General features: G+C 43.5%; 6 protein-coding genes across 9 annotated transcripts; 4 read left to right on the top strand and 2 right to left on the bottom strand.

The window, feature by feature from the left end:
* The first annotated feature begins 50,750 nt into the window (after window positions 1-50,750).
* Window positions 50,751-73,147, top strand: LOC139369817 (complement component 1, q subcomponent-like 4b). The gene is made up of 2 exons (XM_071109091.1): window positions 50,751-51,296; window positions 72,968-73,147. Exons 1-2 carry the CDS (start codon window positions 50,751-50,753, stop codon window positions 73,145-73,147), a joined length of 726 nt encoding a protein of 241 aa, XP_070965192.1.
* A 9,140-nt stretch (window positions 73,148-82,287) lies between these two features.
* On the top strand, window positions 82,288-96,558 carry LOC139371092 (SWI/SNF related BAF chromatin remodeling complex subunit C2). 3 transcript variants are annotated; one of them, XM_071111159.1, is made up of 25 exons: window positions 82,288-82,419; window positions 83,272-83,391; window positions 83,531-83,616; window positions 83,840-83,921; window positions 84,020-84,112; window positions 84,892-84,961; window positions 85,122-85,191; window positions 86,574-86,649; window positions 87,044-87,291; window positions 87,428-87,552; window positions 88,000-88,059; window positions 88,208-88,376; window positions 88,466-88,537; window positions 88,710-88,823; window positions 88,941-89,094; window positions 89,191-89,310; window positions 89,419-89,481; window positions 89,669-89,927; window positions 90,187-90,348; window positions 90,501-90,562; window positions 90,715-90,841; window positions 90,969-91,132; window positions 92,270-92,404; window positions 92,531-92,909; window positions 93,817-96,558. In XM_071111159.1, the coding sequence occupies exons 1-25, from the start codon at window positions 82,309-82,311 to the stop codon at window positions 93,879-93,881; spliced, it is 3,186 nt and encodes a 1,061-aa protein (XP_070967260.1). In that variant the 5' UTR covers window positions 82,288-82,308; the 3' UTR covers window positions 93,882-96,558. The 3 variants fall into 3 exon arrangements, with proteins under 3 accessions (XP_070967260.1, XP_070967259.1, XP_070967261.1); XM_071111158.1 differs by having other exon boundaries at window positions 87,044-87,297; XM_071111160.1 differs by having other exon boundaries at window positions 82,291-82,419; window positions 83,846-83,921; window positions 87,044-87,297.
* A 3,116-nt stretch (window positions 96,559-99,674) lies between these two features.
* LOC139371091 (myosin, light chain 6, alkali, smooth muscle and non-muscle) lies at window positions 99,675-107,882 on the bottom strand. 2 transcript variants are annotated; one of them, XM_071111157.1, is made up of 7 exons: window positions 107,664-107,882; window positions 107,365-107,392; window positions 105,771-105,914; window positions 104,726-104,899; window positions 103,111-103,188; window positions 102,745-102,780; window positions 99,675-100,197 (listed from the first exon to the last, which is right to left on the bottom strand). In XM_071111157.1, exons 1-6 carry the CDS (start codon window positions 107,751-107,753, stop codon window positions 102,752-102,754), a joined length of 543 nt encoding a protein of 180 aa, XP_070967258.1. In that variant the 5' UTR covers window positions 107,754-107,882; the 3' UTR covers window positions 99,675-100,197; window positions 102,745-102,751. The 2 variants fall into 2 exon arrangements, with proteins under 2 accessions (XP_070967258.1, XP_070967256.1); XM_071111155.1 differs by lacking the exon at window positions 102,745-102,780.
* A 225-nt stretch (window positions 107,883-108,107) lies between these two features.
* Window positions 108,108-110,390, bottom strand: LOC139369816 (Ts translation elongation factor, mitochondrial). Its single transcript, XM_071109090.1, has 6 exons — window positions 110,252-110,390; window positions 109,788-109,940; window positions 109,393-109,521; window positions 109,086-109,208; window positions 108,906-108,987; window positions 108,108-108,741 (listed from the first exon to the last, which is right to left on the bottom strand). The coding sequence occupies exons 1-6, from the start codon at window positions 110,297-110,299 to the stop codon at window positions 108,347-108,349; spliced, it is 930 nt and encodes a 309-aa protein (XP_070965191.1). The 5' UTR covers window positions 110,300-110,390; the 3' UTR covers window positions 108,108-108,346.
* Window positions 110,391-111,349: 959 nt separating this feature from the next.
* LOC139369455 (endonuclease, polyU-specific) lies at window positions 111,350-121,020 on the top strand. Its single transcript, XM_071108718.1, is given in 12 exon segments — window positions 111,350-111,412; window positions 113,848-113,950; window positions 114,520-114,625; window positions 114,917-114,958; window positions 114,960-115,079; window positions 115,235-115,285; window positions 115,813-115,941; window positions 115,943-115,967; window positions 116,567-116,702; window positions 116,794-116,900; window positions 120,554-120,696; window positions 120,906-121,020. Coding segments are annotated over 12 exon segments (1,140 nt in total).
* Window positions 121,021-127,384: 6,364 nt separating this feature from the next.
* On the top strand, window positions 127,385-129,402 carry LOC139369815 (neurogenic differentiation factor 4-like). The gene has a single exon (XM_071109088.1). It carries the CDS (start codon window positions 127,388-127,390, stop codon window positions 128,378-128,380), a length of 993 nt encoding a protein of 330 aa, XP_070965189.1. The 5' UTR covers window positions 127,385-127,387; the 3' UTR covers window positions 128,381-129,402.
* The last annotated feature ends 14,777 nt before the right edge of the window (window positions 129,403-144,179 follow it).

The following is a 144,179-nucleotide window of genomic DNA, read 5'->3' as shown; positions in this document are numbered from 1 at the left end:
CAACGTTTTCGGACAGAGGACAGAGATATTAGCGTCCAATCATTGCCAAATTTGTTTTCTATAAGGATAAAGTAATGGTTAAAAGCCTGGGTAAAAGACTCGCTGGCACAAAAAATAGGCATGAATGATCAGTTCCCGAGGGAGATTTCAGAACGGAGCAAAGTTCTGTATCCAATCTTCAAGGAGAATAGATTAAAAGGGAAGTGTGTAGCTCTCGTAGTTGATAAACTGTATATTGACAACCAAATGTTCTGAGACAGAAAGACTACCACATGGCTATTCTAAAAATTACAAAGTTCTCATAGAGTCAAATAATGTAACACCCAATACCAGCCATAGTAGGGATTGTAATAATAAAAAAAAATAGAGAGAAAAACAATTAAATAAAATTGTTAAATAAATAAAGTACAACTACACTTTACCTATCAAGATAGGGAATGTTGTAAATTAATTAGTATTCCATTTTCCATTTCTAGTATTTTATAAATGGATAAGACGACATTAGAAGAAAGGATAACTAGCAAAATGATACATTTTCAAATATAACTAATTGGAACACAAAAGTACTCAATCAACATGGTGGAGATAAAAACAAAGCAAACAGAAGACATAGAAGGGTATGTGTGAATGTATTGTCATGGAAGGTGAGGTGTGTGTTTTTGAAGTTTGGAAAAGTGTGGCATTACGTGGTGTTAATAAGGGAGTGAGAAAGTAAATGGTTGCATACCAAATCAAACCAAATTGTACTTGTCGAATACAGTGAAATGCTTACTTACCAACTTAACCAACAATGCAGTACAAAAAAACAAGTAATTAGTTTCAAGAGCAGCAGTAAAATAACAATAGCGAGGCTATATACAGCGGGTACCGGTGCAGAGTCAGTGTGCAGGGGCACCGGTTAGTTTAGGTAATTGAGGTAATATGTACATGTAAATAGAGTTATTAAAGTGACTATGCATAGATAATAACAGAGAGTAGCAGCAGCGTAAAAGAGGGGGGGCTAAGCAAATAGTCTGGGTAGCCATTTGATTAGATGTTCAGGAGTCTTATGGTTTGGGGGTAGAAGCTGTTTAGAAGCCTCTTGGACCTAGACTTGGCGCCCCGGTACCGCTTGCCGTGCGGTAGCAGAGATAACGTTCTATGACTAGGGTGGCTGGAGTCTTTGACAATTTGTAGTGCCTTTCTCTGACACTTCCTGGTATAGAGGTCCTGGATAGCAAGAAGCTTGGCCCCAGTGATGTACTGGGCCATACGCACAACTCTCTGTGGTGCCTTGCGGTCGAAGGCCGAACAGTTGCCATACCAGGCAGTGATGCAACCATGCTCTCGATGGTGCAGCTGTAGAACCTTTTGAGGATCCAAGGACCCATGCCAAATCTTTTCAGTCTCCTGAGGGGGAATAGGTTTGGTCGTGCCCTCTTCATGACTGTCTTGGTGTGCATGGACCATGTACTTTGTTGGTGATGTGGACACCAAGGAACTTGAAGTTATCAACCTACTCCCCTACAGCCCCTTCGATGAGAATGTGAGCGTGCTCGGTCCCCCATTTCCTGTAGTCCACAATCATCTCCTTTGTCTTGATCATGTTGAGGGAGAGGTTGTTGTCCTGGCACCACACGGGCAGGTCTCTGACCTCCTCCCTATAAGCTGTCTCGTCATTGTCGGTGATCACACACTGTTGTGTCATCTGCAAACTTATTGATGGAGTTGGAGTCGTGCCTGGCCGTGCAGTCATGAATGAACAGGGACTACAGGAGGGGACTGAGCACACACCCCTGAGGGGCCCCCGTGTTGAGGATCAGCGTGGTGGATGTGTTGTTACCTACCTTTACCAGCTGGGGGCGGTCCGTCAGCAAGTCCAGGATCCAGTTGCAGAGGGAGGTGTTTAGTCCCAGGGTCCTTAGCTTAGTGAAGAGGGCACTTTGAGGGCACTATGGTATTGACCACTGAGCTGTAGTCAATGAATAGCATTCTCACATAGGTGTTCCTTTTGTGCAGGTGTGAAAGGGTAGTGTGGAGTGCAATACAGATTGCATCATCTGTGGATCTGTTGGGGCGGTATGCAAATTGGGGTGGGTCTAGGGCTTCTGGGATAATGGTGTTGATGTGAGTGTCACGATCGTCGTAAGGAACGGACCGAAATGCAGGGTGGTATGTGTTCATGATGAAGTTTTTAAATAAAGAAAGCACTGAACACTGAATACAAACTATACAAAACAATAAACTAATAACGACCGTGAAGCTATAATGAGAACTGTGCTGACACAAGCAACTAACATAGACAATCACCCACAACCAAACAGTGAAACCCAGGCTACCTAAGTATGATTCTCAATCAGAGACAACTAATGACATCTGCCTCTGATTGAGAACCATACTAGGCCGAAACATAAAAATCCCAAAATCATAGAAAAACAAACATAGACTGCCCACCCCAACTCATGCCCTGACCATACTAAATAATGACAAAACAAAGGAAATAAAGGTCAGAACGTGACAGTACCCCCCCCCCCCCCCCCCCCCCCCAAAGGTGCGGACTCCGGCCGCAAAACCTGAACCTATAGGGGAGGGTCTGGGTGGGCGTCTGTCCGCGGTGGCGGCTCTGGCGCGGGACGTGGACCCCACTTCACCACAGTCTTTCTCCACCTCATTGTCCGCCTCCGTGGCATCCTAAACTCGGCAACCCTCGCCGCCGACCTCGGACTGGGGACCCTAGAAATGGGTCCTGAATGGACAGGAGATTCCGGCAGCGCCAGGACGGACGGGAGATTCCGGCAGCGCCGGACAGGCGGGAGATTCCGGCAGCGCCGGGGTGAAGGATGACTCCGGCAGCACCGGACAGGCGGGAGACTCCGGCAGCGCCGGACAGGCGGGCGACTCCGGCAGCGCCAGACAGGCGGGAGGCTCCGGCAGCTCTGGACTGAGGGGCTCTGGCACCTCTGGACTGAGGAGCTCTGGCGCCTTCTGGACTGAGGGGCAGAAGCTCTGGCAGCGCCGGACAGGCGGGAGACTCCGCCAGCGCTGGACAGGCGGGAGCACCTGTAGGGATGAGACAGAGAGACAGCCTGGTGCGGGGGGCTGCCACCGGAGGGCTGGTGCGTGGAGGTGGTACTGGATAGACCGGACCGTGCAGGCGCACTGGAGCTCTTGAGCACCGAGCCTGCCCAACCTTACCTGGTTGAATGCTCCCGGCCGCCCTGCCAGTACGGCGAGGTGGAATAGCCCGCACTGGGCTATGCAAGCGAACCGGGGACACCATGCGTAAGGCTGGTGCCATGTATGCCGGCCCAAGGAGATGCACTGGAGACCAGATACGTAGAGCCGGCTTCATGGCACCTGGCTCAATGCCGCCGCACTGGGGACACCGTGCGCTCCACAGCATAACACAGTGCCTGCCCGGTCTCTCTCGCCCTCCGGTAAGCACAGGAAGTTGGCGCAGGTCTCCTACCTGGCTTCGCCACACTTCCTGTGTGCCTCCTCCAAGACATTTTTGGGGCTGACTCTCGGGCTTCCATCCGCGCCGCCGTGCTGCCTCCTCATACCAGCGCCTCTCCGCCATCGCCGCCTCCAGCTCTTCTTTGGGACGGCGATATTCTCCTGGCTGTGCCCAGGGTCCTTTACCGTCCAACTCGTCCTCCCATGTCCAGTCCATGTCCGCTGCCTGTCACCACGCCGCTTGGTCCTGTTGTGGTGGGTGATTCTGTCACGATCGTCGTAAGGAACGGAGCAAAATGCAGCGTGGTATGTGTTCATGATGAAGTTTTTAATTAAAGAAGCACTGAACACTGAATACAAACTATACAAAACAATAAACGAATAACGACCGTGAAGCTATAATGAGAACTGTGCTGACACAAGCAACTAACATAGACAATCACCCACAAACAAACAGTGAAACCCAGGCTACCTAAGTATGATTCTCAATCAGAGACAACTAATGACACCTGCTTCTGACTGAGAACCATACTAGGCCGAAACAGACAGGAAGAGTTTGAAAATGTCAGTGAAGACACGTGCCAGTCGGTCAGGGCATGCTCGGAGTACACGTCTTGGTAATCTGTCTGTTGACCTGTGAATGTTGATCTGTTTAAAGGCCTTACTCACATCGGCTGTTGAGAAAGTGATCAGACAGTCGTCCGGAACAGCTGACGCTCTCGTGCATGTTTCAGTGTTACTTGCCTCGAAATGAGCATAGAAGTAATTTGGCTCGTCTGGTAGGCTTGTGTCACTTGGCAGCTCACAGATGTGCTTCCCTTTGTAGTCTGTAATAGTTTGCAAGTTCTGCCACATCCGATGAGTGTCGGAGCCGGTGTAGTACGATTCGATCTTAGTCCTGTATTAATGCTTTGACTGTTTGATGGTTCGTCGGAGGGCATATCGGGATTTCTTATAAGCTTCCGGGTTAGAGTCCTGCTCCTTGAAAGCTTTCGGGTCTATGTTGCCTGTAATCCATGGCTTCTGGTTGGAGTATGTACATACAGTTACTGTGGGGACGACGTCATCAATGCGAAGCCAGTGACAGATGTGGTGTACTCCTCAATGCCACTGAAATAATCACGGAACATATTCCAGTTTGTGCTAGCAAAACAGTCCTGTAGCTTAGCATCTGCTTCATCTGACCACTTTTTTAATGAACCGAGTCACTGGTGCTTCCTGCTTTAATTTTTGCTTGTAAGCAGGAAAAAGGAGGATAGAATTATGGTCAGATTTGCCAAATGGAGGGCGAGGGAGAGCTTTATACGCATCTCTTGTCACGAGTCCGACCAAGGGTGTTTCCCTTTCCCGGGCAGGTGGCGCTCGGCGGTCGTCGTCACCGGCCTATTAGCTGCCACTGATTGTTTTTCCTCCCCCTCCTTGTATGTTGAGTGGTAGCACCTGTGGATGTTTAATTAGTTTGTCTTTATTAGACAGCCGGCCCGCCTGGTTGTTGTGCGGGATTATTTCTATGTAACCTTCGGCTCTGTGGTATAGGCACGTGTTAGTGCCCGGTCGGGATTGTTTCCCATTGTACATTTTGATTCCTTGTGTTTTGGGAACGTAACTTTTTGTGAGCACCCTGTGGTGCAGCATTGAACTCTCTGTCTCCTGCATTTGACTCCACACCCACGACACCCGGAGCATTACATCTCTGTGTGTGGAGTAAAGGTGGTCTAGAGTTTTTTCCCCTCTGGTTGCACATTTAACATGCTGGTAGAAAATAGGTCAAATGGATTTAAGTTTCCCTGCATTAAAGTCCCTGGCCACTAGGAGCGCCACCTCTGGATGAGCTTTTTCCTGTTTGCTTATGGCCATATACAGCTCATTGAGTGCGGTCTTAGTGCCAGCATCGGTTTGTGGTGGTAAATACACAGCTACGAAGAATATAGATGAAAACTCTCTAGGTGGATAGTGTGCTCTAAGGCTTATCATGAGATACTATACCTCAGGCAAGCAAAACCTCGAGACTTCCTTAGATATCGTGCATCAGCTGTTGTTTACAAATATACATAGACTGCCACCCCTTGTCTTACCAGAGGCTGCTGTTCTATCCTGCCGATACAGAGTATAACCCGCCGGCTGTATGTTATTCATGTTTTCGGTCAGCCCCGTCTCTGTGAAACATAAGATATTACAGTTTTTGATGTCCCGTTTGTAGGATATACGTGATTGTAGTTCGTCCACTTTATTATCCAGCGATTGTATGTTGGCCAATAGTACCAATGGATAAGACAGATTAGCCACTCATAGCCGGATCCTGACAAGAAACCGGCTATCTCCTTCCACGATACCCCCATCTCCTTCTCCTGTGAATGACAGGGATGAGGGCCTGTTCGGGTGTCTGGAGTAAATCCCTCTCATCCGATTCATCAAAGAAAGATTATTAGTCCAGTTCAAGATGAGTAATGTCCAGAAGCTCTTTTCGGTCATAGGAGATGGTAGCAGCAACATTATGTACTAAATAAGTTACAAACAATGTGAAAAAACAAATAAAATAGTACGGTTGGTTAAACCCCTCTGGGATAGGGGGGACGCTTGCGTCCCACTTGGCCAATTGCCAGGGAAAATGTAGAGCGCCAAATTCAAATAAAATACTATAAAAATCAAACTTTCATTAAATCACACATGTAAGAAACCAAATGAAAGCTACACTCGTGAATTCAGCCGGCATGTCAGATTTCAAAAAGGATTTTCGGCGAAAGCATAATATGCTATTATCTGATGATAGCACAACCGTAAACAAAGAGAGAAAGCATATTTCAACAGGCGCTACACAAAACGCAGAAATAAAATATAAATCATGCCTTATCTTTGACGAGCTTATTTTGTTGGCACTCCAATATGTCCCATAAACATCACAAATGGTCATTTTGTTCAATTAATTCCGACGTTATATATCCAAAATGTCAATTTATTTGGCGCGTTTGATCCAGAAAAACACAGCTTCCAACTTGCGCAACGTCACTACAAAATATCTCAAAAGTTACCTGTAAACTTTGCCAAAACTACTTTTGTAATACAACTTTAGATATTTTTAAACGTTAATAATCGATCAAATTGTATACGGGACTATCTGTGTTCAATACAGGAAGACAACAAACTAACGCTACCTTTCTGGTCTCTAACAGTACACATAACGTGACAGTCATTCAAGATGGCCGTACTTCTTCATTACACAAAGGAATAACCTCAACCAATTTCTAAAGACTGGTGACATCCAGTGGAAGCGTTAGGAACTGCTAACAAGTCCCTTAGAAATCTCGTTTCCCAATGAAATATCATTGAATAGACAGTGACCTAAAAATAAAAAAAAATCGGAATGATTTGTCCTCAGGGTTTTGCCTGCTACATAAGTTCTGTTATACTCACAGACATGATTCAAACAGTTTTAGAAACTTCAGAGTGTTTTCTATCCAAATCTACTAATAATATGCATTTCTTATATTCCGGGGATGAGTAGCAGGAAGTTGAAATTGGGCACGCTATTTATCCAAAAGTGAAAATGCTGCCCCCTATCCTGAAGAAGTTTTAAGAGCCCATAAAACAGCAGCCTTTCCCTCCGGGTCAATCTTCCTAATCTGAAAACCTAATCTATGAGCAAGAGTTGTGAAAGAGAGCTTTCAATTTTGTGCAGATGAGGGATATACATTATAAAATAATTTATTTTAATTAATTTATAAATTATAAATTAAAAATTATAAATTTAGAAATGATTTTAATTAATAATTTTTAAAAAATCCTATCATGATGGAACGGTCCCCATACACTAAATAGAAGTCCCTATCTGTTTTGTGGGTCTGCTGTAAGCTGCTTATATGCATCCAAAATAGAAAGATAAATGTGATCAGCAACATACTAGAGCTGTCACACTCTGATCTGTTTCACCTATCTTGGTGATTGTCAACACTCACCTCCAGGTGTCTCCTGTTTTCCCCATTAGTCCCCGATGTAGTTATCCCTGTGTTTCCTGTCTCTCTGTGCCAGTTTGTCTTGTTTTGCCAAGTCAACCAGAATTTCTCCTAGCTGCTATTTTTCCAGTCTCTGTTCCCAGTCTTTTATCCTAGCCCTCCTCGTTTTGACCCTTGTCTGTCCTGATGCAGAATCCGCCTGCCTGACCACTCTGCCTGTCCTGACCTCGAGCCTGCCTATCGCCTGGTACTGTTCGCCTGGTTTATGAACTCTCGCCTGTCCCCGACCTGTGTTTTGCCGACCCCTTTTGGTGTAATAAATATCGGAGCTCAATCATCTGCCTCCTGTGTCTGCATTTGGGTTTCGCCTTGTGCCCTTATAAGAGCGGCATCACCCCCTCAAGATTCTGAGCCTGCCTGGCAGGGTTGGTCCTACAAAGCCAGAGCCCCCTGATGGGAGAGCATAGTACACAAGGATATTCTCAAAGCTGCTAATGAGAACCTTGATAACCTTGTACCTAGCCGTTGTGGATTCCAGTGGGGTACCCCCACCCAGGTAGTGGCAGTGCTGGCAACACTGTCTGTGTGGGAGCAAGATCTACATATAGGGAGAAACATAGTACTGTACCACAAGAGAAAGATACAATTAGAGTGCATTTGCCATTCTGGTAAAATGCATTGTCTATTGTATAGGACAGGAAACAAAGTAAGGCCATGAGAGCATAGGACAGCTGGACATACCAAGGTCAGAGGGACATACAACGGAGGGGGTCAGCCAAATGACCAACTGATGGACTATAGACATAGGGCATATATTTTTAGGACATGAAGAGAAGAGACACATAGTCTACTAGTCCTAATAAGGACAAGCTAAACATAAGGGGCCCATAGGATAAGATGGGCATGTATTATTTTTGGGACATGAAGAGGTCCTGTCACCATTATAACTTGACTGAAAGCAGATATGGGCGTTATTGGGCGTGAACAAGCAGGAAGCACAGATTGGGATATAATGGTGGCAGATGGACTGAGGGAAATAACTTCATTTGCATGTGGGATGGACTCATATGTTGTATGTGTATAAATCAGAGCCAGTGCTCTGGAAAAGGGTGTGTTCCGCGGACCATCTAGGCTTCTGATATGTTTGTATTAAAAGCCTGTATTGAATTCACAAGTTCTTGTAAGTGTTATATTTTGTAACAATCCTCCACGACATCTGTAGTAAACCATGGGGAGGGGGTCACACTCGGACAATCAGAGAGGGGTCATATTATTGTGGCCCTGGTGGATCTGATCTCCATCACCAAGGACATGACATTTTTTAATCAAATCTCAACATTTTGCCAATTCTTGCATGCTTTCTCAAACAGCCGTAACTGTATTTGCATTCATAAATCAGGTCCTTTCTTGAGTTGGGCTCTGGGATGTAACAACCGTTGAGGATCTGAGCTGATGGTTGATTGTGGGGGAAAGGGGTTGAGTGTGTGTGTGTGTGTGTGTGTGTGTGTGTGCGTGTGCGTGTGCGCGTGCGCGCGCGTGTGATAATGTGCGTCTAGGTGGTAGGTGTAGGAGTCAGGCGCAGGAGAGCAGGGATGTCTGAGAAGCGTGTTTTAATAAGAAATTCCACCAACACAGGAATGACACAATCGAAAAGGTACAACGTTCTCGACAACAGAGAACCTGTACAAACGCATGGAGGAACAAACAAAGTTCTGACACTCATACACTTAAGAATCCAAAACAAATAACGGTATAATCTAACCAAGCACATCACCATAAAATACTAATCCCGCATAAATTTAGGCGGGCAACAGGTGACAATTATACATACAGAAATTAAGCAAATGAAACCAGGTGTGAAAAAGAAAAATAACCAAAGACAAAACAAACAGAAAAGGAAAGGAAAAAGGGATCGGTGATAGCTAATAGACCGGTGTGATAGCTAATAGACCGGTGTGATAGCTAATAGACCGGTGTGATAGCTAATAGACCGGTGTGATAGCTAATAGACCGGTGTGATAGCTAATAGACCGGTGTGATAGCTAATAGACCGGTGTGATAGCTAATAGACCGGTGTGATAGCTAATAGACCGGTGTGATAGCTAATAGACCGGTGTGATAGCTAATAGACCGGTGACGCCTACCACCAAGTACAATATAGGAGGAATCACAATAATTGTTTGCTATAATAATAATTGCTTGACAAAAATGTAATGTAATGCAATGGCAATCCTGGTTATAGGTAACAATCCTTTGCACAAACTGCAGACATTATGCATATGAATTGTTAATGATGGGAATGAAGATACGCAAGATATTTGAATGTATATATATTTTTAATAGCTACTGTATATATAAATCAAATTGAGGTGCGCGCTTTGGAAATACTTTTAGCTGTTGACCTGCTTCTGTTCTGTGGGTGGCACTGTGAGCTCTTTTCGAGGGATGGGTCCAGGCCTCTCGGAGGGCCAAGGGTTTCGGGTGGATGGGGGTGGTCTGATGAACACACAATTTGGACTTTAGCGTGGAATAGCGGAGAACAATTGGAGGGTTACTTAGTAGCAATGCAAATATCATGGCACAGCTATATGGACAGACACTCAATCGCAATGGTACCTTTTAATGGTACATTTACAAACATATATTATGATAAATAGATTTGAAACGTGTATCTCATTATGGTAAATGGGAAAATAAGTATACCCAGTTATAATTGTAATGGCTTAGCAGATAATAAGAACAGAATAACAATGTTTACCTGGCTCAAAGAGAAGGATCTATTGTTTACAGGAAACTCATTCAACTATTTAAGATGAAGCTGTGTGTAAAATGGACTGGGGAGGTGAAATATACTTCTCCCATGGGCAAAGAAACTCAAAAGGGGTGATGGTATGAATTAACAGTAATTTTGATCCAAATGTGCAAATTGTCCAAGCAGATCAACAAGGTAGATGGATGATTTTAAATATGTTATTGGACCATAAACAGATATGGCTCATTAATCTTTATGGACCAAATAATGATGATCCCCGCTTCTTTGAAAATATATATAATAAATGATCAACCCTGCAAGCAATACAATACTCTATTATTATGGTGGGAGATCATAATACTGTTTTAAATACCGTAAAGGAAATCACACTACAAACTATCACTCTCATGCTCTTAAGGAAATCATGAATGTCATGGATATGGTCCAAACACACCAAGACAGTCGTGAAGAGGGCACGACAAAACCTATTCCCCCTTAGGAGACTGAAAAGATTTGGTATGGGTCCTCAGATCCTCAAAAAATTATAAAGCAGCACCATTGAGAGCATCCTGGCGGGTTGCATCACTGCCTGGTATGGCAACTGCTCGGCCTCCGACCGCAAGGCACTACGAGGGTAGTGCGTATGGCCCAGTACATCACTGGGGCCAAGCTTCCTTCTATCCAGGACCTCTATACCATGCGGTGTCAGAGGAAGGCCCTAAAAATTGTCAAAGACTCCAGCCACCCTAGTCATAGACTCTTCTCTCTGCTACCACACAGCAAGCGGTACCGGGGCGCCAAGTCTAGGTCCAAGAGGCTTCTTAACAGCTTCTACCACCAAGCCATAAGACTCCTGAACAGCTAATCAAATGGCTACCCAGACTATTTGCATTCTCACCCCCCCCCCTCTTTTACACTGCTCCTAATTAATGAATTATCTATGCATAGTCACTTTAACTCTACCTACACGTACATATTACTTCAATTACCTCGACTAACCTGTGTCCATGCACATTGACTCTGTACCCCCTGCATACTGTATATATCCTCGTTACTGTTATTTTACCGCTGCTCTTTAATTATTATTATTTCAATTTGTTTTATTTTTACTTATCTATTTTTTACTTAACAGTTATTTTTCTTAAAACTGCATTGTTGGTTAAGGGCTTGTAAGTAAGCATTAACCTTACTGAGGATATTGGAAATGTTGTCAAAGCCTATTGGATGATTTAACTATTTAACTACGCCAGAGGAATTTTTAACTGAATTTTCCCAACATAACATGGGTACAGCAAATCAGCTTATTGTATGGGACACTTTTAGATGTGCCTTTGGGGGCCATGCAATTCAGTGCCCATCTCTAAAACAAAAAAAACAATTTAGGTCAAAGGAGTCCATACTAACAAAGGAAATAGGAGGTCTAACAGAACAGATATATATCAATAAAAACTATACCATAGAGGCTCAGAATAGGTTAGAGGAAAAACTAAAAGAAATGGAGGAACTTATTCAACAAAGATCAGGTCTAATATACTATAATAATAATGCAAACTGGATGGAATATGGGGAAAACTACACCAAATTATGTTTTAGTCTTCAACATAGAAATGCTACCAAAAATAATTTACTGAAACTTGTTACAAATCACGGAGTCACACATGATTCACCAAATTATATTTTGAAAGAGGAAGCAAAGTACTTTAAGCATACTGTATGTTTTTGTTTCAGTCTCCTTCATCTCCTCTAACCGAAGCTAATTGTATGGATTGTTTTCTATTCATAATGTAAAATGATCAGCCGTACAGAAAGACTCATGTGAAGATGAAATTACATAGGAACTCCTTGATGCAATTAAAGCCTTTAAGTCCGGGAGAACTCCCCCAGGGATACGCGCAATGCCGTGGGGGGTACGCCAAATAAAAATATGATTCACATTTAAAATATATGTATTTTTTATATATATATACTTTTTTTAAATATATGTTCTTCACATTTTCAAACAGTCCATTTAGAATTTCCAATGGTGCTATACATTTGGGTGAGGTTTTTTTCTCGCCTGAGTAGCCTCGTTTCACTGCCAAAAACAAAATTAAACCATCTAGTGTTCAGCGAATAACAACACAATGTCAAGTAAAGGTAGCCATGTCAAAAAATGAACATCCAATCACAATAACTGTTACTCTTGTTACATCTGCTCCTTCCACGCCCTCTACCTCTGATCCTGTGTCTCTGTTTTCCCAAGCCTGACACTGCTTTTCTCTCTGCTACAGTTCCGTCCTCTCTGACTCTGGTCCCTGTCTCCAGTCCCTTGTGTCATCAGTCCTGCTTCCCAGCCCCGGACCCGAACTCTACTGCTTCCTTGGATTCCCGACCTGCTTACCCTGCCCCTACTCCCCTTGCCCCAGCATCTGCCTCAGTTCCTGGCTCCCGCTCCCTGCTACCCCCCCGATCTTCCCCTGGCCTGCACCCCATCTGACCCTGCTTTTCAATAAATACCTTAGTTACCTTATCTCTGTCTCCTCGTTTGAGTCTGCAATTGGGTTCACCTGCTCCGCCCCACGTAACAAGTCTCTTGCGGGAATTCTGTATGTAGCCAAACGTAGCTGCTGCTCATGTTGGTATCTGTACTGATGGCACAAAAGTCATGATAGGGAGACATAGTGGAGTGGTAACGCGCATGCAAGCAGTTGCTCCCGACGCCACTTGGGTAGACTGCAGCATCCACCAAGAGGCTCTTGCTGCCAAGGGAATGACTGACAGCTTGAAAGACGCTTTGGACACTACAGTGAAAATGGTTAACTTTGTTAAAGAAAGGCCCCTGAACTCTCGTGTATTTTCTGCATTATGCAATGATATGGGTTGGGACCATGTAATGCTTTTACAACATACAGAAGTGCACTGGTTATCAAGGGGCAAAGTATTGACCCATTTTTTGAATTGAGAGACGAGCTTAAAGTTTTCTTTTACTGATCATCATTTTCACTTGTCTGAGAGCTTGCATGATGATGAGTTTCTCACACGACTGGCCCATCTTGGTGATGTTTCTCCGCAACTGTATTGAATGTGAGGAACAAAATTGAGACTATGATTAAGAAGTTGGACCTCTTCTCTGTCTGCATTAATAAGGACAACACACAGGTCTTTCCATCATTGTATGATTTTTTTTGTGTGCAAATGAACTCAAGCTTACGGACAATGTCAAATGTGATGTAGCGACGCACCTAAGTGAGTTGGGTGCACAATTATGCAGGTACTTCCCAAAACGGATGACACAAACAACTGGCTTTGTTATCCCTTGCATGCCTTGCCCCCAGTCCACTTACTGATATCTGAACAAGAGAGCCTCATCAAAATTGCAACAAGCAATAAAGACTTAAAGATCGAGACAGAGTATGCATCTCTCACTTGGATAGGCAGACCATTCCATAAAAATTGAGCTCCATGGGAGAATGCCCTGCCTCCAGCTGTTTGATTAGAAATTCTAGGGACAATAAGGAGGCCTGCGTCTTCTGATCATAGCGTATGTGTAGGTATGTACGACAGGACCAAATCGGAAAGATAGATAGGAGCATGCCCATGTAATGCTTTGTAGTTTAACAGTAAAACCTTAAAATCAGCCCTAGCCTTAACAGGAAGCCAGTGTAGAGAGGCTAGCACTGTGTCACGTGTGCTCCCTCTCCAGCCTCTAGGTCACCAGGCTGCTCGTTATGGCGCACACCTGTCACCATTGTTATGCGCACCTGACCGTCATCAGATTCACTTGGACTCCATCACTTCCTTGATTACCTGCCCTATATATATCACTCCCTTTGGTTCCTTCCCCAGGCATCATTGTTTCTGTTCTTGTTTCATGTCGGTGCACTGCTTGTGTTTCTTGTTTTGTTCATTTCTTGTTTTGTTCATTTATTTAATGCCCGGCTCCCCTGCCTCCGCCAGCTCGTCAGGCTCTCATGCCTCAGCCAGATCGCCTGGCTCCCCTGCTTCCACTGGCTCGTTAGGCTCCATTGCCTCAGCCGGTCTGGCAGGTTCCCATGTCCCAGCCGGCGACAGGTTCCTGCATATCAGTGGGGGTGACTGGTCTGCTCCGGATTGTCCCTTGGGTTGGCGTCCTGTGGCTGGAGTTGACCATGCCGGGGAGGGGGTACCGTCAGTTATGCTCTCTCTCGCTCCGGTGCTCTAGGTCGCCATGTTCCTGTGACTCAGCCAGATTGACGGGTTTCCTGCGCCTTTGCAGAGGTGAGCGGTCCGCTCCTGTTCCCCGGGATCATCATTTTAGTCTGCGTCCTGTGGCTGAAGCCGCATGTCAGGAGGGGGTACTGTCACGTGTGCTCCCTCTCCGGCCTCTAGGTCACCAGGCTGCTCGTTATGGCACTCCCTTTGGTTCCGTGTTGCCCAGCAACAGCCCCAAAACATCACTGCTCTAGAGGAGATCTGCATGGAGGAATGGGCCAAAATACCAGCAACAGTGTGTGAAAACCTTGTGAAGACTTACAGAAAACATTTGACCTCTGTCATTGCCAACATAGGGTATATAACAAAGTATTGAGATAAACTTTTGTTATTGACCAAATACTTATTTTCCACCATAATTTGCAAATAAATTCATTAAAAATCCTACAATGTGATTTTCTGGATTTTTTTTCTCATTTTGTCTGTCATAGTTGAAGTGTACCTCTGATGGATATTACAGGCCTCTCTCATCTTTTTAAGTGGGAGAACTTGCACAATTGGTGGCTGACTAAATACTTTTTTGCCCCACTGTACATATCCCGAAATAAATAAATTATCTCACTCCATAAATTTTAATAGAAAGTTTGCAAACATAGATAAGATCTTGCTACCATGGAAAGGCAAATACCTTTCTATTGGTGGAAAAATCACCCTGATTAACTCTTTAGTCATATCCCAGTTTATCTATTTGCTTACGGTCTTGCCTACACCTAGCAAACTTTTTAAAAATTATATGAGAAAAAAACATTACATTTTAATTGGAATGGCAAGCCAGACTAAACTAAACGGGCCTATTTCTGTAATGAATATGTTTTTTTATATATTTAAAAAAGGTATAATCTCAGTAAATTATATCATAAATAGGACTGGTGGAATTATGTCATACATGCAGCTAACAAAAACATATGGAAATGCCTTCTCTACCCAAAATTACAACCAAATTACAACAATTACAAAAATTAGAATTGCAGCACTTCCGCAAAAATGGAAGAGGAAAGTGGAAGGGGGGAAAAGTAAGGAACTTGTCTGTTGGCCCTGCATTAAAGACCATAATTGGTTAAAGAAATTTGTGATAAATACAAATGTAAACTAGTTTCATTTAAAGACCAAAAAATGTACAGCCATATAGATTGCAAAATAGTTGGGAAGAGATTTTTGACGTACCGATTCCATGGCACATGTTTTATGAACTGATACTCAAAACGACGCCGGATTCAAAACATAGAATTTTTCAATTGAAATTCTTATACAAAATTCTAGCAGCCAAATAGAATATTATTTATGTGGGGGATACAACCTTCCCAGCTCTGCAGATTTTTCTGCGAAGAAGCAGAATCGTTAGATTGTTTTTTGGCCACAGGTCCAAGAATGGCTGAAAAATTACAATATTTACCTGTAGCTAACCCTGCTGATAGCACTACTGGGCGATCTGAAAAGTCATAGTCAATCAATCAATAATATAATAATACTTTTTTCAAAAAAATCAATTTACAATCTGTCAAAACAATGAGAAAAGAAAGGTTCAGAACTTTAGTGAAACATCACAGCACAGTTTTAAAAATATATGGCAAATAGAAATCCAACATAGATGGTGTTAGGAGATAGATGGGAGGGGTTGAATGGAGCTGAAGGTTGGGACTAATAACAAGATAACTAATGTAAAACATACTGTGCCGTAAAACGTATATAGGTTCAGAACTTTAGTGAAAGAGCACAGTTTGAAAAGACATGGCAAAAAGAACCGGATGGACATCAGAAATAGATGGGAGAGGTTGAGGGTAGAGGATGGACATCAGAAATAGATGGGAGAGGTTGAGGGTAGAGGATGGACATCAGAAATAGATGGGAGAGGTTGAGGGTAGAGGATGGACATCAGAAATAGATGGGAGAGGTTGAGGGTAGAGGATGGACATCAGAAATAGATGGGAGAGGTTGAGGGTAGAGGATGGACATCAGAAATAGATGGGAGAGGTTGAGGGTAGAGGATGGACATCAGAAATAGATGGGAGAGGTTGAGGGTAGAGGATGGACATCAGAAATAGATGGGAGAGGTTGAGGGTAGAGGATGGACATCAGAAATAGATGGGAGAGGTTGAGGGTAGAGGATGGACATCAGAAATAGATGGGAGAGGTTGAGGGTAGAGGATGGACATCAGAAATAGATGGGAGAGGTTGAGGGTAGAGGATGGACATCAGAAATAGATGGGAGAGGTTGAGGGTAGAGGATGGACATCAGAAATAGATGGGAGAGGTTGAGGGTAGAGGATGGACATCAGAAATAGATGGGAGAGGTTGAGGGTAGAGGATGGACATCAGAAATAGATGGGAGAGGTTGAGGGTAGAGGATGGACATCAGAAATAGATGGGAGAGGTTGAGGGTAGAGGATGGACATCAGAAATAGATGGGAGAGGTTGAGGGTAGAGGATGGACATCAGAAATAGATGGGAGAGGTTGAGGGTAGAGGATGGACATCAGAAATAGATGGGAGAGGTTGAGGGTAGAGGATGGACATCAGAAATAGATGGGAGAGGTTGAGGGTAGAGGATGGACATCAGAAATAGATGGGAGAGGTTGAGGGTAGAGGATGGACATCAGAAATAGATGGGAGAGGTTGAGGGTAGAGGATGGACATCAGAAATAGATGGGAAAGGTTGAGGGTAGAGGATGGACATCAGAAATAGATGGGAGAGGTTGAGGGTAGAGGATGGACATCAGAAATAGATGGGAGAGGTTGAGGGTAGAGGATGGACATCAGAAATAGATGGGAGAGGTTGAGGGTAGAGGATGGACATCAGAAATAGATGGGAGAGGTTGAGGGTAGAGGATGGACATCAGAAATAGATGGGAGAGGTTGAGGGTAGAGGATGGACATCAGAAATAGATGGGAGAGGTTGAGGGTAGAGGATGGACATCAGAAATAGATGGGAGAGGTTGAGGGTAGAGGATGGACATCAGAAATAGATGGGAGAGGTTGAGGGTAGAGGATGGACATCAGAAATAGATGGGAGAGGTTGAGGGTAGAGGATGGACATCAGAAATAGATGGGAGAGGTTGAGGGTAGAGGATGGACATCAGAAATAGATGGGAGAGGTTGAGGGTAGAGGATGGACATCAGAAATAGATGGGAAAGGTTGAGGGTAGAGGATGGACATCAGAAATAGATGGGAGAGGTTGAGGGTAGAGGATGGACATCAGAAATAGATGGGAGAGGTTGAGGGTAGAGGATGGACATCAGAAATAGATGGGAGAGGTTGAGGGTAGAGGATGGACATCAGAAATAGATGGGAGAGGTTGAGGGTAGAGGATGGACATCAGAAATAGATGGGAGAGGTTGAGGGTAGAGGATGGACATCAGAAATAGATGGGAGAGGTTGAGGGTAGAGGATGGACATCAGAAATAGATGGGAGAGGTTGAGGGTAGAGGATGGACATCAGAAATAGATGGGAGAGGTTGAGGGTAGAGGATGGACATCATAAATAGATGGGAGAGGTTGAGAGTAGAGGAAGAACAGGAGTAAAAACAAACTAAATAGAACTATTGTAAAACAGACTGTGTCTATAAAATGTATATAATATGTATAAGCTGGAAATACAGGCCTAAGCGTTGTTGTTCACTAGTTTACTCCAATTAGGGGAGGGGTGGTAGGGTTAGAAAGTAATAAAGGAAATATATATAAAAAATATATGTATGTATTTATATGTATGTACTGTATGTATGTGTATACAGTATGTATGTATTTATGTATGCATGTGTATGTATGTGTGTATATGTACAGTGCCTTGCGAAAGTATTCGGCCCCCTTGAACTTTGCGAACTTTTGCCACATTTCAGGCTTCAAACATAAAGATATAAAACTGTATTTTTTTGTGAAGAATCAACAACAAGTGGGACACAATCATGAAGTGGAACGACATTATTGGATATTTCAAACATTTTTAACAAATCAAAAACTGAAAAATTGGGCGTGCAAAATTATTCAGCCCCTTTATTTTCAGTGCAGCAAACTCTCTCCAGAAGTTCAGTGAGGATCTCTGAATGATCCAATGTTGACCTAAATGACTAATGATGATAAATACAATCCACCTGTGTGTAATCAAGTCTCCATATAAATGCACCTGCACTGTGATAGTCTCAGAGGTCCGTTAAAAGCGCAGAGAGCATCATGAAGACCAAGGAACACACCAGGCAGGTCCGAGATACTGTTGTGAAGAAGTTTAAAGCCGGATTTGGATACAAAAAGATTCCCAAGCTTTAAACATCCCAAGGAGCACTGTGCAAGCGATAATATTGAAATGGAAGGAGTATCAGACCACTGCAAATCTACCAAGACCTGGCCGTCCCTCTAAACTTTCAGCTCATACAAGGAGAAGACTGATCAGAGATGCTGCCAAGAGGCCCATGATCACTCTGGATGAACTGCAGAGATCTACAGCTGAGGTGGGAGACTCTGTCCATAGGACAACAATCAGTCGTATATTGCACAAATCTGGCCTTTATGGAAGAGTGGCAAGAAGAAAGCCATTTCTTAAAGATATCCATAAAAAGTGTTGTTTAAAGTTTGCCACAAGCCACCTGGGAGACACACCAAACATGTGGAAGAAGGTGCTCTGGTCAGATGAAACCAAAATTGAACTTTTTGGCAACAATGCAAAACGTTATGTTTGGCGTAAAAGCAACACAGCTGAACACACCATCCCCACTGTCAAACATGGTGGTGGCAGCATCATGGTTTGGGCCTGCTTTTCTTCAGCAGGGACAGGGAAGATGGTTAAAATTGATGGGAAGATGGATGGAGCCAAATACAGGACGATTCTGGAAGAAAACCTGATGGAGTCTGCAAAAGACATGAGACTGGGACGGAGATTTGTCTTCCAACAAGACAAAGATCCAAAACATAAAGCAAAATCTACAATGGAATGGTTCAATAATAAACATATCCAGGTGTTACAATGGCCAAGTCCAATCGAGAATCTGTGGAAAGAACTGAAAACTGCTGTTCACAAATGCTCTCCATCCAACCTCACTGAGCTCGAGCTGTTTTGCAAGGAGGAATGGGAAAAAATGTCAGTCTCTCGATGTGCAAAACTGATAGAGGCATACCCCAAGCGACTTACAGCTGTAATCGCAGCAAAAGGTGGCGCTACAAAGTATTAACTTAAGGGGGCTGAATAATTTTGCACGCCCAATTTTTCAGTTTTTGATTTGTTAAAAAAGTTTGAAATATCCAATAAATGTCGTTCCACTTCATGATTGTGTCCCACTTGTTGTTGATTCTTCACAAAAAAATACAGTTTTATATCTTTATGTTTGAAGCCTGAAATGTGGCAAAAGGTCGCAAAGTTCAAGGGGGCCGAATACTTTCGCAAGGCACTGTATATATATATATATATATATATATTTGCAAACAAATATATGGGGGATTGTGGTGATGCAGACAATAACATTGATGGAAGCTACAATATTAAATATTATAGCTGATCTACCCTCTAAATTATATATATTTTTTAATACAAAACGAAAAAGACTATCTAATTAATTAAGCCATGAGGACATTCGAGACACACACACATATACTGATACTGCAGCAATATACTACACTGATGTACTGATCACACACACAAGAAACATACACAAATATGTCAACTCTGTAGATAAATACTCCTATTTAGAGGCCGACACGAAACAGTCTATTACTCTCCTCTACACATTGTACTTGCTGGCTAGTTAACACACTAGGGACACAGACAGACAGCTGACACAAGCACGTGGAGGCTCACCCACACAGAACCCCCATCTCCTTTTCTCTCCATCTCTCTCTCCCAACCTCTTTCCTTCTCTCTCTCTCTGTTACCTTGGAGTCTGGCCGTCATGCTCCTGTGGCTCCAGTCTAAAGGTTACGCTGTGTACCCACCGTCACTGCCTGTCACCCCCCCCCCCCCCCCCCCCCCCAGCCCCAGCCCTGGCCCCTGTCAGCCCGTCTCATACCCCTGGCCTTAGAATCAAATAACCACTGTGTGTGCCCCTATAGTGCCCTGCCTACCTCCTTATCCTCCTCTCGACTCCTTTGCTTCCTCTTCTTCCTTTTTCTCCACTGAGCTTTGAAGGTTAGAAGAGAAGAGTGACTGGAAAGGATGTTAAGAGAGAAATAGAGTGAGAGAGAAGAATGGGTTTGAGGTGATAGCTGTGTGTTCTAGGTGGAAATGGATCGTGGTTAAAGGTCTGTGTTACAGAAGGTGGAGTGTCAGAGGAATTACAGGTCAAGTCAGGGCCTAGGTCTGTGGATCAGGTTGTCATGTTAGAACGTGGGTGTGGGTGCGTACGTACGTATGTGTGTGAGTGTGTCCATCACTGCAGAGGATTGGTGTCTTGCTCTTACTGGCATGGACACATGTAATAAAAAGCACTCCCCCTCTCTCTCCTCCTCCTTTCCACTTCTCTCACCTCTTCCATCTTTCTTTCCATCTTCCCCTCCCCACAGTTTTTGCATCAATAGTTCCTAAAAAAAAAAATCTTCATATTCACTGTATCTTCAGCCAAACAAAATGTTTATTGTAAGCCAATTTCTCCAATTCCTATTGCCTGTTCTCTCTACCCCCCCCCCCCCCCCCCCGCCCCCCCTCTCTCTGGCTCAGTCCAATTAGGCCATATAAAGTGTGTATAAATTGAGTGGGGGCAGAGCACTTAAAGGGCAAATATCAATGAGAGCATGGGCTCACTGTGATAATATTAACTGGGTAATGAATGAGACAAACACACTAGAGGCCCATGCCCATTTTACAGACTCTCACAACAATGTACACACACACGCACACGCGTGCACATACAATAGCGAAAATACAAACATACACACGCACAGGCATGCACATAATATATATTCACTCGTACACACACACAAACACTGTCTGCACATATTATCATTCTACCAATCACAGTCAAAACACATGCTGTAAACACACATACTGACTCCCAGTCCAACCCACCCTGGGATCTCTGTACCGATCTGACCCGATGCACTCCCAAACCCAGACAGACACCAGATCAATATTGACAGATCAACATCACACATCACTCCTAACACGTCTTCGCTAGGGATATCTTTCCTATTGTTTTTCATTAATTTATTTTTCAGTTTTTCAGTTATCCTTCTCTCTCATCTTCTCTCCCTCCTTCTGTCTCTCCCTAGTTCCTCCTCTCTCCGGGCCATCTGTGGAGCGTTCAAGCGCTCCGATTCCACGCATAGTGAGCTCTCAACATCTTGTCTCGTCACGGCAATTACACACACACACACACTTTTCAAATAGATGCGATTGTACTGTATAGTCACATACATGTGGTGAGAATTCTGAAGAGATTAGAGAACTAGAATGAAAATGTAAAAACTGAGTTTTTAGGTGATGTAGTATTCAGAGCAGTGTTGTGTGTGTGTATACAGTATATATATACACTGAGTGCGCAAAATATTAGGAACACCTTCCTAATATTGAGTTGCACCCCCTTTTGCCCTCAGAAGAGCCTCAATTCGTCAGGGCATGGACTCTACAAGGTGTCGAAAGCATTTCACAGGGATGCTGGCCAATGTTGACTCCCATGCTTCCCACAGTTGTCATGTTGGCTGGATGTCCATTGAATGGTGGACCATTCTTGATTCACACAGGAAACTGTTGAGAGTGAAAAACCCAGCAGCGTTGCAGTTTTTGACACACTCAAACCGATGCATCTGGCACATACTATCGTGCCCCGTTCAAAGGGACATAAATATTTTGTCTTGCCCATTCACCCTTTGAATGTCTCAATTGTTTCAAGGCTTAAAATAATGTTTTGACCTGTGTCCTCCCCTTCATCTACACTGATTGAACTGGATTTAACAGATGACATCAATACGGGATGACCTGGATTCACCTGGTCAGTCTATGTCATGGAAAGAGCAGGTGTTCCTAATGTTTTGTACACACAGTGTACATGTTACACAGAACCTACTGTTTTCCATAGATGTTTGTAACCCAGTTTGACTGAACACGCATCGATGCACACTCACACACACACACACACACACACACACACACACACACACACACACACACACACACAGTGTATCGATGAGTTATCAAAGTATAATTACAGGGACAAGAATAGAGACATGAGGGTGTGATGAGATGGGGGGCAGTCAGTGACCCTCATTACTGTGAGAGGGTGAGGGTTAATTAACGGCAAACTTTAATCAGCGTCAATTAATGATTCATAGCCTCTGAGTCTAAAGCCAGTCAGGTATTTAAAACAGCCTCATATAGACATGAATATGGACAGCTACGCTAGGCATGCATTATTCATTCACTCTTTTTACACTATACAGTAAATTAGATATTCACAGTTGGATTTGTTCCGCCGATTTCACCTAATTTTAACATTCTGTAACGGTATTCTGTATGAGAAGGAGAGTCGGACCAAAATGGTCAAGGCTCTAACAGCGCTAAACAGGCGGGAGACTCCGACAGCGCTGGAGAGGAGGAGGGCTCCGACAGCGTTGGACAGGCGAGGCGCACTGTAGGCCTGATGCGTGGTGCTGGCACTGGTGGTACTGGGCCAAGGACACGCACAGGAAGCCTGGTGCGGGGAGCTGCTACCGGAGGGCTGGGGTGTGGAGGTGGTACTGGAAAAACCGGACCGTGCAGGCGCACTGGAGCTCTTGAGCACCGAGCCTGCCCAACCTTACCTGGTTGAATGCTCACGGTCGCCCTGCCAGTGCGGAGAGGTGGAATAGCCCGCACTGGGCTATGCAGGCGAACCGGAGACACCGAGCGCAAGGCTGGTGCCATGTAAGCCGGCCCAAGGAGACGCACTGGGGACCAGCTGCGTAGAGCCGGCTTCATGGCATTAGGCTCGACGCTCAATCTAGCCCGGCAGACACGCGGAGCTGGAATATACCGCACCGGGCTATGCACCCGCACTGGAGACACCGTGCGCACCACTGCATAACACGGTGCCTGTCCGGTCTCTCTAGCCCCCCGGTAAGCACAGGGAGTTTGCGCAGGTCTCCTACCTGGCGTAGCCATACTCCCTGTTAGCCCCCCCCCAAGAAATTTTTGGGGCTGCCTCTCGGGCTTCCTTGCCAGCCGTGTTCCCTCATATTGCCGGCTCCTCTCTCCGGCTGCCTCAGCTCTCCTAAGTGCCTCCACCTGTTCCCATGGGAGGCGATCTCTTCCAGCCAGTATCTCCTCCCAAGTGTAACAGCCCTTGCCATCCAAAACGTCCTCCCATGTCCATTCCTCTTTACGCTGCTGTTGCTGCCTGTTGACACGCTGCTTGGTCCGTTGGTGGTGGGTGATTCTGTAACGGTATTCTGTATGAGAAGGAGAGTCGGACCAAAATGCGGCGTGTAGATTGCGATCCATGTTTATTAAACAAACGTAAAACACGAATCAATGCAAACACTACAAAATAAAGAACGTGATGAACGTAACGAAAACCTAAAACAGCCTATCTGGTGAAAAACACATAGACAGGAACAATCACCCACAAACACACAGTGAAACCCAGGCTACCTAAATATGGTTCCCAATCAGAGACAATGACGAACACCTGCCTCTGACTGAGAACCATATCAGGCTGAACATAGAAATAGACAAACAAGACATGAAACATAGAATGCCCACTCAGATCACACCCTGACCAATCAAAACATAGAAAATACAAAGTAAACTATGGTCAGGGCGTGACAGTACCCCCCCCCCAAGGTGCGGACTCCGACCGCAAAACCTGAACCTATAGGGGAGGGTCTGGGTGGGCATCTGTCCGCGGTGGCGGCTCTGGCGCTGGACGTGGACCCCACTCCATGACAGTTTTAATCCCCCTCCTAAACGTCCCTAAATAGGTTACCCACCACAATGATAACATGGGACAGAGGGACAGCTCGGGACAGAGGTAACTCGGGACAGATGGGTAGCTCAGCACTGAGAGGAAGCTCAGCACTGAGAAGAAGCTCAGCACTGAGAGGAAGCCCAGGCAGGTAGTAGAAACTACCAGAACCTGGCTGGCTGGCGGTTTCAGCAGATCCTGGTCGACTAGCAGATCTGGGAGAATCTGGTCGACTGGCGGATCTGGGAGAATCTGGTCGACTGGCGGATCTGGGAGAATCTGGTCGACTGGCGGATCTGGGAGAATCTGGTCGACTGGCGGATCTGGGAGAATCTGGTCGACTGGCGGATCTGGGAGAATCTGGTCGACTGGCGGATCTGGGAGAATCTGGTCGACTGGCGGATCTGGGAGAATCTGGTCGACTGGCGGATCTGGGAGAATCTGGTCGACTGGCAGATCTGGAAGAGTCTGGTCGACTGGCAGATCTGGAAGAGTCTGGTCGACTGGCAGATCTGGAAGAGTCTGGACGACTGGCAGATCTGGAAGAGTCTGGACGACTGGCAGATCTGGAAGAGTCTGGTCGACTGGCAGATCTGGAAGAGTCTGGTCGACTGGCAGATCTGGAAGAGTCTGGTCGACTGGCAGATCTGGAAGAGTCTGGACGACTGGCAGATCTGGAAGAGTCTGGACGACTGGCAGATCTGGAAGAGTCTGGACGACTGGCAGATCTGGAAGAGTCTGGACGACTGGCAGATCTGGAAGAGTCTGGACGACTGGCAGCTCTGGCTGCTCCATGCTGACTGGCTGCTCCATGATGACTGGTAGCTCTGGCTGCTCCATGCTGACTGGCTGCTCCATGCTGACTGGCAGCTCTGGCTGCTCCATGCTGACTGGCTGCTCCACGCTGACTGGCAGCTCTGGCTGCTCCATGCTGACTGGCTGCTCTGGCTGCTCCATGCTGACTGGCTGCTCCATGCTGACTGGCTGCTCCATGCTGACTGGCGGCCCTGGCTGCTCCATGCTGACTGGCGGCCCTGGCTGCTCCATGCTGACTGGCGGCCCTGGCTGCTCCATGCTGACTGGCGGCCCTGGCTGCTCCATGCTAACTGGCAGCTCTGGCGGCTCCTTGCAGACTGGCAGCTCTGGCGGCTCCTTGCAGACTGGCAGCTTTGGCGGCATCCTGCAGACAGGCAGCTCTGGCGGCTCCTTGCAGACTGGCAGCTCCATGCAGACTGGCAGCTCTATGCAGACTGGCAGCTCCATGCAGACTGGCAGCTCCTTGCAGACTGGCAGCTCCTTGCTAACTGGCAGCTCCTTGCTAACTGGCAGCTCTAAGCTAACTGGCAGCTCTATGCTAACTGGCAGCTCTATGCTAACTGGCAGCTCTATGCTAACTGGCAGCTCTATGCTAACTGGCAGTTCTGAACAGGCGGGAGACTCCGGCAGCGCTGTAGAGAAGGAAGGCTCTAACAGCGCTAAACAGGCGGGAGACTCCGACAGCGCTGGAGAGGAGGAGGGCTCCGACAGCGTTGGACAGGCGAGGCGCACTGTAGGCCTGATGCGTGGTGCTGGCACTGGTGGTACTGGGCCAAGGACACGCACAGGAAGCCTGGTGCGGGGAGCTGCTACCGGAGGGCTGGGGTGTGGAGGTGGTACTGGAAAAACCGGACCGTGCAGGCGCACTGGAGCTCTTGAGCACCGAGCCTGCCCAACCTTACCTGGTTGAATGCTCACGGTCGCCCTGCCAGTGCGGAGAGGTGGAATAGCCCGCACTGGGCTATGCAGGCGAACCGGAGACACCGAGCGCAAGGCTGGTGCCATGTAAGCCGGCCCAAGGAGACGCACTGGGGACCAGCTGCGTAGAGCCGGCTTCATGGCATTAGGCTCGACGCTCAATCTAGCCCGGCAGACACGCGGAGCTGGAATATACCGCACCGGGCTATGCACCCGCACTGGAGACACCGTGCGCACCACTGCATAACACGGTGCCTGTCCGGTCTCTCTAGCCCCCCGGTAAGCACAGGGAGTTTGCGCAGGTCTCCTACCTGGCGTAGCCATACTCCCTGTTAGCCCCCCCCCAAGAAATTTTTGGGGCTGCCTCTCGGGCTTCCTTGCCAGCCGTGTTCCCTCATATCGCCGGCTCCTCTCTCCGGCTGCCTCAGCTCTCCTAAGTGCCTCCACCTGTTCCCATGGGAGGCGATCTCTTCCAGCCAGTATCTCCTCCCAAGTGTAACAGCCCTTGCCATCCAAAACGTCCTCCCATGTCCATTCCTCTTTACGCTGCTGTTGCTGCCTGTTGACACGCTGCTTGGTCCGTTGGTGGTGGGTGATTCTGTAACGGTATTCTGTATGAGAAGGAGAGTCGGACCAAAATGCGGCGTGTAGATTGCGATCCATGTTTATTAAACAAACGTAAAACACGAATCAATGCAAACACTACAAAATAAAGAACGTGATGAACGTAACGAAAACCTAAAACAGCCTATCTGGTGAAAAACACATAGACAGGAACAATCACCCACAAACACACAGTGAAACCCAGGCTACCTAAATATGGTTCCCAATCAGAGACAATGACGAACACCTGCCTCTGACTGAGAACCATATCAGGCTGAACATAGAAATAGACAAACAAGACATGAAACATAGAATGCCCACTCAGATCACACCCTGACCAATCAAAACATAGAAAATACAAAGTAAACTATGGTCAGGGCGTGACACATTCTGTCATTAAAGGCACATGTTCCACTTAACAAAAAACTAGTTTTCCTGGGGTAAATATAGTACGTGCCTATTAAGTGCAAAATATAGTAACAAGTTTGTTCGTAACAGGGTTAACCGTAACAGGGTTGATGATTTCATCTTAAATCTCCTTGTGACAGGGTGAATGGAAGCTTGTTGTCTTTAACAGGGAACAGGGAGGGGGCCATTTACTTCTTAGGGCTGCAATCTCATTAACGGGATTGATCTGACAACAGCCAGTGAAAGTGCAGAACGCCAAATTCAAACAACAGAAATCTCATAATTAAAATTTGTCAAACATACATGTATCTTATACCATTTTAAAGGTAATCTTGTTAATCCCACCAAAGTGTCCGATTTCAAATAGACTTTACATCGAAAGCACCACAAACAATTATGTTAGGTCACCGCCAAGTCACAGAAAAATTCAGCCATTTTTCCAGCGAAAGAGAGGAGTCACAAACAGCACAAATAGAGATAAAATTAATCACTAACCTTTGATGATCTTCATCAGATGACACTCATAGGACTTCATGTTACACAAAACATATATGTTTTGTTCGACAAAGTGCATATTTATATAACAAAATCTCAGTATACATTGGCGCGTTATGTTCACTAGTTCCAAAAACAGAGAGCCACATAATTTTACAGAAATACTCGTTATAAATGTTGATGCAAATACAATTGTTAGACAGGGAAATATAGATACACTTTTCCTTAATGCAACCGCTGTGTCAGATTTCAAAAACACTTTACGGAAAAAGCAAACCATGCAATAATCTCAGTACCACTTTCAGACAACAAAGCAGCCAAAAATATATCCGCCATATTGGGTAGTCAACATAAGTCAGAAATAGCATTATAAATATTCACTTAACTTTGATGATCTTCATCAGAATGCACTCCCAGGAATCCCAGTTCCACATTAAATGTTTGATTTAGTTCGATAATGTCCATCATTTATGTCCAAAGAGCTACTTTTGTTAGCACGTTTGGTAAACAAATCCAAAGGTATGAAGCGCGTTCCCTAGTTGCAGATGAAATGTCAAAAAGTTACGTTACTGTCCGTAGAAACACGTCAAACGATGTATGGAATCAATCTTCAGGATGTTTTTAACATAAAACGTCAATAATATTCCAACCGGAGAATTCCTATGTCTGTAGAAAAGCAATGGAACGAGAGCTAACTCTCTTGTGACCGCGCCTCAGAGCCTGTGGCAATCTGCCAGACACCTGGCTCAAACAACCCTTATGAGCCCCCACTCACAGTAGAATCCTCAAACAAGTTTCTAAAGATGGTTGACATCTAGTGGAAGCCTTAGGAAGTGCAACATAACCAATATCCCACTGTGTATTCAATGGGGGCTGGGTTGAAAATCAACCAACCTCAGATTTGCCACTTCCAATTTGGATTTCTTCTCAGGTTTTTGCCTGCCATATGAGTTCTGTTATACTCACAGCCATCATTCAAACAGTTTTAGAAACTTCAGAGTGTTTTCTATCCAATACTAATAATAATATGCATATATTAGCAACTGGGACTGAGGAGCAGGCCGTTTACTCCGGGCACCTCTGGGAACCTTTCATCCAAGCTACACAATACTGCCCCTGCAGCCATAAGAAGTGAATGCATTAAAAATGTTGACGGGTTATACTTTACCGCTCAGTTTTCCACCACAAAACACCAGAAAATGGCCAAAAATAGTAGAACCAGCTCACCTGCTTTTACACTATGATTTCACTATTAGATGCCCAATGTTTCTTTAGAAAATAATATTTGAAAAGGAATAGGTTCACAATATTAAAAAGAGAGTTCAGTTCACATCACAGGGTTGACCTTAAAATGAGTGGGAAACATAAATGAGTCACTAATCACATTAAATAAATAATCATCTTCAGAAATTACTGTCAAAGCAACAAAAAAGCTAGGGCTTTACATTGATGGAGATCCTTGCGGGATGTGTCAAAATGCTGAATCTTTATTCATATTGAGAATCAGATTTATTGAATTCTCCATATGGCCTATGTTAAAGGGCACTTAATTTAATATATAACAGGCTTTTAAAAATTCAATATTTGTGCACAATTTCTACTTAAAATATCAAAGGGACTCAGAAGGAACACATTTCGTGGAATTACCCAGTTATTGGCTATGAAGTGTCAGTGTGCAGCGGTGAGGATGGAGTCAGGCGCAGGTCACAGAACTGAGTAAAATAACGTACTTTACTCGAAAAGAAACAACCATAAATTCCACGCAGGGAAAAACACACCATAACACAGCATTCTAACACTCAACAAGGAACAAACACACACAAAACATATTGGGAACCAGAGGGTTAAATAGGGAAAATAATATTAACGTAATGGGAACCAGGTGTGTACAATCAAGACAAAACAACATAGAAAAAGAAACGTAGATCGGTGGCAGCTAGAAAGCCGGCGATGACAACCGCCGAACGTCGCCCGAACAAGGAGAGGCACCAACTTCGGCGGAAGTCATGATATTGACACATGTAGAAACAGTACAGTGCATTCAGAAAGTATTCAGACCCCTTGAATTTTTCCACATTTGTTACATTACAGCCGTATTCGAAAATGTATTCAATTATTACTTTTCCCTCATCAATCTACACACAATACCTCATAATGACAAAGCGAAAACAGGTTTTTAGAAATTTTAGCAAATGTCTTAAAAATACAACACAGAAATACCATATTTACATAAGTATTCAGGCCCTTTGATATCAGACTCGAAATTGAGCTCTGGTGCATCCTGTTTCCATTGATCATCCTTGAGATGTTTCTACAACTTGATTGGAGTCCACCTGTGGTAAATTTAATTGACTGGACATAATTTGGAAAGGCACACACCTGCCTATATAAGGTCCCACAGTTGACAGTACATGTAAGAGCATAAACCAAGCCATGAGTTCGAACTAATTGTCCGTAGAGCTCCGAGACAGGATTATGTCGAGACACAGATCTGGGGAAGGGTACCAAAACATTCTGCAACATTGAATGTCCCCAAGAACACAGTGGCCTCCATCAGTGGCCTCCATCTTAAATGGAACAACCAAGAATCTTCCTAAAGCTGGCCGCCCATCCAAACTGAGCAATTGGTGGAAAAGGGCATTGGTCAGGGAGGTGACCAAGAACCCTATGGTCACTCTGACAGAGCTCCAGAGTTCCTCTATGGAGATGGGATAACCTTCCAGAAGGACAGCCAGCTCTGCATCACTCCACCAATTAGGCCTTTATGGTAGAGTGGCCAGACGGAAGCCAGTAAAAGGCACATGGCTGCCTGCTTGGAATTTTCCGAAAGGCACCTATAGATAGGACTCTCAGACCAGGAGAAACAAGATATTATGGTCTAATGAAACAAAGATTGAACTCTTTGCCAAGCATCACATCTGGAGGAAACCTGGCACCATGCCTACAGTGAAGCATGGTGGTGGTGTAACAGTATAACTTTAGTCCGTCCCCTCGCCCCTACCCGGGCTCGAACCAGGGACCCTCTGCACACAGACAACAGTCACCCACCAAGCATCGTTACCCATCGCTCCACAAAAGCCACGTTCCTTGCAGAGCAACTTCAAGGTCTCAAAGCGAGTGACATCACCAATTGAAAAGCTATTAGCGCACACCACCGCTAACTAGCTAGCCATTTCACATCGGTTATACTGGCAGCATCATGCTGTGGGGATGTTTTTTAGTGGCAGGGACTAGGAGACTAGTCAGAGAAAGATGAACGGAGCAAAGTACAAAGAGATCCATGATGAAAACTTGCTCCAGAGCGCTCAAGACCTCAGGCTGGGGCGAAGGTTCACCTTCCAACAGGATAATGACCCTAAGCACACAGCCAAGACAACGCAGCAGTGGCTTCGGGACAAGTCTCTGAATGTCCTTGATTGGCCCAGTCAGAGCCTGGACTTGAACCCGATTGAACATCTCTGGAGAGACCTGAAAATAGCTGTGCAGCGACACTGCCCATCCAACCTGACAGAGCTGAAATGGATCTGCAGAGAAGAATGGGAGAAACTCCCCAAATACAACTGTGTCAAGCTTGTAGCTTCATACTCAGGAACACTCTGTAATCGCTGCCAAAGGTGCTTCAACAAAGTACTGAGTAAAGGTTCTGAATACTTATGTAAATTTGATATTTCAGTTTTTTATTTGTATTTCATTTGCATAAAAATCTAAACACCTGTTTTTTCTTTGTCATTATGGGGTATTGTGTGTAGATTTAATCAATTTTAGAATAAGGCTGTAATGTAACAAAATGTGGAAAAAGTCAAGGAGTCTGAATACTTTCCCGAATGCACTGTATCTTCAGGAAGTCCTTTAATTCAAATGTATGTCCTCTCCCTGAGACCCCCCTCACCACCACCCTGTGATTCCCATTTGGAAAGCCCTCTACAACCAGTTGTTGTTTTATTAATCCATTTTAGAGTGAGGTTGTAACGTAACAAAATGTGGAAAGGGTCAAGGGGTCTGAATACTGTCCGAATGCACTTTATGCTTGTGACAATTCACGGCTCAAAACTGCGACCAAAACGTTTGCGACTCTTTGACTTGGCAATGTGACACCAATTTCTTATTGGCCACTAGGGTGCCAGTAAAAAAATGTTTTTCTGGTTACGTTACTTTTTTGTTCACAATTTGCTTTTATTTTTTATTATCAAGATTTATTCAAACAGCAATGGGTATGCAGGTCCGAAGTCTTGGTTGAGTCTTTACGATGTGCAATCCAGTCATCATGTTTGAATGAACATTTCTAATGGCTTTTCAAACAAAGGTTCACAATTCAATGTTGACATCATGATTATTTGTAAGCTGTGATTTGAAAACTCTGCTATGACTACACTTTACATACAAACACTGCTAGTAAAACACAAAGGTAACTTGCTAGGCACACAATTGAATTAAAGGGCAACTACACTAACCAACGTTTTGTTGTTGTTGATTGTTCCCAGACCTCAAAAGGGGTTTCCGGATGTGGTTTAAGGATTGTTGTAGACTTAGAACATTACATTTGTGTAGTTTTTCTATTAAAATAAAGTATGATTTTGAGAGTGAAACCTTGAAAAAACTAGGAAAACTCAGAAACCAGGGGGAAATGCTGCTATATGTTGTATGTGTGTTGTTTGACATGTTGAAAGGGGAATGCAACATCAGAAAGATCTGATATGAAGACTAGATCACATGCGTATGCAAATAGATAAATACGTCAACAGTTGATGACATCTGTTGTATCCTAAAATGAAGTTACAGACACCAAACTCATTATTCTGCTAAGAGTTACACTAGCAGACTAGGAGCAATGGAGAAATGGTGTCACTGGAAAGATAGATGAAGAGAAAGAAAGAGAGAGGGAGCAACTTGGGTCGTTTGCGATTTACTGTTATGCCTGTGAATGCAGGGAAGATAAGTCACCCGCTAAGCTCTTTCGATATATTTATTAAATCATGTGTCTCTTCTTTGCAGTTTCTAGCCATCATTCAAACCCTCCTTAGATACACTAAGCTTCAACTCAATGAAGGAAATAGTGCATTTAAATATTAAAACATGGCCAAACAGGAATGACATACCAGGGAGAGGAGAAACAGTGAGAATCTGATGAAAAGGGGGGAAATCAGAAGATTACCATTTCAAATACACACACCATGCTGAAAAGTGCACCATGTGCACGCATGAACACACACAAACTAATAAGTGACAAATAGGCCTAAATGTGTCACGGTTCAGTCAACGACACTTGTAAAATGGCACAAAATGGTAATTTGCTCTCGTTAAGTAATAATTACAAATCAGTAGCAGTTGGGGATATTTAAACCATTAATGTAATCTTTGATCCTTGCTTAATGCAACAACTAAAAACTGTCTCAAAGTGATCAGGGGTCTTCAACCTTTTCTTTTCCATGGATCCCCCTGGAAAACGGGCGACCCAGGGACCCCCATCCTACATTTGTAAAAACAAATGTACATTTCATGTATTGTCTTACCATCAGGTGAATGAAAAAGTAATCAGGAATAGATTTGGTAGATAATTTCTCAATATTTTGACCTCCCCACATTATAATTGGAAGAGGAAGTGTAAACTCTGACATAGCCAATTAGCTCGAAAGGTAACTCCAAACACATTTTCACTAAGAGCAGCTGTTTAGCAGCTGGTTAAATAAAGGTTAGCCATGTGTTGGCAAAAATGTATGTCTAAGTTAAGAAAACTAACCAGCAGCCAGCGACACTTGCGTGTAATTGGCTCCAAGGAGTGTAATTTGTTTAACTTTTTCCAAGAAATAAAGTTGACATAATTAGAAATAGGATATTCTCATATTTTCTACTGTGGGTATGTAATGCAACATTTGCTTATTCTGTTGTTGCTAGCGATATTAATAAAAACATTCTTTTGAACAGACTGAGGAGTTGAATACCCCTGCACTAGATCAATAACTAGTTATGAAAGCCAACATGTAAAAACACAAAATAAAAATGTTGGACTAGTGCTAGACTGTGAAAGGAGTATCAGTGGTATGCCACGCCATAAGTTAAAGGGGTGTATCTGAAAGTAAAATGCAATTACGTGACTGAAAGGAATATTAACTTGGGACATACTGTACAGTGCCTTCAGAAAGTATTCAGACCCTTTGACTTTTTCCACATTTTGTTACGTTACAGCCTTATTCTAAAATGGATTACATTGTTTTTCCCCCCTCATCAATCTACACACAACACCCCAAAATGACAAAGCAAAAACAGGTTTTTAGAAATGTTTGCAAATTTATTAAAAACAAAACACTGAAATATCATATTTACATTAAGACCGTTACTCAGTACTTTGTTGAAGCACCTCTGGCATTGATTTCAACCTCAAGTCTAATTGGGTATGACACTACAAGCTTGGCACACCTGTATTTGGGGAGTTTCTCCCATTCATTTCTGCAGATCCTCTCAAGCTCTGTCAGGTTGGATGGGGAGTGTTGCTGCACAGCTATTTTCAGGTCTCTCCAGAGATGTTCAATCCTGTTCAAATCCGGGCTCTGGCTGGGCCACTCAAGGACATTCAGATACTTGTACCAAAGCCACTTCTGTATTGTCTTGGATGTGTGCTTAGGGTTGTTGTCCTGTTGGAAGGTGAATCTTCGCCCCCAGTCTGAGGTCTTAAGCGCTCTGGAGCAGGTTTTCATCAAGGATCGCTCTGTACTTTGCTCATTTCATCTTTCCCTCGATCCTAACTAGTCTCCCAGTCCCTGCCACTGAAAACATCCCCACAGCATGATGCTGCCACCACCATGCTTCACCATAGGGAGGGTGTCAGGTTTCCTCCAGACGTGACGCTTGGCATTCAGGCCAAAGAGTTCAATCAAAGAATATTGTTTCTCATGGTCTGAGAGTCATTTAGGTAGCGGCGGGCAGCCTAGTGGGTAGAGCGATGGGCCAGTAACCGAAAGGTTGCTGGATTGAATCCCAGAGCTGACAAGGTAAAAATCTGTTGTTCTTCCCCTGAACAAGGCAATTAACCCATTGTTCCCCAGTAGGCCGTCAAGAATGTGTTCTTTTTTTTCTTTTTTTTTTTTCTTTTTTTTTGAATTTACCCCTTTTTCTCCCCAATTTCGTGGTATCCAATTGTTGTAGTAGCTACTATCTTGTCTCATTGCTACAACTCCCGTACTGCTTCTTAACACAGCGCGCATCCAACCCGGAAGCCAGCCGCACCAATGTGTCGGAGGCTTCACCGTGCACCTGGCAACCTTGGCTAGCGCACACTGCGCCCGGCCCGCCACAGGAGTCACTGGTGCGCGATGAGACAAGGAGCGACCAATCCCTCCCTAACCCGGAAGACGCTAGGCCAATTGTGCATCGCCCCACGGACCTCCCGGTCGCGGCCGGTTACGACAGAGCCTGGGCGCGAACCCAGGGACTCTGATGGCACAGCTGGCGCTGCAGTACAGCGCCCTTAACCACTGCGCCACCCGGGAGGCAAGGATGTGTTCTTAACTGACTTTCCAAGTTAAATAAAAAAATAGGTGCCTTTTGGCAAACGCCAAGAGGGCTGTTATGTGCCTTTCCTTCTCTCTCTCTCTCTCTTTCTTTCTTTCTCACTCACTTTCTCTCTCGCGCTCTCTCTCACTTGCTCTCGCACTCTTGCTCTCCCTCACTCTCTCTCTCTCTCTCTCTCTCTCTCTCTCTCTCTCTCTCTCTCTCTTCACATAGCGAGTAGTGAGTAGTGAGTAGTGAGTGAGGAGTGGCTTCCATCTGGCCACTCTACCATAAAGGCCTGATTTGTGGAGTGCTGCACACATGGTTGTCCTTCTGGAAGGTTCTCCCATCTCCACAAAGGAACTCAGGAGCTCTGTCAGAGTGACCATCGGGTTCCAAGGCCCTTCTCCCCGATGCTAATTTTTGCCAGGCGGCCGGCTCTAGGAAGAGTCTTGGTGGTTCTAAACTTCTTCCATTTAAGAATGATGGAGGCCACTGTGTTCTTGGGGACCTACAATGCTGCAGACATTTTTAGTACCCTTCTCCAGGTCTGTGCCTCAACACAATCCAACACAATCGTTTCTATATAGACAGGTGTGTGCCTTTCCAAATAATTTCTAATCAATTGAATTTACCACAGGTGGACTCCAATCAAGTTGTAGAAATATCTCAAGGATGATCAATGGAGACAGGATGCGCCTGAGCTCAATTTCGAGTCTCATAGCAAATGGTCTGAATACTTATGTAAATGTGATATTTCCCCCCCAAAAATTATACATTGCTATGTCATTATGAGGTATTGTGTGTAGATTGATGAGGGAAAAAAACAATGTAATCAGTTTCAGAATAAGGCTGTAACGTAAGAACAAAATGTGGAAAAAGTAAAGATGTCTGCTTTCCAAAATAACTGTACATTCTACTATGAACCATTAACGGGGACTGTGCTTCTCTCCCATTACCAGAAGCTTTAGGATGTGGGTGGAAGATTTTAAACAAGGTCATGAAGTAGGTGAGTGAAGGACTAGTGCTCTTTTGCATTACAATTAAACTTCAATCACTATTTATTTTCTCTCTGCCTCTCCATCTGTCAGTCTGCCAATCTCTCTCTCTCATTGGTTCCTATAGGGCAAAGGCAATCTCGTTAGGCTTCCACAATGTATGGTGTTGTAATGATGCTATTTATTTTATAGACCCTGATCTTTCTCTGCTGGTGTAAAATTGGTGATGTCTCAGTACAGCATAATACACACACACAAACACTGCTCTGGAAATTGATAGGTCTGCCAAGCCATTCCTGCCCAGCAGAGGCTAAATGAGAGCTTGTTAGCCGCAAGATAAAAACAAACGAGGCCACCTCACTACTCGCTATGTGAAGAGAGAGAGAGAGAGAGAGAGAGAGAGAGAGAGAGAGAGAGAGAGAGAGAGAGAGAGAGAGAGAGAGAAAGAAAGAGAGAGAGAGAGAAGGAGCAAGTCAGAGGAAAATGAAAGACAGGGGGATGCGGGGGATAGTGTGGGAGAGGAATACAAATAGTAGGAGAGAGAAAGATTTGTTACTGTAATTGTGCTGAGCGCTTCTTGTTTACAAAAGCTAGTTGTCTGGGAACCGACCGACCGACAGACAGCAGGGTAGACGGACGGACGGACGGACGGACGGACGGACGGACGGACGGACGGACGGACAGACAGACAGACAGACAGACAGACAGACAGACAGACAGCAGGGCAGAGCCAGAATGGAAGAATCACTGTGAGAAACTGACAGATACTGAGATGGATGGCTTTTCACACACTGATATTGCACATTTAAGCCTAATAAAGGAAGATGGATGGCCAGTTAGCCTCAGTACATGGAGAAGATAATATGGATATTTATCTAGAGTGGCCCACAGAGTGTGTTTGGGCACAGTGTGTGTGTGTTACAGCCTTGTTTATGTTGACAAGACAATATAGGGCTTTCCGAAATGGGAATCACGGGGTGGTGGTGAGGGGGGTCTTAGGGAGAGGACATCCATTTGAATTAAAGGACTTCCTAAAGATACAGTGCATTTGGGAAAGTATTCAGACCCCTTGACTTATTCCACATTTTGTTACATTACAGCCTTATTCTAAAATCGATTAAATCTACACACAATACCATATAATGACAAAGCAAAAACAGTTTTATAGATTTTTTGCAAATGTATTACAAATAAAAAACTGAAATATCACATTTACATAAGTATTCAGACCCTTTACGCAGTACTTTGTTGAAGCACCTTTGGCAGCGATTACAGCCTCAAGTCTTATTGGGTATAATGCAACAAGCTTGGCACACCTGTATTTGGGGAGTTTCTCAAATTTTTCTCTGCAGATCCTCTCAAGCTCTGTCAGGTTGGATGGGGAGCGTCGCTGCACAGCTATTTTCAGGTCTCTCCAGAGTTGTTCAATCAGGTTCAAGTCCGGGCTCTGACTGGGCCACTGAAGGACAGGAGGACATTCAGAGACTTGTTCCAAAGCCACTCCTGCGTTGTCTTGGCTGTGTGTTTAGGGCCGTTGCCCTGTTGGAAGGTGAACCTTCACCCCAGCCTGAGATCCTGAGCACTCTGGAGCAGGTTTTCATCATGGATCTCTCTGTACATTGCTCCGTTCATCTTTCCCTCGATCCTGACTCCCAGTCCCTGCCACTGAAAAACATCCCACCGCATGATTCTGCCACCACCATGCTTCACCGTAGGGATGGTGCCAGGTTTCCTCCAGATGTGACGCTTGGCTTTCAGGCCAAAGAGTTCAATCTTAGTTTCATCAGACCAGAGAATCTTGTTTCTCCTGGTCTGAGAGTCCTTTAATCCCTTTCGGCAAACTCCAAGGAGGCTGTCGTGCTTTTTACTGAGCAGTGGCTTCCGTCTGGCCACTCTACCGTAAAGGCCTGATTGGTGGAGTGCTGCAGAGAAGTTAGGCTAACAAGCATTTAGGCTAGGTAGCCTATGAAAACAACAACTAAAAGCATACAGAGCCATAGACTGTTTTGCCAACATGAAAGAGTCACAATTGTTTTTTAACTTGCGCACGCACGCACACACACACAGAAATCAGTACCATGGACAGACACATGATATTTAGCAACATTGATTGGACTAAATTGTTTTTGGTGTCTTTAAGTTTGTTTTCAGTGTATTAAAATAAGCATATATAGCCTTGTTGATTTTACGATGTTTAAATGTTTAAGTTGAAATGGTGCTGGAATAGCGGAGGCAGTTCTCCTGTTTCCTTTGTGCTGACTTGCGGTAACTCTGTGGTTCTAAATCAGTAGTCATTTAGTAAACTGTCCAAAACATGAACTTGTGTGACCATGATGCATGTCATATAAATGTTTGTTACGGGCAATATTTGCTTTGTTGCTCTCCGGTTTTGTGATGAAACAAACGTATGTGTAGTTGAATTTATTCCTACACTGTGTGACTGTTGTCTTTTTGTTGTCACAGACTTATTGTAGGCCTACAGTATATCACGGTGGTGTATGAATTAATGGGTTTTAGAGCAAACGCCACAATTATCACAACATAGGCTGTAATAGGGCTTTTTTACTGGCTTCCCCAGTGGCTTCCCCTGTGATTTCACTCACGCACCACTACTGTGTCACATGCCCCTTTAGTTTATGGGAACGATCCCTCTGTGTCTGTATGTGTGGCCTGCATGTGTATGTGTGTGTGTCTGCGTCTGCGTGTGTATGCGTGTCTGCGTGTGTGTATGCGTGTCTGCATCTGCGTGTGTATGCGTGTCTGCGTGTGTGTGTGCGTGCGTGTGTGTGCGTGTGTGTGTGTGTGTGCGTGTCTGCGTGTGTGTCTGCGTGTGTGTCTGCGTGTGTGTGTGTGTCTGCGTGTGTGTGTTGGTGAGTACTGTCCAGTATATGAGACAGGCTGTCATGTTCTTGTCGTCTGTAGTGGGATAGGAGGAGGTGTTGTCTGGCAGTGATGCATTGGCATGGACAGCATGGTTTAAGAGCTAAAAAAAAAGGGTCACGGATGTCTCGCTCCACTCTCCCTCTCTCCTCTCTTCTCTCTGCTGCCCTTGTCATCCCTGGTGGATGATCCAACACTCTCTCCCCTGCTGTCTTTCTGTCCTTCGTCACGGGTTGGTGTTCCTTCTCTGCTTTCTTCTCTCTGTTTGTGATGTCCAACCTTAAGATTCTTATCTTTGAACTCTTTCAAAATGGTATTCCTCTCTCTTGGCAACAACACCAATATCAACCTGTAAAGTGTATGTAAAGCTCATGCATGTGCATAAGGCTGGTATTTAGGGTGCAAACATAAGGGTTCCAGTTCAGGCTACTCCCAGAGTGGGTGGTATTAGTTCCAGTGAATAAGACGTACTGAGAGAGACTTGGAGGGGGTCAGAGGATACATCTCCTGTCATCGTTTTAGAAAGGTTGTGACCTGTGAACAGCGAGAGGAGTGGCTCTTTTCAATTATTCAGCACACACTTCTCCCTTCGGGCTGTACATTTGTGTGTGTGTGTGTGTGTGTGTGTGTGTGTGTGTGTGTGTGTGTGTGTGTGTGTGTGTGTGTGTGTGTCCGCCTCCTCCAGGAGGGTAGATCTCTGATTGCTCATGACTGACATTTGCACATGAAAATCAGTACAGTTTTTTTTTGTTTAAACCCCTAACAGCAGTGCTGTTTCACACAGATCCCTAAACCTCTGTGTGGGCTGAAGTGGTGTGTTGTTTTAGGAGTGTGAGTGGGGTGAGACCCAAGTTAAGTAGTAGAGCTTGGCAATATGGACTAAAATCCATAACGCGATAATTGGTCTGAGTTGAGGCGATAACAATGAATAGAATGATACGTTTATAACAATAATGTACGCCACAGTTTTTTGTGTTATCCTTTAAACTACTACTACAGCCATCAATTGTCCCATTAACACCCATATTATAAAACGTATTTCATTTCAAACTTCACATTTCTCTAGTATAGGCTACTTTTTGTAATGAACGATATCAGCAAAATGCCTGCGATAAGTGATCGGTATGGTCGGTGTCAATAATTTTCGGTTTATCGTCCCAGTGACTCAATATACATGTCACTGACGTCAGCCTTTAAAGACGACATTGTCTCTCTCTCTCTCCCATGTTCACACAGACTAAAAAAGTCAATTTAATCAGCCATTAGTGCAGCCTCGTGGCTGTCACTAAAGGTCAAGAAAGGGTTACAGTCGGAGGCCAGCTCAGTACTGTATATGAGGAAATCATACACACCTATAACAGCACTGTAAAACTGTGTCATAGACCGCATTCACAGGGAGGATCTGAATGGTGTTATACATCTTGTGCAGCTATATTTATGCTAAATCAATGTATTGATCAATAAATCAGCTGTTGGCTAGGGTTTGCATATAGGTGACATGTTACTTCCCTTGGTTGGTTTATTAGTTATCTGTTACTGTAGTTTAAAGGTTGAACTTGAGGAAAGGTTGAGCTGTTCTATAGACTACGACGGAGCACTTCCGCTTCCTGACTCCTGGCCTGGAGTTAGAATAATCATGGCCGCAGCATGAATAGTCTATTGGCAATAGAAAGGGACCCTTTTCCCTCTCTTCTCAATCACCCTACCGCTTTCACATTCAAATAGGCTTTATTGGCATGAAAGGGATGATCCAGTGTTGCCAAAGCAGTACAATACACAAAATAATGACAGAATTTAATAAGGGGAAAAATAGGGTCAAATCAATACATGACCATTTCAGGTAAGAAATAAATATTGTGATTAGAATAAAGGAATTGCATTAAGAGTTTCAGCTTTCTCTTCATTTCTTTATTCATTCCATTGTCTTTTCCTCTTCATATCCCTCTCTATGTGTCCCCTCTGCCACGCCTCTCGCGTCTATCCATATAGCAGACACATATTTTGGGGGTATGAGTAGGGAGGGAGGGGAGGGTTGGGGGGGGGGGGGGGGGGGGGGGTGGAAGTTGAAAATGGCTGATACAAATTGTTTTGGAGGATTCAGTAGATACCTTTGATCAATTGGTAATGAACTGTACAGGGCACTCTCTCCCACTGTCTTCCACTCTCTTTCATACACACACAGTCACACACACACTGACAAATCTTATATTGTATTTTACAAGCCCTCATGCATGTACTGAAAGCCGCATACTGTATCTTGCAAACATCGTATTTTTAAAATTGATGAGCAATGTTTGGGGCATGCACAGCTTGGGTACTGATGTAAATACTGAGGGTTATACCAGCAAATTACAAGCTCTCCACCTGTCCACACTACTACCCACATACACACACGTTCGTTTTACTATCCTTGTGGGGACCAAACAATTGATTCTCATTCAAAATTATATTTTCCCTAACTCTAACTCTAAACCTAACCCTTAACCTAACCTTAACCCTAACCTTAACTCCTAACCCTAATTCTTACTCTAACCATAATTCTAACCCTAACCCTGAGCCTAAAAAAGTATTTTATTTGTGGGGACCGGCAAAATGTTCCCACTTTTTCCTTGTTGTACTATCCAACTTTGGTTTACCCAGAGCTCTGCCCCACTGTAAATTCAAATACTCTACCTTACCCTTGCATTACACACTTTTTATTGTGATATGTCCATTCAACAATAATGACTGTATGACACAGGACACTCATCAGCAACAACATAAAAGACGGCCGCAATACACCCAATACCAGTCGCCCCTTCCATACTGTTCAATATTTTCATTTTGCCAAACAACAACTACATATGACAAAATATGTAATTACAGAGTATCGATACAGGCCTGAATTGGGCCGATAAATCACTTTTTGCTGGTGTGAAACAGTTTGCTTAACCTTGAGAGTGTCAGCAGAATTAAAATGTGAAATTTCAGTGAGAAACCCTCTCAGTATGCTTGACCATATTCCCCAGCTGAGGAAGAAGTAAGAGCAAGGGATTTGCAGACAGAGAGGGAAAAAGAGATGTGTGAAAGAGGAGAGAAAAATGGAGGGAGAGAAGGAAAGAATGGACAAACTGGAAGAAGAGGAGAGATGAGATGATATAGGATAGAATGGGATGAATGAACACAGAGGCTAAGATTGAGACTGAGATGAATGAACACAGAGACAAAGACTAAGACCCTAACCCTGAGCCTAAAAAAGTATTTTCCTTGTGGGGACCGGCGAAATGTCCCCACTTTTTCCTTGTTGTACTATCCGAACTGAGACGAATGAACACAGAGACTAAGACTGAGATTGAGATGAATGAACACAGAGACAAAGACTGAGACTGAGGGACAGAGAATAGATGTTGAGAAGAAAAGCAGACATATTTGGTTGGAGAGAGGAGGCAAGGTGGGGACAAGATGTGGAGAGCAAGAGAGAGTGAGAGAGAAGGCGGGAGGGAGTGGGAGGGAGGGAGAGAGTGAGAGAGAAGGTGGGAGGGAGTGGGAGGGAGGGAGAGAGTGAGAGAGAAGGCGGGAGGGAGTGGGAGGGAGGGAGAGGGAGGGAGAGAGAAGGCGGGAGGGAGTGGGAGGGAGGGAGAAAGAAGGCGGGAGGGAGTGGGAGGGAGGGAGAGAGCATGAGGCAGATGACAAATTGTGATTAATAGATGGGGTCCGGGGCAGCAGTGTGGAGCGTTGCTCATTAATAGAGAGAATTAGAGAGGCTGTGCAACTCAATCTGCACACTGTCACTCGCAATCAGGGACCATAATCAGATATACACAAAGGCAGAGGTACATATGCCTTCACGTGTGTGTGTGTGTGTGTGTGTGTGTGTGTGTGTGTGTGTGTGTGTGTGTGTGTGTGTGTGTGTGTGTGTGTGTGTGTGTGTGTGTGTGTGTGTGTGTGTGTGTGTGTGTGTGTGAGAGAGCTTGCATGCTCTTAGGCACACACAGATGCACACACTCTAAGAGTAAGATTTATACAGAAATGCTTGGTAACTCTAAAAATATGTCTAAGCCTTGTCATAGACAACATGGCACCATGCCTGCACTGTATTTCAGTATTGCCCTCCCTCTCTATCTCTTTCTGTCTCTCGGTCCTATGAGCTTTTGGGTCAGGTCAGGCCCTTTCCAAAGCAGATAATTTGGCCTGGGTGCTGTCACACACACACACACACACACACACACACACACACACACACACACACACACACACACACACACACACACACACACACACACACACACACACACACACACACACACACACACACACACACACACACACACACACACACACACACACACACAGAGAGAAATGCACACACACACACACAGAAATGCACATACACAAAAACACACACACTCTCTTCCTTTCCATCGCCTGGTTAATAAGGTGGTAACCTCCCGGATCACATGTTAGCTTCCTGCTCAAGACCTGATTGGTTTGTTGATTGTTTTTAAGAAGAGCTCCAAAGAACACACCTTAGTGGTCTATCACCCGCTCCCCGTCTCTATCTAAGTAGCTGAACTTCCTATTCCCCTTAATGACAATTATTGAGAGTTACTCAACATACATTTTGTAGCAATAACTTGCTTAAAACTTGTTAAACTCAAGAAGCACCCGTGGTAAGGACTGTTTAACGTTGGAATCTATGCTTTAAAATTGTTTTGATCACACGGACTGGGATATGTTCCGGGTTACCTCTGGGAATAATATTGAAGTATTGACTGGATTGATCAGGAAGAGGATAAGTGACGATTAGAACTTATCCAAACCAGAAACTGTTGATAAAGGGCAACATTCGTGCAAAACTGAAAGCCCTGAACCAACGCATTCAACCACAGCAGCTCAGCCTACAGCTCAGCCTTCAACATCATAGTGCCCTCCAAGCTCATTACTAAGCTTAGGGCCCTGGGTCTGAATCCCTCCCTGTGCAACTGGATCCTGGACTTCCTGACGGGCCGACCCAAAGTTGGTAACAACACCTCCGCCACTTTGATCCTCAACAAGGGGGCCCCACAGGGGTGCATGCTCAGCCTCCTCCTATACCCCTCATTCACCCATGACTGCGTGGCCACTTGTGTTGCACCGTATACCGAAACGGTATACTAGAATCTTTGTTACGTTCGGTACCTCTGTCAAATGTGTCTCACGTGATAGAGAGGATCAAGTCTGTCTATCAGCAAAGTGCCTGTTCTACTTACTGATTCATTGCTAGAGCTGTCTGGGCTGCATTGTTAGCTCCCCACTCATGCAGCACAGAAATTAACACACTTGAATAATGCAACACTGCATGTAGAAAGGTTGAAACTGTTCATTACTGTTCGCAAAACAATGTCCATACAGGTTAGAACACTTATACAATGCAAGACGATAACAGTAGCTTCCAACTTTAATTGTAGGCTTCCTAGCTAGTTTACAGCTGAAGCACCATCACTCCACTACCCTAGTGCTTTGTTTGTGATAATATGCAAACCATAACACAAAATATGCTGATTTCAAAGCTGATTGTCACCAAAACCTTCATTAATTCACTCTGTCTCCCTCACCACCAAAAACTCATTCAATTCTTCATCTCCCTTGCCGCAGGTCTGGTTTCCACTTGATTCCATAGCCACAAAATCAGATTCCACAGACACATTCACAGCCTCAGCAAATGATGTCATTACTTTCTTAAAGAGACCGCGCACACTTTTATAAAAGAAGAGATTATATTCTAATGTTGTTGATCAGTGCAATAAAATTATATGTTCTCCTAGCAGTAGCCAATGAAATATGTCCTAAATGGAAAGGATTGTTTGTCATCTGTAGCCCCATGAAATAATCTAAAACAAGCTCAATAACTCAATGCATGCACACACTCCTATTGAATAATATGCATTCACCTGTATTATGAATAGACCTATGTATTATCCTAGACCTATGAATAGACCTAGACCTAGAATATTGACTTACACAGTTTATTAATAGAGATTTACCTTTCAAATAAATTATTACCATTGATATTTTGTAGTTAGATTGGTAAAAACAAATTCAAATTGATTGTATTATTATATAATTGATTGATTAATGCATACTGTCCATGGCTGTCTCAAAATAATTGTCATAAAATGTTTAAAATGCCATGACACTGAATTCAAAAGATGCCCAACGATTGAACAGATCAGTAGCTGAGTTTATCTGTCTGGATCAATTGCCGTTCTGTGATCGCCCCATACCCTGCCCTGAACCTCAGATACTGTCACAAGCCGGCTACCACCTGGTACTCTACCCTGTACCTTAGAGACCACTGCCTTATGAACATAAGAGTCACTTTATATGTATATACTCTATTCTAGTCATGGCTCATCCTATATAACTACTGCTATACACACCATTCACATATATATACAGTACATTATTTATATTCCGGACTCCGGTCCGGAAGCTAATTTCCTGCAATTCTATCCATTTTGCTATGGGGTTTTGTACTCTGCATTTACATACTGTATTCTCAAAATAGCTCATTCTAATATTTCTACTCCTGTACGTTGCATTCCTGTACAATGTTTACACACACCACATATTTATTTATATACTGGATTCTTGACATAGCTCTACTGCTGTACATATAATTCCTAGTAGCCTATATCTTGTGTAAATTAATCTGTTGTAGGTACATATATATTTGGATTACTGTTACAGTGCTACTTGGTTTGTTAATTGGATTCGTAACGATATTTCCTCATTTATATATTTTTACTTTTGGGATTTTATGTGTATTGTTTTATAGTGCTAGGTACACTGAATGACCAGAAGTATGTGGACACCTGCTCATTGCATGTCTCATTCCAAAATCCTGAGCATTAACATGGATTTAGTACCCCCTTTGCTGCTATAACAGCCTCCTCCCTTCTGGGAAGGCTTTCCACTAGATGTTGGAACATTGCTTGCGGGCACTTACTTCCATTCAGCCACAAGAGCATTCGTGAGGTCGGGCACTGATGTTGGAGAATAGGCCTAGCTCGCATTTGGCGTTCCATATCATCCCAAAGATGTTGGATGGGGTTGAGGTCAGGGCTCTGTGCAGGCCAGTCAAGTTCTTCCACACCGATATCAACAAACCCTTTCTGTATGGACCTCAATTTGTGCACGGGGGCATTGTCATGCTGAAACAGGAAAGGGCCTTCCTCAAACTGTTGCCACAAAGTTGGAAGCACAGAATCGTCTAGAATGTCATTGTATGCTGTAGCGTTAAGATTTCCTTTCACTTGAAATAAGGGGCCTAGCCCGAACCATAAAAAACACTCCCAAGACCATTATTCCTCATCCACCAAACTTTACAGTTGTCACTATGCATTTGGGCAGGTAGCGTTAATTTCACCAATAACCGATATTTAATAAATAGAATGAAAAAAAGGGAATCTCATGCTTATCTGAACACATTTTCATAATGTAAGAAATCAACATTTAAAGCATATATCACTTGGACAATTACTCTTTTGAATAGCAATTTATAAGAATTCAACTTTTTCCTTTCCCTGCTGTAAAACAGTACATTGGCAGATATGTCGGTGACAGTAAGGTTTGTCACCCAAAAAGCAGAATCGGTATCGGACCCAAAAAAACAAAACATTCTGGCTCTAGTTTTTTTTTCCTGCATATGCTAATGTAACCAGAGGCTTTTCTGGTGCCCAGCGGCTTAGGCAGCTGACAGTATGCATCCCGGGGAGTGATCTATTGATCCATATTCAATATTTGCTACACTTTCCCCCTCACTAAAGTTGGCCAATGAATAAATAAAGTGTAGAACTGACAGTACATCCCACACTTAGGCCACAAAAGGCTGACTTAGGCGAATCAGGGGCAGACTTAGTGATTTGGAGGCCCCAGGCAGAAGCCAGTTAGATTTTTCTGTTAAAATTAAAACTTCCTTTCTTTTTATTTTCTCTGCCCCGCTCTGAAAGTGCCTCATTATTGCAGCTTAATTTCAATGAAAGTCACGTTTGCAATCATATTGCGTGAAGCAATGCATGGTAACTCTGTCAAGGTGAAATAGTTCATTATTATGAACTGGTCCAGGGGTGATTAATGACATTTGTTTCTACTATTTTGAGAAAAACTTGGATTACATTAATATTGATATGAAATATATGTATATGTATGGAAATAAATTATTGATCTATTATGAATTATTAATCAGCTGTATGGATTAATTGACTTTTTGAAGGCCTTTTTTTGTCAACAATGTGGCCTCATTAAGATAAAAAATTGTTTTTAAAGGATAACTAGTATTTTGTAAAAACAAATATTATGCCCGGCTCACGAGGCCCCTTGATGATATGAGGCCTAAGGCAATTGCCTCTTCTGCCTAATGGTAAGAGGCCAATCTTGTTAGATCTCCTGCACAAACAAATTTACTCAGACTAAATTATTTTCGATCAATTTCATTGGCAAACATGTTTTAATAGACTTCAGTTTAGAGAACATATACCGTTTTAAATGAATAGGCTTTTTGGTAGAGAATATAGAAATCTCAACAAAAGGTCAGATATAGTGTGGAGCAGGGTGATATGGCATAAATGACACAGAACAAAGAGGATGAGCCTGTTGACATTAACAGTGAAGGGGCTAAAGGTATACAATGTTTAGAAACCCAGGAAGAGTGGAGGAATGAATGAAAGAAAGAAAAAAAGTTGTCAGTATCAATGTCTTTCACCACTAATGAGGTCTGAAAGCTGGAGAAACAGAGGCACTGACACCAGCCATGAGAATACCACTCTCCTCTCTCTCTGTCTCTCTCTCTCTCACACACACACACATTTAGTCATTCTTCACACCGTGTCAGTCTCACATAATCAGTACATCTCCTATCCACGCTAGTCTCAATTTTTTTAACTGCCCCCCCCCCCCCCCCAAAAAAAACATACTTGCCTATATTATACAAATATCCTGCGAATTGTCTGCTCATATCGGTTACAAGCTTTGAAAATGTACAAGGCAGAAAAAACACTTTAACACAGACATAGATGAAAATAGACCTTGCTAAATGTAGGCCTCAGTCATTACATCCTGTTGCTATCATAATCAGAATATAATACTTTTGTATACACAGTAGGCTACACACACTATTAGGCCTACACACACATTATTTATTTTTTCTGCATGTAAACTATGTCTAGCCCAGGTTAAGACACAATCGAAATGTCTCTATTGTGTTGATGACAATAGGCTGTACATTAGTGTGACATATGGTAGCCTAAACAGTCATGTCACTAGAATGTGAGAGTTCTGTTCAAGCCCCCCACCACACACACACACACACACACACACACACACACACACACACACACACACGCACACACACACACACACATAGAGGTAAGAAAATACGTTATCAAGGCGCTAATAAGAGCATAGTGGCACCTACATAGCGCAAAGGTCAACAAATAATGGGACCGTGTGCGAATGGGACCGTGCAGAATGGGACCGTGCAGAATCATTGTTCGAGGGGGCGGGGGAGAGGAGCGCAAGACTGTCAGAGAGAAGAGGAAATCTAACAAGTGAGAGAACTGTTGCATTTCGGTAAAGACGTTTACCAGTAGATTTCAAGATTAAATCTACAAAATGTATCGTTAGAATATTTTAGAATATAAAAAGGACGTGAAAAGTTAATTAGTTAAGTCACTGTCTATTTGCCTCGGGTGTTGATGGCCGGGTGATCTGTTACGCACTGACTGAAGAAAAAAAAACGATTGGCGCACGACGGCTCATTGTAGCAGGGTAGCCTTTAATCAGAGTGAATAGTTTGTGGTTTACGACAACATTTTTGGTCAAATTAGAAAAAAACGGAAAGTGGACTTGCTGTTAGTTTTCGAGTTCGTCGGACTACTCTATAGCTTGACATCTCACCAAGGCGAAGGTGAGGATGAGTTGTCCTCACAGATTTCTCGACCACGTTGAAAGTCTGACTGCACTTGGCTGAGAAAATCACCATACCACGTCGTATCGCAGATTATCGACACTTCTATTGAGCAGCGAGGAGGAAAAGGTGAGCAACGATTTATGTATATATTTTTACAAACGTTGTACAGATTTGTTTTAAATTAGCCTCTCTATCGCTCATAGATATTTTTATTTTTAGGAACATAATACATGTAAATGGTCACATGAAATATCGAAATGTGTTTGAATGCTTAAATAAAGTTATGTTACTGATAATTCATTGACTCTCCTATGTCCAAATAATTTACGAATCCAGTTTATTATGCAAAGCACCTTTTTGGTTTAAAATTATTATTAGGCCTGGCTATTATTATTTATTTGATTATTACTATTATTATTCCAAAGAACAAATAGTCTCACTTTTATCCACAAAGTAAATGTTCAATCTTGCACAAATGTAACCATTTAGGAATATGGTTTTAAATCATGTTACTTTACACTTCTTGCATTTTATTTTATTTTTTACATCAAATGTAGCTCAGTCCCAATAGGATAATTGAAACACTTTACTGCTTTGCAGTAATTGTGTTAGTGAGTTGATTTGTGATAGTGGTTAGGTATTATCTACCCTTCATTGTATCTGATCATAGATAACTATGGCATTACCATTGCCCATAGTGAAAAAATTCTGTATTAATTTAGTCAGGTCAATCTCAAAATATATTTCCTTCCCCCAATAGAATGCTCCTGGCACAAGATGTCTGATTCGGAAGCAAACAGTGGAACCTGAGATATTCTCTGCTACGACTCAGCGCGCCACAAAAAAACAGAGGAACAAGTTTTCATGAGGAACAGAACATTTTCTCAACACTGTGTTTTGATAAATACTGACTTAAAAATATATATATATCTGAGAGGGGAATGTTAGTCTACCCATGAGGAAAACACACCCAGGATTAATCAAATGTAAAATACATAGAGAAAGAGAAGCACAAGGAAAGAGGAAGGAAAAAATACCAGAGATTTAAACATTTTTTTTCATTCCCTTCCACTGATCCTTGGACCAGACAAGTGAGTGCCCTTCACTGAATGCCTTGGGTGAGATGGACTCCAGTGGGAATACTGGAGCAGCAGACCCCACCTGACAGCTCTCCAACTGAGAAATATAAGGACATTTCAACAGGAGATTCTGCTGACATTTTGTCTGAAAAATATTTATATTTTTAAAGAACCCTCTAGAACCATCTACAATCTACTATATTCCATCCCAGGGAAAACCCTTGTATTTATCCTTCCAAAGAACTGGATGTGTGACTTAGTCCGTTTCAACCCATGTATGCAACACGGAGAAGGTGTCCACACTCAACTGGCTGGTTTCACCTCTAGTCCTCCAAAGATAATAACATACTACTTTTGATATCAGTGAGATCTTTACTGAAAATAGGGATGAAAAACGTGAATAAATATTGCTTTGCGGATGAAAAGTCCAATCTTCAAAAATAGATGTGAAGAAAAAGGTGTTGAGAAATCCAAAGATAAACCTAGTCATTTTTGTTATTATTTAATGGAAGGGAAAAACATGTTTCTCCTCCTGACATTTGACTTCAACAACTCCTGAGCTTTGTTGTTCCTTCAGTGTCCTATAGCATCTCCTTCCTTTCTTTACATTGAAATCTCCTGTATTTCCAGTCTCTCCTCATAACCCTCTTACCCTTTCACTCTCCCTCATTTACCCCTTCTTTCCCTTTATTTGACCTAACTACCTCACCACCTACTCGCGGTGTAGAACCTCTCTGCCTCCTCCCCTTTCCCCCTCAGCGCCTCTCTCTCACCATCTTTCCCCTTAGTCCCGGTTATCCCAGAGTTCATTCTGGCCGGCACCACCGTTCCGGCCAAGGGGGAGGAGGACTTCCTTACGCTGGCCGCCACCCGGCTCAGCCGCAGGAAACGTGTCATCGGGGCAGGAGTGGGCGTGGCCATGGTGCTGGTGCTGCTGGTTGCCATCCCCTTATTGGTTCACACCACCAAAGGGGGCGCGTCTGGGGGCGGGAGCACCCATTATGAGATGCTCGGCAGCTGCAAGATGGTGTGCGACTCTTTCACCCCCCCACAGGGAAGCCACGAGCTGACTGCTGTCTCCCCCCAACCCCCAGACTTCACAGGGAGAAGGGGCAAATCTGGGTTTCGTGGGAGCCCTGGACCCCCTGGCCCCCCAGGCCCCAGAGGTCCCCCTGGAGAACCAGGCAAGCCAGGCCCCCCTGGGCCCGCCGGCCCTGGCCCAGGGGGCTACGTCCCCTCCTTCTACAGCCCCAAGATTGCCTTCTATGCAGGCCTCCGTAAACAGCATGAAGGGAGTGAAGTGTTGAGGTTTGACGATGTGGTGACCAATGTGGGGAACTACTATGAACCCAGTACTGGCAAGTTCACCTGCCCCCTGCCTGGCATCTACTTCTTCACCTACCATGTCCTGATGAGGGGCGGAGACGGCACCAGCATGTGGGCCGACCTGAAGAAGAATGGACAGGTGAGTCAGAGAGGAGTCTATTGTTGTGTGTGCGTGTGTATTTGGGGGAATTGGCTGCTCGTACCCGTGTCAGTTTCTCAATAAATGTCACTACAGTTTCCATTCAAAATGGAAGAAAAAAAAGAATTCTAGACAGATGAGCACTCAATTGTTCTTACACTAAAACAGTTCAAAAGTTCTATAATAGTATGAGAACCCCATCTGCCTATGCCTTCTTGAATCACTTCTTCTTCCATTATTCTCTAATGTGTTTCTCCTTGTCATAGGCCTCTCTGAAAAATAGAAAGGGTTATAATGGGTAAATTGTTAGAGTTGTATGCATATGTGTCATCAGTCTCTGTCGGTAAAGCATGGTGCTTGTAATGAATGCCAAGAGTCGTGGGTTCGATTCCCGCTGGGGCTACCCATATGTCAAATGTATTCGCTCATGACTGTCAGTCACTTTGGATAAAAGTGTCATTATTATTAAATTATTAAAGGAAAGGTCTGATTATAGGCAAGATTTAGAGATTTATCAACTTGTTTTCCTAACTAAATATCCAAATACCTTGAAAAAAAACTATTCTGGTAGGAAATTTAACCAGAGGACCTGCATTTTACACAGGTACACGCAGAGAGTATTGTTGTTCAAACATGAAGGCACAGGTAAGAACAGTGGAACTCTTACATATCCCAATCAACTTCAAAGTATGCTAGGCCTAAACGTCCTAAACCCTCAACAGTAACTATTTAGCTATTGCTATTCCAAATGAGGTGGGCCGAGTATTCTATTATTGGTAAGATGTTTGAAGGATGACTTAAGCAAAGCAATCAAGATTAAACATAAAAATGGGAAAGAAGGAATGTTGAAGTAGAGATTATTATGAGAATAAAACAACTCATTCAGCATTTGAATAAGAACAAGTAAGCCCTCACTTAATAGAAGATAAACAAGTTTTACGCTTTGTCAGGTTCCACCTCCTGATTTGGGCAGCAGGAGAGAAAGAGAGAGAATGCCGTGACAGCTAAGCGATCAAGAGGATAACGATCCTCCACATCTCTGTGGAGTGCCGCCAAAACGCAACAGCTGGCTACTGTCCTCTGAGGATCTCCGGCTTTAACATCAATAAATAAACAAGCAAAAAAAAAAAGCCCCAAAAAAGGCTTGAAAGTTGCCCATCTGGAGATGCATGACAAGCTTGAGGGATTAAACCCTGACTCGATGAGGTTCGATTTTGACATGTGTGGTGTGGAACAGAAGAACGACACAGAGGGCTTTACCAGAGAGGAATAGAATTAGACTCATTGTTACCAGCCAAGCCAAATCAGCCTGAGTGTTTGGATGAAACACTGGTGTTTGGTTTCTTTACACATCATTTACAGGCTGTATAGTCAGGCAGCGGTGTGTTACTGAGTCGACCGCGACCCTGATAGCTACTTCTTTTTCATGAAAGATTGGTAGGCATGGACAACTTGAACTATCCGTCATAAAATCTCTGTAAAACTGTCTTCCATGGAAATGCTAGAGTTGAAGATTTCTTACCTTTAGTCTCAAGATTTCTTACACCTTGTCAACTAGTACAAACAACCAGATCTAAGTGTAAGGGATCTGACCTGTCTTCATCAGACAGTTTTCACTGTGTTGAATGTACACAAGTTCTAGAGAATTTGGCAGTACGTCCAACCTGACTGACAACCGCAGACCACATGTGACCACGCCAGCCCAGGACGATCCACTTCTTCACCTGCGGGATTGTCTGAGGGGGTGCTGAGGAGTATTTCTGTCTGTAATAAAGCCCTTTTGTGGGGAAAAACTGATTCTTATTGGCTGGGTCTGACTCCCCAGTGGGTTGACCTGGCTCCCAAGTGGGTGGGCCTATGCCCCTCCCACGTTCACCCATGGCTGCGCCCTTGCCCAGTTATGTAAAATCCATAGATTAGGGCCTAATGCATTTATTTTAATTGACTGATTTCCTCATAAGAACTGTATCTCAGTAAAATCTTTGAAATTGTTGCATGTTGCATTGATATTTGTGTTCAGTATTAATGTTACCTACCCAATTGGTGGTGGAATGGATGAGTTCAGGTCAGGCACATACAGTATTTAAACATTTTATTAGTTACCATTCATTTCACAAGTTTTGTAAATAAAAATGTCTATAATGTTTTCTCCTCGGATCCTGTACCAACTTGGCACTTCTCCCAGCTTCCCCAATGCACCCGTAACACGGGGTATTTATTTGAGCAGGTCTATTATGAGGTAGATTCCGCACTGCCTCCCCAGTCATCAATTTGACAGTGGGTGTATAAAGTACACAGTAAAGAAGACAGGAAAATGCCAGGCATAATTGGCAGACCTGGTTTGTCGTGTGCCGTCACTGAAATTGTCATTCCTGTCCTGTCCCGCTGTTAAATCATTCATGGCCTTTAGATTAGAACCTCTCCCATCCACCTGTGCGTCCCTTCTCACACACACACCTCACACACACACCACACACACACACAAGTGCCCCCCCCCTCCCTCTGGTCTCTTCTGGCTTGTCTATTGGCTTGCCCATTAATTATTTTTTCCATCAACTGAATTATTTAACCTAATTCAGTGCCCATCCCCCCCTTCAGAGGCCCACTCCACTTCGTGGTCCCACTTTGCAGTGAATAGACAAGTGCTCTCGTAGGGGAGCTAACCGATGGGGTCAATTAGAAAACACAACCCTGGGAGAACATCGTATAGCCAAAGCTAGAGACCAACGGATGAATATCAAAGTTACAGCAAGGAGTACCAATATCAATGTCAAAGTTTGGTAGTTGCATTGTGTAGGCATACTGTTTGGATTCTGTCAGAAATTGAAAATTGTGATGTGTCCATTGTGATGTTCCATTTAAGTTGTTGTACCTGTCCTTCTGAGTTTCCTAGTCAAAATGTAGTTGTATGTAATAATTATGTAATAATAATAATGATAACTTTATTTGTACAGCGCTTTTCAATACACGTAAAAGTGCTTCATATCATAAAATAATAAAAGAAAAGTACTAACAAAGCAACAGACCAGAGGATAGAGAATGAAAAAAGATCGCTAATTAAAATCATACATTAAAAGCATCTCTGACAGACCATTCCAAAGTCTAGGGGCCCTAATGGAAAATGCCTGGTCTTTCGTTTTCAAACTAGACTTTGGAATGATCAAAAGTGCCCTGCCCAGAGGATCTCAGGCTGCGTCCTTGCTCATAGTGTCATCTTGTGTCATCTGCAGAGCAGTGAAACTGAATGTTATGATGTCACTAAGGGGAAGCATGTGCAGGGCAAAAAAAGGATGTACGTGTGATTTACATTGACTATAACTCAAAGGGCAGATCTAGGTGTCAACGCCACCCCCAGCTGTGGCGTTGACACAGAGACACGGTTTATCCACGGTAAATCAAAGGGAGGTGGGATTACGACACAACTGGGGGTAGGTAAACGGGAGGCAGGCTGCAGACAAGTGGGGAGACAGAGAGATCAAGGGAGGAGAGAACGATGGATGGATAAACAAAGGAGAGCGGACATACGGGATGAGAGACACACTGCTACAGCGAGGCCAACATGAGAGCACTGGATCAGATCAACATAAAGAAGACAGATGAGGAGGGATGAGATGAAAAGAGGAGGAGCGATGGTGTGAAAGAGAGGGCCAGTGTAAAGTCAGAAAGGTGGAAGAAATTCAAATGATTAAAGACCTTGACAGTCGTAAATCTCTGAATATCTGATATTGCTAGATGGATGATGAATCCTTCACGTGTGCTCCTTGACATATTTTCCAGTGTGTCCAGTGTGTCCAGTGTGTCCAGTGTACCTATTAGACCAGTGTACCAGTGTACCTATTATCTATGGAAGGAAGTTATATTATGTCTGATCACAGCTCACAACTGACAAGCCTGCATACCCTAGTGAGCTGTCAGATCTCCTCTCTCCATGTTGCTTGAGCCACCAACAGATTTTTGTTAAAGTAAGTGACCTTTCCCATAGATCTATAATTTACAACCAATATAGATTTTGCCCTTTGCGATGATGAGCTGGGAGTGGGATTATCATTAATATTTATAGCCGGTATGGAATGCATGGATTGGTCATTTTGGGAGTGTCTAGGCCTGGCCTGTCCCATGTTGGCCCCATATTTATTCTATATAATAGTTTATGATGAGTCCAGTACAGTGTTTAAAGAGCTGCTGCTAAACCATTTAGACCCAACATGACTGCTCAGTAGCATTGTGCTGCCTGTGACACTGTGTCCCCATTACAGGACTGTGGCATTTGGTTTGATTTGACCTATTGGAGAAAGAGACCTGGAGACAGACTGAGCACTAATTAAGCCCAAAACAACATTGGAACCGCGGCCCGCTTCCCACTTCGCACGGCTCAGCCCTTTGCACACCTCACAGAGGACATAGGCTACTGGAGAGCTAGAGGGAGTATTTTTCCATTCAGTTAAACTTTAGGCTATACATATCAATGTAGTTATACCATTCTGATCCAAAACATAGTCATTCACTTCAGAAGGGATCCGGTCCAACATCAACTTAATTAGCTCATTAATTAATGATGCTAGTAGCTAATTTTTGGACAACTGTGTGAAGCGCTAGATCTCATTTAGTGGGCCTGACGTATCCGCTGTCAGGATTAGCGGCTACTAATTACCATCGGTTTCAGTGGAGGTGTTAGTTTAGTACAGCCTTCCAGATACTGTCTGCTACACAGGACTTAATGACTACATTTGTTTTGATGTTACCTTACTTGTCATCCGGAGCTTGTAGAACATACACGTGGTTTGAAACTGCAACAGCAAAGCTTTGGTATAAGTGTATATTCACAACACTTCCTTGGAAATGACATCGCTGCGTTTTATTTTAGGGCACATTTTCCATGCAATGGTTCTTGTCATTCATTTGACTTATGAAAAAAGGTATGTGTTTTTGCACTTGTCCCCCTTGGGGTTTGAACCAACAATCCTTGCATTGCAAGCACCATGCGCTACCAACTGAGCCGCACAGGAGGACACTCATGAGTCCGTACACCACAAATGCAGTTTTGCTGTGTGTTTCTTTCTCCCTCCCTCACGCACTCACTCACACACACTTGTACGCTCGCACACACACACACACACACACACACACACACACACACACACACACACACACACACACACACACACACACACACACACACACACACACACACACACACACACACACACACACACACTATATGTCCATGCATTTCTCTAATCATCACTGGCCTTTATACAGTGCAGACTAATAGGCCTCCCTTCTCTTCCTTTTCAGGTCTTTTGTCTTGTCTTTGTTTTCCTTCTCATTTTGCCTCACACTTCAATAGTTCATCCCAAAGGTTGGGTTTTCTCATTGAGGAGTGTTCAAATGTCAGGATGGGTTTGATAAAGACCATTTTCTTGGTACGGGAGGATATAGAGCATTTAGCCCATAGAGATCATGAACGTGTATATGACGTTGGAAGCATAACATTTGCCAGAATAGAGAGTGAAGGCTAAAAGTATGGCATTAACCCATGACTCATGGTATTATATAATGAGGGAACTAAAGGTAGCCAATGAAGAATATCTCCCCACCATGACAGCTTGATCCCTTTATGGCAGTGGTGTGAGATGTCTTTGGATTGGCTGAACATGTGAAGTAAATGTTTAATCAGTCACGTGATGTTTGCAAGACCCAACCACACTTTTATTTATTTTATTTTATTTCACCTTTATTTAACCAGGTAGGCTAACAAACATACAGTCAATAATACAATATAAAAGGTCTATATACAGTGTGTGCAAATGAGGTAGGATTAGGGAGGTAAGGCAATAAATAGGCCATAGTGGCGAAATAACTACAATAAAGCAATTAAACACGGGAGTGATAGATGTGCAGAAGATGAGTGTGCAAGTAGAGATACTGGGGTGCAAATGAGCAAAATAAATAACAGTATGGGGGATGAGATAGTTGGATGGGCTATTTACAGATGGGCTATGTACACACACATAGATAGCATTGTAATCAGATGATATGTAGGAGAAAACACTGGTTAGCAAGGTCCAAGAAAATGTATGTGCGTGCGCCTGTGTGCGCGCATGCCTATTTGTGTGCATGCATGCTTGTGTCTGCCTTCCTGCCAGCATACGTGTTTGTATTGGTAAATATCGCAAGGATCCCAATATTCATCATGTCCAAATTGTCAATAGAGGGTAGCAAATTACCTGTGACTGACTGTCACTTAACTTAATGTCATTGCTCAATCTGTTGCTGCTTTATAGTTGATGCTCTGCAGGTAGAGTCGTCTGTAGCTGAAACCCCTTTATATCCAATTGAACAGTCTCCACCATTGGTACGTCCCAGCCCAGAGCCAATTAGGGACTTTCTAATCAACGTCTTCACCTTAGGTCCAGAGTGTCATAGCAATATATTAGCATTTAGCATGCCAATTAGGGGTCAGACCCACATGGTTGCTAAAGGGCTTCCACAACCACCACCCTAATGGTAACAGAGCACACCTTAACGCTGACCAGAGAGAGAGAGAGGGAGACAGACAGACAGACAGACAGACAGACAGACAGACAGACAGACAGACAGAGCGCCATAGCATTGCATAAACTGGATATTTCCATCAGTTCTCCCCCCCTCCTCGACCCCTGCCTCTCTGCCCATAGTGGTCCCACAGGTGAGTTTAAGAGACCCCTCTCAATCTTCTCGCTCCGCTCTGAGAGGTCTGTACATCACTGTGAATGAATCCTGTCAGTTTTATTACCAGAGGAGCAGGGCACCACTGAAAAACACCAAAATAACAGAGACTACGCAGACCCCCACCTCCCCAGTCTCATTCTTGCCCCCCTGAAATCGGCTCGCTTGATCAGTTTGTTACCCAATGGGCTCCCTCCCTCCACATACTCCAGCCCCCCTCCAGTTTGGCTCCCCTTACCCGTCTTGTGCTTGGACTGTTAAAGTGGCACGCAGCTGCTCCCTCCTGTGGTCTCGTTCTAAATCTCTCTCACTTACCCTCGTTTTCACCATCCCTCTCCTCTCTTTTCTCTTTACCCCATTCCCTTTTCCCCTGTACTCTCCCAGCTCTCCTTCTCTGCCTTCTGCTCTCCACGGACTCTCTGTCTCCACCTCCCTCTCTCCTCTCTGTGTCTTTAGCTCCTTCCCTTTGTCCATCTCTCTCTATCTCTCTCCCTCTCCTATTTAATGGTGCCCCAATAATGAAAAGTGGAGGCAGTGTTATCCTCCCTGTTGTCCCGCGGGCCCTCGCTCTCCCCAGCAGCAGCTCAAGTCGGCACGGCATTTGGCCAACAGACAGGAATTCACTCCCTTGTCGATATCAATCTCCACTGCAGTTGACAATAATCCCGATTTGCCTTTCTCTCTTTCACACTCCCACTGCTCCCCCTCCTCCCCTTTTAGAGAAAACAAGGTTTCATTTTGATAGTTACTGGGTGAGAGCCCAAACTGAGATTCACTGCTCTGGTTCTCTAATCAGACTGCTCCTGTTCCCTTTGTGTAAATTCTGGTACTGTAACATTTATGGTGGTAGTATTTACAATATGCTCTGTAATTGGTATGCTGTATTTATTTATACAAATAATTATTTTCTCATTGCTGTTTGACCATGCACTTACTTTAGAGTTGAGGGTAACATCATAAATAAGACCCTACATACAAATGCACCTTTGCATGATTCACTATTTCTTCTAAAATAAGTTGAAATTGAAAGACTTTCGTGTTCACAAGAGTATTTGTTTGATTTAGAACTGCACAGGACCAATAAATAAAATATGAACTGAAATGTATATTTTTTTACTTCAAAGAAATGGCCAGGACTAAATTATTCAAAATTCTAAATTGGTTGGAGGGAATCATTTTAATTTAATGTCTTGTGTAAGACACACCTGTGGTAAGTCGCAGGTGCCTACAGGGTAAAAGTAGTCATTTTAACCAGTTTTGAAAGGAAAAACCAGAACATTCCGCTCCATTGCAGTGAAAAGTTGAAATATATTTGACTTCATCAGTACATGTATTCTCATTTTCATACATTGGTTTCACCAACATGGTTTTTAAATGTTACACCATGACGCTTCATTATTGGGCAGAATTGCTGTTGAGCCACTAGGTTATATTAGGAAGTACAATACAACTATACATCAATCATAAACATTACACGTGAAATGTCAGCGACTGAATATATTTTCTGCTGTCTGAGCCTGAAGTAATGTGAAGTAATGTCCCCTATGGCTCTGTGCCAGAAGTCATAAATAACCAGGCCTCCTTATCGCTAGCAAATATAATTCGCTGAATGCCATGTTTAAAGGGTCATTGTAGGGAGGAGGGGTACACACCAGCACTGTCACAGCCCTTGTTATGACCCTTTGAAGGGATACTTTGGTATGTTGGACTTGGGAGTCAGACCAACTCATGTATACCATTTTGATGTCTCTGCATGCAGTTTGAAGGAGGTTGAAGGTAGCATATTGGTAGCTTTGGGATATTCAAATAGACAGAACACTCATGCCATTTGACCTTGAATTCAAAACTGGGCAGTGTCATACGTTAAGTAAAAGCTGGCCAATTGCTCGATAAGATGTTTTACTATTTCATATTTCTTATGAAAAAGATTCTCAGAAACCCTTTATATGTTGTTATTTTTTGTTGTTGCCATTATCGGCCGATACTAATATGGCGATATATCGTCTGATACTATTAATGATATCGCCTGATACTTATTAGACTATATATCGTATGATACCAATATGACCAACAATCATGACATCCCTACTGACTAGCTTTGGTTCGTAGTTGTATTGCTACCACAGTTCTACACAAATGTCCCACCTGTGAACCAGGAATGACCAAGTGCTACCAAGAGAGAATGACAGAAGGATGTGGCAAGGCCCATACCAAACTATAATACTAACCTTAACCCTAAACCACAACAACCCAGTGTAGATTAACATAAGCCGCCTAGCTATACATCTATGGAAAAAGGTTCTCCTGGAAAGGTTCTCCTCCTTGCCCGCCCCTCAAAACACAACTCAGAGAATGTCAGGGGATTAATGCCACTCAACCATGTAGACAGATGTGGGGATTGACAGCAAGTCAGCCTCTCCGTTCTCAATTTTGTTTTACACAAAACCACATCACAGATCCTCCTCACGGGAGTCATTCATTTCTCTCAGAGAACAGGAAGTCTATATAAGATGGCAAAAGATCTTTAAAAGATGCAATTCCTTTATGTGTCTCCAGTCTACCTGAGATACATTAAAAAAATAGACTACTAAAGAAAATACTACTAGTCCAGCAGCTTTTATAGACAACAGTGTGTGTAGCCAGGCATGGATTTTTATTCTGACCTCCCGCCACTGTTTCAGGAGACCGTCTGACCGCAGTAGCCTATTCTGTGGCCCCATTTATTGTGATTGTATGGAGTTATTGAGGAGTGGGAGCCATTAAGGAGGGAGCTGCCATGGCTGTTCGACTACCAATTACCGAGCCCTGTAGCCTCTGGAGTTTGGGGGGAGGGGGGGGGGGGGGGGTTGTTGGAGGGGGTCCCGGGAGACCTGGCACAGCAGCGCGCCGTTAATCAATCCAATTTAGACCGGACAGGGACACGCTTAGCCGCCGCTCCCGCCAACACTGCCATGGCAGGGGAAGAATCCGCAAGCGTGACCTGCATCTCATTCTGGGGAAAGGACAAAAAAAGATGGATAGATGGGTCCAGAATGAAGAGATAGTGAGGGGCTGCGGACGGAGGGAGGATGATGGAGGGGGTGTTAGGCGGAGAGGGAGAGACAGAACAATTAATGGAGTGATGTGAGTTGAATTAAAAACAACAAAGGGAACGGATCGATTCATGTGAGTCTTTGGGAAGAAGAAAAAAGGCCCATGCAACAAGCTGTACATGGAAAGAGATATTCTGGCCTTTAAGAATATGGGAACATTTCCTGAGTAGCCTAATCAGTTAAATTGATGATATGTGCAAAAAAAAATGTGTTATTGCCAACCGGGTTGTGGAGAAATGGTTAGTTTCATTTGATATGTCTAACCGATCATAGGGGACAGGGACTAGGTGACAGGTTGAGATGATGGAACATATCCTCAGCCAGGCCTAGGTCCTGGGAGAGAGACAAGGATGGAGTGAGGGTATCAGATTTGCATTAATTAATATAGATGCGCTAGTGTGTTTAATTTTTCCACGATTAAATGGATCCCATGCTTGAGCAGTTGGCTATTTATCTGGTGATGTTACTATTCATTATATGCAGCTTTAGTAATTAGGGCTACAAACAGACAATTAAGAAATGGCACGACTTAAGATGTAGTGCAACTCATTATAGGCCATTTGTGTACACAAAATGTGTATACCATGAGCAGTGTCTTTTCCTATGTTTTACCATGTATAATGAATATAAATGGAATATACTTGTATAATTGTTTGAGGCATACATATAAATGCATGACTGGTGAGAGTTTGTAAAATACTTCATTATTAAATAGGAAAGCAAAGATCAGTTAAAACCATGTTCTAATCACATTAAGCTGGTTTCTATATTATGACTATGAGGAACATTGAGATTGATGCTCTGTTGAAGCATGTCTACCCTGACCCCAACTAAACCATCTAGGAGGCGCTCTCTATCATTCTTCCACTGCAATAGGTGCTGGACATCCCGATAAATCGATAGTGTGAGGTTGTGTTCTCAATGAAGGCTCTGGGTCAAAGGTCAATACACAGCTCTTCTATTTAGAGCAATACATTGGACAGGAAGGCCTCTGTACCGATGACATTATACAAAGACCCCAGAGTGAAGGAGGAAAAAACAGAGAGAAAAGAGAATGAGAGAGAGAAAAGAGAATGAGATGAGAAATGTGAGGAGAGAGAGAGAGGGATGGAGAGATAAAAGATGGATAGAGGGAAGATTGGAGGAGGGAAGCTGAGAAGAAGAGAGAGGTAAAAATAAGAAATAGAGACAGAGGGGAAATACCCATATTCCTTCTTTTGGGCCATTAGTAGTGAATATTTATGATTTACAGTATGTGTATGTGTGTTGGGGAGATGTTGGGTGTTGGGTCTTGGAAGGGTAGTTGTAAATTAACACATAGGGATGAGCCATAATCCGCCCATATTCCCCCGTGTCCTTCTCATCCCAGTAATGAACATTTAGATGACCATGACGACCAAGGCTCAACCTCAGGCCATGATTACATTACAGACATGAGGCTAATGTACCACAGAGAGGAGAATTAGAGTGGTTGCTCAGTGGAAGAGATGGGTCCGGGCCAGTGGGCAAGGTTGTCTGTGGTGGGGTGGTGTATGAGGAAGCAGGGACAACAGGAAGGGTTACACGGGGGCGTGGGAGTGCAAGAGTCTCCATGTTTACATTTTAGTCATTAGCAGACACTCTTATCCAGAGTGACTTACAGTTTGTGCATTCATTGCTCTAGGTGAGACAACCACATATCACAGTCATAGTAATACATTTTTCCTCAATAAGGAAATGATCAGCAAAGTCAGTGCTCGTAGGAGAAGATGAGTGCAAGGAAATGGGTGTGGAATGGGATAAGACTGAGATGTCTTATTTAAGATACTCTTTGAAGATGTAGGGTTTCAGATGGTTTTGGAAGAGGGGCAGGTACTCAGCTGTCCTAGCATCACGAGGAAGCTGGTTCCAAACATAGAATAAGGAATTAGAATACTAGAATGGACATGAACCTTCTTGTAATGGGATAAAGTTCAGCCCTTTTGATAGGTGAGTTGGTCAAACATGGTTTGCCAGTACTGTATTAATGAATTTGAAGTATTTATCTGCACTGTGTATTTGTTAGCTAACTAGCATGACAGTTTAAGAGGATATTTCAAATTAACCGCCAATATGCCAGCATTCTAATCAAACAATGCAGTGAATCCACAGCCATACACTGACTGAATTCAGTTGATGATAGGACTTAGACAAGTTGTAAATGCAACAAGTACTGACATTTTCCAAGAAAAACAATTTGTACATTCTGTTTATATATATTTTAGAGGCTATTTACACAGAAACGTATATAAACTGTATTTATAATTATGTGACAATATAATAATTATATTACACAGTCTCTGATATATCGCATGCCTTACTTTTATTTTATTACATAAGTAAAATGCCCCATTTTGGAACTTTGAAGGTTCATCCCACATAACAAATACCACAGTGCCCCTGCACACGGACTCTGTACCGGTACCCCCTGTATATAGTCTCCACATTGACTCTGTACCGGTACCTCCTGTATATAGTCTCCACACAGACTCTGTACCGGTACCCCCTGTATATAGTCTCCACACGGACTCTGTACCGGTACCTCCTGTATATAGTCTCCACATTGACTCTGTACCGGTACCCCCTGTATATAGTCTCCACATTGACTCTGTACCGGTACCTCCTGTATATAGTCTCCACACGGACTCTGTACCGGTACCTCCTGTATATAGTCTCCACATTGACTCTGTACCGGTACCCCTGTATATAGTCTCCACATTGACTCTGTACCGGTACCCCCTGTATACAGCCTCCACATTGACTCTGTACCGGTACCCCCTGTATATAGCCTCCACATTGACTCTGTACCGTTACCCCCTGTATAAAGCCTCCACATTGACTCTGTACCGGTACCCCTGTATATAGTCTCCACATGGACTCTGTACCGGTACCCCCTGTATATAACCTCCACATTGACTCTGTACCGGTACCCCTGTATATAGCCTCCACATTGACTCTGTACCGGTACCCCCTGTATATAGCCTCCACATTGACTCTGTACCGGTACCCCCTGTATATAGCCTCCACATTGACTCTGTACTGGTACCCCCTGTATATAGCCTCCACATTGACTCTGTACCGGTACCCCCTGTATATCGCCTCGCTATTGTTATTTTACCGCTGCTCTTTCATTATTTCTTACTTTTATTTCTTACTTTTTTAGCTATTTTCTAGTGGTGTAACGGACCTTAGTTGATCTGTGAGGATTACCCCCCACGGGTTCGGCACGCATATGAACCGCAGATCATTTGCAAAGTTTAACCATCATAGTGTGAAATACAGTTTTACTGTCGCTGTTACTTTTTAAAGTAATAATTCCCTAAATATCGATGCAGAGTTGCAGTGAAAAGATAAAGACAAGACTATGCTGTGTTTTACTCTGAAGCCTGAAGGTTGATTTGATTGTTTTTTTTAAAGCAGTTGTGTGTACTGTTCACGTGAACGAGGCATGTTGAATCACAACGAATCACTCACGGATGCTCACATTGCAAAAAGCAAAGAAGAAATAAGAGCAGTGACAGCCATGGCTAGCGGAGGAGCTGAAGAACTGGAAAAGCCACCCGCTTCATTCAAGTCTCATGTATGGGAGCATGTTGGCTTCCCTGTCAAATATGATGTTGGAAGAAGGGTGGTGGACAACACCATTACGGTGTGTAGGCATTGTGCCACAAGAAAGCCGTATGATCATGGGAATACATTGAGCATAGCCACATATTTATAGCGTCATCACCCTGGTGTTTCAGTGACGGGAGCCAACTCAGCCAAGAGACAACTTCTCACCGCGCCATTTAAGCCCTTTGCTGCAGAATCAGACCGTACTAAAGCCATCACCAAATCTATTGGGATGTTTATCACTGCAGATATGAGACCATACTCTGTTGTGGAAAACAAAGGGTTTCAAAATATGGTGAAAGTACTTGAGCCACGCTACGAAATCCCCTCACACACCCACTTCAGTATGAAGATCATGCCAGTCATCTTAATGGACAGGAAAATATCAACATTGTCACCGAATTATCCAAGGCATCCTCTGTTTCCCTCACCACATACAGGTGGACCTCCAGGGCAACGGAAAGCTACGTGACTGTGACTGTTCACAACACCACAGAGGAATGGACCTCCAGGGTAAGGAAAGCTACGTGACTGTGACTGCTCACTACACCACAGAGGAGTGGACCTCCAGGGTAACAGAAAGCTACGTGACTGTGACTGCTCACTACACCACAGAGGAGTGGACCTCCAGGGTAAGGAAAGCTACGTGACTGTGACTGCTCACTACACCACAGAGGAGTGGACCTCCAGGGTAACAGAAAGCTACGTGACTGTGACTGCTCACTACACCACAGAGGAGTGGACCTCCAGGGTAACAGAAAGCTACGTGACTGTGACTGCTCACTACACCACAGAGGAGTGGACCTCCAGGGTAACAGAAAACTACGTGACTGTGACTGCTCACTACACCACAGAGGAGTGGACCTCCAGGGTAACAGAAAGCTACGTGACTGTGACTGCTCACTACACCACAGAGGAGTGGACCTCCAGGGTAAGGAAAGCTACGTGACTGTGACTGCTCACTACACCACAGAGGAGTGGACCTCCAGGGTAACAGAAAGCTACGTGACTGTGACTGCTCACTACACCACAGAGGAGTGGGAGATACGAAGTCCGATGCTACAGACACGCCCCATCAATGAGAGTCACACAGGCACAAATCTGGCGCAAGTACTGCTCGGAGCAATAGCAGAGTGGAAGCTAGAAAGGCCCGATAGCAATATCCCAATCACCACAGATAATGCCAGGTAAATGCCGTGTTAGAAGATGGACTGGGGCCACAGATAGCTTGCTTTGAACATGTGATCAATTTAGCATCCCAAAGGGGAATCTCAGTGAACCAGATGGACCGCCTCCTTTGAAGGCCACTCATATGCTTAAAACCTCTCTGGGATAGCGTCGCAGGGCGCCAAATTCAAACAACAGAACTCTCATAATTAAAATTCCTCAAACATACAAGTATTACACACCATTTTAAAGATAAACTTCTTGTTAATCCAGCCACAGTGTCTGATTTCAAAAAGGCTTTAGGGCGAAAGCATACCATGCGATTATGTTAGGTCAGCGCTTAGTCACAAAAAAACCTACAGCCATTTTCCAGCCAAAGAGAGGAGTCACAAAAAGCAGAAATAGAGATAAAATGAATCACTAACCTTTGATGATCTTCATCAGATGGCACTCAGAGGACTTCATGTTACACAATACATGTATGTTTTGTTCGATAAAGTTCATATTTATATCCAAAAATCTCAGTTTACATTGGCGCGTTATGTTCAGTAATGTTTTGCCTCCAAAACATCCGGTGAATTTGCAGAGAGCCACATCAATTTACAGAAATACTCATCATAAACATTGATGAAAGATACAAGTTTTATACATAGGATTAAAGATAAACTTCTCCTTAATGCAACCGCTGTGTCAGATTTTTAAAAAGCTTTACGGCGAAAGCACACCATGCGATAATCTGAGTACAGCGCTCAGCCACCAAAACAAGCCATACAGATACCCGCCAAGTTGTAGAGTCAACAAAAGTCAGAAATAGCTTTATAAACATTCACTTACCTTTGATGATCTTCATCGGAATGCACTAGCAGGAATCCCAGTTCCACAAAAAAATGTTAGTTTTGTTCGATAAAGTCCATCTCTATGTTCAAATACCTCCTTTTTGTTTGCGCGTTTAGTTCACTAATCCCAATGCACAAAGAGCGGGCACTAAGTCCAGACGAAAAGACAAAAAAGTTCCATTAAAGTTCGTAGAAACATGTCAAACAATGTATATAATCAATCTTTAGGATGTTTTTATCATAAATCTTCAATAATATTCCAACCGGACAATTCCGTTGTCAATAGAAAGGAAAGAGAACGACCGCGCGCTCAAGGCCACGTGCGAGACACAACTAATGGCTTTCAGGCTGACCACTTGTTGAAACAGCTCTTATTTGCTCCCCTTTCACAATAGAAGCCTGAAACAACTTTCTAAAGACTGTTGACATCTACTGGAAGCCTTAGGAAGTGCAATCTGACCCCATTTACATTGGATAGGCAATCACTTGAAAAACTACAAACCTCAGATTTCCCACTTCCTGGTTGGATTTTTCTCAGGTTTTCGCCTGAGGAGGAGCAGGCAGCTCCACTCACAAGGCTGCCAGTACGTCTCCTCAGTCCGGTGAGACCTGTTCCGGCTCCACGTGATGATCCATGGCACGAAGCCTCCAGTGATGATCCATGGCCCGAAGCCTCCAGTGATGATCCATGGCACGAAGCCTCCAGTGATGATCCATGGCACGAAGCCTCCAGTGATGATCCATGGCACGAAGCCTCCAGTGATGATCCATGGGCCGCCACCAAAGCGAAGGGATCTGCGGGCGGAGGGGGGTCTACGTCCCGCACCGGCGCCGCCGCCGTGAAGAGATGCCCACCCGGACTCTCCCCTTTAGAGTCAGGTTTTGCGGCCGGAGTCCGCACCTTTGGGGGGGCATAGAGAGGTTTTTATTCTCTATTTTGGTTAGGCCAGGGTATGACTAGGGTGGGCATTCTAGTTTCTTTATTTCTATGTTTTCTATTTCTTCGTTTTTGGTCGAGTGTGGTTCCCAATCAGAGGCAGCTGTCTATCGTACTTAGGCAGCCTTTTTCCCACCTGTGTTTTGTGGGTAGTTGTTTTCTGTATAGTTTATTTGCCTTACAGAACTGTTCGTCTTTCACGTTGTTATTTTGTTCGAGTGTTTTGATAAATAAAAATCATGAACACTTACCACGCTGCGCTTTGGTCCTGCCTTCCGACGACAGGCGTAACAGCTAAAGATGTCAAGGCTGCCTTTAGACAGGACCTGAACCCCAGATAACCCCCTAGTGTACAGGACTACCTTCATAGATCTACTGCACTGGATCCAAGGTTCAAGTCCCTGTCTCACCTAGACCCTGCCCTACATCGGAGGACATACAGTGATCTCACCACTGACATTGAGGCCACTGAAGAGGTAAACAAATAAACATAAGTGAATTACTTAAATAATAAATACACTACAGTCTAATCTAAGTCTAATCTAAGTCTATGCTATTGCTGTTAGAATCATAATTTTTGATTAGACGTTTTCCAACACCATCAAAGAGGAGGTGGCATCCTACAAGGCAGCAAGCGACATTCCAGTGGATGGTGATCCACTAACATGGTGGAACGCAATGAGTGTAAATACCCTCACATTGCCATGATGGCAAGATGCTACCACGGCAGGGGACATAGTGACTGTAAAGAGGTCTTCCCTCTCCCCAGACAATGTAGACATCATCTTTTTGAAAAATAAGTTATAAGCTCAGGTCTGCTTTGATTCTTTCTTTAAAAAAAAAATTCTATTGATGATGAAGACACAAGCTATTTTTACATTCACTATTGTTCAAAGGAAGAAGGTGTCATGCCTCATATTGCACTTTAATTTAACTATTGCCTATTGAATATATATATATTTTTAAATGTTATTTAAACATTGAAAAGTTCCTTGTTTTAAGTGTTCTTTAAGTAATAAATGGAAAGCAAAGTTTAACTTGTCTCCCTTCTTTTTTTTTTGCTGATCTGAAAAATGATCCAATCCGTGACTCCAAACCGTTTTGTGATCCGTTGCACCACTAGTATTTTCTTAAAACTGCATTGTTGGTTAAGGGCTTGTAAGTAAGCATTTCACTGTAAGGTCTACACCTGTTGTATTCGGTGCATGTGACAAATAAAATGTGATTTGATTTGATTTGAGTTTACTATAGAATACTACAGTACTTACTATATAATTATGTAGTAAACTGTAGTATACTGTAGGATACTGTATGACACACTGTAGTAAACCTCAATCGTGTGTAGTACTTTGTATAGAATTTTGTAGTATTCTATACTAAACACTACAGTATTAGCAACACAAAAAAACACAAGTAAATACTACAGAATTGTCCACAAGAACCCAAAAACATTTCAACTATAGTAAATACTACAGTATTTAATTTGCATATACACTGTGCGTTCCCCTCCCGCATATCCCAATTTGTGCCACCCGTAAGTGAGAAACCTAAACCCAAGTATAGACAATATATTTTGTTCCCTACAGGTTACCTACCTACAGGTTATGGAAAATGTCATATTTTAGTATTTCTCCAGTAGGTATCCTCAAGGAGAAAGCCCCCCACTTCATTGTCAAAGATAATAATACACAAACACTTTAGTAAATACTACAGTAGTGTCCCCCCAAAAACACTACAGTAAATACTACAGTATACTACAGCTTGCACAAACTCGACAGTAAATTCTACAGTATACCATACTACAGTCCGCAAAACACTTCAGTAAATACTAGTCTGCAAAAACACTACAGTAATTACTATAGTATGTACTACTATTTTTTTACTACAGTATTTATACTATAGTAAACTGTAAATACTACAGTAAGGTATGCAAAAACACTACAGTATTCCTACCATAGTATACACAATAGTATTTTTTCATGTGGGATGACATAGCCCCTCTAGTTATTTAATAGGATCTCTATGGTTCCACCATTGGGGTGCCAGGATAGAGAAGAGCTTTGACTGGACTGAGCAGGAGCTGACCTCCTGTAGGGATGGGACAGCCAAGAGACCAGAAATAGCACAACGGGGTGCTTGGGTTGGGATGTAGGGTTTGAGCATAGCCTGAAGTTGGGGATGGGTAGTTCCCCTTGCTGCTCAGTAGGCAAGCACCATGGTCTGGTAGTGGATGCGAGCTTCAACTGGAAGCCAGTGGAGTGTACGGAGGAGCGGGGTGACATGAGAGAACTTGGGAAGGTTGAACACCAGACGGGCTGCTACATTCTGTATAAGTTGCAGGTGTTTGATGGCACAAGTGGGGAGCCCAGACAACAAAGAGTTGCAATAGTGCAGATGGGAGAATACAAATCAAATCAAATCAAATCAAATTTATTTGTATAGCCCTTCGTACATCAGCTGATATCTCAAAGTGCTGTACAGAAACCCAGCCTAAAACCCCAAACAGCAAGCAATGCAGGTGTAGAAGCACGGTGGCAAGGAAAAACTCCCTAGAAAGGCCAAAACCTAGGAAGAAACCTAGAGAGGAACCAGGCTATGTGGGGTGGCCAGTCCTCTTCTGGCTGTGCCGGGTGGAGATTATAACAGAACATGGTCAAGATGTTCAAATGTTCATAAATGACCAGCATGGTCGAATAATAATAAGGCAGAAAAGTTGAAACTGGAGCAGCAGCACAGTCAGGTGGACTGGGGACAGCAAGGAGTCATCATCAGGTATTCCTGGGGCATGGTCCTAGGGCTCAGGTCCTCCGAGAGAGAGAAAGAAAGAGAGAATTAGAGAGAGCATATGTGGGATGGCCAGTCCTCTTCTGGCTGTGCCAGGTGGAGATTATAACAGAACATGGCCAAGATGTTCAAATGTTCATGGATTAGGACATGTGCTGCTTCCTATGTGAAGAATGTACTCAACGGATGTTGTAGAGCATAAACCTGCAGGAGTGAGTCACTGCTTTGAAGTTTGCAGAGAATGACATGGTGTTGTCCACGATCATGCCAAGGTTCTTTGTACTCTGTGAGGGTGACACTGTGGAGTTGTCGACAGTGATGGAGAGGTCTTGAGCGGGCAGGACTTCCCCGAGAGGAAGAGCAGCTCTGTCTTGTCGAGGTTGAGCTTGGAGTGGTGGGCTGACATTCAAGCTAAGATATCTGCCAGACACACAGAGATGCATGTCGCCACCTGTGTGTCAGAAGGGAGAATGAGAAAAGTAGTTGAGTGTCATCTACATAGGAATGATAGGAAAGATCATCAGAGGATATGCCGGACCTGAGTGACTTGGTGCATAGAGAAAAGAAGAAAGGGCCTAGAACCGAGCCCTGGGGGACACCAGCAGAGCACCCTGCCAGGTAGGATGCCATCCAGGAGTGTGCAGAGCCTGAGACGCCCAGCCCTGACAGGGTGGAGAAGAGGATCTGATTGTTCACGGTGTCAAAGGCAGTGGATAGATCTAGGAGGATGAGAAGAGAGGAGAGTGAGTCAGCTTTGGCAGAGCAGAGAGCCTTCGTGACACAGAAGAGAGCAGTCTCAGTTGAGTGAACCGTCTTGAAGCCTGACTGGTTAGGGTCAGGAAGATCATTCTGGGAGAGATAACGAGAGAGTTGGTCAGAGACGCACGCTCAAGTGTTTGGAGAAAAAAAGAAGGGATACCGGTCTGTAGTTTTGACATCAGAGTGGTTGAATGTTGGTTTCTTGAGGAGGAGAGCGACTCTGGCCATCTTGAAGTCAGAGGGGACGGAACCAGTGGTCAGGGATGAGTTGATGAGGAAAGTGAGGAATGGGAAGTCTCCATAGATAGTCTAGAGAAGGGAAGAGAGGATGGGGTTGAGTGGGCAGGTTGCCGGGTGACTGGACATCAATAGTCACAGGATTAAAACTGGAGAATGAGTGGAGAAAGAGGTCAAGGCATATGGTAGTTCTGTGTGAGGAGTGGACTTTTTTTCAAAGTGGTTGACAAATTCGTCAGAGAGGGAGTAGGGAGGGGGAGGAGGTGGAGGATTAAGGAAGGAGGAGAAGGTGGAAAGGAGTTTCCCAGGGTTGGAAGCAGAGGCTTGAAATTTAGAGTGATAGAAAGTGGCTTTAGCAGTGGATACAGAAGAAAAGAAGGTAGAGAGGAGGAAGTGGAAGGATGATAGGTTCGCCAGTGTTTAGTTTTCCTCCATTTTTGTCCAACAGCCACAGCCTTGTTCTGTGGGCATGCAGTGAGTCACTCATTCACAGAGCTGGACGGGAGGGTCAAGCCGACTGGCAGAAAAGGGAACAGTTAGAGTCAAAGGAGGGAGAGTAGGCTCGAGGAGGCAAAGTTAGGAGAAAGGAGGGAGAAGGATTTAGCAGGAAGAGATGATAGGATAGATAAGGAGAGAATAGTGGGAGAGAGAGAGAATATTGTGATGGCACATCACATGGGTAGGAGCTGAGCGGGTAAGGTTGGAGGAGAGAAGGAGAGAAAAAGAAACAAAGTAGTGATCAGAGATCTGAAGGGGGGGTTGCAGTGAGATCAGTAGGCGAACAGCTTCTACTAAAGAGTAGGTCAAGCGTATTGCCTGCCTTGCGAGTGGGAGGGGACTGAGAAAGTGTGATGTCAAAAGAGGCAAGGAGGGGAAAGAAAGAGGTGGAAAGAAATTAGATGAAGTCAGGAGTCAGGAGGTTGAAGTTTCCCAGTACGATGAGTGGTGAGTCATCATCGGAAAATTAGCTTAACTTATAAAGTGTCAAGCTCATTGAAGAACTCTCCAAGGGTACCTGGTGTGCGATAGATGACAACAATGCTAAGCTTGAGTGGACAAGTGACAGTGACAGCATGTAATTCAAGTGAAGAGATGGACAGATGAGAGAGGGGGAAAAGATACAAATCTACATTTAGGAAAAATGAGTAGCCCTGTGCCAACACCAAAAGGACCAGATGCTCTAGGACTATGAGAGAACACATAGTGAGATGAGGAGAGAGCAGCTGGAGAAGCAGTGTTCTCTTGGCATAGGCTGAGATATTACATTATATAGTACTGTATATGTATAAACACATCACAGCCAAATGAATTAGATCTTGTCTTTGGATTAAATACATGCAATTAGATGATGTGCTTTCCATGTCTGTATTATTTATCCACTAACACTCTACTTAGTCACTTTCTCCAACCTACCACCCCACCCCACCCCACCCCCCTTCTCTGTCTCTTTCTCTCTCTTTGTCCCTCTCTGTCTCGCCATCTCTCTCTCTCTTTCTCTCTTTGTTCCTCTCTCTCTCTCAGGTGAGGGCCAGTGCCATAGCCCAGGATGCTGATCTGAACTATGACTATGCCTCCAACAGTGTCATCCTGCACCTGGACGTGGGGGACGAAGTGTGTGTGCAGCTCGATGGGGGCAAAGTCCACGGAGGAAACACCAACAAATACAGCACCTTCTCTGGCTTCCTCATCTACCCTGACTGATGGCATTCATGCGTTACACACATACACACACAAACATACACAAAACACACAAAACAAATAATCTCCCAGGCAAACATATACAGCACCTTCTTCAGGATTCTCATCCAACCTGATTCTCTAAACCTCTCTCTCTCTCTCTCTCTCTCTCTCTCTCTCTCTCTCTCTCTCTCTCTCTCTCTCTCTCTCTCTGTTGCTAAACACACACATTATTTAAAGAAACAGATGCAGTGGGAAAAGGAAAATGTATATTTGCTCTGTGTTTTTTATGTCTATAAAAGTTTGGATAGTGGCCAAAACATAACATTCCAAACCAAGTGCAGTTAGAAGGCATCTAATGTGCAAGTGTGTATATAGAAATGTTAATTTAATATAAACATCCATTCGTTTGTCGTGCTGCAGCACCCTTACTTCCCACGGCTATGGGTCCGCGGAGGTACTGCAGGGGTCCGTTCGCCTGCAGGTCTAAAGAAAGTATATATTTTACATTTCTTTTTTTAATTTTTATTAATATTACTGTGTTGTGTAATTCTCATGATATCCCTGAATCACAGATATTTAAATTAAACTAGCATGTAAGTATGTGGTGATAAACAAGAATTATGTCAAGACAAAAAAATATATCATCTTGATATTGTGTATATTCTTAAAGTTTCATACACTCCCCTCCAAATGTATGTGGACAGTGAAGGATGTTTTGTTAAATCCAGCATTTTAGATTTGAGATAGAATGTTGAGATAGAATGTTGAGATAGAATGTTGAGATAGAATGTTGAGATAGAATGTTGAGATAGAATGTTTCATGTAAGGCGACAGTGCAGAACGCCGCCTTTTATTTTAGGCTATTTTCATACATATCCGTTTTACCGTTTAGAAATCAAAGCACTTTATGTATCAAATCACTTTATTTATCCATTTGAATAAGTCATAAGTATTTGTACAAATTCACTTACTCTGTATTAAAGTAGTCAAACGCTATAAGTATTTGGTCCCATAATCCTTGCACACAATGACTACATCAAGCTTGTGACTCTAAAAACTTGTTGTATGCATTTGCGTTTTTGTGTGTGTGTGTGTTTTGGAGAGAGAAAATTGCCCAATAGGGACTAGATACAAAAAGTGTTCTCATTTCTTAACGGTAAAAGAGATAGCCTATGCATGAAAATACCCCCAAATAAAAGATGACATTCTGTACTGTTGCCTCATATGAAGCATGTGTTCTCAAATCCAAAATGCTGGAGTACAGAGCCAAATAAAACAGCTTCACTGTCCAAATACATACGTATGGAGTGGAGTGTGTATATTCACTTCTGATGTACACACATCTGTGTATATGATCAGGTATGTGGAAGCATACATGACTCACACACACACACACACACACACACACACACACACACACACACACACACACACACACACACACACACACACACACACACACACAGTGATTAATTGACTTCCCCTATCTAGTGTTGCATTGACAGGAGCTGACCATTTCGACCACCAGTGTGGAATTGAGTAAAATGGTCTCAGAATGCAGACTGTAAATCGAACACTTCGAGCTTGGCTGCGGGGCCTCCCGCCTCCCTTCTTCGCTCCGAGATGGATTTCCAATACGGCTGAAGACACAAAACGAGAAAAGTCATGAATATATTGATCGGAGCTGATAATACACGCAACATCACGAACATCATCCAGTATGGTGTGTGTGTGTGTGTGTGTAAAGATAAGTATCATGTTGTTGTTAGTTTTACCCACATGGCCCCTGGCTACAGCTATGGGGGGGGGGGGGGGGGGGGGGGGGGGGTCCCCAACACACAGGATATCAATGATGAGGCTTATGGCAGACAGATACACTATTATTCCAGACCTTATGGTGGATGATAGAACATCATCATGTTCCACTAATGATCCCAGACATCCTGTGTAAAAACCCTCAACTGTTGGCAGGACTACTATAGGATTACTATTCCTATATTCACTTTACATTCAATTGATAACTTAGCAATTTAAAATGGGTGTCAAATGCATACACAGAGATGGAGCTTTAGATCATACTGGTTATTTGTATATAGATGAGTCTTCTTTTCTTCAAAGGTAAAGCAGACGGTTTGTTTACAGGGTGGATATGGACATTGAGGATTCATCTTGTACAGAACTAGTAGTGTCTTCAATGGAAATGTGCATCTTTGTGTGTTTTATTGAATGTACCATACATTACTAATAAATGCAATCCAAATATGCAGGTTCAGGTTGATGCTGTCGGTCAAAGATGTTATGCAAACACTTGACACAGTGGCAACGAGAATCTATAATGTTTCACTTGTGTTATCGATCAAAATGGATTTCATGGCGATTTCCGTGTGGCGACATTATTATCTTGTCATACCATAACAAAATACAACCATCTTTACATCAATGTAAATGCCCTGCCTAGACAATACCGTGAAAAACACGCATCTGTAGTTATAGCATCATACATGTATCTAATGTAAGTAGTTGTATATGTTACAGGACTTCAGAGGACGGCTCTATTGTAACAAGTAGTTGTACTAGGAAAACCACAGAATAAACCATTGCTGCAGCAGGGATGATACTGCTACTCCATGTGTGTGCATTAATGTTACAACACAGTATACCGGTGTGTGTCGAGTCTCAGGTCCAACTACAGGACAGAGCTTTGGGCTTGATCTAGAGACAGAACACTGGTTATTATCAAACTGCATCAGTCAGATGAAAACATTATTCCTGTATTATACCTTTAATGGACAGTATTGCAACAACCATCTACCATCTCATTTACACCAAAGTAATGTACAGATTAGTTTGTGTGTGAGTGTACATGATCTCTCTCTGTGTCATGCTGCATTCTGCTGTGTTCCCTGGCACTAAACAATGTTAAATAACTTACTGTTGAAAAATAAACCTCATTATTGTTTTTGAACAGTATGAATTGATTGTTGTCACTGTACCTTGCAAGCTGAGCTGTGTGTGTATATTTTATGTATAATACTAAAAACTCAGCCCTAAGACTATATATAAGACCTACAATAAACCAATGTGAAGACGCCTCTGAGTCGCTCTCTGACTTACACTAATGCTGTCATTATTTACAATCCAAAAACGTTGTCAATTTGTTACTGCAGTAATTTATTTTCCTTTGTTTATGTGGTGAGTTGAAAACCAATGAATGTTACAGGCTTAAGGACGAATATTGCATTTATGGATGTACATTGCATTCAGTGTACTACAACTTAAACTCTCAGCTGCCACTGAAATAGCTACTGTTAGCTCACATTTCACTATTATTTTAGTAACATAGCATGAGCTGATGCTCACCTAAAAATGTTTGTAGAGGTGCTGGCTAACCAAGAGTAAACTGTATAAAAATAAGTAAAGACAGTCGCTCACTCTATATTTGCTCCCAACAATTTAATGGAAAAACTTAATAACCAAAATGTTGGCTTTGTCTATTTATATTTTAATCTCACTATTACCACAGTTAGGTGATTCCTTAGTCATATAAAATGACAGCATCCTGTCACTTAACCACTGAAACTACAAGCAAAACTCTACAATTACAGAATAGACCATTGTTCTGCTCCCTCCCCCAGTGATCTAGTCTGAGGTATTGAAGTATTGGCTGAATGGAGGTCTCATCTTGTCAGAGTGAAAACAAGCAGACAGATCTTTAATTAAAGGTGAGAGGTAATAGTATTCTGGATTTAAATGTTTTAGCTGAATTTGGTGGCTATGGGAGACTGGGGGGATGGATAGTGGTGTAGAAAAGAAGGGTTGTGGTGTACATTGGAAGTCTCCCCTCCTCCTCACACTCTCTCCTGGCAGATTCCAGTGTAAAGTTAATTGGACAGGGAGAAGGGGCTGAGGAGGGAAGCATTCGGGCCCATTAGCAATCCCCCATTGGAAGCTTGAGCCGAGAGGATCACAGACTCACAAATAGGAGGATTAAAATAATCAATAGGCTTCACTCTCTTTTCTCCAGCACCACACACACACACACACACACACACACACACACACATGGACGCACGCACGCACGCACGCACGCACGCACGCACGCACGCACGCACGCACGCACACACACACACACACACACACACACACACACACACACACACACACACACACACACAGTCTAGGGAAGGCCCACACACAAGCCAGCAACACAAACAGAAATAAATACATTCTGTCTGGTCACATGCACACACCTATACACTCAAGACAGATAGAAATGTAAACTTTCAATTACTCATGCCACATATAAACACTATATTGTATGAATACACACAACAGTAATGATTCCCCCCACACACAAGCACCCACACACTGAACATGCATGGAAGCACGCACACACTCATACACCTATCCCAGTGCTAATGAGGGGTATGCCTTTGACTGACAAGAGATGGAGAATAGGAGCAAAAAGGTCAGAGAGATGATAGCCTTTGGCAAGGCCCGGTTCACCAAACAGCTGTGTGGCCCACCGTGAAATTGATGTTTCTAGTATATTTTATTGATCTTTTATATATTTTCTGTTCATTTATGCATCCTGTCAACAGGACCTGAAAAACTGCAATATTCTGTTTCGCGGCTGAACGAGGACATGGATAATATATGTCCTGCTGGTTTTTCTATGTATCATCAAGATCAGATGGTAGACTCGGGTAAGATGAATGGAGGAGGGGTGTGTCTCTTTGTTAACATCAGCTGGTGCGCAATGTCTAATGTTAAGGAAGTCTAGAGGCTATGCTCGCCTGAGTTAGTATACCTCGTCATAAGCTGCAGACCACACTATTTACCAAGAGAGTTTTCATCACAAAAATGTCATAGCTGTCTATTTACCACCACAAACCGATTCTGGGACTAAGAACACACTCAAAGAGAAGTAAAAAGGGCTATAAGCAAACAAGAAATGTACATCCAGAGACGTCTTTTCTCGTGGCCTGTGATTTTAATGGAGGGAAACTGAAATCCATTTTACCTCATTTTTAACAACATGTCACCTGTACAACTTGAGGCGACAAAACTCTACATTACTTTACTCCACACACAGAAACGCATACAAGGCCCTCCCTCGCCTTGTATGCGTGACGTGACCAGTGACGTGACCAATATGGAGGTGGTCCGATGTACTGTACCAGATGCTAAGCTAGAGGACTGTTTTGCTAGCACAGATTGGAATATGTTCCGGGATTCATCCAATAACATTGAGAAGTTTACCACATTAGTCACATTAGCTTCATTAATAAGTGCATTAACGACATCATCCCCACAGTGACCGTACATACCCCAACAAGAAACCATGGATTACAGGAAACATCCGCACTGAGCTAAAGGCTAAAGCTGCTCCTTTCAAGAAGTGGGACATTAATCCAGATGCTTATAAGAAATCCTGCTACGGCAAGCCATCAAGCAGGCAAAGCATCGATGCAGGAATAAGATAGAATCCTACTATGCCGGCTCTGACGCTCGACAAATGTGGCAGGGCTTGCAAACTATCACGGATTACAAAGGAAAATCCAGCCGTGAGCTTGCCAGTGACGTGAGCCTATCAGACGAGCTAAATGCCTTTTATGCTTGATTCAAGGAAATAAATATTAAACCATGCATGAGAGACCAGCTGTTCCGGGTGACTGTGTGATCTTGCTCGTCGTAGCCGATGTGATTAATACCTTTAAACAGGTTTAACATTCGTAAGGCCGCGGGGCCAGAAGGAATATCAGGACGCGTACTCAGAGTATGCACTGACCAGCTGGCAAGTGTCTCACTGACAACTTCAACCTATCCCGGAACGCCCAAGAACGCCAAGGTAACCTGCCTAAATGACTATCGCCACATAGCACTCACATCCATAGCCATGAAAGGCTTGGAAAGACTGGCCGTTTCTCACATCAACACCATCATTCCAGGCACACTGGACCCACTCCAATTCGCATATCGCTCCAACAGATCCACAGATGACGCACCCTCTACTGCACTCCACACTGTCCTCACCCACCTGGACAAAAGGAATGCCTATGTAAGAATGCTGTTCATTGACTACAGCTCAACATTCAACACTATAGTCCCCTCCAATCTCATCACCAAGCTCAGGACCCTGGGTCTGAACACCTCTTTCTACAACTGGATCCTGGACTTCTTGATGGGCCGCCCCCAGGCAGTGAGGTAGCTAACAACACATCCGCCACATTGACCATCAACACGGGGGCCTCTCAGGGGTGTGTGCTTAGTCACCTCCTATACTCCCTGCTCACCCATGACTGCGTGGCCATGCACGACTCCAACACCATCAAGTTTGCTGATGACACGATGATGGTAGGACTAATCACCGATGATGAGACAGCTGACAGGGAGGAGATCAGAGACCTGGCAGTGTGGTGCCAGGACAACAACCTCTCCCCCAGGGTCAGCAAGATGAAGGAGCTGATCGTGGACTACAGGAAATGGAGGGGTGAGCACGCACTCATCCACATTGACAGGGTTATAGTGGAGCGGAACGAGTCCGTCAAGTTCCTCGGTGTCCACATCACTAAGGTCCACACCCACCCACACAGTTGTGAAGAGGACACGACAGCACCTCTTCCCCCTCCAGAGGCGGAAAAGATTTGGCATAGGTCCTCAGATCTACACATACAGCTGCACCATTAAGAGCATCTTGACTGGCTGCATCACCGCTTGGTACGGCAACTGCAAGGCACCTGACCGCAAGGCGCTACAGAGGGTGGTGAGCATGGCCCAGTACATCACTGGGACCGAGCTCCCTGCCATCCTGGACCTCTATACCAGGCGGTGTCAGAAGAAGGCCCAAAAATGTTCAAAGTCTCCAGCAACCCTAGACATAGACTATTCTCTATGCTACCGCACAGCTAGTTTTGCACTAACAAAAATTAGGGGTTAAATATGTGTACAAATATACAGTATATATTTCCTGAGCTTTCTTATATCTCCTAGATATTGGACAGACACTTAAAAAATGTATTCCTTATGATTTCATTTTTGACTGTCTTTTTTGCCATTTAGGCATGTGTTATTCAATGGGTTTCTATGGGATTTGGTAATAAATGCAAAATTCTAAATATTATAAAATATTTTTTGTACATATATTTTACGATAGCAAAAGGGGTCATAAAATTCAAAATCAAATAGCTAAATGACCTATGGTATGACCATCTTAAAACAATTCCAAGTGCCAGATTATAACCCAACACCACCCATCAATGTCTTTATCCTTTTAAGGATCCAACCCTTTTTTTCAGTTTTTGCCTAAAATGACATACCCAAATCCAACTGCTTGTAGCTCAGGACCTGAAGCAAGGATATGTGTATTCTTGATACCATTTGAAAGGAAACACTTTAAAGTTTGTGGAAATGTAAAATTAATGTAGGATAATATAATACATTAGATCTGGTAAAAGATAATACAAAGAAGAAAGATGAGTTTTTTTTTTTTTTTTTTTTTTTTGCCATCTTTGAAGTGCAAGAGAAGGGCAATAACGTATTATTCCAGCCCAGGCGCGATTTTGATTTTGGCCACTAGATGGCAGCAGTGTATGTGCAAAGTTTTAGACTGATCCAATGAACCATTGCATATCTGTTCAAAATGTTCTATCAAGACTGCCCAAATGTGCATAATTGGTATATTAATAATACATTTTAAAGTTCATAATTGTGCACTCTCCTCAAACCATAGCATGGCATTCTTTCACTGTAATAGCTACTGTAAATTGGACAGTGCAGTTAGATTAACAATAATTTAAGCTTTCTGCCCATATCAGACATGTCTGGGAATTGTATTTGTTACTTACAACCTCATGTTAATCCTACATTAGCTCAACCGTCTCGCAGGAGGGACACCGATCCCCTAGAGAGACATGACGATCACTTAGTCTGGAACATGTCAAGAACTTTGAAAGTTTCTTCAAGTGCAGTCGCAAAAACCATCAAGCACTATGATGAAACTGGCTCTCATGAGGACCGCCACAGGAAAGGAAGACCCAGCGTTACCTCTGCTGCAGAGGGTAAGATCATTAGATTTACCAGCCTCAGATTGCAGCCCAAATAAATGCTTCACAGGGTTCAAGTAACAGACACATCTCAACATCAACTGTTCAGAGGAGACTGTGTGAGTTAGGCCTTCATGTTCGAATTTCTGCAAAGAAACCACTACTAAAGGACACCAATACTAAGAAGAGACTTGCTTGTGCCAAGAAACACAAGCAAAGGATATTAGACCGTTGTAAATTGTCCTTTGGGCTGATGAGTCCAAATTTGAGATTTTTGGTTCCAACCGTCTTTCTGAGACGCAGAATAGGTGAACGGATTATCTCCGCATTTGTGGTTCCCAACGTGAAGCATGGAGAAGGACGTGTGATGGTGTGGGGGTTCTTTGCTGGTGACACTGTGAAGGATTTATTTATAATGCAAGGCACACTAACCAGCATAGCTACACAGCATTCTGCAGCTATGCACCATCCCATCTGGTTTGCGCTTAGTGGGACTATCATTTGTTTTTCAACAGGACAATGACCCAAACACACCTCAAGGCTGTGTAAGGGGTATTTGACCAAGGAGAGTGATGGAGTGCTGCATCAGATGACCTAGCCTCCACAATCACCCGACCTCAACCCAACTGAGATGATTTGGGATGAGTTGGACTGCAGAGTGAAGGAAAAGCAGCTAACAAGTGCTCAGCAAATGTGTGAAATCCTTCAAGATTATTGGAAAAGTATTCCGAGCTGGTTGAGAGAATGCCAAGAGTGTGCAAAGTTGTCATCAAGGTAAAGGGTGGCTACTTTGAAAAATCTAAAATCAATTTTAATTTGTCTAACACTTTTTTGGTTACTACATTTTCCCATATGTGTTATTTCATAGTTTTGATGTCTTTACAATGTAGAAACTAGTACAAATAAAGAAAAACCCTTGAATGAGAAGATGTGTCCAAACTTTTGACTGGTACTGTAAATATATATATATATATATATGCTGGCTGGGTGAAAGCCCTTTAAACTGAATTTTCTTTATACAACAACACCGCTTGCAGTACATTTACTGCAACTACAGCGGTATTAATGGGCCCATTGGCTGCAATGTCATATTTCCACCACGGGGCGGCGGTCGACGTCGACATTCTGCAGACAAAGATGGCGGTGCGGAAGAAAGACGGCGGCCCGAACGTAAAATATTTCGAAGCGTCTGATACAGTCTCGCAGTTCGACAATGTCCGCGTTTGGTTGGGCAAGAATTATAAAAAGGTACTGCTGTATTTTGTTATTGTAATGAATACATTCATTCATATGATCATAAATGAAAGAGGGCAATCTTAACAGTAGAAGGAGTGGGCAGGCGAGTGAGGGTATGATGAGATGGGTTGCAGTATAGTCCAGTTGTTTAATCCACACATTCACGAGACGGAAACAAAAGGATGCTGAGGAAACGTGCCGCGTGATGGACATGGACACTTGATATGTTTTAAGTGGATGTTTCTACACCCATTTAGTAGAGGGAAATAAATGGCCTGTGTTGGGGGTTGCTGTTCGGGGGAGGGGAGGGAACCTAGCTAGCTAGCTGGCTAGCTGGCTAACGGTAATTTCATGGATTGCAGATGCCTACTCCTGCCAGCGCAAGTGCACAAATCCAGATGTTAAACAGTTTTTTGTTTTTTTTACCGGCGCCTTCAGTTTTCTCTTTCACCCCATTTCACTCCATGGTCTTTTAGGGCAATATAAGCGCCATGAGTTTTCATGTTCCGGCTCCTTTTACCCCCAGATGGTGAGAAGGATTTTCTCATTATAGTGTTGCCAAAAAAGCCATGTCTATTGTCTCAGAGCAAGCGCTCAACCCCACCATTTTCAACCTGGGCCAGACAGAAAGAATACAAAGATTCACATAGATGAACCTATAATTTCTTTGACCATCAAATTACCTCTGTTTTTGTTAATTGTACAGTTCCAACTTACAAAGATCTATCTAAGACCCACTCACTCACACCATACTTGAATATATGGGATAATACCAGAATAATGATGATGTGCATGTCAACATAGTTACAATGTATATTTATCCTGATATTTCCATGTAAATCCTCTCTCTCTCTTGTCCCTCAGTACATCCAGGCGGAGCCCCCCACCAACAAGTCTCTGTCCAGCCTGGTGGTCCAGCTGCTGCAGTTTCAGGAGGAGGTGTTCGGACGACATGTCAGCAACCCACCTCTCACCAGGTTGCCGGTGAGAGAACTTGCACGCACACATGTGCTCAGGCACACACACACACACACACACACACACACACACACACAATTTGCTCTTGTGCTTCCCCTATTCCACTGTTCTAATAGTGTATCTGACCCTCTGTCTTTCTGTTCAGATGAAGAGTTTCCTGGACTTTAAGTCTGGTGGGGCTCTCTGCCACATTCTGGCTGCAGCCTACAAGTTCAAGAGCGATCAGGGCTGGTAAGAGTTTCATTCTAGCCTGCATATTTTGTTTTGCTCACTACACTTACACTCCCCTCAAATGAGTTTAACCCACTAAGTTGTATGGTTGAGAAGTTCTGATTAAGATGAAACCAAATAGACTGATCCTTTGAGACGTTTTCATTTTCACAATGATGCATTTTTATTGAACTATTTTATGAGGTTGTGTGAGATTTTTGACTCCTGTCTGTCTTCATGGCAGGCGCAGGTTTGACTTTCAGAATCCTTCTCGGATGGACCGCAATGTGGAGATGTTCATGACTATCGAGAAATCTCTAGTACAGGTCCGTCTGCCCTTGTCTTCTTTGGAAAACTATTTTCTTTGTCTGTGTCGCTCTCTTTTTTAAAATGGACTCTCTCTTTCTCTGCATCTGTCCATCAGAACAACTGTCTGAGTCGACCAGTGATCTACCTGAGCTCTGACATTGAGGCCAAGCTACTGGGGAAACTGAAGGACATCATCAAGAGGCACCAGGTAGGCTTGTCTTCACTGACCTAATGATGAAACTGTATGAGTACACAATACAGTACAGCTTCATACAAAACAATACAATACAGCACAATACAGTACAATACAATGCAGTACAGCTTCATACAAAATAATACATTACAATACATTACAGTACAGCTTCATACAAAACAATACAATACATTATAATACAGCACAATACATTACAGTATAGCACAATACATTAGAGTACAATACAGCTTCATACAAAACAATACATTACAGTACAGCTTCATACAAAACAATACAATACAATACATTACAGTACAGCTTCATACAAAACAATACAATACATTATAATACAGCACAATACATTACAGTACAGCTTCATACAAAACAATACAATACATTATAATACAGCACAATACAGTACAATACAATGCAGTACAGCTTCATACAAAATAATACATTACAATACATTACAGTACAGCTTCATACAAAACAATACAATACATTATAATACAGCACAATACAGTACAATACAATACAGTACAGCTTCATACAAAACAATACAATACAGTACAGCACAATACAGTACAATACAATGCAGTACAGCTTCGTACAAAACAATACAGCACAATACATTACAGTACAGCGTCATACAAAACAATACAGCACAATACAATGCAGTACAATACAATACAGTACAGCTTCATGCAAAACAATACAACACAATACAATACAGCACAATATAATAGAATACAGTACAACACAGTTAAGCAGAGTGTGTTTGCTGTCTCCTGCAGGGCTCAGTGACTGAAGACAAGACGTCCAGCTCCCATGTGGTGGTTCCCATCCCTGCCAGTCTTGAGGAGGGTGAGTCAGTCTAACATTATGTATCAAACGTTATCTGGTGGCCAGAATGTTTGTTCTGAATGTATGCCTGGAAAGTGAATTGGTCTATTAGCTAACTAGACTAATGGATTGATCATAGAGACATTTTTCTCTCTTCCTCTCCCCTCCCCCGTTGGTTCAGAGGAGTGGGTGCGTCTGGTAATGAAGAGAGACAAGCAGGTGCTGCTCCACTGGGGATACTATCCTGACAGGTAGGGACTGTCCATATTGGGGCCTCAGCCTGACAACGTCAACACAACCTTCGGATAAAGCCTTGTGCAGAACAGGGTGCTCTAACACCATGGAAACCCAGGATGATGATGATGATAATAATAATGATGGATTGGATTTATATAGCGCCTTTCTACATTGGTACTCAAAGCACTTTACACAGTAAGGGGGAAACACACCTCATCCACCACATGTTCAGCACCCACCTGGGTGATGCATGGCAACCATTTTGTGCCAGAACGCTCATCATACAACAGCTAGCATGGTGAGGAGTGATATATGCCAACTAGGAATGAGGGAGATGATTAAGTGGCCATGATGGAAATGGGGCCAGGTTGGGAATTCTGCAAGGACACCAGGGTTAACACCCCATCTCATACGATAATGGGACCTTTAATGACCAGAAAGAGTCAGGACACCCATTAAACATCCCATCCAATCCGAAAGACAGCACTCTACGCAGGGCAGTGTCCCTTTCACTGCCCTTGGGCATTGGGATTCGATCTTAAGAATAGAGAGAAGAGTTACCCCTACTGGTCCTCCAACACCACTTCCAGCAGCATCTGGTCTGCCATCCAGGACCAACTCTGCTTAGCTTCAAAAGCAAGCCAGCAGTGGGATGCAGGGTGGTGTTCTGCTGGCCGCATGGCACCATGTGTCTTAAATGTCACAATTTGGGGTGCAGACGCATTGAAAGTACACTGCCATTTTCTCTATCCCATACCCACATCTCCTTTACCATTTTCTCTATCCCATACCCACATCTCCTTTACCATTTTCTCTATCCCATACCCACATCTCCTTTACCATTTTCTCTATCCCATACCCACATCTCCTTTACCATTTTCTCTATCCCATACCCACATCTCCTTTACCATTTTCTCTATCCCATACCCACATCTCCTTTACCATTTTCTCTATCCCATACCCACATCTCCTTTACCATTTTCTCTATCCCATACCCACATCTCCTTTACCATTTTCTCTATCCCATACCCACATCTCCTTTACCATTTTCTCTATCCCATACCCACATCTCCTTTACCATTTTCTCTATCCCATACCCACATCTCCTTTACCATTTTCTCTATCCCATACCCATATCTCCTTTACCATTTTCTCTATCCCATACCCACATCTCCTTTACCATTTTCTCTATCCCATACCCACATCTCCTTTACCATTTTCTCTATCCCATACCCATATCTCCTTTACCATTTTCTCTATCCCATACCCACATCTCCTTTACCATTTGAGCTTCACACTGTTTTCTCAGCCTGTGTTATAGCACCATGTGTTGACATGTGGTGCACTAGAAACATTAGTCTAGTCTAACCTCTGACCTCTGTCCCCTGCTGCTCAGCTATGACACCTGGATCTCAGCCAGTGAGGTGGAGGCTGCTGTGGAAGAAGCGCCCAGCCCAGAGAAACCCAGGAAGGTCGGCACACACATCCTTCCTTCTTCTCTTTCTGTGTCTTTCTGTGTGAGCTGATAGTCAGATAAAGGGACGGGGTTGTACCATAATGAACAAATGGCAGGAAACAATGCAATTGCGCATTAGATGACACATTGTCTGTTGATATTTGTTGCTTGCTGCATACATTTTTACTAAACAGTACGTTCTAAATAGTATGTAGTACATTGAGTACACATAATGTTGTTTTAGTAAGTAGTAGGCAAGACATGATTCGGACACATCCTCTCTCTTCCCCTCTCTTTAAGTCTCTATTTTTCTCTCGCTCTTTCTCCCTCCTCTCTGTTTGTGTTTTTTTTATAGCCAATATCTAACATTTTACTACATTAAATGAACACCATATAAACTGTGTCTTCAGGTCCATGCCAAGTGGATCCTGGACCTTGACCAGTTTAATGAGTGGATGAATGAGGAGGACTATGAGGTGGGGGAGGGGGGCCCCAAGAGGAAGAGAATCTCAGCCAAGACCCTGACGGATGAGGTCACCACCCCAGGGGACGAGCGTCGTGACAAGAAGCCCGGCAGTGCCAAGAAGAGGAAGCGCTCGCCCTCCCCCTCGCCCACCCCACCACCCCAGGAGAGCAAGAAGAAGAACACAAAGAAAGGGTGTGGGTGTGTGTTACCCTTTGTTTACTACTGTGTAATACATTGGGAGATCTGTAGATTGCTGAAATACACAATGACTAAGAAATATAAGCCTTAAAATGATATACACATAATGACTAACTTTGTGTGTGTGTAGGCCCACCACCCCATACACTAAGTCTAAGCGAGGCCAGAGAGAGGAGGAGCCAGAGGATCTGACTAAAGATCTGGATGAACCATCACCTGTACCTGCAGTGGAGGAGGTCACCCTACCTAAGACAGGTAGGTACACATGCTCACACACGTACGTGTGTGTGTGTGTATATATATATATTTAAGATTTAGACTTTGCCAATTGGCTTGTCCTCCTGATATTTACATTGGTTGAAACGTTAGTATTCATCATCATTGTGACAAAGTCAGGGGTTGAACTGAATTGTTGTATCACAGGAAATGCAACTCTCTCCCCCCACACCCTTCTCTCTCTCTCTCTTTCTCTCTCTCCCCTCCATACCCCTCTCTTTCTCTCTCTCTCTCCCCTCACACCCTTCTCTCTCTCTCTCACTCTCTTTCTCTCTCTCCCCTCCATACCCCTCTCTTTCTCTCTCTCTCTCTCTCCCCCATACCCCTTTATCTCTTTCTCCCCCCATACCCCTCTCTCTCGCGTTCTCTCTTTCTCCCCCCCATACCTCTCTCTCTCTGTCTGTCTGTGTGTGTGTGTGTGTGTAGCCAACACTAAGAAAGACTCTGAGTCAACACCAGTAAAGGGAGGTACCATGACAGACCTGGGTGAGTTCCCTGAACAACTTAATAAGTTCTCAGTGTATATACACTGTCTGCAGGATGAGGTCACTTCTTACAATATTTTAGCTTTCTCCATCCTTTATCTGTCCCCTGATCTGTATTTTCACTCTCTCCTCTTTTATCTCTTGAACAGATGAGCAAGAGGATGAATCCATGGAAACTGCAGGAAAGGAGGAGGAGGAGGGCTCTCCGAGTGTGAAGGGAGAGCCGGTGAAAGGGTCGGACCTCCATGAGGACAACGTGACCGAGCAGACCCACCACATCATTATCCCCAGCTATGCTGCCTGGTTCGACTACAACAGGTAGGCTACACATCTACGCGTCTCTCCCGACCATCAATGATGATAGTTTGATCAATGATGTATGTTTGACCTCTTTCTGTCTTTTCCAGTGTCCATGCTATCGAGCGTAGAGCCCTCCCAGAGTTTTTCAACGGCAAGAACAAATCCAAAACCCCTGAGATGTGAGTAAACACATGCTAACATAATGTTATTATGATTATTATTATTATTATTACACATGCCTAGCTTAATACACATGTACACTCTTCTGTGTTATACAGAGACCAACAGCTTTGGAGTTTGGAGTAACTTAGCTGCATAACCAATGACGAGAGTCTCTCTTTCTCTTCACAGTTACCTGGCCTATAGGAACTTCATGATAGACACGTACAGGCTGAACCCGCAGGAGTACCTTACCTCCACCGCCTGCCGTAGGAACCTGGCCGGAGACGTGTGTGCCATCATGAGGTCGGGAGGACTCAGTGCACACAGGACATTTACCACAGTCGCATTGTCTTTTCATCTACTTCATGCAGTAATATTTACCGCCTCCATTTATCCCTCTCTCCTCTTCCTCTTCCTCAGGGTGCATGCGTTCCTGGAGCAGTGGGGTCTGATCAACTACCAGGTGGACTCAGAGAGCCGGCCCACCCCCATGGGCCCCCCGCCCACCTCCCACTTCCACGTCCTGGCTGACACCCCCTCCAGCCTGGTGCCCCTGCAGCCCAAGGCCTCCCAGGTACACAGACACACACAGACAGGTTGTTTCTATATTTTGGTTCTAGATGCCTCTATTTGACTGTAGCTTCACTCCACTTCTCTCTGTCCCCTCCAGACTCCGGCGGCCCAGCAGATTCTGTCCTTCCCAGACAAGGTGAAGGAGAAGCAGCCAGCCGACCTGCAGAACTTTGGCCTGAGGACAGACATGTACAGCAAGAAGACTGGGCCTCCTAAGGTATGGCTCACAACACTGCAGGACTGATGAGGATCATAGTGCACTGTGTAGCTATCTGTAAAGAGTAGTGAGGTGTGTTACGGGGATGCTACTTCTTCCTGTCTGCAGAGTAAGACTGCTGCCAGCGCCATGCGAGACTGGACCGAACAGGAGACACTACTGCTGCTAGAGGTAACTAACAACACAGCTCTGTCTCATCCACTTTATTACCATTCAATAGAATGCCCTTTAAATCCAAATAACCTTGAAACAGTGTTGAGAGGATCGACAACAAAAACACACATTAACTTATCTGAAAATGTAACCTAGGGCTTAATATAACATCCTTATTAATATCAATCATATCCTCTCCTCTCAGGGTCTAGAGATGTACAAGGATGACTGGAACAAGGTGTCGGAGCACGTGGGCTCACGTACCCAGGACGAGTGTATCCTACACTTCCTGCGTCTGCCCATCGAGGACCCATACCTGGAGGACACGTCCTCGTCCCTGGGCCCCCTGGCCTACCAGCCCGTCCCCTTCAGCCAGGCAGGCAACCCCGTCATGAGCACAGTGGCCTTCCTGGCCTCCGTGGTGGACCCCCGCGTGGCCTCCGCAGCCGCCAAATCTGCCCTGGGTGAGAGGTCAACTAACTAAATAACCGTTGGATCACACAGAGTACAGACTGTCCTGATGTGTGTCAGAGCTGTTTAGCTAACCTTTATTTACCAGGAAGTGTCTTGGAAGTTTTGGATCTTTTTTTTCTCAAGAGATATTTTTTAGAGGTGGCGTGTGTATTTGGTGTAGCCTTCAACGGTTCAGAACCATCTCCCTGCTTCTTTTACCACCGTTCATTATCTCTCTTTCCTTCCTCCCTCCCCCTCTCTCTCTCTCAGAGGAGTTTTCCCGTATGAAGGAGGAGGTCCCAGCAGCACTGGTGGAGGCCCATGTGAGGAGGGTGGAAGAGGCGGCGCGGACCAGTGGCAGACAGGACCCCCTCTACGGCCTGGAAGGCAGCGGCATCGCAGGCACCAGCCTGGAGGAGGGAGAAAAACCTGGTGCAGCTTCCATCTACTATTATCTAGAACTATAGTTGTCTTTGGTCATATTTCCATGTATTGTATGTCAATGAAGAGAAATGAGTTTCCGGTGGGGTGCACTTAGGACACTAGGCTTGCTGACAACTCATCTGTCTTTTCTCTGCCTCCAGAAGAGAGCAGTGAGGAGAGTAAAAGTGACAGCCAATCCAGTGAAGAGAAGAGGGAGACCAAGGTATGGTGTCTTTAGGACTTCTACTTTACTTGTGTTTATGTGGTCGAGTCTTCTGAAACCAGCTACGGTCTGGGTCTGAATTGTCTAGGTTGTGATGATTTATACTCAGGTGTTGACCATTGTCCTTGTCCCTGTCCCCATGGTGATAACAGGAGAACAAAGAGGGAGCCATGGAAGAGGGGGAGAAGCAAGGAGAAAACGGGAAGAAGGAGGAGGAGAGAGGAAGAGAGGGAGAAGGAGAGGGAGAGCAAGAGGCTGAGAAGACCGACTCGGAGATGGGTAATGTTTATGTCTGTGACTGAATTTGAATGTATCTCTGTAAACTTTGTAAAATAGTCAACTCTGTCTCTTGTTTTTTACAGACACTTAATTATGTGTGACTTCTATGTTTCCCTCTCTGCATTAGGTGATGGAGAGAAGGATAAGGAAGGGAAGGAGGGCTCAGAGGAGAGCCAGAGAGAAGGAGAGAGTGAGGGAGAGAGGAAGGCTAAGGTGGAGCGGGATGTGGGAGAGGGGAACCTGGCTACCGCAGCTGCCTCTGCCCTGGCTGCTGCTGCCGTCAAAGCCAAGGTCTGACCTCTGACCCGTGTTTAGCATGATCCCCCTAATCACAGATCGAGGATGAGGGGCTGTATTTATCAAACTTCTCAGAGTAGGAGTGCTGATCTACAGGTGTAGGATCTTAATTTGATCACTATTTTGCTGCTGAGGATTTTCTTGCACAGCAGCAGTGTGTTTAAGGTTTAAAAAGGCTTCTAAAGTTTGTAATTCCCACTTTAAAATGTCAGACTTGATTTGCCCTAACGAAAAATGCATCAACCCCTACAAAAAAGGTCCATTAATTATAATCACATTTCTTGTTGCTGCAGGATTCATTTCCTGCTGTAGCAAACTGGCTAAAATTAAGATCCTACATCTGTAGGGTCAGTTTTGCCTTTGGGATCATAATGAATAAGAAACATTTTTTTTTCACCTTTATTTAACCAGGTAGGCTAGTTGAGAACAAGTTCTCATTTACAACTGCGACCTGGCCAAGATAAAGCAAAGCAGTGCGACACAAACAACAACACAGAGTTACACATGGAATAAGCAAGCATACAGTCAATAATACAATAGAAAAAAGAAAGTCTATATACAGTGTGTGCAAATGGCGTGAGGAGGTAAGGCAAAAAATAGGCCATAGTAGTCAAGTAATTACAATTTAGCAAATTAACACTGGAGTGATAGATGTGCAGATGATGATGTGCAAGTAGAAATACTGGTTTGCAAAAGAGCAGAAAAGTAAATAAAAACAATATGGGGATGAGGTAGGTAGATTGGGTGGGCTATTTACAGATGGGCTATGTACAGCTGCAGTGATCGGTTAGCTGCTCTGATAGCTGATGTTTAAAGTTAGTGAGGGAAATATAAGTCTCCAGCTTCAGATATTTTTGCAATTCATTCCAGATTACATTAGGATGCACTTGATCCTAGATCAGCTCTCCTAGCCAACCCCCAGGGGTTAAATCATATCTGTCCCTATCTGTTTCTCAGACTGATTATCAACCAGGGATTGTTCAATATGTCTGTGCCATTTCACATGAAAAGATGACTCACATCCATACTTCTCTCTCTTTCTCGATCTCCCCTATACATTTCTCTCCCCCCCCCCCCCCGTCTCCATTTCTATCTCCCCCTCCATCCTTCTCGGTGTTTCTCTCTCCATAGCACCTGGCTGCTGTGGAGGAGAGGAAGATCAAGTCTCTGGTGGCTCTGTTGGTGGAGACTCAGATGAAGAAGCTGGAGATCAAACTTAGACACTTTGAAGAGCTGGAGACCATCATGGACCGAGAGAGGGAGGCGGTGAGTCAAGGAGTGAAGGGTTATGGGGGATGTAGTTTAAGTAGACTTGTTTGTTTTGCTTTGTTGGTTGGAGTGTGCATATACATGTTCTTACCCTTTGTGAGTGTGTGTGTGTTGTGTGTGTAGTTGGAGTACCAGAGGCAGCAGCTACTGGCAGACCGTCAGTCGTTCCACATGGAGCAGCTGAAATATGCAGAGATGAGGGCGCGTCAGCAGCACTTCCAACAGATCCAGCAGCACAGCCAGACTGGAGGCCCACACTCCGCCCCGGCCCCCACTGGCCCCCCACCCCCACCCCAGGGCCCCTCAGCCACCCAGTCCCAGCCAACCCTCAGTACCCCTGCACCACAGCCAGCTCCCAGCCCAGCACCCCCTACCACCTCCATCCCTTCCTCTGCCCAGCCTGCTGAGCCCCAGCCGCCCCCCAGTGGTCCTCACACCTCACCTCCCCGCCCGCCAGGCCAGCCCCCCACGGCCCACTCCAGCACCACCCCAACACTCCACGGTGAGTCACACTTTGTGTTATCGAACTGTGAATTCAGTATTTAGCTAATACTGTACAAAAGTAATCACGTGGGCCTACTGAGTGGTGCAGCGTTTTTTTTTTTTTTTTTTTTTTTTTAACCAGGCAAGTCAGTTAAGAACAAATTCTTATTTTCAATGACGGCCTAGGAACAGTGGATTAACTGCCTGTTCAGGGGCAGAACGACAGATTTGTACCTTGTCAGCTCGGGGGTTTGAACTCGCAACCTTCCGGTTACTAGTCCAACGCTCTAACCACTAGGCTACGCTGCCGCCCCGCAGTGCTAGTTGCGTCATCCTGTTTCGATCCCAGGCTGTTTCGCAGCCGGCCTCAACCGGGAGACCCATCAAGCGGCGCACAATTGGCCCAGCGTCGTCCGGGTTAGGGGAGGGTTTGGCCGGCCGGGTTGTCCTTGTCCCATCGCGCTTTAGCAACTCCGGTGGTAGGCCGGGCGCAACGCGCCTGACACGGTCGCCAGGTGTACAGTGTTTCCTCCGACACGTTGGTGCGGCTGGCTTCCGTGTTAGGCGAGTATTGTGTCAAGAAGCAGTGCTGCTTGGCGGGGTCGTGTTTCGGAGGACGCACTTCTCTCGACCTTCGCCTCTCCCGAGTCTGTATGGGAGTTGCAGAGATGAGACAAGACTGTAACTACCATTTGGATACCACAAAGTTGGGGAGAAAAAGGGATTAAAAATAAATAATAATAATCACATGAGCCACTGGAATCAACTTGAACTTTACTGTGACTTATTGTTTTTGCTGTGTGTGTGTGTGTGTGTGTGTGTGTGTGTGTGTGTGTGTGTGTGTGTGTGTGTGTGTGTGTGTGTGTGTGTGTGTGTGTGTGTGTGTGTGTGTGTGTGTGTGTGTTATTCTCTTTTCTTGAACCCAGAGCCTAGTGCCACTCTACCTGAGGATACACACCACTCCTCAGCCCCAGTTCCCCCTCCACAGTGAAAAGAGAGAGGGAAGAAGAGAGTGAGAGAAAGGGTCCTGGCAAACTGAATGACATTGACCACTTTGTACCTATGAATCCTGCCTGTTTAATCTAAAAATGAAGAAGTCAAACTGAAGGACATATAACAAACTTTGATCATGTTTAACATTTTGAACGATTTACATGAGAAAGAAAAGCAAAACAAAAACATTTCACTGAAGTCTACCTTACCTTACCAGAGTGAATATAAAGATCCCCCTCAACTAAACAAGAAAATACCAATGAAGAACTTTATCAGTTTTCAAACTAACAGTCCCCCAGGCATTTTTTCAGACATAAGTTGCCTAATGACTTTCACCTTTCACATCAGAGCCCAAGGTTAAACCAAGAGAGAATGGTCATGTAAATACACCACTTGACCTGAGGATATGAAGAGAACTAAAATGCTCTTGTCTGAGCAGTCCTTTGACCAGTGGTGCTTTGGTGCTTTCGTTTCCTGTTATAGTTTACTGTAGTCAGATGTCCTACCATGTTCCCAGAGGTACCTACCTACCTATTCACCCACCGTACCCCTGGTAGGAATTTATAAAAGAGAAAAAAAAGATTTGCACTTTGAAAAGATGTTTCCCCGGTGGCCATATCTAGAGACATGAAGCATTATTAATGGCTCTATTCAATAGGCGTTGCAGAAGTTCAGCGTTACAGCGTGATTTAAATGTAAAGGCAATGTTAGCGGAGACTGCATTCACAGTAAACACTGCATGTGTCAGCTCAATCTGGAAATGACCTTTACATTGCTATTGCGCAATCTGTAACACTTCAGCAATACAGATTGAATAGAGCCCTAACTCAATTGACCTGAAGCACTTAGCTGCTCTCTTGTTTTGAACTTTTACTACGACGTCATAGTTTCCAAATATGAGATTCTCAGTTCTAGGTCACCTTATTTCATTGGTTTGGCTGCTTGTTGCCCTATGTGTGTGAATGTGCTGTTCTAGAGCATTGGGGTTGGTCTGTTGGTTAGATGTATCGTAAACTGAAACAAAGTATGTGTTAGGGAAATGAAAAAGGATGAACGAATGGTATTACTCTTTTGTAATGATATGTATTCTACGTGGAAACCGTCTCATCTTGCCCTACTGCCATTTGTTATTAAGATTATGTACTGTAAACTGGATTTTCTGTTACGAATGTTTCATTCCAATTAGAACAGAAAATCCCTCCATGACTGAGCATTAGAAACCACTTAAAGTATTGATGAAGGGCCACACCCCCAGAGTCAGTGTCCTCTAGGACACAATGTCCTAAAAGGCCTTATTTGAACTCTATTTTGGGCTCGATTCAATCCATATAGCAAAAGTTTAACGTTACAGTGTGATTGAAATGTAAAGGCAATGTTAGCGGAGACTGCATTCACAGTAAACACTGCATATGTCAGCTCAATCAGAAATTACCTTTACATTGCTATCGCACAATCTGTAACACTTCAGCAATACAGATTGAACAGAGCCCTTTGTTTTTTAAGTTTAACATCTGAAGCACTTCTGAAACAGTTGCACATGCTCAGAGCAGAGCATAATCATAAGCCTAGCAGTAACTGCACAAATAAGATGGTGTTTGTCAGTATGTCCAGTATGGCTAGTCAGTATCAGTGAATCATACCATTGTAGAGATTATACTCTAAAACAATGACTGGATATAGCTCCGGAAGAACCTTATTGGCAACTTCAAAGATAGCAGGTATCACCATCACAACTCTGTTCATTTTTTTAGGTTTGCAATTTTCTCCATATGAGTTTGTGGGATGCGGACATTTAGAAATCCACTGATTTTTATAGTTTGTTTTGTGTTTTCCAATAACCTGTCCAACTCGCATGAAGCTGTTAGTATGTGATGGCTTTAATGTTACAAAATAACTTTCTAAATCAAGGAATCTGAGAAGTCAGTTCAGCTTACAGAGGAGAATTGTGTCCTTTTAATATCTGTAAACAATATCTTCTCTATGTATCCTATCTATTTTTATAATATTTGACTGTCAGGTTTTCCATTTTTGTTTCTTTGATATTATTGTTTGCATTTTATTGCAGTATTTTATTATCTATGTAACCTCTAATCCCCTCCCTCATTGTCATGTGCGCGATCCTGATAGGCCTCCATGACCTTTCAATCAGTGTGACTGTGAGCATGGGTGTGTTTTCCCCACTGTTCCTTCAGTTCATTTCCATCTAACCCCCTTGTGCCATTGTTTTTGAATTGTTACAAAGGCTGAGGAATTGGGATGCTCATTGTTCTCATACAGAAGTAGAAAATTATGACACAGCAACACATTACACAAACCCACTCCTCTGACAGTGTCGTACATATACTCTGATAATACAACTTGTGTCCAGATAGCCAGTGTTAGAAACTTCACTACAGTCGTGACCATGGATGGACTGCTTTGGTCTCTGTTATTGCATTGTGTGGATTTCGTGATATGAAATACGTGTGTATGTTCAGTTTCTGTTTATTTTTCATGATTGCTAACGATAGCAATGATTGCATTGATTATACAGTAGAAATTAACCTTTCCTCAGTCAAACTCTTGCCAAATGAGTGTCAACAGTTGCTCTGCCGTTCGTATTGAATTAAAATATATATATATGCGAAGGTTTTACTTACAATTTTTGGGGGAAAGTCAAATAAATGAAGATGACGTGACGTGTATAGTTTGGTCATTGTTGCTACTGTGGGGATCGCAATTATTGACACCCTGGATAAAGACGAGCAAAAATGACTGTATAAAAGAAATAATTAAAATACTGAGCTGTATTGTATGCAATAAATTTGTTTTTAATTATATTATTTTATACTAATACAATTGCTCAAAGAAAGAGATTTTGTTTAAAGGCCCTGTGCAATCAAAACTGATTTTTCCTAAGTTTTATATATATATATATTTCCACATTGATGTTGGAAAAAAACTGTGGAAATGGTGATAATGCGCTTTTAGTCTTAAGAGTGGCTTGAAAAGACCGCCTGAAATTTCAGCCTGTTTTGGTGGGATGGAGTTTTGCACTGCCTGTTGACAACCCCAGGTGGTAAATGAGTTTGTAGACCAATAAGAAAGAGAGTTCCAAACCTTTCTGCCAATAACAGCTAGCTTTCAGTTTTCCCCTCCCAGCTCAGACCACTCCCAGACAGTCCTAGTGTAACAATGTTGGTTATGTTTCCACTTGCCACTGCAGAACTATGTTTTCGATGTTTATGTATTCTTATTGGTTGGGTGAATTTACATATCAATAAAGTGTTATGCCATTCGTAACGCTTGCAGATAGGGGGAGATAGATCATGAATATCAATTCTTCCCAGTCTGATATTAACATGCAAGCAGGAGCTCACGTTCTGAAATAATGCATTCTATTTTCAAATGTACAATGTGTACGAGTTCACTTTGTACATGTCCTGATGTATATACACTGAGTATACCAAACTTTAGGAACACCTTCCTATTGAGTTGCACCCCCTTTCCCTCAAAACAGCCTACATTCGTTGGAAGCGTTCTACAGGGATGTTGGCCCATGTTGACTCCAATGCTTCTCACAGTTGTGTCAAGTTGGCTGGATGTCTTTTTGGTGGTAGGCCATCCTTGATACACATGGGAAACTGTTGTGTGAAAAACCCTGCAGCATTGCAGTTCTTGAAACATTTAAACCGGTGTACCTGGCACCTACTACCATACCCTGTTCAAAGACACTTAAATATTTTGTCTCGCCCATTCACCCTCTGAATGGCACATATGCACAATCCATATCTCAATTGTCTCGATTTAAAAATCCTTGTTTAACATGTCTCCTCCCCTTCATCTACACTGATCGAAGTGGATTTAACAAGTGACATCAATAAGGGATTATAGCTTTCACCTGGATTCACCTGGTCATGGAAAGAGCAGGTATTCCTAATATTTTGTATACTCGGTGTATATGTGCACGGTACCTGTTAGATAATGGGGGCATTCTGGCATGTGCTTTTGTACGTAATTGCTAAAAAGCGCGAGTTAGCTAGCATGCTCTAATTCTAATGGTCACATTAGCTCCCTGCTAATTGAGTTATTTCCATGCCAACAGATGAATTACGAATCTACAACCATCAACAAACACACTGTTGTCCTGCACATCTAATGTGCTTCCTTTTGTCTATCGTCAGACACTTACATTTATTGTATTTTGTACTATTTTTGTCATTGTTATGTTTACAAAATACCCCGTCTGATATTGACATGCAAGCGACGAATCACAAATATACTGCCATCAACATTCTGTTGTCCTGTACATCTGTGTTTCTACGTGTCTTATCGTCAGAATAAACACCATCAACTGGGATCGCTGGCTGGCCAGTCTTTTCTTTAAATACATAACGCAAGAGAGTTACTACTACATCTGTTACACTTGAAAAATTCTTGCTTGAGAAATTGCTCTTAGCTAAGAAGCTATTGGTTTCCTTTTGACCATTTAATTGAAAACAATCACTGTAAGGTACTTCATTGTTACCCATAAATGATTTGATATCGAGTTAGAAACCGCTGCATTGGACCTTTAACAAGTAATTTTATTATTTTTAAGTCAGGGGTCAAAATTGACACCTGCTTTCAATACATCACCTTACAAGGATAACAGCACTGTGCCTTTTTTTTTATGTTTGAGATTGGAAAACACATTGGGAAGATCTTAGACCATTCCTCTTTCCAGATCCTTGATATCCTTCGTCTGTGCTTATGGACTGCCCTCTTCAATTCAAACCACAGGTTTTCAATGGGGCTTAAGTCCGGCGACTGAGAAGGTCTAATATCTCTACCAGTGTGTCTCCAATCTCAAAAAACATTTTAGGAAAAGGCTCAGTGTCGTTATCCTCGCACGGTGAGGTATTGAAAAAAAGGGATTTTAATCATTTTGACCCCTACATTTGAGAGAACTATTACTCCTCGTCCATTTCTTTACACAACTTTTATATCAAGGAATAGACTGAGGATCTTTCACTTTTTTCATGTGACATTAGGCCTATATGGAAATAATCCTAAAGTCAGTGTCTGCACTGCAGGCACCACAAGAGGGCAGGCTGTGTGGGTTGTCTTACTTACAGCCCCCCCCCCCCCCCCCTCCATGCATGAGACTGCTGCATCCTGAACATACTGTACGTTTCTAATTTTCCTCTGAACTATCACCTAGTACTAAACAGATACTACAGAGACCACAAACAATCCAGCGGGAAAATATCTCACCTTACCATACAGGGCCTACTGCCTCAGAGCAAATAGACTCATACCTGCATTACCATACAAGGGCTGGTGTAAGTACTGGAACTACATCAGAGAACTATACAGGGCCACTGCAATAGAACATACCCATCTTACCATAAAGGACTACTGCAAAAAAGATACTATGACAAAGTTGAGTAGGCCTTACAATAAGCAAAGAATAAAGGCCCTATACAGTTCTGTTAAAATATTCAAATGACCTTTACATTTGAGAGAAAGCTATCAGAGAAGTTTGTTCACTTAAATTATCCAACGGTTAAACTCTGCTACTTGAATACCACTTCCTAGATTGCATTACATGGTGTCAACTCAAAACATGCACCCTCTTAGCGATCCCAGATGTGTAGCCAGAATAGCTAGGTATCCGGCCCATCCTGGACACTAGGCCAAAATGGTCCAGTACATGATGTATCCATTTGTATATTACTGCACTGCTGCTTTCTTAGAATTCCACTGACTCTTAAACTAAATTAAGAATGTTGCTTCACCATCGTTTTATTAAAAAGAAAAAATACAGTACTTTCAGAAACTGGGGGTTTTTATTAAATACCGTTCGTTATAACATATACATGACAGTAAATCTGTAATTTCATGATTGGTTGGTTGGCCTGGTAAAACCCACATTACAGCATGGTCTCAGCCAATGAACATGCATCTCCTCCGTATAAAAAAACAGCTATTTGGTGGTGGGGCTGACAAGGGTTGAGTGACAGGGTGGGTGATGGGAATGTATGGAATAATCCAGGGAATGTTATTGCCAATTCTGTCCACGAGCCAGGCATGATAGCATGCGCCTCCGTGGTTGGATGATATTTTGAAGTGAAATGAAAAGGGGCTCTTCAACTCAGACACAGAAAAGGCACTTCTGAAAGAAAATACAAAAAATATGACAAAACGAGGGCTAACAAGAGTTGGGTGGGGAATGACAGTGGATGGGGGTGAGACAGACGTTGCGTATATAATAGAAGAAAAAAAACATTTGGGAATAAAGTGATCCGGATGTGTTCTTAATCTTCAACCACTCATCACCATCCGGACGAGTTCTGAGGGAGAGAAGAAGAAAGATCATCAGCAGCATGCTTGGTCAGCAGTGTCTGAGAAGAGCCTAGAGCAAACCCCACCTCCAGCATCTGCCAGCAGTGCTATAGCCTCCCATCTCTCCCAAATAGCCCCAGACTCACCATGAAGATTGAGGGCCTTATATTCCTTATGAATTCATACTGTGACTCATTACTGAATGGTTCAATATGAAATGGCTTGGGTATCCGAGAATAATTTATGGAGGGGCTATTACATGCAAAGAAATTTGACCAAAAGCCTTTCTAAGCATTATCCCACCAAGCTGTCATTTCAAAGCACACTCAAAGGATGTCACAGTCTACAGACACCTATATATTTAAAAATCACAAGGAGAAATTACAATGAATCAACAGAGAGGTACAGTGCATTCAAAAACTATTCAGACCCCTTCCCTTTTTGCACATTTTGTTACATTACAGCCTATTTCTAAAATGTATTAAATGCTTTTTCCCCCTCATCAATCTACTACACACAATACCCTATAAATGACAAAGCGAAAACAAGTTAAGAAATATTAACAAATGTATTTTAAAAAATACAACAAATAAACTTCACATAAGTATTCAGACCCTTCGCTATGAGATTCAAAATTGATCTCAGGTGTATCCTGTTTTCATTGATCATCCTTGAGATGTTTCTATAACGTGATTGGAGTCCACCTGTGGTAAATTCAATTGATTTGACATGATTTGGAAAGGCACACACTTGTCTATGGTCCCACAGTTGACAGTGCACGTCAGCGCAAAAACTAAGCCATGAGGTCAAAGGAATTGTCCGTAAAGCTCAAAGACAGGATTGTGTCACGCAACAGATCTGGAGAAAGGAACCAAAACATTTATGCAGCATTGAAGGTCTCCAAGAACACAGTGGCCTCCATTCTTAAATGGAAGAAGTTTGAAACCACCAAGACTCTTCCTAGAGCTGGCCGCCTGGCCAAACTGAGCAATTGGGGGAGAAGGGCCTTGGTCAGGGAGGTGACCAAGAACCCAATGGTCACTCTGACAGAGCTCCAGAGTTCCTTTGTGGAAATGAGAGAACCTTCCAGAAGGACAACCAACTCTCCAGGTGTACCAAGCTTGTAGCGTCATACCCAAGAAGACTCAAGGCTGTAATTACTGCCAAAGGAACTTCAACAAAGTACTGAAAACATATGTAAATGTGATTCGTTTTTTTATTTTCTAAATCTGCAAAAAAATATATAAAAACCTGTTTTTGCTTTGTCATTATGGGCTATTGTGTGTAGATTGAGGAGCAAACAAAATAAGGCTGTCACGTAACAAAATGTGGAAAAAAGTTAAGGTGTCTGAATACTTTCCGAATGCAGTGTAAGTCCTCCCCAACATGAGCACTGCTCTCAGCTGGATGCTGAAGCCTGAATCTGATCCACAGAGACTCCATATGTCAGTCAGACAGAAGAGAGAATCAGCATTAAAAGGTTGAGCATTAGAGGCAGGAGCGAGGGAGGGGGAACTGTAGAGGGAGGGACACAGAGAGAAACTATCTCCTAGCGAGCCAGAACAGCAAAGGATTTGCTCAGCCAGGCCTCAGGACCTGGAATGTGTTAGGATTAGCAACCCCCTTCCTTATTTGGGCTGTTCTAACAGAGGAGAACAAGGACAGCTGTGAGGAAGGAGGAGGAGCGATGGATCTGGCAGAAAGGCAGGGGAAAAAAATAAATCAAGGTTCTAGCACGCTTACAGTACCAGCAGCAGCTTCCTTCAGTACAAGGGAACAGAAGTCACCAGCCAAGGAAATGGAGCTACTCACTGCAATAGTTGGAAATCATTATAGTAGAGGACGATAATTCAACCATTAAGAATTCCTTATTATTGCACACCACTTTATCCAAACCCCTCTCTCTCCGACATTCGGAGTTGAACTGTCACCCATCTAGTCTAGCTAACAGACCCCCCTGTCAGTGTCCTGCCCTCCTCCAGTTGGAGAGTCAATGTCCATGGGGGTAATTTAGAGGAGCCACCTAGACACATGCAGAGACGCTACATGCAGGCAACAGCCAGAGGAGGGGGAGAGAGGCGAGGGAGCTGGGCAGGAGAAGGGCCCTGCAAGATAGAAAGTTAAAGAGAACAGAGATCAAACCATAAATTCGAACCACTGACTCCATCACAGGAACCCAGCAGCCTCTGACAACACCATCATGGCACAGAGCAATATCCTACTCTATTAGTATCATAGCTTTTACTCTGCATCTCTACAACAGCCTGCCACTTATTAAACAAGTGTGTTAGATAGACTAGGAGCACCCGGTCCCCCCACACAACCCCAAACAAGTATCACTTTAAAACATTAAAGAGTAAAACTGTTAGTAAACTACTGGCTATATGTGTGGCATCAGTAGCTAGGAGTAGGAGCATTCTGTGCAGTGATGGGCTGACAAGAGGGCCCCCTCCTCCCCCTACACACAAGTCTCCCAGAGCAGGTGAGAGCCCACTGCTGGGGTGGTAGACAACAGAGGGGGGGGGGGGGGGGGGCTTTAGGGGGTCTGCTCGTACTCGCCGCTCAGCCGGACATGATGTGGCGGACAAAGACTGTGGGAGAGGAACAGGGAGGTCAGTGAAGGGACAACACAAGGGGGACACACACCTGAAATCCAATAATACAAACTCCAGCCAGTCCTACGCCTACTCCTTCTTAATAATCATAGGGCTTTGTGGTTACGTGGCACAAAACACAAGTACATCCCATTCAAGTCAATTGTATTTCGTTATTGGATTTTGTTACAATTCATGTCTTATTATTCAAACACTATGGGAAAGGGTAATTCCTCAAGCATTGTAATATATTCTACAGTACAGGATGAGGTTCAGTGTTCTCTCTTTACAGCCATCATATCCATCCAGTTTACCACTCTGCTTTACCTTCATAGTTGATGCAGCCGTTTGCATCTTCGTGTCCTGCTAACAGAGTCTCCACCTCCTCTTCTGTCATTTTCTCACCTGCAACACAAATTAAATGCTCTTTTACATTCTCATAACAGATAAATAGACAAAAAGACAGTGTACAGCAAGGGAATCCCATCTTTCCTTTCATTCTACAAAGGTAAAAGCCACTAGACGGATTGACAAAGTCTGAAAGACAAGTCAGGAGTATTTTTGGGTCCCCCCTTACTATTATGATTACTTACATTTTCAGGCAAATTAACTATTTACACACAGAAGTGCCATTTATTGCCTGCCTTTTATCTACACATAGGAGAGAAATCAGAATGCTCAAGACTGGAATTCTTTGTATTTGGGTTGTTATCAGTAAAAAAAAAAAAAAAGAATAATTATAACTCAGAGCAGGCTCAACTTACCCAACATCCATAAATAGTCTATTTCACTAAAAAAGTGTGGAGGAACCAGTAAGATTAGTTTTAGGCTACAGGAATTATTTACAGTTCGGTTGTTTTCACTTTTTCACCTGCCCAATGAGGCAACCTCGGCGCAGGTTTAACTTTAATGTCTGCCAAGTTCACTTGCAACCCTTAAATGTCAATCCCTACACTACCAAGCAGACATGCCCAGAGGCACACTGACACAGTTAACCAGGGAGACTCAACAAAGCCACATCTTGTCATTTGTATTGCCCAATCGCCTTACTGACAAGAAAGATATCCAGGATGCAAATCAAGTGTATCAATATGGATACAGTAGGGCATTGAGTCACTAGTTTAAGAGGTGATTACTGATTAGTGACAATGAAGACCTTTGGTACAACAGTCAGGTGTGGTTGATAAGGAGAAGAGGTAAACTATCAGGACTGTGTGGATCAAATGTTTCGCTTGATCCAAATTCAATTCTTCAGGTAAAACCATCAAGAGATGAATGTCAATGGTTTATCTGGAGTGTTAAACAACGAATGCACTCCCTGATTTGGCCTCGTTTTAAAATTTGGTTCATTAAGAAATGCTATGACTGAATTCAAACAGGAGCTGGTTTCAGGGTGCGGGTTTGATGTGTGTCTCGTGTGTTTGCAGGTGGGAAGAGTTGGCCAAATTATTTCACTAATTAGCTTTAGCTAGCTGGTGTGCAACTGCGGCAAAATTAGTTTGAATTTGGAAAGCCTATCTATCATGACCTCACGCCTCAAACTCTGTTTTGGACAAAACTGACTATGACCAAAGTTATCCTATTTACAATTTGTAATCAATTTTAACAGTAGAATAAATGTTTCTGACTCATATCGATGCCACATAGGATGTTTCTAAATGGGAAATTCGTTTTTTAGGGGCAGTTGCTCTTTAAGCTGAAGTTGAGCTCTCAAGTACAAGAAATAAAAACTGTTGGCTTATATAGTGTAATATAAAGCATTCACTAATACAAGATAAATAAACCGTTGGCTTATATACTGTAATATAAACCATTCACTAATACAAGAGAAATAAACAGACGGTGCAGTTCTATATCTTTTCACAAGGGGAGATGTAAACCTAGCCAGTGACAGCACTTACAAATGCTTCATGAAAGCTATAAGATCGTTCTGAGGTCTTACCGAGTGTTGTGAGGACGTGGCGCAGCTCAGCGCCCATCACTGTGCCGTTGCCCTCCTTGTCAAAGACACGCAGACCCTCCACAAAGTCCTCAAAGGAGCCCTGGTCCTTGTTTTTAGCGATGGCCTGTAGCATGGGCAGGAACTGCTCAAAGTCCAGCATTTTGTGGTTCATTTCTGGGGAGTGGAGAAAAAAAACTATTACTAGATACTATTAATAGAAACTACTATTACTTTGCTATAAACAGAGATAATAACTTATATGAAAGATCTACATCTAGGCCCACATACTGAGAGTAAAAATAATGGCTTGGAATGTATTTATTAAAAAAAGGAGAGCTTTGATAAGAATTTCTTAGATCCCCATAGGACAAACTACTGTACTCAGTCCCACTATGTGTAGCCCAACTTTGTCGGAACGCTATAACACCTGCAAATCTGTGTACGTGACCAATAAAATGTCGATTTGATTTTGAATTCTGTAAAAAATCTGAACAAATCCACAAACCTTATAAATTCCTAATTAGTGGTAAACTTGCGTTTCTCTATAAATTGATAATCTTTATGTTATCAGATCTTGTTGACATGAGCTGCATCTATTCTGTGTGTAATTAGCACACGTAAGAACAGAACCCCACACAACGCGTGACTACAACACAGAACATATGTGGTACTTGACAATTGCAGATTACACACAAGGATAAGTTCACACTCCATAGGATGGGAATGTCATACCCAGAAGAACATTCTGTTTCGTCAGTTTTATCCTTGGATGCTTAAGCACATTAATTGACATCTTCCACCTAACCGGATATGAATTAGTCAAACTGGTTTGGTGAAGAGGTTGACTACAAACAGCAACAGACCTAAAAACACACCAGCCCTAAGCTTTGGAGGATAGGCCTAAATCTAGCTGAACACAAGATGATGCCATGCAGGAATAAAATCTTACTAATGTTAACTGATGTGTGTAATACTTTTATAAGTTTGATCCAGCCAATAGATACTAATGGTAAATGTTCAGTAAGCATCTAGAAGTAGGGCTGACCTTCTGACTTGGGGTTGCCCAGGACCTTGAGGACCTCAGCGTTGACGGGGTTCTGGCCGAGGGCCCGCATGACATCACCACACTGGCTGTAGCTGATCTTCCCATCGCCCGTCCTGTCAAACAGCAGGAAGGCCTCCTTGAACTCTGACAGATGGGGAGAGGAAAGGCGTAAAAAAAGCACAAAAAAAGCAGAGCTGGATTGAGTGTGTATGTGTTTTGGTTTACCCCCCACCCATAAAAATGGTCAAGAAAGAGAATCCAAAGATTTTTTGTTTTGTTGTTTCTTTGATTATGTGTAATCTACAGTAAATTCGGTGGCCTCTATTGGAATGGTTTCTGACATAAGGGTCATTTCCCAGGGTCATTGTTATGGTGCTTGCCTTCCATCGCTGGTATGATGCGCATCCCGAGTCTGGAACTACACAGCAGCCACTCATTTACCCATATATGGCATTGACAGCAAGCGCTGGTGGCGTAATCTATCAACCAAACGACCGCAAAGGAAATCTAGCAACTGCGAAACTAAACTCCTAAAAATGCCATTGATTGAGTAAAAGAAAAAAGCACAGGCAATCTATGAGTCGCCTATAGTAACACTATGTCGCTACATATATTCTTGCTAAATGGTTTCATTATGCTTCGCCAACTTAATTTCAAAGAACAGCATGTCTGAGGTTTAATTCGGCCACGCCTTTGAGGCGTACAACTCGTTAATAAGTGGTTTAGTCATTTCCTTTTGTTTACACAATGTATACGAGTCAACACCAGTGAAGGGAACAAATTACAATATAGAGGCCTGATTTTCACTAATATATCTAGACATTTGATACAGTTCTGACATCGGGAACGAATGAATTCACGTTCCAGAATTGAGAACTTCCGGTTCCTCTACTAAATTAAGGACGTAGCTAGGTAGCCGAACTAGACATCACACAACAATAAACGGAACAGATAAATAATACCAAAATTGGTGTTGGCAAAATAAACTACACTAAAATGGAATTACTAAACGGCAACTCTTTCATCAAAGTAGCCTGGATTTTGAACACTCAGGTCGTATAATGACTAGCCATAATGCCTTGACATGTTGACGTGTTCCTTTACTTTGTTCTGCATGCATAAAAATACCAGGCACAGGACTCAGTGCAAAATTAGTTGGTCAGTAACATTCAACACAAAACATTAATTTGATGAAAGACCATTCAATCAAACCGCTATGTGGGGATCAAAAGGAGGGGATTGACTGCGCCAATAGACAACCGTGAATCAATATTTTTGTAATTGTATATCACCATTCGTTGATGTGTGCATGACAGACGACAACGCCTCTAATAATGCAAGGTCTTCCCAAAATGGCTAGAAAAAACAAAACCTGGTCCGTCCAACAAAAAACACTCACCATAAACTCCAGTTTATATCAACTTGTCAGCAGGGAAACTGCTTCTCACAACAAAGGGGACAGGAAAGAAGTAGAGCTATTCCACAATGAATGGCACAGATGAAGCAAGGGGATAGACTAGCAACTAGCTAACATTTTACAGTAGCTAGTTAGCCTTCAAATAACGTTACTGTCACAAAGCTGATTGAAACTCACCAATGATCTGGTCTTCTGAGAAGTCAGACTGGTTAAAAGGTACGGCAAGAATGAAAAGGGAAAAACAAATTAATATGATTATCGAAGATGAAGAGAACAAGTAGCTAGCTAGATAAATACATTAACCAGCTAACATTGGCCAGCCACGGTATGATAATCCAGCAGTGAAACGTCTTCGGTGGATTAGCTAGCTAACAGGCTTTGTCTACACGAATTTAAAACGACATTTTGCTAGCCTAACAGTCTACACTGCACGTCACATACCAATCTTTAAAACAGAACAAAGCAAAGGCATTTACCATTTCTGGGCTTGGTTCGAATCCTGTCAACGGGCGGAGGTCAGGGGAATGTAGACCGATAGACGCGAACGTTAAGAAAACTATGCTCATGACGTCATCCTTAATTCATGCACTGTACAAACCAATCACATCTGGCAGGCGTTGCCTTTTCGGATTATTTACCGTAATTCTGCAAAATAGGTGCAACAACTGTCCAAACGTGAGTTTATTGGAATCCTGATTGTTCTTTAAAGCGAGTAAATAAATATTGGTGTATGTATGCTGTGGTGGTGGAAAAACAGAATTTGTTAGCCAATTCCATTGAAGCTTTCATGTGGACGATCATACGAGTCATATTAACCATTTGTATGATTGAACAAGTGCGCCATCGTGTGGTACGAATATATAAACTGTAGCTAGAGTATGACAAATTAGTGAGATATAAATGTACAGAAGACATGGTAATCTACAGTTTAAAATATCTTTATTGTTGGGGTGATTCAGTTCATTTATCCTACAGCATATGTCATTTTGGTACACATATTAAGCTTATCACACAAGGCATGAAAACATGAGACATTGAAATTGGGTGAATGCATTTGCATGACATCAAATAACCGTCTGCACTTTGGTCTAATTTAGAAACAAATAAAAGGCAGATAAAACATGACCTGTAAGGTCTCTGAGATGCTCTCCTCTACCCTTCAATGTGCCCCATCACTGCCAACTTCCCCACACTGAAAGCGGACAAAGTCCAGAACTCGTGCCCCCTGCTCCGTCAGGTACTGTGCCACTGTCCTACTAGGGTCAGGGAGGAAGGATTGGGGCAGCAGGCGTGTCTCCGCATCCCCACAGGGCAGGTCATCCATATTGCCCAGGGATACGGGGGCCTCTCCCACTACGTGCTGCCCTAGCTTCCTCCCCAGGGTGTCCTGCGCCCCGTCCTTGCCCCCCTGGAACACCACGAGGGCGCCGTATCGCCCCATGGCCATATCAGACTGACCCGCCACACCACCGTGGATGTAGGAGCCGATATGCCAGCCTGCAGGGATACCAACCGTCACCGCCCGCCTCACTGACATGTTCTCACCCAGACGACCTGACAGGGGACGGGACAGGAAATTACAACTTCACTATCAGAGTAGTCTTCAATTTCCAAATAATGCTGCAGAGAGGTTATTAAAGCTCAAATTCAATGAGAGCATCTTAATATTGATAAGAGTCTACTAAATTATTAAATGGCTATTTGTATTACTCACTCACCTATTGTAAGGGCCAGCTGATCAGCCAGAGAAGCACCTTCACCCAAGTTCAATTTCGAGAGGTCCTCTGCTGCCAGGAGACTCTGAAACCAACAAAGATAAATGCAGTTTTAAGTATTCCAACATGTATACTAGGGTGATGTGGCTACTGAGTGGGGGATGGTGTGGTAATGTGTCATACCTTCACATATCCAGTTTGGCCCTGGTTTTTACTGCTGTGGTGAGCCATGGTGGCGAACGCCACATCCTTCACCAGCTGTTGGAACTTCTCATTACGGGCAACAAAGTCTGTCTCACAGTTCACCTGTAACACACACAGACGTGGAGGACATTGAGATACAAATACTTCTGATCATTTTTACATTTGATCAAACTAAACAAATGAAGATGACTGTTAAAGCAGGTATTATTCAACTTGAATATTGTATGCAGACTGCATCAAGGAGGATGAGTGATAGGATCTCATTGAGTGAATGAGATCTGCTTACCTCTACCATGACTGCAGCTTTGTCTCCTACAAACAGACCAATCAGCCCCTCTTTGGCCCTCCTCCCCTCCAGCTTGCTGGCCTTGCTCCAGCCTTCTTTCTGGGCCTGCTCATGTAACCAGCGCTCTGCCTTGGTTGGAGAAAAACATTACACACATTATCCTAAATATACACTACATTTAAGTCAGCAGCTGCCCCAATCCTGATCCAGGAGGCCTGCATTGTGTGCAAGCACTGCAGGGCAGGCTTTTGTTCCAACCAAGCACTAATTTACCAGATTGAAAAGTACTAAAACCATATTTGTTATTGTTGGGCTGGAACAAATCCTGCACCTCTTACACATCCATCCCTGCCCTGCTCAGCAAGCAAAACTGTACTGAAAGAAGCAATGTTTACCTTTGTGATGTCATTATCACATTTCTCCAATGCTTTTTTGCAGTTAATGAATGTGTAGCCAGTACTTTTGCGTAGTTTCATAAGGAGAGCTTTCTCTGCAGCAAGAACTGGAAATCCTGTGTGTAAAGACTGTGCATGATGAACGGTGCAGACCTGGGGTGGACAAGAAATTAGATTATCGAACGTTACATTTCAGTGAAGCCATCATCATTGCTAACAGATTAAATCAAATGTCCAAGATGACCTCTGGTCCTGGGAATATATTTCAATTCACTGTGATGTTGCCAACAACACTCAAAGGCTAGCTGCAGAAAATTGAATACTTTAACGTTCTTGTCCCATACGTGGTTAGCTAGGCTAGGTACTGGAAGCTAGCTAGCTTCAAATCAACAGCTGACAGCAGCTTCAGAAAGCACAAGCAGAAAAAAAAATGCTGGATGCCAGCGCACCCTTTTCTTGCCTACCTTTGAGAACTCTGTTCTGATTGATCTGAAAACATACGTTAATGCCATTCTTGGATTTTTTTTTATATATTCAAACCTCGATATTTCTCCTTATGAAAGCCGGAATGTCATTGAACTTAGCCGGGTAAGGCAAAGGAACATGGACAAACTTGAGCCAGGAAATGTAGCTATAAACGTTTGTTTAGCGCCATCTAACGTACTGGAATGCCTACCACACTGAGCCTACAATAGTTCGAAGGGGCTTCACTTCGGTGTAGAATGTATGTATACAAATAAATAAAAATCAGGGACGCAACTTTCACTGGACCACCCGCTGTATGACTCCCACCCGCTACTGCAAGAACTTGTCCCTTAGGCTTTTGTGATGCAGCTCACTTGCCAGCAATTTTTCACCATATAGGGAATGTCAAAAGCGTAAAAATAACTTAAGAAATTGTTTAAATTACCAGAGATTCTCACATGGCCGTTATATTAGGCTATCTGTATTACAGGGCTATATCAGCCAATATGCTATAAGTAGTTTGAAGAAAGCAGAGATGGAGAGACTTACACTTTCTCTAGAGCTATTTTTATAGCATACCTTTTAGGAGTGGGAATATTTTCAGAAGCATAAATATGGGTGATCAATATGTTAGGACTATTTCTATACAGTGTAGTAAACTATTTAAGAAGTACATTTCCTTGGAAAGATAACTGATTTTCTGCCCATCCATAGGCTATAGCCTACTCTATTTTATTGAGACCACACGCGAACCCGATCTCGCAGGTATGGCTACTGAATTTGAAGCAGCAATAACGACGAGAGCGACTTTGGCTGCGTTTAGCATAGGACTATATGCACAGGCAGTACACAACACTGCTCATCAGGCCTTAGCAGGATCAGATGGTGACAGGAGTCCCAGCAGGGTCAGACAGCCAGAGATGACCATTCTATGGAGCTCATTTGAATTTTGCAGTATATTAACAATATCAGTGAATGATAAAAAAAAGTTACATCATTGAATTGATGGGTAGACCTCCAGTAGCTACAGGACAGCAGCTTTAGCTTAAAGCTACAGTCTGGGATCAAGGAATAATGCCTCCTCTTAGGAGGATCAGATGGCCACAGGGGTGTCAGCAGGGTCAGGCAGCCAGGGAAGACCAGTCTGTGATGGAGCTGAGGTGAATCTTTGCAGATACACTTTATTTTCTCTGTGCAGCAAACAATAATAGACAAGCCAGCTATTTAAGGCACTTGGACAAACCTCCAAAGTTGATTTCCAAACTGTATCAAGGGTTGATAGCTTTTCCCTATGACACAAAACATGTAAAACAAAAATGTGAGGAAGACCTGGTATTGATGATGAATGGATACAGATATGTTTGAATGCCCAGTCATGTTCATATCATCTCAGGCATCAATTACTGCAGTTTAAGACCATTCATAGAATGTACTTTATTCCAGTGAAACTGAATATCATGCACTCAGAAATGGCATTCCTCTGCTGGAGGTGTAAAACACCAAATGGGACATATTTGCGTATGTGTCACGCCCTGGCCATAGATAGGCTTTTATTCTTGGTTATTTTGGTTAGGCTAGGGTGTGACTAGGGTGGGCATTCTATGTTCATTTTCTATGTTTTGTATTTCTTTGTTGTTCGGGTGTGGTTCTCAATCAGAGGCAGCTGTCTATTGTTGTCTCTGATTGAGAACCATACTTAGGTAGCTTTTTCCCACATGGGTCTTGTAGGTAGTTGATTTCTGTTTAGTGTTTTTTATTTTTTATTTATTTTTTTATATATTTTTTTTTCTCTCTTCTTTTCTCTCTTCCCCCCCCCCCCCCCCCCCCCCCCAATTGGAGGTGTACCTTCAAACTCAGTGCCTCTTTGCTTGATATCAATTTCCAAACGCCTGAAGGTACCACGTTCATCTGTACAAACAATAGTACGCAAGTATAAACACCATGGGACCACGTAGCCATCATACCGCTCAGGAAGGAGACACATTCTGTCTCCTGGAGATGAACGTACTTTGGTGTGAAAAGTGCAAATCAATCCCAGATCAACAGCAAATGCCCTTGTAAAGATGCTGGAGGAAACAGGTACAAAAATATCTATATCCACAGTAAAACGAGTCCTATATCGACATAACCTGAAAGGCCGCTCAGAAAGGAAGAAGCCACTGCTCCAAAACCGCCATAAAAAAAAGCCAGACTACGGTTTGCAAATGCACATGGGGTCAAAGATCGTACTTTTTGGAGAAAGGTCCTCTGGTCTGATGAAACAGAAATAGAACTGTTTGGCCATAATGGCAGAGGCTTGCAAGCCGTAGAACACCATCCCAACTGTGAAACACGGGGGCAGCATCATGTTGTGGGGATGCATTGCTGCAGAAGGAACTGGTGCACTTCACAAAATAGATGGCATCATGAGAAAGTAAAAGTATGCGGCTATATTGAAGCAACATCTCAAGACATCAGTCATGGTCACAAATGGGTCTTCCAAATAGACAATGATCCCAAGCATACTTCCAAAGTTGTGGTAAAATGGCTTAAGGACAACAAAGTCAAGGTATTGGAGTGGCCATCACAAAGCCCTGACCTCAATCCTATAGAAAATTTGTCGGCAGAATTGAAAAAGCATGTGTGAGCAAGGAGGCCTACAAACCTGACTCAGTTACACCAGCTCTGTCAGGGGGAATGGGCCAAAAACATTCACCCAACTTATTGTGGGAAGCTTGTGGAAGGCTACCGGAAATGTTTGACACAAGTTAAACAATTTAAAGGCAATGCTACCAAATACTAATTGAGTGTCTGTAAACTTCTGACCCACTGGGAATGTGATGAAAGAAATAAAAGCTGAAATAAATCAACCTCAACTATTCTTCTGACATTTCACATTCTTAAAATAAAGTTGTGATCCTAACTGACCTAAGACAGAGAATTTTTACTAGGATTAAATATCAGGAATTGTGAAAAACTGAGTTAAAATGTAGTTGGCCAAGGTGTATGTAAACTTCTGACTTCTGCTGTATGTATCACTAGATTTGATTTATTACAAGATTAAGGGTATACTGGGCAACTTTCATAAGGTCTGGTTGCCTTATACGGAATTCAGTACGAATAAAGGAGTCCGTATTGAAAACATGCCCACGTCAGGGGAGATAACTATTAAGGAAATCCATAGCTGCTGGGCTGCTCAGTCCTGGCCCTGGGGGTCTGCTGTCTTGTGGGTTGTCACTCTGGCCTTTGCCTAACACACCCAAAACGAATTAAATACATTTTTCATTTAGATCTTAAAGTTTTTTTTTATGATGGTAAAAACTGTCTGAAAGAAATCTGCCTAATGTATTGAATTATCAATACATTAGCCAGTTAATAGGAAGTGTCCAACTCTATTCTAAGCAATTCACCTTGTTAGTCAGTTAGTTAGAATAGTTTATCATCCGTTTGTAAAGTACTCCTTTGTTTATTGGCTCTAAGCCTAGTTAAATTGTATATGAACTCTACCAAAATGAGCCAAAAGCTTAGCACATTATAGTTATTTCATGTCAACAAAAGCAGGGTGTAAACTGTTCTCTCTTGTTCATTTTCTCTATCTTGCTCCACACCCTGCAAGGGCCGTCGTGATGAGAAGTACAACTCTCAGAACAAGTGCCACTGCAACTCGAAGTGCTCCCAGTATGACAACTGCTGCAATGACTATGCAGCCGTCTGTAATGGTGAGAGGGTACTGTGGCATTCTGATCTGGAGGCATGAAAACAAAACCATGTCCCTGAAACATATCCCACTGTCTACTACACCTAGGCGCAGTTCATTTGAATCTGTTATTAGTTTGAGCTGGCCTTTTTTACATCCCGGGCAATTATCCACAACTGGTGAAATTCACATAGTGGTCAAGGTCGATCACAGTTGACCATACAGATACTCCTGCATCATATCTGAAAGAGTCCTTACTACACAACCTTTGTGAACAAAATCAAAATGAACATACCGGCTCAATATTAGACCAGTCAGCTATTCACCTTGCTGTGGGCCATAGGATGGTTCACTAGTGTTTGAATCAGAGTGCCCTCAGTCTTTTACAGCAGGATGTGTGTTTGGCCAGTAGAGGTCATTGTTGTGTAATGTAAATTGTCACTAATCATGCAAGTCACAACAATCTTCAATAGGCTCCTTATGTGAAACACAGGACTCAGCAGTTCATACCACTTTTAGACATTATTGTTCAAATGTAAATTTAAGCTAAAACATATTAATTATGACTTCTCTTCTAAGCACCCGCTCCAGGATTGTCCTGCCAGGGCCGCCGTGGGGAGAAATACAACTCTCAGAACAAGTGCCACTGCAACACCAAGTGAAGAGATCACAACAACTGCTGCAGCGACTACACCTCCCTACGTGGAAATGGCTTCATTGTTACTCAAACTGTTACACCAAATTGATTACAACCCTGGTACTGTATTTGTCCTGTAGTACATTATAATGAGTTAATGACCCACAACAACATCGAAATTACCTATGAAATGTTAAAACAATGTCATTACTTCTCTGTGCTACAACAGTACAATGATTATTCATGTAAACTGTTCCCCATGGTTCTGATACTGTATGTTCTATGGGTGGTAGGCTATTTTAGGTTCTATGGGTAGCAGTCCCTAAAATAAAGTGCTCCTTTCCTGTGTCTGTTATGCTCTGGTGGTGGAGATACCGGCAGTAACATCACTGATCCAGTCTCTGTCTAAATCTCTGTATGCTCTGGACTCCAACAAGCCCTCTGCGTCAGAGCTGATCATTGACTCCCAGGCCAGAGTGCCCGTCTCCCAGACCTGCTCCCAGAACGACCTTTGTTCTCTTATTCCTCTCTTCCTCTGTCTCTTATGTTATTTTTTCTCTCTCACTATATCTTCACCCCTCTTTCTGTCACTGTCCAACCTCCCCCTTCTCTCTGCCCCTTGTTCTATTTCTTTCTCTCTCTCTGACCTATATCCTGACTGTGTTGTCTTCCATCCAGGCTGTTCCAGTTCCTGGACGAGGCATCTCTGTTCTCCAAGCCGTCATATGTTAGAGGGCCTCCCGAGAGGCGCAGCGGTCTAAGGCACTGCATCGCAGTGCTAGAGGCGTCACTACAGACCCGGGTTCGCCTGTTCATACCACGATCATCCAAAAGGTGAGGTCAGTACAAGTGCATCAAAGCTGGGACCGAGAGATTGAAAAACAGCTTATATCTCAAGGCCATCCGACTGTTAAACAGCTATCACTAACTCAGAAGGGCTGCTACCTAAATTGAGACCCAATCACAGGACTCTTTAATAAATTGATCACTTTAAAGTCACTTTAAACAAGGCCACTTTAATAATGTTTACATATTTTACATTACTCATATCACGTGTATATTTAGATTGATTGTTAGATTACTTGTTGATATTACTGCACTGTCGGAACTAGAAGCACAAGCATTTCGCTACACTCGCATTAACATCTGCTCACCATGTGTATGTGACCAATAAAATTGTATTTGAATTTGATTTACAAGTAGGCTGTAATTGTGAATAAGAATGTGTTTTTATCCGACTTGCTTAGTTAAATAAAAAAACAAAAATATGCTGCCTTCATGGCCCTGCAGGACAACTACAAGAGGAACATAGACACCACTGAGGACTTTACCCCCCAGCAGCTGGCTGAGTAGGACGCCTTCCTGAGGGAGACCATGTTCAACTGAGTTGGGCAGAGAGCTCGCCCTTCACCAAGAGTATTTACAGTGCCTAATGAAAGTCTACACACCCCTTGCACAGTCTTCGCATTTTGCTACCGTTGTACACAACCTACTCTACATTTCCAAAGTCAAAGAAAAATGATAGAAAATGTTCCTAATTAATCAAATCAAATTGTATTTGTCACATGCGCCGAATACAACAGGCATTGGCACCTTACAGGGAAATTCTTACTTACTTAGTCTGGGTAGCCCTTTGATTAGCTGTTCAGGAGTCTTATGGCTTGGGGGTAGAAGCTGTTTAGAAGCCTCTTGGACCTAGACTTGGCGATCCGGTACCGCTTGCCGTGCAGTAGCAGAGAGAACAGTCTATGACTAGGGTGGCTGGAGTCTTTGACAATTTTTAGGGCTTTCCTCTGACACTGCCTGGTATAGAGGTCCTGGATGGCAGGAAGCTTGGACCAGTGATGTACTGGGCCGTACGCACTACCCTCTATAGTGCCTTGTGGTCGGAGGCTGAGCAGTTGCCATACCAGGCAGTGATGCAACCCGTCAGGGTGCTCTCGATGGTGCAGCTGTAAAGTATTTTGAGGATCTGAGGACCCATGCCGAATCAGTAACCAGTGTGACCTGACCTCCTCCCCAGGATGCTATGGCTCAGAGGAGAAGTTCCTCCATGACCTGAAGATGATGTGGTTCGACCTCTACTCCTGCTACCCTGGCAAGATGGACTCCAGCGGCTTCGAGCAGGTCTGTGTGTGTACTTGTGTGTGTATGGGTATGTAGTGTGTGTGTATGTGGTGTGTATGTAGGAGTGTGTGTGTTCATAAAGTGTATATTTGCTATTGTAGGGGAGATTAAGTGTGGGAAGATATCTGGCTTCCACAACTGGCTCCAGTTCTACCGGCTGGAGAAACAGGGTCTGATTGACTACTACAGCCATAGCTTTGACAGACCTGTAAGCACCAAATAAACCATCACAATCACGACACAACTCTGTAATCGTAACACAAAGTCTCCAACAAAATAAGATTTGACTGAGATCTCTCTCAATTTCTCTTGCTCTCTCTCTTGCTCTCTCTCTCTCTCTCTCTCTCTCTCTCTCTCTTTCACTCACTCAATTCAATTCAAGGGGCATGATTGGCTTGGGAAACATATGTTAACATTGCAAAGCAAGTGAAGTAGATCATGTACGAAAGTGAAATAAACAGTAAAAATGAACAGTAAACATTACACTCACAGAAGTTCCAAAAGAATAAAGACATTACAAATGTTGTAATTGTCACGTTCGTCGTAAGGATCGGACCAAGGCGCAGCGTGGTATGCGTACATTCTTCTTTATTAAAGAAAGAACACTGACCAAACTAACCCTCGGTGGTGGCTCCGGTTCTGGATGCGCCTTATGCTGATCCCTCTGCCTTTGTAGAACCAGACCGTGGATCATCTCTGGAGGCCCCGGACTGGGAATCATCGCTGGAGACCCCGGACTGGGGACCGTCGCTGGAAACCCCGGGCTGGGGACCGTTGCTGGAAACCCCGGGCTGGGGACTGTCGCTGGAAACCCCGGGCTGGGGACCGTCGCTGGAGGCTCCGGGCTGGGGACAGCCGCTGGAGGCTTCGGACTGGGATCCATCGCTGGAGGCTCCGGACTGGGGTCCGTCGCTGGAGGCTCCGGACTGGGGAGCGTCGCTGGAGGCTCCGGACTGGGGATCGTCGCTGGAGGCTCCGGACTGGGGATCGTCGCTGGAGGCTCCGGACTGGGAATCGTCGCTGGAGGCTCCGGACTGGGAATCGTCGTTGGAGGTTCCGGACTGTGACCCGTCATTGGAGGTTCCGGACTGTGGCCCATCGTAGGAGGTTCCAGACTGTGGCCAGTCGTTGGAGGTTCTGTACTGTGAAACGTCACCGGAAGCTCTGGACTGTGGAGGCACACTTGATACCTGGTGCGTGGTGCTGGCACTGGTGGTACCGGGCTGAAGACACGCACCTCAGGGCGAGTGCGAGGAGCAGGAACAGGACGTACTGGACTCTGGAGGCGCATTGGAGGCCTGGTGTGTGGGACCGGTACAGGTGGTACCGGGCTGGTGACACGCACCTCAGGGTGAGTGCGGGGAGGAGACACAGTACGTACTGGACTGTGGAGGCGCACTGGAGGCCTGGTGCGTGGTGCCGGCACTGGTGGTACCGGGCTGGTGACACGCACCTCAGGGCGAGTGCGAGGAGCAGGAACAGGACGTACTGGACTCTGGAGGCGCACTGGAAGCCTGGAGCGTAGAGCTGGCACAATGCATCCTGGCTGGATGCCCATTCTAGCCCGGCAAATGCGAGGAGCTGGAATAGAGCGCACCGGGCTGAAGACACACACCTCAGGGTGAGTGCAGAGAGGAGGCACAGGACGTACTCGACTGTGGAGGTTCACTGGACACCTGATGCATGGGACCGGTACAGGTGACACCGGGCTGATGACACGCACCTCAGCACGCACGCTCTGCAGCGTTCTCAATGCTAGCACCTCTCTCCGGAATCTCTGAGATTTTGAACTCCTCATCTGACTCCCTGACTGGCTCTGGTTCGCTCCTCGGCTCCGCCGACTGCTCCATGTGCCCCCCAAAAATTTTTGGGGGGTGTCTGGTATAACTCCTCGTAACGTCGCCGTTCCGCTTTCGCTGCCTCTATTTCCTCCTTCGGAAGGCGATACTCCCCAGCCTGCATCCAGGGTCCTGCTCCATCCAGGATCTCCTCCCAGGTCCATTCCTCCTGAACACGCTGCTTGGTCCATTTTTGGTGGGTTCTTCTGTCACGTTCGTCGTAAGGATCGGACCAAGGAGCAGCGTCGTATGCGTACATTCTTCTTTATTAAAGAAGGAACACTGACCAAACTAACAAAATAACAAAACGAACGAAATGTGAAGCTAATATGAATAGTGCAGACAGGCAACTAAACATAGAACACGAACCCACGAACACAAAAGGGAAAATGGCTACCTATATATGATCCCCAATCAGAGACAACGATAAACAGCTGCCTCTGATTGGGAACCATATCAGGCCACCATAGACATACAAATACCTAGACCTACAAAACCCTAGACAATACAAAAACTAGCATACCTACCCTCGTCACACCCTGACCTAACCACAATATAAAGAAAACAGAGATATCTAAGGTCAGAGCGTGACAGTATTATGTATATATACAGTGTTGTAACGATGTGCAAATGGTTAAAGTACAAAAGGGAAAATAAATGAACATCAATATGGGTTGTATTTACAATGGTGTTTGTTCTTCACTGGTTACCCTTTTCTTGTGGCAACAGATCACAGATATTGCTGCTGTGATGGCACACTGTGGTATTTCACCCAGTAGATATGGGAGTTTATCAAAGTCGGGTTTGTCTTCGAATTCTTTGTGAATCTTTGTAATCTGAGGGAAATATGTGTCTCTAATATGGTCATACATTTGGCAGGAGGTTGGGAAGTTGTCACGGCTGACTAGGTGTGTAGATAGGAATCAGGCGCAGAGTGCAGAGGTCCAGGGGAAAGATGCACTTTAATGCGGCATCAAAAGTAAATGCCCAAACACGCAGGGCGCAAAATATTGACCAACCCAAAACAACGGGTAACACGGTCCAGAGCACAAACAACACCAACGACACAAACGTGAACATCAAAATAATCCCGCACAACAAAGGGGTGGGTTCCACACGCTAAATAGGCAATCAAATCATCACACAAAATAGGAACAGGTGTAACTCATGAGACAAAACTAACCGAAAAGAAAAAGGGATCGGTGACGGCTAGTAGGCGACGACTGCCGAGCACCACCCGAACAGGCGGGTGAGCTAACTTCGGGGGGGAGTCGTGACAGAAGGGCTCTCAGTTTCCACCTCATTTTAAGGGCAGTGTGCACTTAGCCTGTCTTCTCTTGAGAGCCAGGTCTGCCTACGGCGGCCTTTCTCAATAGCAAGGCTATGCTCACTGAGTCTGTACATAGTCAAAGCTTTCCTTAAGTTTGGGTCAGTCACAGTGGTCAGGTATTCTGCCACTGTGTACTCTCTGTTTAGGGCCAAATAGCATTCTAGTTTGCTCTGTTTTTTTATTCATTCTTTCCAATGTGTCAAGTAATTATCTTTTTGTTTTCTCATGATTTGGTTGGGTATAATTGTGTTGCTGTCCTGGGGATCTGTGGGGTCTGTTTGTGTTTGTGAACAGAGCCCCTGGACCAGCTATCTCAGGGGACTCTTCTCCAGGTTCATCTCTCTGTAGGTGATGGCTTTGTTATGGAAGGTTTGGAAATCGGTTCCTTTTAGGTGGTTGTAGAATTTAATGGCTCTTTTCTGGATTTTGAAAATTAGTGGGTATCAGCCTAATTCTGCTCTGTATGCATTATTTAGTGTTTTACATTGTACACAGAGGATATGTTTTGCATAATTCTGTATGCAAAGTCTCAATTTGGTGTTTGTCCCATTTTGTGATTTCTTGGTTGGTGAGCAGACCCCAGACCTCACAACCATAAATGGCAATGGGTTCTGTAACTGATTCATGTATCTTTAGCCAGATCCTAATTTGTATGTCGAATTTTATCTTCCTTTTGTTCACTCTCTTTCTAAGTGGACTTCCTACCCTGATGTTCTTGGGATGCAGTTTACGTGGGATGGCTACTTCAAGCAGGTTGGTTCTGCCATCATTGGCTGCAGTTCTGAGTTCGAGTTGGCCATCTACAGTCTTTGCTATATCACCCGTCCAGGGAAACAGCGAGTACTCTTTGTGTGTGTGTGTGTCAATTATTTTTCATTATCTACCAAAGATGATGTACACACTATTCAAAGCCATTGCTGTTCTCCATTTCCATCCATTTTGGACCGTGTGTCCCATTATGTCTCATTATGCTTGTGTACTGTATATGTGTGTTTCTGCTTGTTGCCATTTAGTGTTATGATTTCATCTGGTTTTCTATGTCCAGGTGTAAACAGAGCCTGGGAGGGAAGCCACTGGTGATCCAGACCTACACCTGGGAACACTCCTCCTATGGGAATGGGAAGAAGTACATTGGCTCCGCCTTCCCTGCCATGCCCTAGAACTGAAGCACACAGCAGCCACTCAGCATTCAACAAGCTAGCAACAGTCTGTCAATCACATCCCGCATCAAACTCAACAATGTCCAATCTTAGTCCTGATACATAAGAGCATTTCATTATTTGTATTTGTAAATGGGTTCCATTTTTGTAAATGGGACAATTCATGTATGAATGTTTTGCGCTCACTATAAATGTATTGTATTGCAGACATTCAGCATTCAGATTGATATTTGAAGGCAAATTTCCTGTGTCAGCGGAGACTGCATTTTGTAAACACTGTATATATCTGCTCAATCGGAAATTACCTTGGCATGTCTATTGCACAATCTATAGCTTCAGCAATACATATTGAATATAGCCCTTAGTCAAGCAATGAAGAAATCTGCAGGGTATGAGAGTCCCATGCACTCCTGAGGGCATGATCAAACTATGGGCTGAAAATTGGCATTTACACGCTCCTATAGCGGGCACATGGGGACACCCCACCACTAAGAGGATGTGTGCATCTGACACAATCGCTTACTGTCTTACCCCCCCCAAAAAATAAAGCAAAAAAATAAGTAGTCTCCTGCACTCCTCACCGATAAACGAATGGAAACTAATGGAAACAAAAACACATTTAGCAGATCCAATTCTGCTTGACCTACTCCAAACAGTACCCACTAGCTAAACCTGTTCCTATCAGCTGTCCGTAAAGCCCTGTGTGTCCCACCCCAGCTGGGGGTGAGGATCTGCGTGTGTGAGGCTGCTTCCAGCTGGGATGGGGGGTCGAGTTTACCCATTCACTCATCCAGGGTGACTAACGGGATAAACTCTGGGTCTGCCGACAGGACAGGGGGACACACTTGCACCTCTGTTTAAAGAAAGTATTAGAGGAGATGGATCTGCCTTAGATCCCATTGTCCCCCGGTGTGTGTGCGTCCGTGCCAAGTGAGAACACAAGGCCAGTCACTTCATACAAAAACCACGTCTTTCAGGAATTCATCTGATTTGGGCCTCAATAAATGGGCTGAGTCTCACATCGATCTGACAATAACGATACGCTCTGTGAGTAATTTCCCCAGGTCAGTTTTGTCAGACCATATTACATTTTCTGGCCCGGCGACTCTGAAAAGTAGAAGAGTAAATGTCCTCTCTTTTTATACCCGAAATGGAATCAAATTAAACCACAGTGGGGCGAGTGGGAGAAAAAGATTCAATTGTTCCTTTTGTCGCTCTCACAACTTCATAATCGAATTATAGCTGGCCACCCGCCAACCCCCACCACAGATAGCCCCCCAAATGGGCTCCCCCTGGCAGATATAGTAGCCACCTGACTTTTGTTTTGTAATTATATTATCCCGCTCTCTTTAGCGTGTCGTGGCTAATGGCTGAGCGGGATGGTCCAGCTGCACATGCAGAAACAAAGCTGCTTACGGGGCCAGACAATAGGCTCGTGGAAAAGGGACGCCTGAAGGCGGTCGGCCAATGAGCACGCACCGCAGGGGGCAAACGGGGGGTTTAGGGAAGGGTTAAGAGGGTTTGGGGTGTAGCTGGGGGGTGTCTATTTTTGTGGCCCCGTGGAGTGGCCTCATCAATGGGATGGTTGGTATAAGGACACATGGTCCAGATCACCAGAACGTTTAGGGCTTAGGTTGGAGGGAGGTTCAAGTGTGGCTCAATGTAACTTCCAAGCTGATGAGGGACCATGAAACTCAGAGTAACTTTCATTCTCTGGAGGTCTGTTTGTCTTTCTGAACGCTCAATAATAAACAATATGATCAGCCTATTGTCCTCCCTACTCAAAACATCACAAGTATTTGGAGAGAATGTCAGTGATGGGATGGTTGGGCCCACAAGTATTACATAAAGAGGTGAATGTGATATGTTATTCTCAAATAAATTGTCATTTAAAAAAAAAAAATTAATCTATTGCACATTGTAATAGCATCATTTCTGATACGTGATATTGTGAATAAAAGTGTTTACAACTTGATTATAGTTGCACATGCAGTCTTTCCAGACAAATTGCAACACCCAACCCCCCACCAACACACACACACATGTAAGTGCTCTCTCCTCATTCCCAACCAGGGTATCAAGATTTATCATAGGACTCCCTGTCTGACAGATGGACACAGCCCCCTCTCCCTACTGTAACTGAAAACAGGAGCGCTGGGGATTCAGGAAGAGGTTGTGTGCCTGTGTGTGTTTGTGTGTGTGTGTGTGTGTGTGTGGGGGGGGGGGGTTCTGATTTCTGCAGCTGAAACTGCTGCCCTCTCAAGCAAACATACAAACATACCGACGCAAGGCAAGGTGAGGAGGGAGAGTCCTTAGGGGTCAATGTTAGGTCAGGTGAGAATACAAGTGCATCTGAGCCGCTAGCAGATAGTTACTGAACGAGAAAAAAGGGGGAAGAGGAAAGAAGTATGAGCCATCTGTCAGAAAAGTTCATAGTGCATGACCAACACCAAGGGGACTAAGGCACATGACAGCAATCATATCTACCTCTTTACCACTTGTGGAATAGGGATATTTCTCCCCCTTTAATGTTGCTCCAGTTATATTTTGCTCCAGATAAATTGAAATGTGTGAAAATTAAAGAGAACAAAAAAAATGATGAATTGGATGTGAGAAAAGTGGCAGCTTGTCTTCATATCTAAATGGCATATGTTTATTTTTGTCTTGTTTTGTGTCACCCATAGTTTGCTTTTGAGTCTGCCGAAGTGAGGCTATTCCCACTCTGGGGAAGAGCAAGGCCTGGCTCAGTTATTTCCATTCTGGGTTGCAGGTGTGGAGTAGGACAGGCATTGACCCAGAGGGAGAGGGAGAGGAATGGGGTGGTGGGGGTGGTGGGGTCGGCTGGGGAGTGTGAGACACATCCGTTGGGTGCACAGACAGTCCCCCCATCCAACCCTCACTCACTGCTCCCTCCAGCATGAGCACATGTGATTCTTTCTCTCATGGGACAGTAGCACTTCCCTCCATCTCTCTCTATCTTTCTCTCACACAATCACACGCACACTGTGTATCTATTGAGATACAGAGATGAACATACCCTTTAAAAGCATAATTGTAAAATAATTCACAGAATGAGGAAATGAAATGCTCTGTATAACCCACATAATTAGAATCTTTATATTTCTATGGTATAACCTACCTACTTGTAGAGTTGGCTAAATTAGTAGGCCAACTTGCTACACAAATAACAGCCCACCTGTAGCTAGATGACCTGTCTCCATTCAGTTAGTTTGTTCTGTCTTTCACCTCAGGACTTCTCTATGCAGGCGCCGCGCCTGTCCCGTCTCGTGAGGGGTGTCTCTGGAGCCCTATTTAATTAGCGTAATTGGGTGCAATGAGCTCACGCCCGACGCAAATATCGGTTCAGCAAACGCGGATGTATGAATTACGGGGGAATGGCGCAAACACCTGCTCACGCGCAACCGCAAGCTGTCACAATCGGTTAAGCTCGCAGAGCATCTCACTCTACGCTAAAGTTGCACTGCTTATTTGTTGATACAGACTGATAATACAAATTGTACAAATAAAACTATTGCAACTATGACCATGTTCTAATGTAGTGCCGCAATAATGTTATGGGCCATAAGAGCTTAGGCCTGCAGGCTCTCAATCTAATTAAAACGATTTTGTTTCACACGCACGAACGCACACACACACACACACACACACACACACGCACACGCACGCACACACACACACACACGCACAACTAGTGAACTTTTTTTGTTCATGACATTGGCCACGGGCCGGGCCACGCGCGCGCTCGAGCGCAGATGAATTGGATGCGAGAGGATGAGAGAGCGGGAGGAGGAGCCTGTCTGTCGGTTGGACGCTAAAACCCCGGGCCCCCGCAGAGTGAACTGCAGAGAGGCGTCACTCTGGGATGGAACACTGACAACTGCGAAGGAGACGCAGGGGAGAAAGTTCAAGATTGAGTGCTTTAGGCAAATTGAGGCTAAACCTGTAGGCTAAATCCGCTCAACAGCCAATAACAACGTACAGGAGGTCCTATTTCAAATATCAGGTAGGCCAACCTCATCTGTTTCATTTCGAATGAATGTCAATGTTTCTTTCCCCAAAGATCATAGTCTATTTCGAATAGCATAGGCCCATTGGAATAGTAATAATTGACTTTTCAAATATTTTAATAATATTTATGTGAAGTTGAATGTGAAATGTGAAATGTGAAATGTTGACCATTTATAAATTGGTAGGGTAGCCTAGTAGGTTATTATTTGACATGTTCTAAATGTTGGGTTAGGCCCATAGGTTATTCGACTAAATAACGGGAATGAGGCATAGGCTACAGACAGATTAATTAGATAGGCTACAAACAGATTAATAAATAGTTATCAATTTAGGATTCTTAAGAACTGCGACATGATCATTAGGCACTAGGCTGCTGTTCTTAAAATGTGCCTGGCATAATCTTAAGGGAAAACGTTAACAGGTGTAAGCCTACTTAAAGTGGCAATCAGCAGTTGAAACAATAACAAAGCCTTGTCCTCGCCCCTGTTTCTGTAAAAAGCTGACGGATGGGGCTGGAGAAATGTAACCAATCTCAAATTCATAGACAGAGCTATGAATGCAAGGACTGAGCATCTATGATATCAAAATGATAGTTTTAACCATGTTTTGAAGCTATAGAGTGTTTGTTTACATTTACTTTGTTTACAAACATTGGAGTAAAACGAACATATATTTTGGGCTCTGAAGGGGTGTGGCAGTTGAACTAAGCTCATGAGGCATTTATAACTTATATTCTTCAAGAATCAATGGGTACATATCATTAATTTATAAGTCCAAAGAATGGATGTGGCAACTGCAGATTTTCCTTTTAAATCGAAACAGGGATTATTTATCCAAAGACAACCTGAACCTGGGTTACCCCACCTGCTCAGCCTGCTTCAGAATCACTTTGGTCATCAGCTTGTTCCTAAAATGGTCATAATCATTGCTGACATAGCTGGGAAATATCTCAATAAAGAAACAACATATTTATGATATTAGGCTAATAATTGTATGAAAGTAGCCTATGCTATAGGTTATCATTCATCAAACTAAATTATGGTGTGGAATAAAAATCAATGACACACACAAAATTGTGGACAAATCACTTAAAACCTAGTTTCAAATAGGCCTATAGATCTGGGATCGGCAACAGAAATGTTTTTTTCTCCCCAAATGTTTTTTTGCCTCAACAAAAAAAAGATTTAAAGTTTTTGGTCTGTACAATCACCAGGAATTCACCAAAGTATTCCCACGAATAAAAACAGAGACGTGATTGTGTCTCAATATAATGAAGGTAATTATTAGTTGTGGTCAATTTGCAGTGTGCAAATTATTTTCCAACCCCACCACCATCCACTTCGACAAAAATCGACCCATGGCCGAATCTAGTTGCCTACCCCTGCTATAGAGGATCTAATAGGCTAAATTAAGATCATTTTCTAGAACTCCCCAAATAGATAATTTATGGGCAAACCTACAGTGAAAACTGCTAGTGAAATCTAGCCTATCATCGCCATAATCATAAAAACAATTTGTTGCAGAGTTATAAATAGATTTTTCTGAGTTCCCTGTTACTGATCCGGGAATGTAGTCTAACCTTGAGTTAATCCCATGTTGCCGCTTCATCCATGGAGGGAGCAAATCCCGCAATGGCCCAGATTGAGAGTGCATCCCGGTGTCCGTCGCAACCTAAAAGCGAGAAATTACAGAGTTTTGAAGTCCCCCGAGATCAAGTCTCCCCTCGGATGAAAATAATCCTTGTAGGCTACGCACGCTGTTTGCAGACAAACAGATTACATATGAAAGCAGCATGTTTCATGAAAATCTTAAAACATAAAATCCCTCAAATATTCAAAGAACCCCCAAAGCACTGCACCAAACCGGTAATCAAAGGCCTTAGCTTAGACAATTGATTGTGGTTCTAAGTAGATTGTAGAGTAAGCAGGCTGAAGCTAGTCCTGACCTAATCTCTCATGAACAGACAACATAAACATAAAACTAAATTACGTGAGATTTTTGTTCTGGGTCAAGTGAGATCAGTCCTGATCTAGCGCTCACCTTGAGGCTACTACAGTAGGCCACACAAGGTCATTAAAACTCATTAGGCTGTGGGATAAAACTGCTATAAATAGACTGGTCTGGTCCTCAAGACCAGCTTGGGTCAACGTCCCAGCATCAGTAGGTCTATCAGTAGAAAACTCTCTCAATTCACATCAGCTTTGGACAGGATAGACAAAACAAGTCAAAGGGTAAAGTTGTGATGAGCCTCGTTTTCTTAGTACAAAATATTTGATAAAAAGTGTATATGTTAAGGTCAGAACTATTGCTAATGTTGGTGTGTTGTTTCCAGGAGACCATGATGGCCAATACGTACGGAAGGCCCAGCGAGGGGGCGGAGCTAGTCAGCTCTCTGGAGTGGATGGATGATGACGTGAGCTCCCTAGACGGAGACAAGCCAATCAAAGTGCAGCGCTGCAGACCAGGCGGAATGGGCCACCTGGGCAGGGAGCTGGGCAGCGAGGATATGGAGGAGGATGAGGAGGAGGAGGAAGAGGAGGGCCAGGGAGACGGGAACGCTCCCAAACGCCGAGGGCCCAAGAGGAAAAGGATGACCAAAGCCCGGCAGGAGCGCTTCAAGGCGCGACGTGTGAAGGCTAACGCCCGGGAGCGCTCAAGGATGCACGGGCTGAACGACGCGCTGGAGAACCTGCGCAGCATCATGCCCTGCCACTCCAAGACTCAGAAACTGTCCAAAATCGAGACCCTGCGGCTGGCGCGCAACTACATCTGTGCCCTGTCTGAAGCCCTGGAAGGGGACCAGTCCACGGAGAGCAGGGCCTTCATGGATACCCTGTGTGAAGGCCTCTCCCAGCCCACCAGCAACTTGGTGGCTGGCTGTCTGCAGCTCGGGCCTGGGGGTTTTGTTGAGGAGAGGCCTGAGGACAGGAATGGGGGGAGAGGAGGGCCCACAGTCCTGGGAGGGGTGGGGATGGCTGTTAGACCAATCAGCTACTCCTCCCCCGGCCTGCCCAGCCCGCCCTATGGTACATTGGACTCCGCCCACCTGCTCCATCTGAGGGGAATGAAAGGAGGGGCTTACGAGAGCCACTCCCCTAATGACTGTAACACCCCTCCCTACGATGGCCCCCCAACACCCCCGCTCAGCATCGGCAATAACCTGGTGCCCAAGCAGTCTTCTCCCCAATACCTCCCCCCTCACCACTACCCCCCCTCCTCCATGGGCCTGTACCAGAGCGCCCGCTATGAGCTGCCCCTGGAGATGCCCTATGACTCGTACCACCCTCCTCACATGGCACCCCCGCAGATGGGAACGGTCTATGGGGATTAAGGGCCAGAGAGGACAGATGGGGCAGATGTTACTCTCTCCAACAACACAACAATCACCCTGCCCCAACTGGCTTCATCTTAACCTATGACTGAGGTGTTGGGAGAAATCAGACTTTGGTACTGAACACTGTGAAAGCAGCCCATCGTTGTGAACAACTGGGTAGTGCTGTTGTGGACTGTTGTTTACATTTGTGTACTGTAAAGGTTAGGGCTCAACACTGTCAAAGTCTGCTCATGATTGACTTTAAACCAGTTGTTTGCTGCGGTTGTTTCTGAATGCTGATTAGGTTAAAAGGCACCCACAACTTGACCATTTCCATGACCATTTCCTATTCCTAGTTCCTATTGGTGGAAAGGCTGTCTTGAAGAAGGACTTCAGCTTGACCGCTATGACCACATTATGACAACATTATGACCACATTATGACCACATTATGAGCACTTCTGACCAGCACTGGGAACATGAAACAGATCATTCACGTTAATGCATTATACATTTATTTATTATCTTATTTAATATTTATATGAACTGCTGTTAGTAATGCTGTGTTTATCCGTTTTATATGTGTTTGGTCTTGGCCTTCTCTATTTGTGCTGTCCTTGTTACATTGTTGACGGACTCTGACAGTGTATCTGTTATCTCTCTGTGTCCATTTCTCCTTTGTTGTGTGTTCTTTCCTGTTTCACACTGAAAAGAGATTCTCATACAATATTGCTAGTGTAATGTTGCTGATGACCAAGGGGAAAACTGCCCATGAGGAAATGAGAAATGTCTGCTGTTGTAATGAATAGAACAAATATAAATTCCAAAATGTGATTGAAGTTGAACTATCAGCCAGGTGGATCTTATTCATGGACATTCCTAAATCAAATATACTGTATGTATATGTTGTATAATATTCTGTCCAGACATTTTCTCCATTGCCAAATATGTTCCTTTAAATGTACAAATGTTCCTCGAGCTGAAAACTTTTGGATTGTATTTCTTAACAAACATTTTGTGAATTAAAACAATGTAAACTTATTTTTTTTGTGTGACATTCTGAAAGTGAGTTTGCTGAGATGAAAAAACTGTCTTGTTAGGTCAAAAGACAGTCAAGGACCAACTGCAATTAGGGTGTTTGCAGGTAGTGGGAGGGAGTGATATGTGAGAGTATGGACAGGTTGTAACACAATGAGAGAGGTGAGAGGGAGTAGAGAAGATGGGGGGGGGGGGGGGTGTTTCAAATGAGAGTACTTCTGTGACTACTGTTATTATGCTACCACCCCTGAGAAAATCATTTTCCCACACACACACACACGCACTCACACTCGCACACACACACACAAACACACACACACACCCCTAGGCCTACAGGTGGAGACCAGAAAGGGAGTGAGAAACGAGCATGCAAGAGAGAGAGAGAGAAGGAGAGAGAGCGATAAAGAGAGAGAGAAGGAGAGAGAGAGAGGAGAAAGAACGCTAAAGAGAGAGAAGGAGAGGGAGAGATAAAGAGAGAGAGAGAGGAGAAGGAGAAGGAGAGAGGAGAGAGCGATAAAGAGAGAGAGGAGAGAGAGCGATAAAGAGAGATAGCGAAGGAGAGAGAGCGATAAAGAGAGAGAGAAGGAGAGAGAGAGAGCGATAAAGAGAGAGAGGAGAGAGAACGAGAAAGAGAGAGAGAGGGAGAGAGCAATAAAGAGAAAGAGAGAAGGAGAGAGAGAGCGATAAAGAGAGAGAGAGATAAAGAGAGAGAGAAGGAGAGAGAGAGAGCGATAAAGAGAGAGAGAGCGATGAAGAGAGAGCGATAACAAGAGAGAGAGGGAGAGAGAGATAAAGAGAGAGCAATAAAGAGAAAGAGAAGGAGAGAGCGATAAAGAGAGAGAGAGAGAGAAAGAGAGAGACATGAAAAATGGAGATGCATAAAGGGGAGTTTTGCTGTTAAATGGCCACTGTGGGTCCATTGTAAACGCAGCCTGTTCTTTCTCTTGACCCCTGACCCTGCATTGTGCTGAGGTTGCTGGCTCTGGAGGGAAAGACAGCTGGGAGAAACAGAGGGGAGGGACATTTCTCTGACAGACAGCTAGGGGGGGCAAATGCACAGGAGGGTGAGCTACACCCCCTCATAAACCCGCCTCCAACCAATCCCATCCCTCTTCATTCAGCGTTGGAATGACACATAACTTTGCTCACACGCACACACACATAGGCACACACACAAGCACACACGCACACACGCACACATACATAGACAGGTGGAAGATGGTGATGCAACGAGTATTTGTGCGAGGGTGTGTGTATTGGGTGTGTGTATTGGGTGTGTGTTGCTGGGCAGACATTATTCAGAAGCTGTCTGGCATTTGAACAATTGAAACCTCTAAAAAGCTGTGTGGTTCTCAAGAAGACAATAAAGGTTATTGTGGGTTAATGTTGAAAGATGAGGAGATTGTCTTGATAGCAAGCCAGCCAACAATATATTGGGTGGGGGGGGGGGGATGAAGAGAGGAAGACAGGAGGAGAGAGAGAAAAAACGAAGAGAGCGAGAGAGAATGGTGGAGACGGAGAGAGTCCCTGCTCACTCTTCACTGAGAGACATGATGACACTGTCACTAACAGTGGAGTCCATCTGCACTCACTCTCAGAGTATAAAGATCAGAAACCTCTTGTGAACAAATATTTCATACCGAGCAGACAATAGATATTATACCTTCACTGTATGTCTCACTGATAGGCAGAGTGAAGGTTATGAAATCTTACTTTACAAAGAAATATCAACAGACAAGGCAAGTTGCCCTCCTCCTTCTTTTCTCTTACACCATTCAACCCACTCCCACTCTTTCCCTCTCGACTCTTCCCACTCTCCTCCCTCAACTTCATCTCTCATCTCGCTCTCAATCTTTTGGTTTAGCTACACTAATCCATTGGCTAGCTCTTAATGAAAGAGTGGATGTGCAGAGGCTGGATTGCAGCAGGATGAAGTTTGGTGATTAAGATGGCTGGCCTCATAGGGCAGAGGGGGAGGCTTTCGCTGTTGTAATAATCCTGTACTATTCAACTGGGCTCAGTTCTCTCGCACACACACACACACACACACACACACACACACACACACACACACACACACACACACACGCACACGCGCACACACACACACACACACACGCACACGCGCACACACACACACACACACACGCGCACACACACACACACACACACACACACACACACACACACACACACACACACACACACACACACAAACTAACACACACCAGGCGGGTGATGTAGCAGGGGGTTGGGGGGAGGCACAACACAGGGATGAGGCAGTAGGGGGCAGGGACGGTGTGCAGGGTGTGTGTGCATGTGTGGGGTGAGAGGGGTTTAGGTGTTAAAGAGCTGTGAATGGTTGTGGGAGCGGGGCGTGTTGACTCTGACCCTTGATGACCCCCTCCACCACACAGTTCCTTCACTGTAGAATTGACCGAAAGAGGAATAGGAGAGAAGGGACAGATGGGCACTTTTACTGCAGGAAAGCAACGGACAGACATGAGAAGAGAAGACCTGAGAGAGAGGGAGAGTTTACATGAACACATGAGCACTGTGGGGATGAGTAAGAGAGGGATGAGTAAAAGGGAGATAAGAGAAGAGAGAGAATGTGAAAGCGAGAGAGAGAAAGAGTGGAATAGAGGGAAAGAGTATAAGGTCTATAATCAGTCGCTAGTGTAATCACATTTTGCTGCCTTAAAATTGAATCTAAAATGTACATAGCAATCTACACATCCTACTCCAAAAAAAATATTAATTCAGATGTATTTAGTGCATATGGTGGAAGCACCTTTGGTAGACATCACAATTGTGAATCATTTTTAATAAGTTTCTACCAACCTTGCACAATTCTTAGAGCACCTGGATCCACCTGGTCAGTCTACACTCTTAGAAAAAAGGGTTCCAAATGGGTTCTTCAGCTGACGCCATAGGATAACTCTTTTTGGTTCCAGATTGTCACGGATCCATCCGGAACTTTCATTAAGCACACCTGTCCCCTATTCCCACTGATTAGTACTTGTACACGTGTGCCCTTTGGTTTCCATTGGGCTGTCCATTATTGTTCCAATGTCCGTTGGTGCGTGTGAGTACCTGTGCTGTGTGTTTTGGGCTTTCGTGCCCTTGTGGATTGGGCAGATGTTTACGGGTCTCGTACACAATGTTAATCATTGTGCTCGTGTGTATTTATTTGAGGTACTCCTCGTTCTTTTGTTTGGGTTTCAACCCAGTGTTTTGTGTACGTGCTTGTTTGGTCTTCATCCCCGTGCCCTTAGACGGCACGCCATAATTTGGGTACAATAGAAAAAACTATTACGCATTCCTGCACCTGTCTCCCGATTCTTCATGCCAACGTGACACAGGTAGAACTCTGTGTAAAGGGTTCTACATGGAACTCAAATGGGTTCTACCTAGAATGAAAAGGGGTTCTGCTATGGGGACAGCCAAATAACTATTTTAGGTGTGTATGTGATGGAAAGAGCAGATGTTCTTAATGTTTTGTATACTCAGTGTTTATCCATTGCTTTTGTCAAAATTGCTCAAGCTCAGAAAATTTGGTTATAAATCATCGATGGACAGCAATATTCAAACCTTGTCTCAGATTTTCAAGCAGATTTAAGTCAGGACTGAGACTGGACCATTCAAGAACACCAAACACCACTTGGAAAGCCATTCTGGTGTGTCTCTGCATTAAAAGTGAAAAATACAACTCTCTAGGTTTTCAGAAAATTATGGCGGGTTTTTCTCTAACTTTCTACCTGGGCGTTGCTCATTTATACAGATGTATGATCTTAATTTGATCACTCTTTTGCTACAGAGAATGTTCCTGTAAAGCAGGAAATGCGAACTTGTGGTGTATTTTAGTTTTAAAAAGGCTTCTAAAGTTTAATTTACACTTTATAATGTCGCACTTGATTTGCCCTCATTATGAATGTATCAACCCCTACAAAAATCTCTATTAATTATAATCCACATAATAATTTGCATTTCTTGTTGTTGCATGATTATTTTCCTTCTATAGTAAACTGGCTCAAATTAAGATCCTACATCTGTATTTATTTTGATCCTGACAAATTCCCCAGTCCTTCCCAGTGACAAGCATACCCAAAACATGATGCTGCCACCACAACACTTGAAAATACAGAGGATCAACAACATTGCATTCACTCCACATTATTGGCCCATATAACAAAGTTAAAAGAAGAAGAAAAAAAATCACTCCAAATCATTCACTCTGTTTTCAACAAGGCCATTAAGAAGACATCATGGCAAATACAACGTTTTGGCCTAAATAAAAAACTACAAGTTTGGGTCAAATCCAATACAACAGAGAGAAACCCTCTGTATTTTCAAGTATTGTGGTGGCAGCATCATGTTATGGGTATGCTTGTCACCGGCAAGGACTGGGAAGTTTGGGAGCAAAATAAATATTAAAGGAGCAAAGCCAATGTAAATATTTAGAGGAAAACCCGCTTCAGTCTTCTGAAAATCTAACCCTGGGATAGTTTTATTTTTCAATTGGACAGTTACACAAATGTGAAAGACACTTCAAGAGGCGGTGAGTGTTCCTGAATGAAAATGATCTTAAATCTGCTTTAAAATCAGAGACGCGGTTTGAATATTGCTGTCCATCAATGATTTCCAACCAAGTTACTGAGCTTGAGCAATTTTGACAAAAATGTATATATGTTGCCCTAAGTGTTGGTAGAATCTTAGAAAAAAATATTCACAGCTGTAATGGCTGCCAAAGCTGCTTTGCTTTCACCAAGTATTCACTCTGGGGTGTGAAGACAAATGCAATCAAGACATGTCTTACAATACGTTTTTTTATTGATGTGGAAAATGTTCTATAATAGTTTTCTCTTTCAAAATGTGGAGTAGGTTTGGTAGATCTGTAGGAAAAAAATCTAATTTAATCCCTTTTCAGATCAAATTTGAAGGCAGCAAAATATAAAGACAGAGCAAGGGGTGTGTAGACTTTCACAAGGCACTATATTTCTTCCCAAGCTGAGGCCCAGTGCTCGCTCGCTCTGTCTGTCTGTCTGTCCAACCTCTGTACTGGCTTGAGATGAGACCACCCACTGAGAGGTCAGTTTACTGTGGTTATTAGGTCATCTGGGTTCAGAGGTCAGGGGTGGGAGTGGTCTAAGAGCTTCTTGGTGGTCAGTTTCATCACATCATCCAGTTGAGTACTAACAATCTATGCTGTTACACAATATTTACATCAAATGTGCCCCCAGTCCAATATAGATGTCAGTTCAGTATTAGATCATGTTGGAGCAGAGGAGATATATTTGAAACCGTAATCCTGATATAAACGGACATCCCACGCTTGGCTTGAGCGAAATATATTGCTTTGTTTTTACAAGGATTAACATAAGCCTCTGTGTGTGTGTGTGGGGGGGGGGGGGTTGTTCTTCTGAACTTCAAGCACAATAAAACACACATACAGAGTCAACATTGACTATTGATCACTCTGATCAGAGACAGAGGCTGATCAGTATGTGAGAAAACAGGGGAAGAGGAGGGAGGAGTGATAGAGAGGTGAATGTGGGGGAATGAAGTTGGTCTTGGAGTAACAGATTGTGCAGGGCCATCGTGTTTAGAGGTTCTGTATTCATAATTCTCTGAGTGAAATATTGGCTGGTGACATCTGTTAGTTGTTGTGTATTTAAATGATATGATATGCAGTACCGGTTCCAGGCATAAGTGGTCTTTTAGGGCCCCCGGCTGCTAGGGGGCCCCCGATCCCAATTTTTATTTTTTTTATTTTTTATACCTCTGTCAGGATCTCAACTTACTATTGAGAGTGATAATAGTACAATACACAAGGAGCAATATTGAAATTTGGTTGTGCATTACCAGTTTTTCTCTTGTTATGTCAGTCACTGACAGTCACTCAATTAGCTACAGTATGTCAGCTAAAATGTATTTGATTGGTAGTTAGTCTAGCCAGCTATCTAAACTTGCAGTAATCATGGCCGAATACTGACTGGGCACGCAGGGCATGTGCCCAGGGGCCCTGACCTCCAGGGGGCCAAATTGATTTTGTTAGTCATTCTAACTCAGATATCATATTACAGTTTTTCTCAGTCACTTTGGTGCATTTTTCACATCATCCCTAACATGTGCAAAATAATAAGTGCATTTCTCAGAACAATTTGTACAAACTGCAATATACAATAGATATGTTTCTAAAGCTAGTCAGTCACTAAAAATCCTTAGTACATCTCTCAAAAGTAAATATTCATGCCAATGCTCATGTCAGTGTCATCAGAATGATAAGTCATTGAGTCATTGTTCACGAACAATGACTGTGTACTCTCGCTCTCTGTGTATTTTGACAGTATTACCTGATGTAAACTTAGGCTACAGTTTGGATGACAGTTACTGTATTGAAAATGCACAAGGCTGCACTTCTATGGCATATATCAATTTCAACAGTACTATTTATGGGTTATTGATTGAAAGAGACTGGACAACCCAAGGGGCACAAAGGAAAAAAAACTAAATTAGAAAGAAACACAGGAAACCACCCCTAAGGCACAACTTTGCCCGCAGCACTGTTGTGCTGTCTCTACACATCCAGACGTTCCTGTCTGTCGGCCCACATATTCTCATCCACATCACACCGGATATTTTCCCTTCCAATGAAACGTGAAAAAAATATTTTGGAATGCCTTATCCATCCTCTGCAAGCGTCTACTGTGATGTCCTCACATGCTGCATCCATTGCAGCATGTGACCCAGCAGGGTCCTCTGTGTGTGTGGCTGACGATCATACACCTTCCACCTCCATGCTGAAAAGAACTCCTCAATTGGGTTAAGGAATGGTGAATAAGGTTGGAGGAATTCTATGAGCATCCTCGGGTGGGTCACAAACCATTGCCTTATGTTTGATCGATGGAAACTCACATTATCACAAATGACCACATACTTTGGCAAATCCTCTCTAAACAGACCCCTCTCATCATCAGGGATGACAGCCCTGTAGAGAGTTTCTAAAAAGTTGAGTAGATGCTGGGTGTTGTATGGCCCTATAAGGGGGATATGGGTTAGGACACCATGCTCCGAAATAGCAGCACACATGGTGATATTTCCTCCCCGTTGACCTGGCAAATCCACAGTAGCTCTGTGACCGATGATATTCCGACCCCGCCTTCTGCATTTGGTCAGGTTGAAGCCAGCCTCATCCACGTATACAAAGTTGTGAGAGGGTTCACTTGAGTCCAACTCCATTATACGCTATATCCCAGAACACACAGTTGAATTTGTTTTGGTAAGGAAGAGTGACATAAAATGTACATATATTGCATGTTCCTTCCACAGCAATGGAAATGTGTGTAGTTTATGCTTACTGTACTATGTATCACTATAAAAATGTTGCTGTAAAGTAGTTACATAGATATCAAATCAAATTTATTTATATAGCCCTTCGTACATCAGCTGATATCTCAAAGTGCTGTACAGAAACCCAGCCTAAAACCCCAAGCAGCAAGCAATGCAGGTGTAGAAGCACGGTGGCTAGCAAAAACTCCCTAGAAAGGCCAAAACCTAGGAAGAAACCTAGAGAGGAACCAGGCTATGTGGGGTGGCCAGTCCTCTTCTGGCTGTGCCGGGTGGAGATTATAACAGAACATGGCCAAGATGTTCAAATGTTCATAAATGACCAGCATGGTCGAATAATAATAAGGCAGAAGAGTTGAAACTGGAGCAGCAGCACGGCCAGGTGGACTGGGGACAGCAAGGAGTCTTCATGTCAGGTAGTCCTGGGGCATGGTCCTAGGGCTCAGGTCAGTTGAAACTGGAGCAGCAGCACGGCCAGGTGGACTGGGGACAGCAAGGAGTCATCATGTCAGGTAGTCCTGGGGCATGGTCCTAGGGCTCAGGTCAGTTGAAACTGGAGCAGCAGCACGGCCAGGTGGACTGGGGACAGCAAGGAGTCATCATGTCAGGTAGTCCTGGGGCATGGTCCTAGGGCTCAGGTCCTCCGAGAGAGAGAAAGAAAGAGAGAAGGAGAGAATTAGAGAACGCACACTTAGATTCACACAGGACACCGAATAGGACAGGAGAAATACTCCAGATATAACAAACTGACCCTAGCCCCCCGACACATAAACTACTGCAGCATAAATACTGGAGGCCGAGACAGGAGGGGCCAGGAGACACTGTGGCCCCATCCGAGGACACCCCCGGACAGATATATGTTTTACCTGTACATACGGGTACCGTAGCTCCTTAACTCTGTCCTCATTCCTTTGGAATGGTACACGGTACAGCTGTTTCACACTCATCTGGTTTCTATGCAGCACCCTGTCGATGGTTGAGATGCTAACCGTATGGATGTTTTCAAAGACATCGTTGTCTTCTATAATGGTCCTTTTTATTTCCCTGAGTCTCATGGCATTGTTTGCTTGATCTCCCAATATTCGGTTGCACCCTTCGACCCGCCTCAGCCATTGTAAGGCCATGATTGACAACATGGTCTACAATAGTGGCCCTTATGTCATCAGATATGCGCCTATGTCCTCTTCTGTCTCTTCCTCTTTTTTGCCTTCCACCACGCATCCTTTCTCCTCTTCTTCCTCCTCTTGGCTGTTGACCCTGTTCGTTTCCTGGTCCATCCATTATTGGAAAATTGCAACTCTGTGTTGTGGTCTGTCTATATATGCTTGCCAATTGATTCTTCATGAGATGCACCTTTGAGCAATTTAGACAACTGGTTGATTGTTGGTTGAACTAACACTTTACATTCCTTCATGAGTGAGGGTCAATTTCACCTGCACGATTCATCAATTCACGTTTTTGTACAAAAGGTCTAATAGAAATGTGTAAAACTATGCTTGACAGTTTATGACAAATAGTTCAACAATTTAGCATGTAATGGCTTATGCAAGGAACTAATGCCTAGATGTTTTGAGGGGTAAGACTATTCAATACAGAACCATCTACTATATTTTGATCAACATGACATGAGCAATTGATAATGTGGAAAAAAGCTGACACTTGTACATTATCAATTGCAATTTGTTCAAAGGAATAAGAAATTGCTTTAATGATGTGCACAAGTGACTAGATGATTTGGAATTTGTACAAGTAGTATCAAGAATTGCACTTTTGATCTAAGAAATGCACCAAAGCGACTGAGAAAAACTGTAACATGGCATGTAATGACTTTTGTAATGACTTGCAAAATGTGTAAAATTGCAGAAAAACCTGCTTAAAAACTGCAAACATTTCTCTCCACCACGTGGCAAAATTGGTCAAATTGCAGGAAATTAGCTGTAAAACAAACAAAAAATTATCTCTCTGCCACATAGCAAAATGAGTAGAATTGCATGAAATATGTTATAAAATTGCTTTAAAGGTCCAATGCAGCCAATTTTTTCAAAATCTCAATATTAAATAATTTATGGGTAACAATTAAGTACCTTACTGTGATTGTTTCCAATTCAAATTATAAAAAATAAACAAAAATAGCTTCTTAGCAAAGAGCAATTTCTCTGTCCGGGAGTGGCCAGAGTAGGGAGGGGAAAACTGACAATTAGATGTTATTGGCAGACAGGTGTGGAACACTTTTTCTTATTGGTCTATTAACTAATGTACCACATAGTGATGTCACCATGGAGGGCCAAAACTCCATCCCACCAAAACAGACCGCCTGAAATTTCAGGCGGTCTTTTCAAACAGCTCTTACACTAAAAGAGCATTATCATCCTGTTCACAATTTCACAGTATTATTGCAAACTCTTAGTGTGAAAATACATCTAAAATATATATAAAATATAGAAATGTTTTGTTGCGAGGTGGGAGGCCCCCCAACCAAATCTCGCTTAGGGCCCCGAAAAGGCTACTGCCAGCCCGAATGATATGGCATGATAACTCTGTAAACAGGTTAGTCTACATCTACAAGTGGGACACTACCGTACCACCTTTAGGATTGTACACAATTATAAACCTAAACAAAAAAAGAAACATCCCTTTTTCAGGACCCTGTCTTTCAAAGATAATTCATTAATATCAAAATAACTTCACAGATCTTCATTGTAAAGGGTTTATGCTTGTTCAATGAGCCATAAACAATTAATGAACAGGCAATCTCAACGCTGTGTGTTACAGGGAAGACATCCTCCTCCCTCATGTGGTACCCTTCCTGCAGGCTCATCCTGACATGACCTTCACGCATGACAACGCCACCAGCCACACTGCTCGTTCTGTGTGTGATTTCCTGAAAGACAGGAATGTCAGTGTTCTGCCATAGCCAGCAAAGAGCCCGGATCTCAATCCCATTGAGAACTTCTGGGAACAGTTGGATCGGAGGGTGAGGGCTAGGGCCATTCCCCCCAGAAATGTCCGGGAACTTGCAGGTGCCTTGATGGAAGAGTGGGGTAACATCTCACAGCAAGAACGGGCAACTCTGGTGCAGTCCATGAGGAGGAGATGCACTGCAGTACTTAATGTAGCTGGATACACCAGATACTGACTGTTACTTTTGATTTTGACCCCCCCTTTGTTCAGGGACACGTTATTCAATTTCTGTTAGTCACATGTCTGTGGACCCTGTTCAGTTTATGTCTCAGTTGTTGAATCTTATGTTCATACAAATATTTACACGTTAAGTTAGCTGAAAATAAACGCAGTTGACAGTGAGAGGACATTTCTTTTTTTGCTGAGTTTCTATGTGTTACATTTACATACATTACGTGTGTGTGTGTTGTTGTTTGGAGGGATAAAGCAGTATTAAGCAGCTGATCAGAGCTCAGTGTCCGAATCGCTGCATTACCACACTAATCCTGACAGAGGGAAGAGGGGTAGGGGAGGAAACTCCTCATCCTCTCTCATGAAGTAGACTGCAATGGAACATACTTACTCATCGTGCAATAATACAGCTTTGCACAATCCTCATCAATAACACACACGCACACAACACAAATACCCTCATCCGCACCACAAACGCACACACACACACTCTTCACTTATTTGTTCAACATAACAACAAAAAGCTTGAAAAATAAACAGTATTACAAAGCCTGCAGATGAAGCCATTATAAAGTTGACACTGGTCTACATCCAGTGTTGGGGAGTTTACTACATCTAACTACATTTTGCAGTAGCTTGGTGGTAGTTAAAATAAAATAAAATATTGGTAATGTTTTCAGTAGTTAATTACTTTTTTCCATGTAGAGAGAACAGAAGACATATGGTGAAGTAGGCATCAGACCTGCCTAATTCTGACTTAAAGTTTTTGTGTTTAATATGCTGAATTACACATTCTGTTAACATCTGCCCCCAGAGCAATCTGTTCTTTCAATTTGTGGTCAGATTTAGAAAGCAGAATTTTTCACAAAGTTGTTTGGATGTGGTGAACTACTTTTCAAAGTATGTTTTGTTAAGTAAACTATATTTTTCTGAAGAGTATCTTTAGTGGAGCTTAACTTCCTCCAGTGTGCAGGAATTGGTAGCTTCATAAACTATGTTTTCAGAGTAGAGTAAACATACCTGATGGTTACATGGTTCTACACTCATGGATTCTACACACAAATTGTACTATAATCTAAAGTAACATTCACTGCCAATCTTGAGAAATGGCATTGCCAATAAATACATTGTCCAGTTCAAATATAGTCCAAGTACTGTATACCTACCTACAAGTTGCAATAATAGAGTCGCAGTGCCACCTAGCGTGAGACTGCAGTCCTACAATCTTTTTACATTGTAGATCAGAGCTGAGGCTGTTCATCAGCCTAGCCACAAGATGGCCCTAGTAGTCTAATGTTGATGGTGTTACTGGTGAAACAAAGATTTATTCGTGGAGAATCCTTGCACGATGATACATTTCTTCGAACAACATCATTCAGGTTGATGTTGAAATTAAGACAGCAAGGCAATTCAAATACACAGACAATACGATAGGGTTGTAACTGTTTGATAATGCTTTTTGATAAGACGCGATCTAAAGTGGTAAAGCATAACGACGTTGGTTTGCACTATGGCGTAGGGATACTGTTTTTTTGGTCCATCAACATGAATCTATTATGTTATAAACAAGACAGCCCGTCTCTTCATGTCAGAACACAACACAGCAAAGAAGGACATGAGGAGGCACAGCCTATTGCAGAGTGATCTAGCGATTAATATTCACAACCACTTTCAAAGTTCTTCAGCTGTGACCACGACGAGTGAAAACAGTGGGAGTAGAGAGGGGGATCAGAGGAGGGAGTGGGAGGGTATCTCAGAATCTCTTCAATTAGACATAGGACTACCGTACGTTCCCTACTGTAGAAGTGGAGCATCTATCCCATTTGCATGTAGACTGAGTGATGAAGTGAGCTACTTCTTTTATGGAATAATTAGACTAATGAAGCTAGCTGGGGAATAGACTCTAACAGAAATCTGCATACAGTCCTGCGCTATCATCAGAATCTATGATTAATTACCGTGGTCAGACATGAAAAAGGATTCATCACGAAATCACACTGATTATATCTTCAAAGGAAACTTTGAAGGAAAAACGATAGAGTGTATGGTAGATAGTTATATCTAAGTTTGCACGCTTTACAGTTTACACAAAAATATTTTTCTGTTTAAAATAGACTATGGATATATACTTTTTTTAAACCAGAAGCTTAGGTTTTGTGAGAAAAAAATTGCTGGGTTCTGAACATGTGTTGGACAAAATATTGTCCAAACTTGTTTTCCTACACCTGGTCATTTCCAGCCATAAGAATTACACTTCCACTTACCAGTTTCATTAGAAAGAAAAGGCAACTTCTAAGTGTAAGAAATAACATCTTGGACGTTTGGCATGTTGGTATGCTGGTACCAATAGGTGTCATGCAGGGACATATAAAAGACATATATAAAGGGCCAAATGCAGCTCAGTCAGGGAGAACTAAGACATCCTTCGTTAAGTTGCCATATTTAATAGCCACCACTATTCTTGTAAACATTTTATTAGAGAAAGGAGGCAGACAAGCAAGCTGTGTGGAGTAGAAGGAGTGCCTGTGAGGGGGATGGGAGGGAGAGATAGGGAGTGTGTGCCCCTGTAACTCTATCCTAACGTTCTCAGATGGTGAAATGTGCTAACTGTTCCAGTTTGTTGCCCTTCCTTACTGTCCCCCAACCCTACCCTGCCATGGAAGGGGGCCAGAGGGTGTGTGTGTGTGTGTGTGTGTGTGTGTGTGTGTGTGTGTGTGTGTGTGTGTGTGTGTGTGTGTGTGTGTGTGTGTGTGTGTGTGTGTGTGTGTGTGAGAGAAAGAGAGAGAGAGCGAGAGCATATGCATGTGCATGTCTGTGATTTATGAATGTGTGTGTGTGTCCATAGGTCAGGATAAACTTTGAAGAGGACGGCTGTCTGATCTGCCTGAACACATGGATATGAGTTTACATGGACGCTCTCCTGCTCAGTATTCACACCGTGGGGCCCTGCCAAGCCTAACAGGACCGACACATTACTGCTTTTACTGCTTCCATCAAACACTCAGACATAATCCTGGAATATACATCCACATAAATACCCTTTTACTTCATCCTTAGGAACTCCTACAGGCAACTAAATAATGAATAATACTAATAATACTAATACACATAAATACCCTTTTACTTCATCCTTAGGAACTCCTACAGGCAACTAAATAATGAATAATACTAATAATACTAATACACATAAATACATGCATGACTAATTCTTAAACTCAACAGTACTACTATTCTGATATATTTAGTGCCATTTTGGGGGGCAGGTTAATCCTAGTCCTGGAGTAAAAAACTACTTCAAATAACTTTTTCCACTGAGCAGGCATTTTAGTCCAGGCCTAGGTTTAATCTGTGTGTGGGAAACTGGCCCTCGTGTTAAATATGTCACTTAAACATCTTACAATAAATAATGAGATATACAATACTCTGTTATCTAATGCCAGTCAATCCACATGTCATTTCACTGGCAGGATAAAAGACACTGAAGAGGGGCAGAGGGGAAGAACTGACTTCTAAGAAGGCCATTTAGCACATCAGATTTAGACTGACATTTACTCGACATTGCACCATGCGTCAATCTCACTCCCTCTCCACCCTCCTCCGCCACCCTCCACCCTCTTCCGCCACCCTCCACCCTCCACCCCCTCCTCCCTTGCCTCTCTTATATGGCACCCTGCAAGCACATTTCATGACATCGGATCTACATTTCCTGTAAACTACTGTCGGTGCAATATCAGGAGTTAACTTGTTATGGATTAGGAGTTCTGTGTTCGTCTTCATATCAGTGTATCATTTCATATGACATAATCTAATAAAAAAAAACAGCAGGCGATCCCATTATATTACAGCAACTCTACCCCAAATGAACTACAACTCAAATCAATCAATCAATCAAATGTATTTATAAAGCCCTTCTTACATCAGCTGATGTCACAGAAACCCAGCCTAAGACCCCAAACAGCAAGCAATGCAGGTGTACGGTGGCTAGGAAAAACTCCCTAGAAAGGCCGGAACCTAGGAAGAAACCTAGAGAGGAACCAGGCTATGAGGGGTTGTCAGTCCTCTTCTGGCTGTGCCTGGTGTCGATTATAACAGAACATGGCCAAGATGTTCATATGTTCATAGATGACCAGCAGGGTCAAATAATAATAATCACAGTGGTTGTATAGGGTGCAACAGGTCAGCACCTCAGGAGTAAATGTCAGTTGGCTTTTCATAGCCGATCATTCAGAGTATCTCTACTGCTCTTGCTGTCTCTAGAGAGTTGAAAACAGCACGTCCGGTAAACAGGTCCGGGTTCCATA

Source organism: Oncorhynchus clarkii, chromosome 17, assembly GCF_045791955.1.
Source record: "Oncorhynchus clarkii lewisi isolate Uvic-CL-2024 chromosome 17, UVic_Ocla_1.0, whole genome shotgun sequence".
Taxonomy (NCBI): Eukaryota; Metazoa; Chordata; class Actinopteri; order Salmoniformes; family Salmonidae; genus Oncorhynchus; species Oncorhynchus clarkii.
This window is presented reverse-complemented; position numbering and strand designations above follow the sequence as displayed.

What these genes read in the sequence shown, in the direction of transcription:
- LOC139369817 (XM_071109091.1), top strand. Translation starts at nt 50,751, where the DNA reads ATGGTGCTGGTGCTGCTGGTTGCCATCCCCTTATTGGTTCACACCACC. An exon ending in ACCTGAAGAAGAATGGACAG is followed by an intron (nt 51,297 to 72,967) that starts GTGAGTCAGAGA and finishes TCTCTCTCTCAG; the next exon opens with GTGAGGGCCAGTGCCATAGC.
- LOC139371092 (XM_071111158.1), top strand. Translation starts at nt 82,309, where the DNA reads ATGGCGGTGCGGAAGAAAGACGGCGGCCCGAACGTAAAATATTTCGAA. An exon ending in TTCAAGAGCGATCAGGGCTG is followed by an intron (nt 83,617 to 83,839) that starts GTAAGAGTTTCA and finishes TCTTCATGGCAG; the next exon opens with GCGCAGGTTTGACTTTCAGA. An exon ending in AACACAAAGAAAGGGTGTGG is followed by an intron (nt 87,298 to 87,427) that starts GTGTGTGTTACC and finishes GTGTGTGTGTAG; the next exon opens with GCCCACCACCCCATACACTA.
- LOC139371091 (XM_071111157.1), bottom strand. Translation starts at nt 107,753, where the DNA reads ATGAGCATAGTTTTCTTAACGTTCGCGTCTATCGGTCTACATTCCCCT. An exon ending in TCGAACCAAGCCCAGAAATG is followed by an intron (nt 107,393 to 107,663) that starts GTAAATGCCTTT and finishes CCTTTTAACCAG; the next exon opens with TCTGACTTCTCAGAAGACCA. An exon ending in CGGCTGCATCAACTATGAAG is followed by an intron (nt 102,781 to 103,110) that starts GTAAAGCAGAGT and finishes CCTCTCCCACAG; the next exon opens with TCTTTGTCCGCCACATCATG.
- LOC139369816 (XM_071109090.1), bottom strand. Translation starts at nt 110,299, where the DNA reads ATGGCATTAACGTATGTTTTCAGATCAATCAGAACAGAGTTCTCAAAG. An exon ending in TCAGAACAGAGTTCTCAAAG is followed by an intron (nt 109,941 to 110,251) that starts GTAGGCAAGAAA and finishes TGTCCACCCCAG; the next exon opens with GTCTGCACCGTTCATCATGC. An exon ending in AAGCTGCAGTCATGGTAGAG is followed by an intron (nt 109,209 to 109,392) that starts GTAAGCAGATCT and finishes TGTGTGTTACAG; the next exon opens with GTGAACTGTGAGACAGACTT.
- LOC139369815 (XM_071109088.1), top strand. Translation starts at nt 127,388, where the DNA reads ATGATGGCCAATACGTACGGAAGGCCCAGCGAGGGGGCGGAGCTAGTC.